Genomic DNA, 125879 nt, shown 5'->3' with positions numbered 1-125879 from the left:
CGCCAGAGGGCGCCATTCACGTATACGATTATGTGAACAGTGCCTCCCACCTTTGAGTTGTACAAAACAGCGGCCACTCATCCAGTATAGTCCTCTGGCTTATCAGATGTTTCATCTCTTTGATGACATTCCTTTCTTTGCGATCCCAGTGATACATTCGTAATACTGCCGTGGCCTCCCAAATCTCTAACGCTAGATTAATCCTCATTCCCAACGTAAGAACTTAGCTCCATTTATCCATACAATAAATGCTTACAGAGTACTAAAGCTATGCCAGGATGTGAGCTGGGACATGGAGAAACGGATGTTAAGTTGCTCAGCACTTAATCGAGAAGAGAGGCAACTAACCAGGCAACTGTAAGACCAGATAAAAGATGTCATACAGGGGACAGCCTAGAAGTCTACGGGAACATGGAAAATCCCAAGAGATTCACAGGGCGATCAGTTAGGTCCCTGTGGTAGACAGAATTCTAAGATGGTCCCAAGATTCCCATTTGTGATGTGCGCTGTACATGCCTGTACAGTGTGGATAGTATTTGCGAATATGAGGGGATTTCACCTTTGTGATTGGGTTTGTTATACGGCAAAGATGAAAGGATTTTGCAGATATAATGAAGGTCCCTCATCGGTTGTCTTTACAGTAACTGAAAGGGAGATTGGTCTGGGTGGACCAACTCAGGAGGAGTCCTTCAAAAGAGATTCCCGGCCTTCCCTGAAGGAGACAATTCAAAGGAACACATATGCTCTTCTGTTGGCTGTTAAGCAGCCACATGACAGAAGATGGCAGGGAGCCTTTAGGAGCATATGGTTTCAGTCCTATACCACAAAGAATTGAATTTGGTCACAGTGAGTGAGCTCGGAAGAGGACCTCAAGCCTCATTTTAAATCATAACTAACACCTGGATTCTTCCATGCATATAAGTTTCACCAGTACCACTGACTGGCAGTGTTTGGTGCCCTTCCCTCCATAAATTAAGGCTTTTTCTTCAATAGAGGATAGAGGGCAGAAGGGCTTGGGTGGAATACTGTGATCCTTTTACAGTAGCTGCCATTCTTTTCTTTCAGGTCGTTACTACAAGAGGTGCTCTATTAAAACTTTCTTGACCCAGGTGTGGTGGCTCACACCAGTTAATTCTAGTACTTTGGGAAGCCAAGGCAGGAGGATCTCTTGAGGCCAGGAATTTGAGACCAGCCTGAGCAACGTGGTGAGACCTCATCTCTACAAAAAATTAGAAAATTAGCCAGGTGTGGTGGCACATGTTTATAATCCTAGCTGCTTGGAGGCTGAGACAGGAGGATCACTTGAGCCCAGGAGTTTGTGGTTACAGTGAGCTATGACAACATGACTGTGCTCTAGTCTAGCCAACAGAGCAAGACCCTGTCTCAGATTAAAACAAAAACAAATTTTCTCCAATCTTTTGTGTGGCCCTAGTGGGGCTCATGGTGAAAAAACCCCAAAGAGGGTTAAGAATGCTGCAATTTCTGTGGCCCACTCTCTCACCAGCATTTGCCTGTGTTTATGCCAGGTGTTTCCTCCAGTGCTCACATCTTCTCTTCCATCTTGCGCCTGTCTCTTGCCCCTCAAGTTGGGGCTCTGTCAACAAAAAGGAAGGAATGAATGAATGATGGGAGACAACCAACATTATCTGCAGTCAAGGCTTTAAAAGGCTTTTAAACAAGGGTCTGAAATGAGATTTATGTTTTTGAAGGAATTTCCTGATTGCAGGTATAGGATGAATCAGGAATCAAGTGAGGTAGGGCCAGTTTTCTGCTGTGATAATCCAGGCAAGAGGTGGTGGCTTAGATGAGGGATTTGACAGTTGGAATGGTAGGAAATGGATGCATTCAAGATAAATATCCTTTTATTAAAATTTAGTTTACTTTTTAACCAGGGTAATACATAAATATGATTTTTAAAGTAAACAGTGCAATAATAATAAAAAGATCTCAAGATAACATGTATATAGTATTACTGCTTGATTTTTCAATATTAGGCATTAATTCCCATTATAAAAGATGAGGGTTAGTGCTTTTAAACCACTGCTACCAACATTACCCACACATGTCCACACTTCCCACCACTCATCCTTTCATTATGATTACACTGTAACCCTGATCCATACTTAGTGTTGCCATTGTGACTATGTAAGTTCTAATCACACCTGAGCCAGTAGTATGATACTTAGTTTTCCTTCCTTCAATAACTTCTCCTTTTCCCCCTGGAGTTAATAATCAGTATTTTGGTTTTAATTTGCTTAGTTTACTTATTTTTTTTTTTCTTTGAGACATAGTCTCACTTTTTCACCCTCAGTAGAGTGCTGTGCCATCGTAGCTCATAGCAACCTCAAACTCTTGGGCTCAAGTAATCCTCTTGCCTGTTTTTCATTTTTAGTAGAGACAGGGTTTCACTCTTGCTCAGGCTGGTCTCAAACTCCTGAGCTCAAGCGATCTACCTGCCTTGGCCTCCCAGAGTGCTAGGATCATAGGCGTAAGCCATCACACCCAGCCTTACTTTTTAAACTTTTGAATGCTAACAGAGAAATGCCCCAACTATAAATGTACAGTTTAACAAATAATTATAAATACACATGTAACCATAAACCAGATAAACATTATATCCCTAGTCACCAGTAGCTGTGTGCAGTGGAATTTTGTGTTGTTTCTGGCCACAGAGCCTCAAGGCCTGATTCTTGATTTCTGTTGCTTGAAATAAGAATTCTCAGCACTCTGGGAGGCTGAAGTGGGTGGATTGCCTGAGCTCACAGGTTCTACCAGCCTGAACAAGTGCGAGACCCTGTCTCTAAAAAATAGCTGAGGGTGGCACCTGTGGCTCAAAGGGGTAGGGCGCTGGCCCCATATGCTGGAGGTGGCGGGTTCAAACTCAGCCCCGGCCAAAAACTGCAAAATATAAAATAAAAATAAAAATAAAATAGCTGAGTGTTATGGGGTTATAAAATAGCTGTAGTCCCAGCTATTCAGGAGGCTGAGACAAGAGAATTGCTTGAGCCCAAGAGTTTGAGGTTGCTGTGAGCTAGGATGCCACAGCACTGTAACCAGGGTGACAAAGTGAGACTCTATCTCCAAAAAAAAAAGAAAGAATTCTCCCTGAGAAATACATATATATGTGACTCATTTATAACTTCCAGATAATAAAAAAAAGAATGAAATCACCCACAATTCCTACTTTTCAGGAATAACCAGTTGAATTGGTGTAATCTTTCCCTTGCATATCTACACACAGACATTATCCATGGGGCCTTCTGGTCTTACTGAGATAGAGTATGGTTGATTGCATTATTATTGGTTATGATTGTTTATTCCCCTGTATCAAAACTATACATACATACCTTTTGCCATATAACTTCGTAAAATTCTCCCAATGTGGGGAGTATACTTCCCTGCCCCACTGATTGTAGGGCTTGACTATGTGACTTTGCTTTGGCCAATGGGTAATAGGACCTGTGACACAGCAGAGGCTTGAAATGTGCTCAATAGATTTCATTTGGACTTTTGTGATCCACCACAGGAAGGGTATGCCCTCAGCAGCTACTGTAGCTTCAGTGTGGCATCTGGAAGGAACCACACTGACCAAAGCTGAATCACATGGAAGTACCTAGACTAGCTGACCTTCAACCTGAGGAACTGCTGCTTGGCTGAACTCAATCTAGATCAGCTAACTTACAATTGATCTAGAGATCTGTGTGAGGATAAAATTAGAGAGAGTAAAAGCAAAAGCAAGAGAAAGAAAGAAAATGTTTGTTTGTAATGACTGACTAGAAAACTGGACAGCGATTCCTGGCAGGGTAGCTGTCCAAAAGCAGCCCAGGAAGCAGAACTGAGCCAGGACACAGGGTTCTGATCCCAAGAGTGGCAGTTCAAACTTGCTAAGGCCGGGCCTTTTCCTAGCCAGCTCAGACAGCCCCTTCTCTGAGGACTTCCCTACCTCAGAACAGGTAGAATAGAAGGACCATTCTACCTTCTCCAAGTTCAGTGTTTTTCTGTGACATTTTAACCTCATATCCTAGAGACACCTTCCTTTTTTGTTTTCTTCCTTTTTTTTTGCCTCTTGGAGGCAGTCAGGGTATTGTTTCACCTTCTACCTTCAAAGTTCTGAGTCTGACTCCTATTTACCTGCAGGTATTCAAAACCTATCCCTTAACCAGTGATTTTCAACTAGTGTGCTATGAAGATCTTAGGTGTGCTAAGAAATGATTTTAAAGATCATTAAAATTATTTTTGAAAGAAGTTCAAAGAACAGTATATATGTGTATATATATATATATTTTTTTTTAACTATTTTTTTGATCAACGTAAGTGTGCCACAGAAGTTTAACTGTAAGTCCACATGTACTGTGAGATAAAAAAGGTTGAAAAACACTGCCCTACCCTCTGAGGCCCATGTGTATGGAGGCCATTGTGGCTTCAATACCCATTTACCTTCAGGATAAATTCTGTCTTCCTTTCTGCCACCAGGAATTTGCTATTTTGGTTAGCACCCCCAGGTATATGGAACAAGAGGTAGGTACCTACATGAGGTAGCTCAGTTTACCATGTTGATTGGAAATCTGCATTTTCCCTAGGTTTTTTAAAAAAATTATTCCATATACATAACTTTCTTCTTTCTTTAACAACAGCATACATTTTCTGATGGACTTGCATCTCATCTCTCAATCTCCAGTGTTTAGCACAGGGCCAAGCTCATCAGGCTCATGTACACCAACAAATATTTGTTGAATGAAAGATTATCTGAAAATCAAAATGAACTCTGAACAGACTAGTCAGCATGGGTGGACAAGGGACCTTGGTTAAGTTCCCATAAGTGGGGAGCAGGTATACATCAGGTCGTGAAGACCTGAGGGTATGTAGGCCTCTTCATAGGAAGTTCACCATTGAGTTCCTGGAACTGTTCAAAACAGAGCAAGGTATAGCTACAGATGTTTATCAGTACCCAACACTCTGATTCACAGGGAGGGGTCAGGAAGCCACTTACCTGCTACTTTGCTTTTCTCATTAGAGGAGCCAAGAAAACTCTGTCAAGGCAGGTGATGTAACAATGAGCTAATTAAGAAATACTCAATACCCATAGGAACTGCTCCAAGAAATGGATTGGCCATCCTGTAAACTTTGTCTGGAGGTACCTGGGGAAGGGTTTCTTACATTGAGGTTAATAAGAATCCCTAGTGATTATGGCCACAGGGAGACAAATCCAGTTTGCAATTTGCTACAGTGCAAAAATACTGACTTTCAGTACAGAAATTAAAAAAAAAAATCAGGCTCAGCACCTGTAGCCCAGTGGCTAGGGCACTGGCCACGTACATCAGGGCTGGCGGGTTCGAACCCAGCCCTGACCTGCCAAACAACAGTGAAAACTACAACAGTAAAAATAGCTGGGTGTTGTGGCAGGCACCTGTAGTCCCAGCTACTTGGGAGGCTGAGGCAAGAGAATTGCTTAAGCCCAAGAGTTTGAGGTTGCTGTGAGCTGTGATGCCACAGCACTCAAACAGGGGTGACCTAGTGAGACTGTCTCAAAAAAAAAAAAAAGTCAGAGGAGACAGAGTGATAGAATCTTGGGAAGAGTGCAAGGGTGGGAACAAGGTACTGCTGGCCTTCCTGCAAATTAGAAACTTGACTCAAGGCTTGGCGCCCATAGCTTAGTGGTTAGGGCACCAGTCACACACACTAAGGCAGGCGGGTTTGAACCCAGCCTGGGCCTGCTAAACAATGACAACTGCAACAACAACAACAACAAAAATAGCCAGGTGTTGTGGTAGGTGCCTGTAGTCCCAGCTACTTGGGAGGCTGAGGAAGAGAATTGCTTAAGCACAAGAGTTAAAGGTTGCTGTGAGCTGGAGTTAAAGGTTGCTGTGAGCTGTGATGCCACAGTGCTCTACTGAGGGCGACATAGTGAAACTGTCTCAAAAAAGGAAAAAAAAAACAAACAAACTTGACTTGCATTCCTTGAAAATCTGTCATGTTTTATCCTTAGATCTTTTTCTTCTAGTAAAGACAATTTACTGCCATCTGCTGGAAAATTGCCAGAAATTTGCCAAATCCAAATATCTATGGCATCCCTATAGGTGCAGCATCCTTTTTCTTCAAGTAATCTGAACAACTGTACAAGTCAGAGTAGCAACCAACATTTGGCCCAACTCTATATTTGTCTCTCTATATAACTATATATATATATATGCTGGGTACTTTCCAGACATTTATCATCTAGTCTGAAAAACCACTCTATGAAGTAGGTATTTATATCTCAATTTTATAGATGAAGAAAATATTAGGACCTCTGGGACAAAGAAGACAATATAACAGGAAAGGGCAAAGCAGACTTCATCTGTACTGGTAATAGAGATGTAACTTAGGTAGTAGGTTTAAAGGTGTGTTGTAACTTTTTTTATATCTTGGTGCATGTCTAAAACATTTTACAATAATAAATTACTTGGTTAGAAACATATTTAGGCTGGGTATGGTGGCTCACACCTCCAATCCTGGCATTTTGGGAGGCCAGGGTGGAACAACTTGTGGCCAGGAGTTTGAGACTAGTCTGAGCAACACAGTGAGACCCAACTCCAGAAGAATACAAGTAACCAGGTGTGGTGGCATGTACTCATAGTCCCAGCCACTTAGGAGGCTAAGGCAGGAGGATGGCTTGAACCTAGGAGTTTGAATTTGCAGGGGAGCTGATTTCACCACTGCACACCAGCCTGGGTGACAGAGAAAGATCCTGTTTCTGGTAGTACCTGTGGCTCAAGGAGTAGGGTGGTAGCCCCATATACTGGAGGTGGCAGCTTCAAACTCGGCGCCAGCCAAAAACTGCAAAGGGAAAGGGGATCCTGTCTCTTAAAAAAAAAAAAAAAAGAAAGAAAAGAAAAATTAGTAACCGGGTGAGGTGGTTCACGCCTGTAATCCTAGCACCCTGGGAGGCCAAGGTGGGCAGACTGCCTGAGCTCAGGAGTTTGAGACCAGCCTGAGCAAAATCAAGACCCCGTCTCTAAAAATAGCTGGGTGTTATGGTGTGCGCCTGTAGACCCAGCCACTTGGGAAGCTGAGGCAAGAGGATCATTTGAGCCTAAGAGTTTGAGGTTGATGTAAGCTACAATGACCCCACAGCACTCTAGGTAGGGCAATAGTGAGACTCTGTCTCTAAATAAATAAATAAATAAAAAATTAGCACAGAACTAAAGGAAGGGTACAAAGCTCACTGAAAGTTCTGAGACAGTGGTCTGTTATTTCACTTCCAAGAAATATAGCTGACAGTGGCATCCTTTCTGATTCACCCATGCAAGTTTTAACTTGCTCAGCTTATTGGTGTTGGTGGGAGGGCTTTGTTTACCCCCACAGCACTCAGTGTCAGCTATTGAGCTGGGAAGAACACACTTCTGTGGGGTGATTTTCTGTGATTTTAAAAGTGGGTTAAGAAGTCTCAAAGCCTTAACCATTTGCAGTGGGCTCTGGGAACCTTATTCCTTCCCACAAGACAATTTTTTGGTGGTTTTAAGAATTTAGAAGAGAGGCTGGGCTTATGCCTGTATTCTTAGCACTCTGAAAGGCTGAGGTGGGTGTACTGCCTGAGCTCAAGGGTTCGAGACCAGCCTGAGCAAGAGTGAGACCCCATGTCTACTAAAAATAGAAAAACTAGTTCAGCATTGTAGTGGACACCTGTGGTTCCAGCTCCTTGGAAAGCTGAGATAGGAGTTTGAGGTTGCTGTGAGCTATGATGCCACAGCACTCTACCCAGAGTGACAAGGTGAGACTCTGTCTCCAAAAAAAAAAAAGTTTAGAAGTGGCTGAACTTCACTGAAAGTCAAGAAGCGGGTGCCCAGCAACCACAGAGACTGAGGAAAGCCACTATGGAAAAAATGGTTTGCAAAAACAACTGAGTGACATTGAAGGACCCTGAAGCAGCCCTACAGATTGGATCACCAGCAGTGTTCAGAATCCTCTACCATTATCTTCCAGTCAGGATGAGCAAAAGCACCTCCATGTTGAATGGTGTCAAGAAATGCTGGTCAGATTTGATGGAAGCCCTGGAAAGAAAATAAATGGTGGCACCTTTCTTTTCCAAAAGCGGTCATGTTACAAGTGTTCCTCAGCAGGAACAAAAGACTGTTACCGTTCAGTAGTACCCAACAGTATGCCTACCAAAAGTTTTCAGGATGCAGGCTGGCCAAGGACGGGATTGCGGGGAACCATCTCGCACCATGACAATGCATCTGCCCACAAAGCCAACATGACCATTCAGTTCCTGGAGTTAAACCTATGACTCTTCGACCTTACAGTACTGACTTGGCCCCATATGATTATTTCCTGTTCCCTACAGTAAAAAATCACATGTGTAAAAAAAGGTTTTCCAGCCCTGAAGAAGCTATTCACACCTTTGAAAGTAAACTTATGCACTTGAAGAAAATGAGTGGAAACAATGTTTTAAAAAATGGCTTACAGGTGGCTGGGTGAGGTGACTCACGCCTGTAATCCTAGCACCCTGGGAGGCCAAGGCAGGAGGATCCATTGAGCTCAGGAGTTCCAGATCAGCCTGAGCAAGAGCAAGACCTTGTCTCTACTAAAAATAGAAAAATTATCTAGGCACATTGTGGCAGGCACCTATAGTCCCAGCTTCTTGGGAAAGAGACCAAGGCAGCTGGATCACTTGCACACAAGAGTTTGAGGTTGCTGTGAGCTAGGCTAAGGCCATGGCACTCTAGCCTGGGGCACTAGAGTGACTCTGTCTCAAAAACAAAACAAAACAAAAAAATGGTTTAAAAGAATACAAAAGTGCACAGAATGCCATGGCAATTATTTTGAGGAAACAGTAATCAAAATGATTTTATGTTCTTTAATTTTTGGGTATCTCGAAACTTTCATAGAGTCTTTGGCATAAAGTCTAAGAAGTACATTAGACTGACTTCAGAATCAGAGTATCTTATGATACCCTGTATACATCTGTTCTACTTGGAAAATAATCTGAATTTTATATTATATTTGAGCATCCCTAATCCAAAAATCCAAAATGCCCCAAAATCCAGAATTACGAGTGTGGGCAAGACCTTCAGTGGAAATGCTCTTTGGATCATTTCAAATTTCAGATTTTCAGATTAGGGATATTCAACTGTATGTATTTTACAAATATTCCAAACTCTAAAAAAATCTGAAATCCAACTTTTGATCCCAAGTATTAGGTTATTAAGTATGAAATTGATGTCTTTCCTTAAGTACTGATAGTTGATATCTCTGACATTCACTTCAACACTTCATTTTTACTGTGAAAGTGCATCCTCATTCTTTAAACACGTTTTGACTTATGATTATCTTTCACTTTTTTTTTTTTTGAGACAGTATTATTCTGTAACCCTGGGTAGAGTGCTGTAGTATCATAGCTCACAGCAACCTCAAACTCTTGGGCCCAAGTGATCCTCTTGCCTCAGCCTCCCAAGTAGCTGGGACCTGTCCCTATGCCTGGCTTGTTTTTCTATTTCTAGTAAAGATGGGGTCTTGCTATTGCACAGGTTGGTCTAGAACTTCAGAGCTCAAGCAATCCACCCACCTGAGCGTACCAGAGTGCTAGGATTAAAGGTATGAGCCATTGTGACAGGCCTACTTTTTTTTTTTAAGAGCAATTTTTGTGAAACCATTTAGTTAAAGATGTGTGTTATTTTATTTTTTTTTGTAGAGACAGAGTCTCACTGTACTGCCCTCGGGTAAAGTGCCATGGCGTCACACGGCTCACAGCAACCTCTAACTCTTGGGCTTACGCGATTCTCCTGCCTCAGCCTCCCAAGCAGCTGGGACTACAGGCGCCCACCACAGCTGGGACTACAGGCGCCCGCCACAACGCCCGGCTATTTTTTTTTTTTTTTTGTTGTTGTTGTTGCAGTTTGGCCGGGGCTGGGTTTGAACCCACCACCCTCGGCATATTGGGCCGGTGCCCTACTCACTGAGCCACAGGCGCTGCCCAGATGTGTGTTATTTTTGAATACAAGTTGTTATGGATCCAATGCAGCACAGACAGCACAAAATATCGATGAAATGTTTGCAAAGGATATGGGTAATGAATGCACCATATGCCAATGGTTTGAGAAGTACAGTTATGGTGATTTTAATCTTAAAAATGAACCATGTAGGCACCATGGGATTAAGATGGATAATGGTGAGCTGAAAGGTATAGTGGAAGAGAATCCACTTCAACCTATGGGTGAATTAGCAAGGTTTGACATTATTATTTCAACAATATTGGACCATTTGAAACAAATCAGCAAGGTAAAGAAGATGGTAGATGGGTTCTGTGTGATTAAACAAGCATCAGAAATCATCTCGAAGCATGTCTTTCTTTGGCGTATAAAGGTGAATCATTTCTACACCTTATGGTACACATATGAAAAATGGATTCTTTTTGACAATCACAAGCATTCAGATAAAGTGCCAAAACACAGTCAAAAACTGAATATGCAGCAAGAAAAGCTAAGGGTGTCTGCTGGTCTAGTACTGGTATTATCCACAATAGCAGGTCTCAATCTACCTAATGCTGCAATGTATTTTCATTATTAAAAAGGGGTTGCGACCCATAGGTTGAGAACTGCTGCACTATAGCTTCATGAAACTTGGTCAATTACTGCAAATGTCTACAGCACCAATTGGATACAATGATAAAGATGCTTGTTATTAAGCAGCTGAGACAGGCCAATCCTCTTTGGAGACACTGCTTGACCACATGTCGCGCTGCTTAAACTACAGAAGCTGGTCTTGGAAACTCTGTCATCCACCACATTCACCAGATCCTGCACCAACTGACTACTACTTCTTCCAGGCTTTGGACCACTTCTTCCAGGGAAAAACATTCACTGTGGAAAAACGGCTTTCCTGATTTCATTGCCACTTGCTTTCCAGGCTTCCTTGCTGCTGAACAGGCTACTAAAACCATGTCAACAGTTAGGTGCATACTTTGATTAAGTGGACTTTTTTATTTTTTGCGTTTTTGGCTGGGGCCAGCTGGGTTTTTTTTTCTTTTTACATTTTCCATAAAGGGTTCGGTATCTTTTTTTTTTTTTTTAAAATAAATCATAGCTGTGTATAAAAAATATGGAACGCTTCATGAATTTGCATGTCATCCTTGCGCAGGGGTCATGCTAATCTTCTCTGTATTGTTCCAATTTTAGTATATGTGCTGCTGAAGCGAGCACCCGGCTGGGTTTTTGAACCCGCCACCTCTGGTATATGGGGCCGGCGCCCTACTCACTGAGCCACAGGTGCTGCCAATTAACTGGACTGTTTGCGATATAATACACTTTTGATTTAAAATTGGACATATTTAATGACCTAATATTTGGACAAGGGTAATACTAAACTTTTATCATATACAAAAGGTGACAAGCAAGGAGATTTTAGTGTGTAAGCCTACTAAATTGGCCAGGATCCTTGTCTATCCTTCACAGTCCAATGATTTCACCAGAGGCTCCTTAAATAAACACTTTCTTGTTATGCTAACTCAGTCTGGCCTGTGGTTTATAATCACAGCTATAAAACTAAGGGCAAAGTTCTTGAGATGCTATTTATGCAATAGTAACTCCCATTCATTGTGTGGGTGTGCACTTGTGTACACGCGTATAGGGGCAGAAAAGGAAGGTGACAGTGGAGAAAGGAACATCATTTATTAACCATCTATTAAGAGCTAGGTTGCATGCTCATACTGTAATCCTAGTGATTTGGGAGGCTCAGGTGGAAGGATTGCTTGAGGACAGGAGCTGAGACCAGCTTGGGCAACAAACATAATGAGACCCTGTATCTACAAAAATAAAAATAAATTAGCCAGGTATGGTGGCATATAGTCCCAGCTACTCAGGGAGCCTGATGCAAGAGGATTACTTGAGCCCAGGGGTACAAGGTTATAGTGAGCGATGATCACAACACTCTACTACAGTTTGGGCAAGAGAGCTGTTTAAAAAATAAAACAAAAAAACACATAAAAAACAGCCTGTATTACAAACCAGGTATGCTGCTATGCATTTTCCTTATGCTATTCCATTCAATCCTCTTTAATTCTGAGGGATAATGGACCCACTTAAAAAGTTTTGTTTTTGTTTTTTTTTGCAGTTTTTGGCCGGGGCTGGGTTTGATCCCGCTACCTTTGGCATATAGGGGCCAGCGCCCTACTCCTTTGAGCCACAGGTGCCGCCCCCCACTTAAAGTTTTTATCAGGGCTTGGTGCCTATGGCACAGTGGTTACAGTGCCAGCATAACCACTGAAGGTAGCTGGTTAGAGCCCGGTCTGAACCAGCTAAACAGCAATCACAATTGCAACAAAAAATAGCCGGGTGTTGTGGCGGGCACCTATAGTCTCAGCTACTTAGGAAGCTGAGGGAAGAGAATCACTTAAGCCCAAGAGTTTGAGGTTGCTGCGGGCTGTGATGCCATAGCACTCTACTGAGGGCGACACAGTGAGACTATCTCAAAAAAAAAAAAAAAAAAAAATCAGGATTGCATAATATATGCAAATTCATCAGGGAGTTTATAGGCTAGTGGGGAGATAGAAAATAAACCAAACAAAAAAAAAAAAGAAAGAAAACAGACAAAACAATAAAATAAAATTTCAGGTATTGTGAGGAAAAAAGGTAAGGATAGTGATGGCAGTGGGAGAAACAGGAAGAGCAGACTTTAAGATGGTTGGAGCAAGAGTGAATGAGTTAGGCCCAAGGTTTTGAGACCCAGGTTTTGGGAAGGGGAAGCCTTTGGTTAACTTTTTCCTTTACCAAGAAAAAGCCCTGAGAAGATAGCTTCTCTAGCAGGCATGTCATCTCTGATCAGCCAAAGTCCCTAAAGCTGAGGCAGAAGAGAGGAGAATATGTGACCAAAAAGGAGGCAGGCAAAGACTGGTGGGACAAAACCAGATTTCTTAAGAGACTCTTAAATAGTCAGTTTGAATTATAACTTGACAAAAGGTAAAGCAAAGATTAAATATAAAGACTGAGAGGAAATTAAAATTCCCCAATCTGTTAACTTACCCCTTTTTTCTCTACTACTTTAGAACTATAGTAATTAGCTATATCCTGAAGATCTATTTTACAAAGTATGTTCCTTTCTATGACAGGTCCTCTGTAACAACTTAATCCTTCTGTCTCGCTTATGTTACATGTATTTTAAATATGAGATATTAGGCCAGGCATGGTGGCCACTTGAGCTCAGGAGTTCCAGACCAGTCTGAGCAAGAGCAAGACCCTGTCTCTACTAAAAATAGAAAATTTGGGACAGCATCTGTGGCTCAGTAAGTAGGGTGCCAGCTCCATATACCAAAGGTGGAGGGTTCAAACCCAGCCCCAGACAAACCGCAACAACAAAAAAAATAGCCAGGCATTGTGGCGGGTGCCTGTCGTCCCAGCTACTTGGGAGGCTGAGGCAAGAGAATCATCTAAGCCCAAGAGCTGGAGGTTGCTGTGAGCTGTGACACCATAGCTCTCTACCAAGGGTGACAGAGTGAGACTCTGTCTCTGAAAACAAAACAAAACAAAAACAAAGAAAGAAAAATTAGCCAGGCATAGTGGCACATACCTCTAGTCCCAGCTACTGGGGAGGCTGAGGCAAGAGGATTGCTTAAGCCAAAGAATTTGAGGTTGCTGTGAGCTATGACACTATGCATTCCATGACAAAGTGAGACACTGTCTTAAAAAAAAAGAAAGAAATATTACACAATGAGTTCTTGTATCTAACAAAACTTCTCAACCCCAATATTCTCAATTCTAATATGCTGGTACCATAAATTAGTATGTAGTGAAAATTTATGGGAAACTAGAAATTCAGGATACTAGTATTTTCTCTGGTTTCAATTTTTCAAAACTGTGGTTAAATGTGAATAAATAAATGGCAATTTTGTCTACTTTTGTGGGCTATACTCATCTGGTATTGACAAGCCATTAAACGGTTTTATTTCTTTTATCAGCTTTTTTGATGGTTTCTGTCAAAGCAGCCAAATACATTTCCACAAGCTCACCAGCACACTCTCTGTCCAGGCCTTAAGACTTTGCAAGCTGCCTGGTGCTGGGGGTATTATATAAGGCTGATCTTCCACCAGGTGTTACTGTTATTCACTGAACATGGACTTTTCTGTTACAACAAGCTGTCCCCATGGACTTTTTTATTCACACACCAAATTTTCTAAATCAACGTCAAAACTGAAAAAGACCTCAGAAGACACCTCTCTCAGACTCCCACTGTGTAAATACACACAGAGGTCCTGAGGAGGAAAGGGCCTTTGCCAGAGACTATAGTGTGAATCACTGACAATGTCAGGACTAAGGACTAATCTTCCACACCAGAAGGCCAGGGGAATTAGGTTTATTAAAGCCTAAGAGGTGCCAGACACTCAACATAGCTTCTCATTCAATTCCAACGAAGCAGTGGCCCCACTTTATAAATGAAACTAATTTAGAAGTTATTTGCCTTATAGCCAAATGTGTGAGAAGAGCAGAAACGAAACCAGTTAAGTTCGGCAACAACATGCTCCCTTCACTACCTCAAAGTCAAAACTCCCAGACTTCAGGGCTCCTCGGCCAATCTTAATCCATCCCATTGAACATCTCCATCAACCCAACATTAAATTCACAACACATGAAAACTAAGCCAACTATCACACACGGTGTCGGTTGGAGAAGCATATTGCTCAGGCTACAGGGACATTTCATTTATTTAAATGTTTTTATTTAAAAAAAAAATTGAAGACCTTCATGGCACAACTTCTTCCCAGCACAGTTATGTTTTAGTTATACCAATTACAATACAGTTACAACCAATAAATCAAGGGGGTGGGGTAGGAACTTCTGACTTCAAACTTAAAAAAGAAAGAGGGGGTTGCACTTCAAACAAAGTTAAAAAATACTTTTAAAAACTTCAGACTAAATGCCAACACAACTGTTTCATATTGGCCATTCCGTTTCCTGTCATCTAAGCAATGCAGACATAGGTAGCGCTGAGAAATAAAGTGTCCCAATACAAGGTATACAGATGAGGTAATTTACAACAACACAGAAGTTGTTACTCTGTAAACCCTTGTCCCCCCCATCCCCAATTGGGTCTTTTGTTCTCTCTCCATGCCTCTGCAGTGACTCTTTAAGTAGCATTTTAAAAACTATTTATTTATTTTAAAAGGCTCTTGGGTGGCACTTCAGAGTTCTCTGCATTCACCTTCCATTTTTTGCAAGGTCTGATGGGTGTAAGGAGGTCCAGCTCTCTGCAACTCTCCACATCAGCCTCAACTACACCTAGATTTCTGAGCTAAGAAGGGTAGGTATGAAGTCTTCATTTATAACCTTCCTCCCCATCTCAAAAGAAAGAATTCATTAGTCGTATGCGTCCTGTTCCAATCACAATCCAGTGCAAACGTAATCACAAATTGCATCTTGGGCACATCTGGTGCTTTTTAGCTTCTGCACAAATCACAAGGTAACCTTCACAGCATTCTAGGGCATGAAAGGGTCAAGTACAATAAATATCCACTGTTAAGTGGCCACAAGGAAGAAAATCACCCTGCCACACAGAATGTTTTCCCTTCAGCTCTCCCTATGGTTGAGAAGTATTATAAAAGGAGGCTTTAGGTTCCTCTAAAGTTTACCATTATAGTCACTAAAGCCACCACCTTGATAACATTACTAAAGCCAAGCTGGGATACAAAGTTAGGTAAATTCATTAAGTTCAACTCCCCAAACAATTATGTTTACCTATGATGCCCAGGTGAGAAAGGCTTGTGAATCTATAAAGGTAGGAGATTGGGGAACTAAGACTTTAGGCTTTAAAATAGTTGGAAGAATTTTTCCTAGTTCCCACAAGCAGCTACTGTAATGAAATAACAGGAGAAAATACAGAGCTGATGGTTTTGCTATTGTGCTTAAAAAACTAGGCTTCCTCAGTGAAGCACCTGATAAACTTAGGTGGTTGGATTACAGTGGAAAGTCCACTTTACACACACACAAACACACAAAAACTGGCGACTTTTTCCATCCCCAATCCCTGCACTGCTGAGACACAAAATGAGTTTTATGGCAAAGGATCCTTAATCCCCAGAGACGCTTTGGCTTGTGGTGCTTTTTTAAGGCCTCTCTGCCCTGCCCGGTACCATGGGTTGAACGAGGGGTGTATAAAAATGGGGGCCTTGGGAAGCCTCCACGGTACAGGGCTGCAGGCCCCTCAGATGTGAACATGAGACACCCACCCAGCGAGACCTTTACACAGGGAACTTAAATCTAACCTTGATAAATAAAACCAAACGTTTATTTACACCAAAGAATTCCAACACTGGATCTTTCACATATGAAGGACAAAGTATTATATATACACACACAGCAAGGGGTGGCAGGGCTGTAACAAGAGAGTTTATAGTTTTCCCACAATTACAGGTCTACCATTTCAGTTTCACTGGAGATAGTGGCTCTGCTCCTACCTCTCAGATACATTTACAAGACTGAGGAGTAGGTCTTCTCACTGGATGGCATGTGAAGCAAAGGGAAGGTAGGAGGAAAAGAAGGTAGAAAGCTTAAAATGAAATTCAGTGTGACCACATCTCCCATTAGCTCTTAGATTTGCTAGCATAAACCCTATACAAGACAATGTTTGTTTCCTTTGCAAAAAGTAGTTAAGTTATGCCCAGTAACTAACTGAATTCATAGTGGTCAAGTCAAAGACAACAAAGATTTTGCCTTCCCCCTCCTACCAGCTATGAGTCAGCATGTTGGGAGATGAAGGAGGAAAAGACCAAGGTAAAGAGCTGGAGAGGGAAGGTATCAAAATTTTAAAATAAACTAAAACTAAAATCATAAGTGAATGGTTTAGGGACAGGCCAGTAAGACATGATTCATAGTGAACAGAAGGTTTTAGGATCTGTCGGCATTTTGGGTAGATTTTCAACATCTCAATGTAATTCAGACATGCTTCCATTTAGAGTCACCAGGATAACCCCTCTGGAGCACTTTTCCAGTAAAATACGAAGTGACTAGCAGTAACTACACTGCTCTATAGATTGGGTCCTCCCTTCCTTTCTTTCTGCCTCTGTCCTTCCCGCCTCCCTTGAGAAGCTACATTTTTGTACTCTCTGGAGAAAAGCATGAGATATAAACCCCCCAAAGTCTGGGATGGTGGAGGAGCAATGGTGAAAATGGGAAGAAATCTCCACCCAAATGCAGTAGCCAGGATTGAGGCTTTGGGTTCATCTTGTTCTTTAGTGATGAGGAACTGAATTGGAAGGGGAGAAAAAAAATCTGTCCGTGAAATATTCCACCTGCAGGTAATTTTTCAGGGAATCCCCTGAGTTATGAAAAGTTCGAGTTAAAAAAAAAAAAAAAAAAAAGAAAAAAAGAAAATCAGCCTATTATAATTTTTTTTTATGACTGAACTACTATAAATCCACAAGCAACGGTTCAGACACGGTGCTTCTGAAGTGTTTCATCCCTCCCCACCAGGCGCAAGCTGCATCAAGGAGAGGGTGGACTCCCCCACCTCTGCTCAGGCATCAGGAGACAGATGGGGCCATTACTGTTGAGCGCCAGCGGCTGCTGGAACAGGCATCCCAAGGGGGTTGGCAGAAGCAATCACTGGCGAGCCTGCCAGAGGTCCAAGAGGTGAAGGAGTTGGCACTGAAGAAATCCCTGAAAGAAAACAGCTGACAGTGAGCCAGAGACACTAACCACAGCAATCTTTTTCTTTCCTTTTTGTCACTCTCAGTAGAGTACCATGGTGTCACAGTTCACAGCAATCTCCAACTCTTGGTTTCAAGTGATCCTCTTGCCTCAGCCTCCCAAGTAGCTGGGACTAAAGTCACCCGCCACAATACCCAGACACTTTTAGAGATGGGGCCTCACTCTTGGCTTAGGCTGGTCTTGAACTCTTGAGTTCAAGTAATCCACTGCCTTGGCCCCCAGAGTGCTAGGAATACAGGTGTGAGCTACTGTGCATGGCCTTAACCACAGAAATCTTACTCACCCGATTTCCATATCAGTTATCAAAAAATTAACACAATTATAATTTTTTTTTTTTCCACTGAAGGCTTCCTCCTAGCCAAACTTTTTTTTTTTTTTGAGACTGGGCCTCACTCTGGCCTAGGCTAGAGTGCAGTGGCATCATCATAGCTCACTGTACTGTAACCTCAAATTCCTGGACCCAAGTGATCTTCTGGCCTTAGCCACTTGAGTAGTTGGGCCAAAAGGAGCATACCACCACGACCACACCTTTTTCTTTCTTTCTTTTTTTTTTTTTTGGGTAGAAACATGGGTCTTGCTGTATTGCTCAGTCTGGTCGTGAACTCCTGGCCTCAAGTGATCTATCTTGGTCTCCCAAAATACTATAATTATAGGGGTAAGCCATTGTGTATGGCCTTGGCCCGATTTTTACATATATTTCAAGTCTAATTCTTACAAATTCAAAGTTAAAATGGCAAGTCCTAATGTATTTAGGAGACAGGTAACCTAGACTTATAGTTTAAGCAGTTTGTCCAAGGCCCATGGCCAGTAAATGATGATTAAGTTTGGATTCCAACCCAGGTCTGTCTAGGTCAGTGTGGTCCAATATGGTGGCCACTAGCCAGCCATATCTGACAACTGAGCACTTGAAATGTGGTTGGTTCAACTGAGAAACTGAGTTTTTAACTTTATTCAATTCTAATTAAATAGCTACATGTGGCTGGTCATACCATAATGAATAACAGAGTTCTGCAGTTAAAGCTCATGTGCTCTTGTATCATGCTGCCTTGATAGCTGGCAGATTTCAAAATTACTAAAAGTTAAGTCAGGCATGGTGGCATAGCAGCACAGCTACTTGGGAGGCTTAGGTGGGAGGACTGCTTGAGCACAGGAGTTCAAAATATGATGGTGCCATAGCAGTACAGGCTAGAGACAGATTGAGACCCTATCTCTTTGAAAAAATTACTGAAAGGCAATCTGAGTGGCAGAAAAGAGCTTTCCATCTAAGCTAAAATTGTGTTTTGGAATTTGTTTCCATTGGGTTTCTTTCACCTCTCTAATTACCAGAATTACCTATTAGCTTCCCTCAATCTGCCAATTCTTTAATTTTCAAAATGTTATATATTGGCTAAGTGTGGCGGCTAATACCTATAATTCTAGCACTGTAGGAGGCCAAGGTGAAAGGAATGCTTGGGCTCAGGAGTTTGAGACCAGCATGACCAAGAGTGAGACCCTGTCTCTACTAAAAATTAGCTAGGCGTTGTGGCAGGTGTCTGTACTCTCAGCTACTCAGGAGGATAAGGAAGGAGGGTCACTTGAGCCTAGGAGTTTTAGGTTGCCGTGAGCTAGGCTGATGCTACAGCACTCCACCAGAGACAGTAAGACTCTGTCTCAAAAAATTTATATATATACAGAACTTATGCAAATTGACCACTCAAGGGACTGTAACAAACTGGCTAACATACAGAAGTTGTCAAAATAAGGAACTATGCCTACCATATTGATGTGTATATGTACTTTCCTTTCTTGTACAGCTTTTATTAAAGAATATCATACAAAACCATACATACTGAAAACATAGAGAAATCATATATATAGAATCATACAAAATCAATACATTTACTGTTTTCTCATGCTTTAATTATTCTTTCTGAAAAAAAGAGTCTATCTTGCTGTTTCTTATTCTTACTACAAACCTAAGTAGAGAAAAGCACCCTTAACCCTGGCTACACCACTCAGCATATCTGAACATTTTTCCACAGCAAATGACTTCAACTGCATTATCAGATGCCTGACATCTCTTCTTTTGGAGTCTGTGCAATTACTGTGTCATCCTCACTTACTTCTTCCACTTCATCAGCTGCTCATGCTGCTCTGTACTTAGTCAGTATTGCTCAGAAATCTGCTTCTGAATCAGGTTCATCACAAGTTGCTACCTCATCATCCATTTCAATAAAACCTTCCGTATCTATTCCATTCTGGCATGGGAGATGGTCTGTTTGATGGGGCCTAAACATTGTGCTCTTGCAACATCAAGAAAGTTGGCCAAGGCAGGTGGATTGCTTGAGCTCGCAAGTTCAAGACCAGCCAAAGGGTGGTACCTGTGGCTCAGTGAGTAGTGTGCCAGCCCCATATATTACTGAGGGTGGCAGGTTCGAACCCAGCCGCGGCCAAACTGCAACAAAAAATAGCCGGGCATTGTGGTAAGCACCTGTAGTCCCACCTACTTGGGGGGCTGAGGCGAGAGATTCGCCTAAACCCAAGAGCTGGAGGTTGCTGTCAGCCATGATGCCACAGCACCCCACCAAGGGTGACAAAGTGAGACTCTGTCTCTTAAAAAAAAAAAAAAAAAGACCAGCCCAAGCAAGAATGAGACACCATCTCTAAAAAATAGCCAGGCATTGTGAAGGACAAGTATAGTCCCAGCTACTTGGCAGGCTGAAGCAAGAGAGTTGCTTGAGCCCAAGAGTTTGAGGTTGCTGTGAACTATGACACCATGCATGCATTCTGAGGGTGACAAAGTGAAACTGTCTCAAAAAAAAAAAAAAAAAAAAAAAGTTGGCCAAACCCATCTTTCTCGAAACATTTCTATATCATTTCTGACTGAACTTTAATTTCAAGCAGAACTGATCCAGAGTGTTAACTGATGCAGCAAAGTTGCTTCCATCAGGAAGACCGTAAGTTTATGTTTCAGTAATGATCCATGGCTGGAGCTGGGCTCAGTAGTGCGTTTTAAGTGTTTTGATGATGCCTTCATCAAAAAGTTGGATTTTTTGCTGGGCATAGTGGCTCACACCTATAATCCTGAGCAAAAATTAGACCCTGTCTCTACTAAAAGCAGAAAAAATTAGCCAGGTGTTGTGGCGGGGCGCCTGTAGTCCCAGCAGCTTGGGAGGCTGAGGCAACAGGATCGCTTGAGCCCAAGAGTTTGAGATTGCTCCGAGTTATGATGCCACTGGTACTCTACCCAAGACAATGAACCAAGGTTCTGTCTCAAAAAAAGAAAAAAACCCAAGACGTTGAATTTTTGAGGTTTTGTTTGGAGCCAAATTTCAGTGTCATGTTTGTGAGATTATTCACTTGTGCATGGCCAGGACAACTGTCTATTGTCAGTAAAATAGACTGTTTCTTCTTCATTTCTCAGTTGATACCCCTTGCCCAATCCTCAAATAGGGAGCTGGTCATCCATACACATTTGTGGGATCTCCAAGTGATGAGGAGGTCTTTGCGCTTTAGGTTCTTGAATGCACATGGCTTTGTCAATTTACCTATCACCAAGGGCTTTAGTTTTTCTTCAGCTGAGCTAGTGCAGAGCAAAACTGTGAAATATTCTTTGGCAAGTTTCCTGCTCTTACATTTGTCACCCTTCATGATGAGGCTCCTGTCAGGCGCCTTGAAAAAGAGTCTTGCACTTGTCAGCATTAACGATGTTGTCATCTTTTGAAGCCTCTGCATATGTCCAGGAACTTTCTGATGAACTCTTTTAGAACTTCTACTGGAACTTTATTGGATTTACCACACAAGACTTTCTGGGAGGTCTCCTATCACAGTTTAAATTTCTTCAGCCAACCACTTGATACTTGGAATCTGCCTCCCCAAATTCCTTCATGAACCTTTTAGCAACTTCTTTGATCACTGGCCTTTGATTCTTTGATTAACTGCCCTTATTTGTTTGAATCAGCTTAATGTGGTTTCATTTACTTCATCGAGGGAAGTTTTCCTCCTATTGTGCTGTAGGTCTCTGCTTTCCTTACTATATCTCCCCAAGTACTCATGTTTATGTTTCTAGAGGTTGCTATTTATGGTCTTATTAACATCAAAATGTTCCACTATCTTTACTTGGTTGCTGCTTTCCAGAAAACATAGAAGACTGAATTTTCCCTTCAATGCCAGCTCTTTAAGTTCTTTCTTTTGGGTCATCATGTCTTCAGTAATTTGGTTTTTCTGTAATTGTAGGATGTACCTACAATTCAGACCAGTCCTTAACATCGAAAAAATCCTCCACAACATATGACAAACAGGATATTAGGCCTAATCCAACATATGGTAATAACACACCTTCTACCCTTTCGTGTAAAGTGGACTCAACTGGTCAAGTTATACAGGGTAAATTAATATTGTATGTTTAAGTGGTCAGATACAACTTACAGGTGTCAATATGTAGAGGTCAGTCTTCCATTGTGGTATATGTCCAGTTTATGAAAATCAGGTGAACTTAAGGAGCTGGTCAACTATGGAGGTTCTACTATATATGTGTGTGCATGTAAGCATGTATATATACTTTCTTTTTTATATAAAGCAGGTAATTTAATCACATGGCTCAAAATATAAAAGGTTCAAAGGAGTATACAGCAAAAATCTCCCAAGCCCTATTGCTTGGCCAACTATGGCCCAATTTGAGTATATACCGTTCCACAGATATTTCATGGGTATGCATGAACATAATTTTACAAGAATATAAGAACAAGACTACATATGGCTTCTTTGTCTTTTGGCATAGATCAAGTGTGAAGAACATAATACTCTTGCCCACGCCTCTCTGCATCTTGCTTTTTCCATTCACATTGCTATCTTGGAGTTGGTGCTTTAACAGGACATGAGACATTCATTCTTTTCTCTGGCTGCATCATATTCCATTGAATGAATGTCCCATAATTGATTGATTCAACCAGTTTCCTACTGATAGCTGTTTTCAATGTTTTGGTACTACGAATAAGGCAGTGAGTAATGCTGGATATGTATCATTTTGTACATAAGCAGGATACCTAGGGGATAAATTCTAAAAAGTTGCTAGTTCTTAAAAAAAAGAAAAAATTGGGACAACAGCAATTATTTGAGGATGAATGAGTAAATGCCCTATTACAACAAGTGTACTCACCTGGATATTGCCTACATTTACAATTCTTAGGGTATAGGCCCGTGATTTTTTTGGATTAACTTGGTGCTCTACAAAAACTCAATGTAAATCATAATTTCTTAATAATGGAAAACAATTGAGATGAAATGGTCTTTTTATTCATCATGGTTTCTTGCGACTTCCCAATCCCTCAGGAAGAAATCTTCAGTGAGGGATGCTGGGATTATACCCTTGAAGAGACTGATGATGCCCTACTTAAGATAGTATTTCTAAAGTATGATATTCAGGTGTCTAAATATCGAACACTCTTTAAAAAAGAGAAGTATACCAGGTGTCCAAAGCATTCTGAAACCTAGTGGAAAAAACCACATAGTTCAGTAAGTCATAAAGGCCATATCATTAGAGAAGGGAAAGTACACAAGAAATTAGGCAAAAAAAGAGGGGAGAAAACTAAGAATGGTAACTGACTTTTATATTTTTTTAAAAAAGGAAATTTACCAGAGAACTGACCTGACATCATGTTGGCGCTGCTGACAGGCGTACTGCTCCCTGGCATGCTAGCTGAACCCATTCGAGCCTGGTCCTTCACAACAGTGTCTAGAAAAGAGACAGAAAGGTTAGACTCCGTGTTGCTAGAAGGATTAGAACGATTAAACTAATGATATAGGAGTCTAAAAGCAGTCATCTTCATTCTTTGAATTTTATTCATATTCCATATTACTATCAGAAGTATTTAAGGTAGCAACTCCTTTCTCCATGAATTAGACAAGTAGTATAAAATAGAAATAGCTTTCCTGTCAGACTGTGGTAAAAAAATCAACTCTTAAACCAAATGATAGGAAGATGAGGTAATCATCCAGTATAATCTAATTACTGTCCAAGACAGTAATACATTGCCAGTATGAATAGGTTAGTCCACAGCTCAATGCCAAGTAGGTCAAAGTTATACTGGTCCATGTGAGTTAGGGATATGACCACAGACCCCACTCTCCATCCCAATCAGCCTCTGTCTGCTTCAGGCACAACAGACCAAGCAAAAGCGTAAATGATTCACTATATCCCAGCATTTCTCAAAGAACAATTAAATGTCAAAGCTAACATCACAATGAAGATGGGGCAGGTTTAAGTGATATTTTCACCTAGGACAGACAACATAGTTACCTATATTCACAAACCTAAGTCAAGGTTTAAATATAATATTAAGATTTGCAAGCCTGACTCTCTCCGATGAATCACTAGACAGGACAGATAAAGGAACCCCAGACCAGCCACTGAGACGTGTCATCCATATAAGTAAGAAAGAAGTTTATTTAAGAGTGTGCATGGGTCAGGTATTCTGTTATACAAGAATCCTCCCAATAATTCTGCCATGCAGCTGTCATCACTGTCCTCATTTGAAGAATCTGAGTCTCAGTGAGGGTGAAGTAGCTTGCAGCAGGCTAACAGGAACTGGGATGACAACTCTGTTCTGTAGGCCCCTGAGCTTTCTTCATAGAATTTATTCTCTCCCACCAGTGTGGACAGCTGGACTCACAGAAATAAGGATGCTCCATGGCCTCTCTTGCGGTAAGCCGTGACTGGTGGTCATATCGCAGCAGCTTGTCCAGGAAATCCAAGGCCTCAGGGCTCACAAGATGCTGGTTTTCACTGTGGACAAAGCGTTCCCATCGCTTACGAGAATGTCTGCAAGAGTCAAAAGAGGGAATGAGAAATGAGCCACACGGGCAGAGAAGCCCAACGTTTCATTTTTACATTTTCTTTAGTGGCTAGGAGTCCAACAAGAGCAAAGAGAGATCAAAACTCCAGAGAACGTTCTGTACCACTCTGTTACAAGGGACAACAAAGCTCACTGAAAAGGTAAGAAATAGTGATAGGAGGGTCATTTGGATACACCCAATTTTAAAAAACAAAGTTCAGGTTACTTAACAGGATGTGAAGGCTTCTGTGTAGTAAGTAGTGTCAAGTGACTGAGCTAACCTGGCCTCTTTCCCTCTCCCTTCCCACATTCCTGGCATCTGTGCCACTTGGCCAGCAAAAACCCTGCATCAAGAATGTTCGCCTCAAAAAAAAAAAGGAAAGAAAGCCCAACTCCTTCTTTTAAGTGGTGTTACTAGCACTGTGTTTAGTCACTGTTGTCAAGAGTCTACGGTCTGCACAACAGTACATAAACATGCATTTCTAGTTTTCGTTCTTTCTCTTGGAGAGGGTTTTGTCATTTAAAGAAGATAGATTTTTTATCTCAACTGTAATCCTTATACTAGCACCTACATTTCATTTATTTCACAGGAATGCTCTGACTATAATCCCCACACTCAGACACTTGTAAGTGAATTTGAAAACAACGGCCATTCAATCCAATGCTTTTATCACAGGCCTGCTCAATGCAGCATCCTGTGGCACTGGACCACTGACATCTTGGCAGTGCTGGCAAAGAGAACAAAGTAACGATTAATATTTTGAGGATCCAAAGTGCTTAAGCTACAGATGAATATATTTTATTTCATGACTTACCTGCCTAAGATATCATTGAAACGTGGATCTAATTCAATGTTGTATTTGTCAATATAGTCATATAAATCTTCTGTCCCCAGAACCTTGGCTATCCTCACCAACTAGTATTAAAGAAAGACAAAAACCCATACAAGCATATTACATAATCAAATCAGCAATTAGTTGCGACTGAATTAAAAGAAAAGTACTGTCATGCCTTTGGGTATGACTACCACTTGCTAGCAGTTTATACTTCAACTTTCTTTCTTTTTTTTTTTTTTTTTTTAAAGAGTCTCACTCTGTTGCCCAGGCTAAAGTGCCAGCTGTCAGCCTAGCTCATAGCAATGTCAAACTCCTGGGTTCAAGTGATCTTCTTGCCTTAGCCTTAGGCTAAGGCTAATATAGGCTCCTGCCATGACACTCAGCTAATTTTTCTATATTTAGTAGAGACAGGGTCTTGCTCTACTGGAACTCCTGAGCTCAAGGGATCTTCCTGTCTCAGCCTCCCAGAGTGTCAGGATTACAGGTGTGAGCTACCTCGCTTGGCCATATACCTCAAATTTCTGTGTGACAGAAATAGATTTCCACCTAAAATTCCCTAAATAACTCAACGTGAAAGTGAGCAAACTATTTAATAATCTGTCTCCTTCTCCTTGAAGTATCTCCCTGGTGAAGACTTTTTATCCCCCCCCCCAAACCCAGGTGCAGATGTCACTTCTTTTGGGAAGCTCCCATTGAACAGACTATTCACCACTACTGCCTTTTGTATTAAACCAACATATTAGAGAAAACATTTCAAACTCTAATAAAAGCCCATGTTAGGAGATTCTAAGGTAATGTTTTTTTTTTTTGTTATTTCTGGTTTTATTTATTATTTATTTTTTTTGGCAGGGGCTGGGTTTGAACCTGCCACCTCTGGCATATGGGACCAATGTCCTACTCCTTGAGCCACAGGCGCTGCCCTAAGGTAATGTTCTATTTCAAAAATCTGGATAACAGTTACATGGTTATTTATTTCAATAATAGTCTTTGAATGGTATGTATGTTTTATAAAATATAATAAATATTATATTTTATAATATAATATAAATGGGGATTCATTGAGGGTACAATAATATATACATATATTTTTAAACAGTAAAACTAACAGTGCAAACTAAAAAGTCTGATTTTGGCTCAGTGCTTGTAGCACAGTGGTTATGGTGCCAGCCACATACACCAAGGGTGGCAGGTTTGAACCTGGCCTGGGCCAGCTGAACAACTGCAACAAAAAAATAGCTGGGCATTGTGGCAGGTGCATGTAGCCCCAGCTACTTGGGAGGCTGAGGCAGGAGAATTGCTTGTGCCCAGGAGTTTGAGGTTGCTATGAGTTGTACGACACGAGGGCAACAAAGTAAGACTCTGTCGCAAAAAAAAAAAAAAGAAAGAAAAGAAAAGAGAAAGTCTGATTTCAAAAGGCTAAACTGGTAGCTGCCAAAACACCAAACTGAGGATCAATGTCAGGTTGGCTGAACAAATTGTTCACTGAAAAGTATTCTGCAACTTCAGAGAGATACTAAATTGAGAGGTTTTACATGGGGGTCTAAGCATCTGTATTTTAGCAAGATCAATTGGGGTTTCTAATGAATAGGCAGGTCTGGCTATCAATATATTAGACCAGTAAATTCCTTAATGGGCACAACATGTATCACCTGATCATAATTGTCATGTCCATGGAAAAATGGCTCCTTCCGAAAGATCATACTTGCCAGCATACAACCCAAACTCCACATATCCAAACTGTAATCATACATCTGCATGAAAGTAAAGAAAACTCATTGTTAACATACATGAATCCCCTGGCTTGTCACTTTATTTTATTTTATTTATTTATTTATGTATTTAGAAACAGAGTCTCACTTTGTAGCCCTTGGTAGAGTGCTGTAGCATCACAGCTCATAGCAACCTCAAACTCTTGGGCTTAAGTGATTCTCTTGCCTCAGTGGCTTGTCACTTGAAAATTAAAAAATAAATATATATATATATATATTTAAAAAATTATTCCGACTCAAAACACTAATTACATCTTCATGTATTTCAGTTTTTTCTTCTAGCATTATTTCACCCAATTTTAAAACAATTTGTACCGGGCGGCGCCTGTGGCTCAGTCGGTAAGGCGCTGGCCCCATATACTGAGGGTGGCGGGTTCAAACCCGGCCCAGGCCAAACTGCAACCAAAAAATAGCCGGGCGTTGTGGCGGGCGCCTGTAGTCCCAGCTACTCGGGAAGCTGAGGCAAGAGAATCGCTTAAGCCCAGGAGTCGGAGGTTGCTGTGAGCTGTGTGAGGCCATGGCACTCTACCGAGGGCCATAAAGTGAGACTCTGTCTCTACAAAAAAAAAAAAAAAATTTGTACCTAATTTTTGAGCTGCTTTTTTCACTTACATGAAGAAAATCTCCAGATTGTTAGCTTATGAAAATCTTTTCATGTGTACCATTAATATTGTAATGCATAAATGTTGTAGAATATGATCTTTAATTTCCCTATAAAAGGACAGCATTTTGTTTTCACTGTTGTATGTAATATGAAGAGTATCCTTATGCATAAAATGATTTTTAAGCTTAGGGATATATCCACAAGATCCAAGAAGAAGAATTTCTACAAGGACAAAGAGTCTGAAACTTTTTTATGGCATCTGATAATAACCTGCTATTAAGAGTTTATATATTTTTTTAAATTTTAGATTTGAAAACACTTGGCACTTTCCTTCTGAGAGGAAAAAGAGGGCTCTTTTGAGGGGCAGATGGGGAAAGGCCTTTAGTGTATAGTTCAGAAGAACAAGAGAACATTCTTGAGTTTATTGTTTTTTCACTTGTTAGTTTTTTGGGCTTTCCCTTTTTTTAGACAGGGGCTTACTTGTCACCCAAGCTAGAGTGCAAGGGCCTTATCATAGCTCACTGCAACCTCAAACTCCTGGACTTGAGCAATCCCCCTGCCTCAGCCTCCCAAGTACCTGGGGTTATAGCAGGTCCTGGCCAGGTACGGACTCACTAGCCCTAGTGTATGTGGCCAGCACCCTAACCACTGAGCACAGGGGTGCCGAGCCCAGTTTTTCTATTTTTTTTTTTGTTTGTTTTTTGAGACACAGTCTTACTTTGTCGCCCTCAGTAGAGTGCTATTGCATCACAGGTTACAGCAACCTCCAACTCTTGGGCTTAAGTGATTCTCTTGCCTCAGCCTCCCCAGTAGCTGGGACTACAGGCGCCTGCCACAACTGGCTATTTTTTGTTGCAGTTGCCACTGCTGTTTTAGCTGGCTGGGGCCAGGTTTGAACCTGCCACCCTACAGTATATGGGGCTGGCGCTCTACCCGCTGAGCCACAGGTGCCGCCTTCTATTTTTTTTTTTTTTATAGCAATGAGGTCTCCTTCTGGCCTCAAGCAGTCTTCCCAAAGTGCTAAGATTAAAGGCATGAGCTATCACACCTGACCTGAGTTTATTCTTAAGATGGTTAACTTGGCTTGTATTTCTCAAACTAGTTCTGGAATCTCTGATTATAACAGTATCTTTGGTGTACTTTTCCCCTCAAGTTAGGATCAAATGTAGACCTATTTCATATTCTACTGACACTAGGACAATAAAAGCAATGTAAGTTATGGTAGATGAACTGAGGTGATTTATACCTTACATTTCATATAAAAGAGAAAGCTATGGATATGCATAAATGGCTCACTTCAAAGCAAAAAAATGACTTTTTTGGTAAATTATGCACAAAATAAACAGGATCAAAACTGCCTCTTTCTGCTTACCTGATAGTCTACAAGTAGTTCAGGACCTTTAAAGTATCGGGAAGCAACTCGGACATTATATTCTTGGCCAGGATGATAGAACTCAGCCAAACCCCAATCTATTAGCCGTAGCTAAAAGAAAAAGAGAATAAATCAGGAGCAATTTTGTCTTTCTCTAAGCCAGCTACTCATATTCTATCATTTTCGTACTCTTGACAAAAACACTAGTCATATCACTCTCTATTGAAACACCTTTCACTGACTTTCACAGGACTTATGAAAATCAAACTTAGCTTGACATACAACATTCTCCATGAGCTAGTTCCTGAGAGACACAAATCTCATTTGTTCTCCTACTAAACTGCTCACTTGACTAAAATTTTCCCACTATTCATCCTATACTATTAGTGAATTATCGCCTTATTTTTCCGGGATATTTAAGTTAGCTCCTCAATGAAGTCATTTCTAATCATTTAAGTTGAACTCACCATTGCTTTCAGGTCTCTAGAAGCTCATATACAGGGTTTCTCAAAAGTCATTACACATAGGAAAATAGGGAATTGTAGCTAAATATACCTTTATTTGCAAAACATTTATTATAAAATTTTACAAAAATATGTACAGAATATTCTCTACATGTTGGCTATCTCTTTCTATACACACATGAAATCTCTTCTCCCTCTCACAGCAAAATACCTGTTGTTACACGAGGTTGTTAATTTTCTCCTATGTATGGAGACTTTTGGAACGCCCTGCATATATTTAATAGCACTGACAACTCTATTATATGTAAGAGTTCTACTTTTCTTTTTCAATATGGAATGTACGCTCCTTCTGGGTAGGAAATGTTTTATTCACCTTTGTAATTTTCAGAATTCAACATAATGTCCACTATACAGGAGAAAAATGAGTAAATAGTTGCTGAGTGAATGAACAGAGTAATACAACAAAGCTTTTACCAGAAAGTGTTCTAAAAGTAAGAAAAGAACTATTAGGGACGAGATACAACCTTATTTGACCACTGTGCAAAAGGATGGCCATGATCTGAAGCGTGAGCAGTAGATCCTAAGGAATAATTCACTACTCTGGCACCAAGTTTACTATTTACATCTCAAAAGTAAACCACTGATTATTTCCTGCAAAACTACCTCCACTTACAGGTTCCCCATTCTCAGTTAAAGGTGACCCTATTTACCCTATCATGCAGGCCAAAACTTTAGACTCTTATTTCCCTCACAACCCACACATTTAATGTGTCAACAAATTCTGACGGTTCTACCATACTTTGACTATCACCATCACCTCCACTTCTGCTGCCCTCGTCTATAGACCACCACCACCTCCTGTTTGATTTACTGAACAGCCCCTTCTCCCTAAACAGTCTCCTTGCTTTTACTCTTGCCTTCTGTTTGACATTGGCACAATTCACTGATCGAGGGAGTCAGATTTCACCTGTTCTACTTGCCTTTGTTGTTGTGTGTCTGTAGTTTTTTGTAATTTCATCACATGTACAGATTCATATAGCCTCTGCCACTAGATACAGAACTATTCTATCGCCACACACATATCCACATGGTATCCTAACCCCTGGGAAGCCCCCTCCGCACTCTATAATTTTGTCATTTTGAGAATGTTATATAAATGCAATCATTAGCATTTCACTTTCTGAGACTGCTTTTTTTTTCACTCAGCATGACATCCACCCAAGTTGTTGCATGCAACAATAGTTCTTTCTCTCTTTATGTAGATCTAGGTTTGTTTCTCTGGGATAAATGCCTCTGCTGGATCATATCGTAAGCACAGGTTTAGCTTTTAAAGAAACCAACAAACTATATGACAACAATGTATGAGACATCAAATTTCTTCACATCTTTGCCAACATTTGGGATTATCACTATTTTTTTTATTTTAGCTATTCTAATAGACATGTAGTGAACTTTTAAAATTCAAGTGAGAACATGCTGATGCTCTGCTTAGACACTGCAACAGTTCTCCATTTTCAGAGAAAAGGCATCACAATGACCTATAAGGTTTAATACGATTTGGCTCTCTTTTTGACCTCATTTCCTTCCCCTCTCTGCCCCTGTTCACTCTGTCCCAGTTCTAACATTGCTGCTATTCCAACATGTCAGCCATATTCTTACTTCAGGGCTTTTGTGCTTGCTATTTCATGTGCCTAGGACATGTTTCTTCCTGAGACTGCTGGTTCCCTTCCAGTATCTCTAAAATGTCACCTTTCTAATGAAACCTTCCTTTACAACACTTGTTCATAACTGCAACAACCTCCACCATTCCCTATTCCTGATATTTTTTCCTTCCATATCAATTTTAACTTTATACTACCAGCACCTCCTCCCAAAATGATAGCTCCTTATAAACATTTTTGGTCTGTTTAGTTCACTCATATATTCTCTATGTACAGCCCATAGGAAAGTCTCTGTGAAATAGAACATATTCTAAAAAAATTATATCCCAAAGACTATGGATAGATCTAGTCGTCATTCCAAAAGGTGGGCCTGGTCACCTTAAAAAACTAAAATGTGGCTATAACAGCTCTTATGTAAAAGCACTTGTAGACTTGTAGAGCCAAGAGGCCTCATGACACCTGCTAATAAAAGCATTTTCTGAATATTTCATCCACTTCAAAACTGTGCTTATTTAATTCTCACAATTATCTAAGTGGGATACAGGGCAACTGTTACATTAGTTAATAAAAAATAGAAGCCAGGTTTCTTAGCTAAGAGGAATATTTTGCCCATTATACCAATCTGTTTCCTTCTTGATAGTATACATATTAAGAATATGAATAATGGTTTAAATATAATGATTTGTTCATTCATTCACCAAATATTCACAGGTACTAGGGCCTGTGCAGATACTAGGGATAAAGTATTGAAGATGGGCTGTTAAATTCATCGTGTAGATAAATATAGCCTAACACTGTACCTTTCTGTGTTCATGATCAATCATGACATTATGGGGCTTCACATCTCTGTGCATTATTCCCATGCTGTGACAATAATCCAGGGCCTATGGGAGGAATAAGCAAGAAAGGAAAGAGTCAGCTTGCCAAACAGTATCTCTTAAAATTGTTGTCTTTTACTTTTTCCTTTTTTTCTAGCCTCACCACACCTTGGGAATCAGGATTAATACAATCACTTTCTCAGATATTCTTCACAGACTTATTCAGAATCCCACTGTCAAGCAAACTCAGGTCTCTAATCTTCCCAGTTCTTTTCTTAACATGGTTGTTTCAATATCCTTTCTATACAAAAAGATCCAAAGTGTACACCAATCATACCACTTCCAATTTCTCTCTCATCCAAAGACTAGATTATTTTAGAGGCCCCTCAAAGAAAACAAGAGAACAGGTTTGGGAAGCCAGGGTGGGAGGACTTCTTTTGCTCAAGAGTTCAAGACCAGCCTGAGCAAGAGCTAGACCCCATCTTTACTAAAAGTAGAGGGGGAAAAATAGCCAGGTGTTGTGACAGGTGCCTGTAGTCCTATTCTACTTGGGAGGCTGAGCCAAGAGGATCGCTTAGACCCAGGAATCTGAGCTTTCTATGAGCTGGGATGACACCAAGGCACTGCAGCCTGGGCAACAGAGTGAGATTCTGCCTCAAAACCACAAACAAAAAAACAACCCCCCTCCCAAACAGGTTTGTATTACAAACATCTTATTCAAAGAAGAGTAATTCTTTAACAACTAATAAGAAGTCAGTAAAGGACAACCCATAGGCCAAATCTGGCCTGCTGCCTCCTCTTGTGAAAAATGTTCTATTGAATCACAGCCACACCTATTTGTCCGCATATTGTCTACAGCCACATTCGTGCTATAACAGCAGAGTTGAACAGAGTGACAAATAACCTATGGTCCCCAAAGCCTAAAATATCCACTGTTTGGCCCTTTAAAGAAGTTTGCCAACTCTCAATTTAGGTTATCAAATCCAATTTGAAAACTTTCCAACCTCAAACTAAAGGAAACTGAGTGGCGTAACCTTTAGAGTTAGTTAATCCTGGGCTTTCAGTCAACTGATGTAACTGGCCAAATTCTTGTCCTTCTTCAAGGGCAACTTAGATTCCTACAGTTTCCAGGGCTAAGCAAGCATAATTACAACTTTCTGAAGCCCCACTTGCCACAAGACTGCATGAGCTGATGGAAAGATCAAATATCTCTGCTGACAATCTCTTTAGGGTAACTTCTAAGGCTCACTTGCAGGCTTTACATCAACCCCTGTTTAGTAAGAAACCTTAGCTAACTCTTAGCAATTCTCTTATCTAGAAAGCTAATCTTGTGACTATCAAGACCAAGATATTTGGTGATTGCACTTTAGAAATCAAAGTCCACTCTCAACCAGCAATCCCTAAGCAGAGATCTACACAATCCTTAAGGACAATGACCCTTTGAGACTGAGTTAAAATTTGCTGCTTTATTTGATGAATCTTAAATGAAATAAGGTTCATTTAAAACTAGTTTTTGCAAGTTTTGACAATTTAAACTATTGTAAGGACACAATAGAGATAATAAATACACTGTACCAGCCTATTTTCCAAACACCCTTTTCAAAGCATTCTAAATTACACTCCTACTAGACTCTAATAATAACCCTTACATTTGCATATGGGTTCTGTTACTATTAATTTTTAAAAACATATATAGAGGCCTCTTCTTTCAACATACTTTACAAAGTTAACTCACTGGCTTTTCTATCATAAATTGGACTACTTAACAAAGGGAAGACCAATTTAAGATATTTAGTATTTAAGATTCTCTTACCTTCAAAATCTCATACATGTAAAATCGAATATCATAGTCTGTTAACGTCTGGTACAACTGCTGTTAAAGACAAATACAACATTTGAGCCATGCAGTAATGCTGACAGGATGGCAATTTTTTATCCTCACTCATACTAATTTAAACCAAGATTTGGCTCATTTTGCTATTGTTCCAAGATCTGTTCGTTCACTGCCCTGTTTCTCCAATATTACCTTAACTTTAATGAGACACTTTGGGTGTTTTAACATGTAGAGAATGTTAAAACATGTTAAAATGAAGAATGACTTAACCTCATATTGCTGCAGTTATTATCCACTGTTGGGAATATAACTATAATTATATATATATTATACACACACACACACACATATAAATACACAATGTGCATTGATACACCTTACAAATTAATTTACCTCCAGGCATTTTGGCAAATACATAGTGTCTCCTTAGTAGAGAACTAACCCATCTTTAGCCTACATAGTTGGCCCTACATGTCCCCAGGTTTTTATGCAGATGTCAAACCTACTGAGTCAATTTAACAGAGCTATTCCTGATCCAATTTGAAAGTAAATTCTGAACAACTATTATAATTTCCAGTTTTCAACAAGTTGCAGAATTTTTTTTATATGTACCTATCTTTAAATGGCTAGCAATGTCCTCTAACAAAGTTTTTCTTAAAGTTACTGCTCTGATTCTAAAACAGTTTCTCTTCCTTTCCCCTCCCTCTGAATAAAGAATTCACCCATTTATTGATATATAACATTCTTAATACTGGACTGGTACAAAGGCAAATTAAATATCTTTAGAAGCTGTACTCCAAGAGAGTGCCTACACTCTTCTGTTAAACTAGAATCGAGAAGTGTCTGAAATAAGCAGGCTACTGGATGGGCTGAGATATTCAGAGATATCTTTTATAGAGGTTTGTGTTACAGCAGTATTTGACATCATCCTTCTCTATCCTCTCCTTTTAAGATACAGCCCAGAGTTTCTGAGAAATCCTAAGAAGTAAGCAGTCCCTACCCTTTATATATACAATACATTCCTTCTTGAACAATATTGTTTAAAGTGAACTGCTGTGTAAGGCCATATTCTGAGTAAGCATGTGTTGTTGCCTTCATTAGGTTGACCATAACCAGAAAGTGTCAAATGAGTGGCAATGGTGGTGAGAAGCAAATAAAAGGGCAAAATACCAAGAAGCAGAAAGTGGGCAACGCTTGTAGTTATTCTATCTTAAAATTTAGCACTGTAGAGACGAAAAGCTCTTTTAAAACAAGCTCTTCTAATGGTATCAACCCTCTAAGGCTTTCTATGTGGTCTAAAAACCCACCAGCTTGAAATGGTTGGTTATATATTATACCTTGAAGTCTGTGTTGTTTACGTGTTCAAAAACCAAGGCAGGGGTTCGTGACTAGGGGAAAAGAAAAAAAAATAAACACACATTAGCAATAGCCCTGGCAGCTTTAGTGGGCACAATGTTTGTGGATGCTGCATGGTGAATTTGGCAGTCCTCGCCTCAGTAGTAGGAAACCCGCTAAAGCTATACAAGCCCTCCCCACTCTGATCATCACCACACTTAGGTCATTTTTGGGATGGATTTCAAACAGAAGACATGGAGCTGAAGTCTCACCAGGCTCTAGGCAGCCCGACAATGCACCCATCGCCCATCAGCATCGGACCTGAGTTTGCAAAATGGATTAACACATTTCAGTTTCCAGTGCTACCAGTCTCTTAGCCTAGAAGAATAAGAAATAGTCTGTGGGTGGAAGTCTCTTTGAAAGAAAGGCCTAAGCTAGTTAAATGGTATATCTGATTAAGCACTATTAAAGCAGGACTTAATGATGAGGGTGGGGGGAGGGAATAAAAAGGGCCAGTTGTACTCCTGGTCAAACACCACCTAGCCCTGGTGGGGCTTGCTAACACCTACTATACTCACCACAGGGTCTTTTACAATGTCTGCCAATGTGATGATATTGGGACCTCCTCTCAAATTCTCCAAAATCTTTATTTCACGCTTAATTTTCTTCTTTTTTACTGGCTGAAAGGGTGAAAGTACATCAGAAAAAAACAAATTATTTCAGAGTATTTCAACAGGTAGTATAATATATAAATGGCTTACTTATGAGCTCCCCGAAGGAAGGCAATGTGTCAGACTCGACCCTAAATCTTTCTCCTAGCACTGTGCCAGAAACTGCAGGTAATTATAAACGTCGAATTAAAAGAAAAAAATATTTACATTTCGAAGACCTCTGCAGAATTAGCATTTAATTTCAACCATCAGTCTCAGTATGTCAACATTTAAAAACCTTATGAACAATTTAAATAGTAATTTTAAGGTTTATCTTGAAAAACTATTATCAATTCAGATGAAAAACGACACCTTGGCTTGGCACCCATCGCAGTGGTTATGGCGCCAGCCACATACACCTAGGCAGGCGGGTTCAAACCTGCCTAAACAACAATGACAACTGCAACAAAAAAATAGCTGGGCATTGTGGTGGGCACCTATAGTCCCAGCTACCTGGGAGGCTGACGCAAGATAATCGCTTAAGCCCAAAAGGTTGAGGTTGCTGTGAGCTGTGATGCCACAGCACTCTACCCAGGGTGACGGCTTGAGACTGTCTCAAAAAAACAAACCAAACAAAAAAAAGAGCCCTTTTCATTCTTTCTCTAAGTCTATGAATACTCTACAGAGGTAAAGGAGATCAGGGCCATTGGTAAGGATGGCCAAACCACCTTTTGCAGCATAACCTTGTAGGTAAGGCGTGGGCCTTCGAGTCAAATTCTACTTTCATTAATTGCTAGCTATGTGCCCACAGCAAATCACATAACCTATCCAAACCTTTATAATGTGTAAAATGAGTAACAAGAGTATCCATCTCATAAGCCTATGACAAGAATCAAATGAGGTATTTGAAAAGACCTTCAGAATACGGCTGGGGTATAACACATAATAACATCTATCTATCCTTATAACCAGTACTCTTATAAATGAATCCCTGTTTTAAAAAGACTACTCTGCACAGTCCCTAGAGTATATTGTTCATGTTTCTTTCTTTCTTTCTTTTTCTTTTTTTTTTTTGCAGTTTTTGGCCGGGGCTGGGTTTGAACCTGCCACCTCTGGCATATGGGGCCGGTGCCCTACTCTTCTGAGCCACAGGTGCTACCCTTGTTCATGTTTCTTTTTCTTCACCACATCTGTTCTAGTACAGAAATCCACATTTTTCTGTGGAGGTCCTTGGTCTAATGCTATCGCCTTTACAAAGCCTTTCTTCTGAAAAGTCCAAAATAGTGCTGGCCCAAAAGAAAATATATAATTAATTCAAGCCATACGTGTACTTTTTTTTTGCAATAGAGGCTCACTCTGTTGTCGAGGCTGGAGTGCCATGGTGTCAGCTTATCTCACAATGACCTCAAAGTCCTGAGTTCAAGCCATCCTCATGCTTAAGCCAGCTGGGAGTACAGGCACTTGCCACAATACCCAACTCATTTTTTCCTGTTTTTTAGCAGAGACAGGGTCTTATTCTTGCCTAGGCTGGCCCTGAACTCCTAAGGTAGAGGGATCCTCCTGCTTCAGCCTCCCAGAGCGCTAGGATTTCAGGCATGAGCCACTATGCCCAGTCAACATGTGTAATTTTAAATGTTCTAGTAGGCATATCAAAAAAGTAAAAACAAGACAAAATAGTTTTGTTTATTTGTTCCCTTTTTGAGACAAAGTTTTGCTCTGTAGCCTGGGCTAGAATATAGTGGCACAATCATAGCTTATAGTAATCTCAAACTCCTAGGCTCAAGTAATCCTTCTGGGTCAGCTTCCTAGGTTAAGGCAGCACTACAGGCACAGGCCATTATACCCAGTTAATTTTTAAATTTTTTGTAAAGATATAATCTCACTATATTGCCCAGACTGGTTCCAGCTCCTAGCCTTAAGAGATCCTCCTGCCTTGGCCTTGCAAAGTGCTGAGATTATAGGCAGAAGCCACCACAGCTAGCTCAAAATTAATTTTAATAACATATTTTATTTATCCAAAATCTTATCATTTCAACATATATATCAATATAAAAAAGAATCAATGATTTATTTTATATCCTTTTTTGGTATTAATCCTTTGAAACCTAGTATCTTTTACCTTCACAGCATATCATAATTCAATCCAACCACATTTTATTTCTTTTTTGTTGTTGTTGAGACAGAGTCCCATCCTAGTACCTGAGCAGAGTGCAATGGCGCTCAGACTCAGGCTGTGGGCATCCTGTTGCCTCAGCCTCTGGAAGCTGCTGGGATTACAGGCACTCACCACGGCTTCCTATTAGTATTGAATACACTGGATACTTTTCCATTCCTGTGACACTTTACTAAAGGGAATGTTCTCTAACTCTATCCAGGTTAATACAAAGATATAAAATGTCCTTTTTGATGGCTGAACAGCATTCCATGCTATACATCTACCACAGTTTATTAATCCATTCCTGGGTTAATGGGCACTTGGGCTGTTTCCACATCTTGGTGATTGTAAATTGAGCAGTGATAAACAATTTAGTTCATATGTCCTTATGATAAAATGATTTTTTTCTTTTGGGTAGATGCCTAGTCAAATGGGAGGTCTATTTTGAGTTGAGGATTCTTCTAGGGAGCTTTTCTTTCTTTCTTTTTTTGGGATAGAGTCTCAAGCTGTTGCCCTGGGCAGAGTGCTGTGGCATCACAGCAACTCTTGGACTTAAGCATTCTCTTGCCTCAGCTTCCCAAGTAGCTAACACTACAGGTGCTCGCCACAACGCTGAGCTACTTTTTTGTTTGTTGTAGGTGTCACTGTTATTTTAGCTGGCCTGGGCTGGGTTGGAACCCACCAGCCTGGGTGTATGTGGCCAGCGCCCTACCCACTGAGCTATGGGTGCCGCCCCTAGGGAGCTTTTTCTAACTAGTACCCTCTTCTATAAACCCACTATTTATTTATGCCTTTCATGTGAGTCTAATTACTATATCGCCTCATTCTACTGTATACCTTTCCAGAGAAATGACCATTCTACAATTACACAGAACCTCAGTCTCCAAAGTTTGTTTCTGAAGGCAATTTTGTATTTGATTCTTATAATAACCTGAGAAAGGTAGGTAAAGCAAGCTTATCTTTTCTACAGATAAATAAATTACCATGCCTTGGATGGAGGTAAAACATATTCTTAGTGAAGTATTCCAAGAATGGGGAAAAAAGTATTCAGCATATTCAATATTAATATGAAACCAATATATAAACAACTATACACCCACATGAAAGAAAAACACAAGTACGGTCTATCGAGAGAGGAGCGAGAGGGTGATTGGTGGGATCACACCTAACGTGCACAATGTGAGGGTGTTCAGCATGCCCCCTAACTACAACTTGAACTTTACCTTAGAAATGAAAACAATGTAACCTAAACATTTGTACCCTCATATTAATCTGGAAAAAAAAAAAAAGAACTACCATGCCTAATTAAATTAGACTTTGGATTAAAACGGAACTGTTCTGATTTCCAGTGCAGTTTTCCTTTTTTTCATTTGAGAGGGAGTCTCACTTTGTTGCTCTTGGTAGAATGCCATTGTGTCGTAACTCACAGCAACCTCAAACTCTTGGGCTCAAGTAATCGTCTTGCTTCAGCCTCCTGAGTAGCAGGGATTACAGGTACCTGCCACAACACCCAGCTATTTTTTTAGAGACAGGATCTCACTCTGGCTCAGGCTGGTCTCTAATTCCTAAGCTCAGGCAGTCTGTCTGCGTTGGCCTCCCAGAGTACTAGGATTATAGGCGTGAACCATAGCGCCCGGTACAGTTCTCCTTCTATATGAGAGAAGACAGATACTGTGGTTTGCCATGTGAGGTAACCCATTAATTCACAGGGGGCACCATGGAATACTTTAAATTTTTGAAGGAAACACACCAATCAATACCTGGTATCTGCCAATGAGTGCCTTACCAGCCTTGAGGTAGTGCATAATTTCAACATTAGATTGCACTATATTCTTTTTGAGGGAATATTTTTGTGAAGTTGGTTTTTAGAAGATGCTATAATAAAAAGCAAGTACTATGCAAAAATCAAAGTAGAACAGAAAATGAAGGTGGTGGTATCCAATCTGACATTTTGAGAAGCTATGCAGTGACCACAGGTGTACATATCCTAATAGTAATTAATTACGGTTATTTAAGAAAAAATTTTTATTCTTTTAACTTACATGTATCATTTTTTAAATGGTGGCCAAGTTGTTAAAAATATAAATGTTCATTTAGTTCTTTAGACATAGCTACTTAATAAATAGAACTATTATACTATATTTCTTTTGGCTCAGGGCTACCATGAAAAAAATTACTGACATAATGTGTTACAAACTTGAAAAAGTTTGGAAATTTTTGCTTTTCAGTGTCAAAAATTGTGAAGTTCCTGTGGTAAGAACTATAAGCTAAATCTCCATTATATGATAGTACACAGTACAGTTATAAATAAATTAAAAGTTGCATATTGGTAGCCCACTGGCAAAATATGGCCTCTGTAGTGTTTTTTAAAAATCCTGGGCCAACTCTGGGCACTGTGGCTCCTGGCTGTAATTGTAGCACTCTGGGAGGCCAAGGCAGGTAGATTGCCTGAACTCACAGGTTTGAGACCAGACTGAGCCAGAGTGAGACCTCGTCTCTAAAAATAGCCAGGCATTGCGGCAGGTGTCTATAGTCCCAGCTACTCTGGAGGCTGAGGCAAGAGAGCCCAAGAGTTTGAGATTGCTGTGAGCTATGATGCCATGGCACTCTGTCAAGGGCAACGAAGTGAGACTCTGTCTTAAAAAAAAAAAAAAAAAAAAAAACTTGGGCCAAACTTAAAAAATCAGGAGAATTCATAGACAAATATAAAATCTCTGGATTCTCACTACAAAACAAAGGGACAGGCAACGATGGACTTGAACTACTGCAGGGCAACAATCAGCTGGAGCTGAGAAGCACCTAACCCCTTCTGAAGAGGCATGTGTTTCTCAGTTTGTCTCCAACACTTCATTCACATCCTCTAAGTATGGGCAGTTACGCCAGACCATCTACCTATCTAATGTCATCTACCTGTCCTCTAATACCCGTATTTTTGACTCCTCAACCTCATCAAGTAGAAGTAATGATTTATTTATTGAAAACAAAAGCACAGAATATAATTCCAAACATAAACAATCACTATCTAGCAAGATCTAAGATAGAAGACTATCCCTTTACTCTCCTCTTCTGCCACAACCTAACTATGTGACTTGAGTTAAATCACTTCTCTTGTATCAGTTTTCTGATCTGGCAAATGAACATAAAGTTGTTCTACTAAGTTCTTAAGATACAAAAAAATATATGCACTGAAGTACTCCAAAAACCTGTTAACGCTATTTTTTAAGGCATTGCCATTATTTTTAAAAAATCAACATCTAAAATTATCTCTCTTCTTGCACTCACCTTGAGAATTTTAACAACAACTTTTTCATTATTTGTGATGTTGATGGCTTCAAATACTTCACTGTATTTACCCCGGCCTAATTTTCGAACTAGCTGGTAGTCATCTTGATTTCTGTGGACCAAAATAGTCAAAGTCACAATGATTTTAAAAAGTTCAAAAATTATCAAATACCAATTCTACTTATAAAACTCTATTACTAGGAGGAGTAACAGAAATAAAAAAGTAAAAAAAAAAAAAAAAAAGAAATAAAAAAGTATTTTAAATAATTCCAAATTGGCTTCATTTTATTTTTTTCAAATTGGGCTAATTAAAAATGTGTTCTAAATCCTAGGATTAGAAAATTTCAGCCTTTCAATTATTCTTTCAAAACCCCAAATTATGGGTGGCGCCTGTGGCTCAGTGAGCAGGGCGCCAGCCCCATATACTGAGGGTGGCGGGTTTGAACCCAGCTCCGGCCAAACTGCAACAAAAAAATGGCTGGGCGTTGTGGCGGGCGCCTGTAGTCCCAGCTACTGGGGAGGCTGAGGCAGGAGAATCGCCTAAGCCCAGGAGTTGGAGGTTGCTGTGAGCTGTGTGACGCCATGGAACTCTATTGAGGGCAATAAAGTGAGACTCTGTCTCTACAAAAAACAAAAACAATCGAACAAAAAAACCCAAATTATTCACATCTCTTGGCTTATATCAATAGTTTGTTATGAATATGTCTGTCTCCAACAACAGAACTTTCCCTTAGAGAGTAATTTTTTTTTTGTGGGGGAGAGACAAAGTCTTGCTCTGCTACCTGGGCTAGAGTGCCATGGCCTTAGCCTAGCTTACCGCAACCTCAAACTCCTGAGGCTCAAGCAATCCTCCTGCCTCAGCTTCCTCAGTAGCTGGGACTTACGGGTGCATGCCACCATGCCTGGCTAATTTTTCTGTTCTCAGTAGAGATAGGGGTCTCACTTTGTTCAGGCTGGTCTTGAAATCCTGACCTCAACTGATTCTCCCACCTTATCCTCCCAAAGGTCTGAGTCACTGCACCCAGCCTTTTTAAAGACTAATTTTCATACCTTACTGTGCTATAGTACTTGACCTGATGTTGGCACTCAATACATGTTTTAAGAATACTTTACTTCAGCCACACTTTGGGAGCAGCAGATGGCTTTCAAATATATAGGCTTGACATAACACTTGTCCTCTAGGGCAGGTCCTCAAACTGCGGCCCGTGGGCCACATGAGGTGGTGTGTTTGTATTTGTTCTCGTTTTTTTTTTTTTTACTTCAAAATAAGATATGTGCAGTGTGCATAGGAATTTGTTCATAGTTTTTTTTTTTTTTTAACTATAGTCCGGTCCTCCAACAGTCTGAGGGACAGTGAGTTAGCCCCGTTTAAAAAGTTTGAGGACGCCTGCTCTAGGGCAAGCTCTGAGGATAGTTCACGTAATAAAGTTTACAAAGCACATTTAGGTTGCAAACCATACTAAGGGGTCCTTCCCTTTACTTTTAAAATAAGCAACATCAAAGGTAATAAACAGAGGTAAAGAAGAAAAAGGGAAATGCCGACATTTTCCCCCTAATGCTGCTTCCAACTTAGAGGACTTTGCTAAAGAATGACAAACATATGATTCCTTTGATAAGGCTTAAATTTTATTTACTCCTGCTAAAGACTCTAAGACTCTAATATGTACCAAATCAGCCATTTTCCTGAAGCAGCTAAAGAAAAAATGAATGAACAAGAAGGCAAAAGGTACTAAGAACAATGAACAATGTAATAATCATTGGAGGTCAAAGGCAAAGAGACTTAGTTATGACGGAGTTCTATTCCTGTGGAAGAACATACAAAACAAATGCAAGCAAGCAAATGGCACTAACACACACACACACACACAAAAAGAACACAAAAGGCTATTTAGCATCATTTAAGCAGAAATAAATGTAAAGTATTCAATTTGAAGATAGTGGTTGACCTTTCTACAGTACAATACACTACTACCTAGAGTCTAAAGCCAGATTATCAATAGTGATAATATTTATTGGTGTTATACTACCGGTTCTTGATGCATCGTTAAAGCACGTAGTGCTTTCTTACGCAGAAGCAATGTATTTACTGTTAAGAATCATGGCATATTTAAGATTGAAAATATACCCTATGACAATTTAAGAAGACAGTGTTTAATCATTTATTCAGGCTATGGAAATCACATGTAGTCAGATATAAAAATACAGCATACGGAATCTGCAGCTTTATGAATTTTTGAAATTGCTTTCTTTTGCATTTAAATGTCAAAATGTTTTTATCACTAAAGTATGATCTGATCAATTAAATGCCTACCACACTGGGACAAGAAATACAAACATCTAAGTGAGTCTGCACAGTGAATGAGGGCAAACACAGCTGTTCAGGCAGACTACAACTGTTCAAGATGGAATTAGGGCTGAACTCTATGTTATACATGCCTTGTCTCATGATAAGGGCAAATGTTTAAAGATTTAATTTTGAATCTCATCAGAAAGAAGATACTTTCTGGAGAACTATTTCATCCTCTAGTATCATCAAGGGACAACATTCTCTGACCTCAAAAATACTTTATGTAAGAAGTCAGTGTTTTCAAAGTCTCTCAAGTATCAATTTTCACCTATCTGCAATGCCCTTAGCTTGAGAAGCAATCTGGTAAGTACCTCTGTTACCAGCTTTGTATACAAAATACAGCCATGACTCGCTTAACAACAAGGCAGGATACTTTCCGAGAAATGCATTTAACATGAGGGTGTAGTTACACAAATCTAGATGGTATAGCATACTGAACACCTAGGCTATAAGGTAAAGCCTTTTGCTCCTAGGCTACAAACCTGTACATGTTACTGTACTAATACTGTAAGTTACTATAACACAAAGACATATTTGTATCTAAACAAATCTAAACACAGAAGAGGTAATGAGTTGCTGACATTATGATGGCTTAGCTACGGCATCACTAGGTGACAGGAATTTTTCAGGTCCTATAATCTCTATGGGACCACTACCATACATGCAGCCCTCATCACTGACTTGAAATAATTGTTATGTGGTTCATGATTATAAATAAATCAGAGAAAAGGATGAAACCAATTTTAAATGGTGAACTAATCAAAATTGTTTACATAACAAAGCATCACTCTTGCTTTTTTACTATAAAACCAAACACAAAAGAAGACATATATTGGGCTTAACAAACCCATAAAATTCAGTCCTTTAGGTGAATACATAGGTCACCATGAAAGTTTTGAGGTAGACTATGTTATAGTCCATTATTTCACTTCTAAGAAACACAAGTGACAGTGTCTTTCCTGATGCACTTGTGCAAGTTTCAACCTGCTCAGCTTATCAGTCTTGCTGGGAGGGCTTAGCTGTTTCCATCCATGTGGATTTTACCTTTCCTGATTTTTGTATATCTCAGAAATTCTGTAATAACCCATGTATAGTGATGTAAACAAAAACAATTACCCCCATTCCACCACATGTGACTCATAATCCCAGTATTCTCGGGGTCTGTGCGTATTAACATCTGTGTAAACTCTGGCCCTGCTTGGCACGGGTCCCGACATGTCAGACAGGTTGGCGGACAAAGCTGGACTTGATGTTTAGAGATCTGGCAAGTCACCGTGTTCAGAGGCAGCTGGGGGTAAGACCTTGTTTCAGACTTGTTTCCTTCAAACTGCAGAAACAAAATGGACAAAGGCCAACGAATTATTTTTAAAATACATGAGAAGAAAAAAATCATCTTACTAGAGAGCAATTTCCCCAGTTAAACAGTTCTGAACCAGCAAGAGAGTAAATTGAAAATGTGATCTTCAATATTTTATGAGTGTTTTTCATAATTTTGTTTATTCTCAAGTTGTGTAGGCTTACTTCTTTTATTAAAACAAATTTTACTTAAACCTAGAAGGTGAACTTAAGAGTGAGCAAAAAATAAAAAATGTTGATGCTGAAGTTGTCAGAACATAGATGGAAAAAAATCGCAATACTGTTTAAGTATAGATGTGACTGTTAATATTTAAAACTTAGCAAACTTAATGTTGAAATATATTAAAGACCTTAAAACTCCAAAAAACAAATCATCTTACAAATAATAATGGTCTCAAATATAGCTCTGGTTCTCCCATCTGTTCACCAATGAATACATACCAACTGTCAACTACAGTACTGCCTAATAACATGAAAAAAATCCAAGAAATATACTTAAACTGGTATTTGCCTTAATCATACTTTGCAAAGTGGTAGCCTGCTACCTCTGCATGGAAAGTTTGGATGCTCTTTGTAAGATAGCCTAGAAGGAAGAAAAATAGCATCAAGGATAGATGTATTAGCATCACCACTATTTATACATTCTACAAAAGTATTGGCAAGAAAAGTTCTTTTCTTTTAGCAGGTTTCCACAACTCAAGTAGGGGTGCTAAAAGGTTCTAGAATGGTGGCAAAGCCAAGAGTACAAACTGTCAGTCTGACTAACATTTGACAAAACCAGGAAGAGAATAAAGACTTGTTCTCATACATCAAAGTTCAATCTCATCTTATACTGCTCCAAATCACTTGGGGAACCTTATGTAATAATCAGTAAGTAGATCCTGATCACCAGTTGAAAGGTACATTTGATTTCATTAAATTTAAAAACAAAAATCAGTAATTTTCTTCTGATTTATTTAAGAGCAAGGTTAATATAAACGGCTGTAAGACAGTAATACAGATTAGCTGAGCTAATGCAAAATTTGACACTCGAGGAAAATTGGTAAAATTTTATTAATATGCCATCAAATCCATCTCCTTTGTAATGACTATTCCAATCCTTTTCTTTCTGTTCTCTGAGATTCCTACATTCACTGATTCCCTTCACTATATATTTAATTTAAAATGTACTGAAGGACACATCGCCCATGTGTGATAACCTGAGAAGGACACATCGCCCATGCAATTTTCTACCTGAGATTGCATAACTGCAGTCTAAGTAGGAAACACTGGACAAACAGAAAAATAAGTGTCTATTTTAAAAAGGGGAGGAGGCACTGTACTCCTAAAAAAACCCCAACACTATCATAAAAGACAAAGAGAGGTTACAGAGACATTGCATAAATTTGATAACCTACTCTAGACTGTATCCTGTATTGTGGGGGAGGAAGAGTGGGAAGGAGATGCTATAAAAAAAAAATACTGACAAAATTGAAATTTAGATGGTATTAAAGTATTATATTAATGTAAATTTATGAAGCTGGTACAAAACCACAGTAGTTATCTACTCTGGAGAAATTTTCCTGAAGTAGAAGCAAAGGCCCATGATACATTTAACTTTAAAATGGTTCTGAAAAAATTGTGTGCCCATGTGTTAACATGAGTATATACAGAATACACCCACAAATGATAAAACAAGTGAGATAAAATATTTGTGCTTTATTATTATTGAAGCATTTTATTTTCATTTAGAAATTTTTTTGAGACAAGATCTTATATCATCTAGGCTGCAGTATAGTTGTGCACTGCAGCCTCGAACTCCTGGGCTCAAGTGATCTTCCTACCTCAGCCTCCTGAGTAGCTGTAGGATTATAGGTGCACAATAATTTTTTTTTTTTTTGGCCAGGGTTGGGTTTGAACCCGCCACCTCTGGTATATGGGGCCAGTGCCCTACTCCTTTGAGCCACATGCGCCACCCCTGGCTAATTTTTTAAGAGACAGGGTCTCACTCCTTTGCCTGGGCTAGTCTTGAACTCCTGGCCTTAAGCCATCTTTTCATCTCAGCCTTCAAAGTAGCTAGGATTACAGGTGCCAGCCATAGCACCCAGTTTGTTGAAACACTTAAAAATAGAACATAAAATTTACCATTTTAACCATATTTGAATGTAAAGTTCAATGGCATTAAGTATAATCACACTCTCGTGCAATTATCACCACACCGTTTCTAGAAAATTCTCCCCCCCAAATAGAAATTCTTTATCTATTAAACACTAACCCCGCCTCCCCCAACCTCCCTGCAGCTACCATTCTATTTCCTGTCTCTAGAAGTTGACCATTCTAGGTACCTTATATAAGTGGAATCTGTCGATACTGTCATTTTGTTTGGCTTATTTAATTTAGTACAATATCCTCAAGGTTAATCTATATTTTGGAATACCATGGGTCAAAATTTTATTCCTTTTTAAGGCTGGATAATATTCTACTGTATCCCACATTTTGCTATCCATTACCTGCTAAAAAACACTTGGGCTGCTTCCGCCTTTTCTTTGAGACAGAGTTTTACTTTGTTGCCCTCGGTAGAGTACTGTGGCATCATAGCTCACAGCAACCTCAAACTCCTGGGCTTAAGCAATTCTCTTGTCTCAGCCTCCCAAGTAGCTGACAGTACAGGTTCCCGCTACAATGCCTGGCTACTTTTTTTTTTTTAAGAGAAGAGGTCTCGCTCTGTCTCAGAGTAGTCTTGAACCTCTGAGCTCAGGGAATCTACCTGCCTTGGCTCCCAAGTGCTGAGATTATAGGTGCCAGCCACCGTGCCAGCCTACTTACATCTTTTTAATTATTTGTGACATTGCTTTCAAATCTTCTGGGTATATACCCATAGTGGAATTGCTGAATAATACAGTAATCCCATGTGTAATTTTTTGAGGAACCAGCACATTATTTTCCACAGTAGCTATATCATTTTACATTCCCGCCATCAATGAGGGTTCAGATTTCTTAACATCCTTACCAACATTCGTTATTTTTTATTTACTAATTTTTTTTTTTTTGAGACAGAGTCTCAAGCTGTTGCCCTGGGTAGAGTGCCACAGAATCAGCAACCTCAAACTCTTGGGCTTAAGTGATTCTCTTGCTTCAGCCTCCCAAGTAGCTGGGACTACATGCGCCTGTCATAACATCTGGCTATTTTTTTGTTGTTGCAGTTTTCATTGTTGTTTTAGCTGGCCCAGGCTGGGTTTGAACTGCCAGCATATGTGGCCAGTGCCCCACCCACTGAGCTATGGGCACCACCTGTTGTTTTTTCTTTTTTTAATAACAACTATCTTAATGGGTGCAAAGTAATATGTCATTGATTGTGATTTTGAGTTGCATTCCCCTAATGATTAATGATGTTGAGCATTTTTTTCCATGGGCTTATTGGCCATTTGTACACTTTCTTCAAAGAAATGTCTATGTAAGGCCTTAACCCATATTTTAATTAGGTTGTTTTATTGCCTATATTTTTGGTGTCATATCTATGCCACTTTTATTTTTGTCTCTTACAAACTGCTTATCTTTCCAAGATTGTATTTAAGTTGGTAGTTAGCTACCATACCCAAAGAACGTAAGTCAGAATAGATGCCTCCGTATGCCCACAGTTTCAATGGCTTAACGCTTTCAGAATAGCAAGAAAGATTGGGATATGGATTCATTCTATCTTCTGTTAAGTATGACAAGCACATCAATATTAGTGCTTACACCCCAAATACGCAAGATCAAAAGATCCATGTGTTTACTTACATATGAATTCTCCTACCCAAACAACTCCTGTAACTGGTCTCTGTTCAACTCAACCATTTGGGGGTTCTACAAATGGCCACAAAACAACAAAGTTGTTCAAGTACTCAGATGGCCTTTAAAATTATTTCCAAACATAGTAGAGGGAATGTAACAGACTGGTCAACATAAATAAGGAACTAGGCCTACTGTACTTACTGATCCATACATGTGGTGTATGTCTGGTCTATGAAAATTAGGTCACCTTGAGGAGGTGGTCAATCATGGAGGTTCTACTGTATGACATATTTCTTTGGTTTGACAACACAATCTATGACGTTATTCTAATTTATCTTTACCTAATATTGGTTAAAAATGTAAACACACACATACCAAACATGCAAAAAACACAGAAGGCAGACATTTTTTCTTATAATTTTTCTTCTTCCCAAAGAAACAAGGTCATCTGGTTGCTGGATTGCTAACTTTCTCTGTAACTACTATGCCTGCATTGACTCCATCAAAAGGCGCCAAAAATATGAGTAAATAAAGGTGTGTGTGTGTAAACCAGTATAAGCAGTTTAAACAAACACATAAAACCGACAGAAGTACTGTCCCCAAGAATTTAATACTTTTAAGATACTAAACTCTTAAATTAACTTCAGCTTCTTCTAACAGAAACAGTATCTTTCTCTTTAGTCTCTACTAGTACTCTTTCTAGGTACTTCACTCTTCTGGCTGATATTTTATAACTGTAAGATATCCTTTATCTGTGGATCTCAAAACTCTGTATCAGTTTAAGTTTGTAAACTGAACACAAATTTACTAAGTGGGACTAGATGCAGTATGATGAAACAAGTGGTAGAGTCCTGGGTCTAAATCCCTAACTGGATTAAACAGCTCTGTTGGGCTTTCCCAGGTTTGATTCATTATTTACAAAACCGGCCTACTTGCAGAATAAAGTAAAGATCAAGTGTGATCATCTAGAAGGGCTAAAAAACACCAACACATGTATGTTTGCATTAAGTGATTACTATGCCATAGCACCTTAGTAAAAGCTAATAATATACATAAAAGGCTGGTGTCTTCATTCTTAGTTTTCTTGAAAATACAAAAATTACAGTAGCTGTGGTTAACTCCTAGCCTCTGAAGACTAGCTAACTCACAGGCGGATGTGACATTACAAAACAAGTCCTCATTTCTCCCTCCTGACTCAAGGAAAATATTCCCCAATTTCTATTTACTAATCCATATACATTCTCCTTATCCAGTCTTCCTTTGTTCTCTCAAAGAGCTTGGCATTCTCTGTGAAGAGCAAAATACGACTAGTTACTAATGAAACTCTTGAGATTCTCAAGTTTACCTGAATGAGCTTTGGGTCTCATCAGCTGGGACCTAATTTATGAACTGACAGATTTGATTCTCCACTGGGAGAACGACTAGCTAACTATTATGCAGTACCACCAAGAGGTTCTTTGCTATACTACAATGCATACCAAATAATCTGCTTATAGTAGGAGGGGTATTCACATGAATTTCAAATGGTTATTATACCTTTATCATTAATTATACAAGAGCATAAAACAGCAGGTTACTGAACTGTGGCTCTGCAACTTCAGATAAAATGATACTAAAAGGGATGAGGGGGTGAAAAGATGATGGCAAAGAGGAGAGGTAAAAAGACAGGAAAGAGATGTCATAAAAAGAAAAATACTATTGTAGTTTCTTCTTATTTTTCTTTGGAGATAGAGGTCTCATTATGTTGCCCAGGGTTGACCCATACTCCTGGGCTCAATCTTGCCATCTTGGCCTCCTAAAGTGCTATGATTACAGGTGTGAGCCCCTGGGCCTGGGCCCCCATTAAGGATTTTAGTTGTGGATAAGAGTAACAAATTCATTAAAAAGTTTTAAGCAGAAAAGTAATCCATACATATATTTTTACAAGTTTTATTCTGGCTAGGTATGGGTCAGGACTGAGAGAGAAAGAAGACTATTATATTATAGTAGCACATATGAGAGAAATGATGATTGCTTGACCTAGGGTCCTGGAAGTGGTAATAAGTGGACTAATTTGAGGAACAAAATTCATAGTATAAAATCAATAGCTCTGGGTGGATTAGAAAATGTGGTAAGAAGTGGAAGGTGACTCTGAGATTCTGGTTTGATGGATTGTTGGTGCTATTAATGAAAACAAAACATTCTGGAAGAGAGCTTGAGGTCAGTTTTAGACTTAAGGTTAAAATGGCTTTGAAATCTCCAAAGGAGATTCTGAATAGATAGATACTGTAAATCTGGAGCTTTAAGAGTTTCTCAGCTTAAATATCTAATTCTTCCAACAATTCCTTGAGGTAAACATTACGTCTCCTAGTTTACAAATAAGAATATACAGTACAAGGTTACACATAGTGGCTCATGCCAGTATCCCAATATTTTACAAGGCCAAGATGGGAGGGTTGCTTGAGGCCAAGAGTTTGAAACTAGCCCAGGCAATAGCGAGATCTTATCCTTAAAAAATTTTTTTAAACCAAAAAATTACACATCTATTGTTCCAGCTACTTGAGGTGGAGGCAGGAGGATCATCTGAGCCCAGGAGATCAAGGCTGCAATGAGTTGTGATCATGCCACTGCACTCTAAGCCTGGGCAACAGAGCAAGACCCTGTCTAAAGTGGAAAAACAAACAGAAGAATATCCAGTACAAAAAGAGTTGAGATTCAACCCAAGTCAGCTAGCCTCCAAGATTCTAATCTTTTCATTCCCTCAGAACATATTACTTTCTACTGTACATATACACACCAGCCTTCAAATCTTAACTTTCCTATTATACCCTTGGTTCCATAAAGTCAAGATCCATGTTTAATTTCCCTTTCCAATTTACAGTACCCCACCTAAGCCTCTATTTCATAATATGCTGAGTAAACATTATTTGTTGATCAAATTAATATTGGTTTACTTTTGAAGAATAAAAATGAAATTGCCTCCAAAGTACAGGATGCCCCTGAACACTTCAGGGCATGTAGTATACAACTGGACTGGAAAATCAAAGGTTCTTGAGTAATTGTTCCCTTCACTTCCTGTTTCCCAGGATAGCTTCTTTTATTAAATAATAGGACTACAATTAGGATTTGTCTTTTCTCCCTAATAATTCAAATTAAGAGAATACTGGAGAAACTTTATTTCAGCAGTTTTCACAACAGCTTAGTTAGAAGTTGGGGGAAAGTCCCTCAGTCTTAGATATCAGAAAGGTCAATTATCTTATCCACTGTCATATTAAAAGTACACCAGGTTAGCAGTAGTGGATTGTGCCTGTAATCCAAGAACTCTGGGAGGTCAAGAGGGTAGGATCGCTTGAGACCAGGAGTTCAAGACCAGCCCTAGCAACACAGCAAAACCCCATCTATACAAAAAATAGAAAAATTAGCTGGGTGTGGCAGCACACACACCTGTAGTCCCAGCTACTCAGGAGGCTGAAACAGGATGATTGCTTGAGCCCACGAGTTTGAGGTTACAGTGAGTTATGATAACACCACAGCACTCTAGCCAAGACTCAGTCTCAAAAAAAAAAAAAAAAAAAAAGAGAGAGAGAGAGAGAGAAATGAGGAACATGCTCAGATTGGACTGACTGCATAGCTTGGACTACAGGAAAAGCAGCTTTACGAGATAAACTCCTTTTAAGCATTACTGTAGAGATTGAACTCTTTTTCCAAGCAATCAGGCAGCAAAACCAAATAAGAGACAAATAAGATCTGTGGAATTCAGAGGGAAAACAACAATGTACGCTTACTTTCCTGCCTTGTTGTAGACGCCAAAGTTAAAAATTTAGCCAAACGAACTTGCTTTTCTCCCTTTACAAAAGTGGCATTGGTTAGAAAGCCAAACACACACAAAAAGCATGAGTAGCTATAATAACTCGAATTACTTATCTCAAATCTCCATAGTTGCCCTTTAGTTCTCTTTTCCTTCCAAATCAAGAGCAGAATGCTCATTCAATAAGCATTTATTGAACACTTACTATGTACCAGGAAATGTGTGCCTGATTGCCAGGAAAGGATTCTTTCTCTAGGCCCTGGAGAATAAAGTATATCTGCTCTCAGACAAAGAAAAGAGACCATTATAATCTCCAGTAATCAGTGCTTGAAAGAATTACGTGATGATGCCATGCAGGCATTCAACAAATATTTATGGAGCACCTAAAATGCTTGGGGAAAAAACAGCCCAGGGGGAAAAATAACATCCAAGCGTAGTTTGATAGGATTCATAGGAATTATTCAGATGAAAAGCACTAAAACAAGAAACTGTAAAGGATAATACTTTAAGAATTTTAAAGATCATCTGGGTGTGGTGACGTATACCTGTAGTCCCAGCTATTCGGGAGGCTAGAGGGGAGGACCACCTGGGTCTAGGAATTTGAGACTGCAGTAAGCTCTGATCATGCCATTTGCACTCCAGCATAGGTAGGTGACAGAGCAAGACCCTGTCTCAAAAGAAAAATAAATTGGGGGAGGGAGGAGGTGGCAAAGGGCTTGAGGAGAAGAGGGAAGGAGATTGGTAAGCTTGCACCTAAGGGGCACAATGTAAGGGCATACAGCACATCCCCTGGATGAAGGGATCAACTACAACTTGAACTTCACCTAACAAATGCAAACAATGCAGCCTAATCATTTGTACCCTACTAGTAATCGGAAATTGGAAAAAAAAAAAGAAATTAAGAAAAATTTTAAAGATCTATAATTTTGTACTCTAAAATAACCAAAAGCTGGCACATCTTGATAGCTCCTACAAGAAGCACATTCCATCAGCAATCATTTTGCATATGATTTGGAGACTATTAGTCTACTCCACTCAACTGCTATCATTTGTGCTTAAAGCAAACTGAATTTACGATCTTAGTGCCTATTCCTTTCTCTATCTCCACACAAATGAGTTTTACTACTGAGGTCATATGATGGCTAATTTTAGACTCCGACATGATTAGATTAGGGAACACCTAGAGAATGGGTACAGCAATACTTTAGGTGAGTTTGTTTACAGAGAAAACTGGCTGTGAGCCAGGGGACTAAATAGGGGAAGATCTGCCCTCAACGTGGGTGGGCACCATCCAATCACTTGGGAGCCTAGATAGAACAAAAAAAGAAAAGTATTTCCCTTTTTCTCCTGGAGCTGGGACATACTTTTCTCTTCCTGCTTCTGGACATCCCAAGACTTACACTATTACCCCAACACTGCCCTCCACCCATGTCCCACTCCTGCCTTACCAGGCTTTTAGACTTGGACTGAACCATGGTACTGGCATCCCAGGGTCTCCAACTTATAGACGGCCTGTTGTGGAACTTCTCAGCCTTTATAATCACATGAGCCAATTCCCTCAATAAATCTTCTTTTGTATGTTTATATATCTATATATATCCTAATGGTTCTGTCTCTCTGGAGAACCCTAATACAAGTCACAAAGCAAAATACCTAAACAGACAAGAAAGTAAGTGGTGTAGATGATTCAAAATAAGAAATCAAGATTTCTGCGGGCAATTTTTTTGTTTTCATTAATGATACGCTAGATTATTTGGGCCAACTCTTTGAGGACAAATAAAGAAAATGGATTAAAACATACACACACAGACATAAATGGTACAGAGACACAATTATAGCCAAAAGTGAACAGAAAATGGGAACTCAGAGAAGCATGTAAGGAAGCCCAAAGGGCCTTTGTTGATTCCCAAAAGCTAGAATTTTGTTCTGATATAAAGCACTGCACAGGGCTCACACAAGGAGTCTAATAGGGGACCCTTTTCATAAGCTAGGACTTCAGAGGGTTACATTCTAAGCGTTAAGAGTGAATAGGGAAGTGGAAGATACAAAGAATTAAAGCCCATTGAAGGGAATATCATATCTTAAGCTTGTTTTAAGGTAGTTCCTGGACCAGTAGTGTCCATGGATACTTGATAAGCAAGCTCTCTATAGAAAAAAGTACATTGCTGTAGGCCTCAAATGATTCTTACCAATAATTTTTCAAACACAATATCCTAGCAGAATTCAAAACAAAGGCACAAGATAAAACTTTTATTTATTCATTTATTTTTTTGTAGAGACAGAGTCTCACTGTACCGCCCTCGGGTAGAGTGCCGTGGCGTCACACGGCTCACAGCAACCTCTAACTCTTGGGGTTACGCGATTCTCTTGCCTCAGCCTCCCGAGCAGCTGGGACTACAGGCGCCTGCCACAACGTCCAGCTATTTTTTTGTTGCAGTTTGGCCGGGGCTGGGTTTGAACTCGCCAACCCTCAGCATATGGGGCTGGCGCCCTACTCACTGAGCCACAGGCGCCACCCAAAACTTTTATTTTTTTATTTATCTTGTTAAGAGTCTCATTTTGTTGCCCTTGGCAGAGTGCCATGGTGCCACCTCACAGCAACCTCAAACTCTTGGGCTTAAGCAATTCTCTTGCCTCAGTCTCCCAAGTAGCTGCGACTATAGGCCCCCGCCACAATGCCCGGCTATTTTTAGAGATGAGGTCTCCCTCTGGCTTGAGCTGTTCTCAAACTCCTGAACTCAGGCAATCCACCTGCCTTGACCTCCCAGAAGATAAAACTTTTAGAAACAAATACATAAGATGAATTGATTTTAAAACTAAATCCAATGAACCTAAAAAGAAAATGATTTAATCAACTGAAAAACAGACTAGAAATGGTCTATAGTGTAGCAGGAGGCAGATCTATGGAAAAGAGGGAAAATACAGTGAAACAGTTTCACATACTTTTAATTAGTACTACTAGTAGAAAAGGATAGAACAGGACAAAGGCAATATTAAAGTTAAAAATTTCCCAGAAGCCATCAGACACAATTAAATTCCAAAAAGCCAACAATTTCTAAACAAGACCAATAAAAAGAAATCCACAACAAAACATATAATCATAAAAGAGCAGAAAACCAACGTTAGGCAAGGGGGCCAGCTACTTGGGAAGTTGAGGTGGAAGGGGGAATTGCTTGAGCCTAGGAATTAAAGGCCAGCCTTAGCAACACAGTGAGAAAAGGTCTCAGACAAAAACAAAAGATCAAAGACAGAGACATCTGAAAAATAAGCACAGAAAAAGACATACTACATTCAAAGAACATAAAAACTGATTTTTCAAAACTAACAATGAAGCAAAGATAGTTCAATACCTGCAGTATGCTGGGGAAAAAACATAGCAGCCAAATTAAAATTCTATTATTATCTCTATAGAAAGATGATTTTTACAAATTCCATTCAGAAAGTTTGAGTTGAAAGAGAAAAGGAACAAAAAAGAGTAAAATTGACACAAAACTCCAAATATTGACTATATTAAAAAATGACAATGTCTTATGGAGTTTTAAAAAACTTTAAAATACAGTACAATAAAGCATATTATACTTTAAAATACATAATAATAAAGTATATTATACTGAGAAAGTTATCATTATATTGAGGAGGTATCATTAGAGTTATTATTTAATATCAGGCTTTGATAAGTTCTGGCAGCAAGTTATTATATCTATGATCGAAACTAATTACAAAACAAAATTACCATGTGTTTCCAAAGTAGAAAGAGAGAAAAAAGTAAAATAATAAAAAGAAGCCAAAGGAATGTTAAGAAGATGAGAAATAAACCAGAACACAAGAAACACAGGAGAAAAAAGTTAAACTGAAATATGACTAATTTTATTAAATATAAATGAAATAAATTATCCAAGTAAAAGACTGTAAGACTAGATTAAAAAAGAAACCCAAATAACTAGAATAATCAAAACAATTCTGAACAGGAGTAATAAAGCTGGCAGATTCACAATATCCAATTTTCAGACCATTTCAAATCTGCAATTATCAAAATTGTGTTATTACCAAAAAGGATAAAACATGTATCAATCAAACAGAATGGAAAGTATAGGAATATAACCTACACAAATATGGCAAATTGATTTTTGAAAGAGGTACAAAGGCAGTTCAATGGAGAAAGGATCATCTTTTTTTATAAATAGTTTCGGAACACTTGCAGTTCCATAAAATCATGAACTTCAATCTAAACCTTGTATCTTAGAAAAATGCAGAACTATCAAACCTTTAGGAGAAAATGCTGCAACCTGGAATTAGGCAGTTTGCAGACATGACACTAAAAGTATGATCTTTTTTTATTTTAATTTTATTTTATTAAATCATAGCTGTGTACATTAGTATGATCATGAGGCACCATACACTTGGTTCATAGACCATTTGACACATTTTCATCAGACTAGTTAACATAGCTTTCCTGGCATTTCTCTATTTTGCTAAGACCTTTATATTCCACATTTACTAAGATTCACATATACCCTTGTAAGATGTACCGCAGGTGTAATCCCATTAATCCCCCTCCCTCCACTCCCTTTCCCCCTTCTCCCTATTCTTAGGTTGTAACTGGGTTATAGCTTTCATGTGAAGGTCCTACATTAGTTTCATAATAAGGGTGAGTACACTGGGTACTTTTTCTTCCATTCTTGAGACACTTTACTAAGAGACACTTTACTAAGAAGAATATGTTCCAGCTCCATCCATGTAAACATGAAAGAGGTAAAGTCTCCATCTTTCTTTAAGGCTGCATAATATTCCATGGTGTACATATACCACAATTTATTAATCCATTCGTGGATCAATGGGCACTTGGGCTTTTTCCATGACTTAGCAATTATGAATAGGGCTGCAATAAATATTCTGATACAAATATCTTTGTTATGATGTGATTTTTGGTCTTCTGGGTATATGCCCAGTAGAGGGATTACAGTATTGAATGGCAGATCTATTTTTAGATCTCTAAGTGTTCTCCATATCTCTTTCCAAAAGGAATGTATTAATTTGCATTCCCACCAGCAGTGCAAAAGTGTTCCCTTTTCTCCACATCTGCGCCAACATCTCTGGTCTTGGGATTTTGTGATGTAGGCTAGTCTCACTGGAGTTAGATGATATCTCAAAGTAGTTTTGATTTGCATTTCTCTGATGATTAAAGATGATGAGCATTTTTTCCTTTTTTTTTTTTTTTTGTAGAGACAGAGTCTCACTGTACCTCCCTCAGGTAGAGTGCCATGACGTCACAGGGCTCACAGCAACCTGTAACTCTTGGGCTTATGTGATTCTCTTGCCTCAGCCTCCCAAGCAGCTGGGACTACAGGCGCCCGCCACAACGCCCGGCTATTTTATTTTTTTGTTGCAGTTTGGCCGGGGCTGGGTTTGAACCCACCATCCTCGGCATATGGGGCTGGCGCCCTACTCACTGAGCCACAGGCACCACCCGATGAGCATTTTTTCATATGTCTGAAGGCCGTGTGCCTGTCTTCTTCAGAGAAGTTTCTCTTCAAGTCCCTTGCCCAACCTGCGATGGGATCCCTTGTTCTTTTCTTGCTAATACTTTTGAGTTCTCTGTGGATTCTGGTTATTAAACCTTTGTCGGAGACATAACCTGCAAATATCTTCTCCCATTCTGAGGGCTGTTTGCTTGCTTTACTTACTGTGTTCTTGGCTGTGCAGAAGCTTTTTAGTTTGATCAAGTCCCAATAGTGTATTTTTGAAGCAGCTTCAATTGCCCGGGGGGTCCTTCTCATAAAAAACTTGCCCAACCCAATTTCTTCAAGGGTTTTCCCTGCACTCTCTTCTAGTATTTTTATAGTTTCATGTCTTAGGTTTAAATCTTTAATCCGGTGAGAGTCTATCTTGGTTAACGGTGAGAGGTGTGGGTCCAGTTTCAGTCTTCTACAGGTTGCCAGCCAGTTCACCCAGCACCATTTGTTAAATAGGGAATCTTTTCCCCATTGAATGTTTTTAATTGGCTTGTCAAAGATTAAATAACGGTAATTAGCTGGATTCATCTCTTGGTTCTCTATTATGTTCCAGACATCTACTTCTCTGTTTTTGTGCCAATACCATGCTGTTTTGATCACTATCAATTTGTAGTATAGTCTGAGGTCTGGTAGCGTGATTCCTCCTGCTTTGTTTTTATTTTTGAGTAATGTCTTGGCTATTCGAGGTTTTTTCTGATTCCACATAAAACGAAGTATTGTTTTTTCAAAATCTTTAAAGTATGACAGTGGAACTTTAATGGGGATTGCGTTGAAATTATATATTGCTTTGGGTAGTATGGACATTTTAAAAGTATGATCTAATAAAGAAAAACTATCAAAAAAAATAACAAGAGCACTGAATTATAACCTTAACAATAAATACCCACACATCCATACTATGCAAATTTTAAAAAATCTTCCTTACTAAAGAATTCCAACTAATACCTATAGACAAAAAGAAATGTAAGAACACCATTACACCACTGCTGTACGTGGCATGCAACATTCATTAACAGATACTAAAATTATTGAGTACAGCTTTTAGGATAAACAGGTCACGTAGCATAGTCTCAAAGAATCTCCTCCAGGATACTTATTAATTACTATGGTGGTTTTAACATATGTCCACAAGTTATTTGATATGCCTTTCTTGAGAAGGTGAAGTTTAATTTTCCTCCCCTTTGAAAGTAAGCTGAATTTAGGAATACCATTCTAATGAATAAGTATGAAAAGGGAGAAATAGTAACTCTATTGTGGAAAATCTACTGCTGAACTATCATTAATGGGTAAGTCACATTGACATCCTATACCCCTGATATAATGTGACCAGAAGGGCACTTCACCCCCGTGGCAGTATTCTCAAAAACTAATAACCGTAATCTAATCTTGAGAAAACATCAGTCCAACCTGAACTGAAGGACATTCAACGAAGTATCTTACCAGTTTTCGCCAGAAGTTTTTAAGTCTTAAAAATCAAGGAAAAACTGAGAAACTGTTAGATTGGAGGATACTAAGGAGACAGATGACTAAATGCAACACAGTATCCTGAGTTGTATCCTTGAACAGAATAAAGATATAACTGGTACAATATAAATAAAGTCTGGTACAAAATAAATAAATTAATCAACAGTATTATACCAAGGTTAATTTCTTAGTTTTGATGAAGAAAACTAAGAGCATTAGTTAACGCTGGGGGAAGCTGGGTGAAGGGTATATGAAGATTTTGTCTTTATAACTCTTCTATAAATCTAAAATTATTTCAATATTACAAGTTAAATACTGACAATACCAGGTACTAGAGAGGATGAGGGGCAACTGAAACATTTTGTGACACAGTCTCACTCTGTGGCCATGGATAGAGTGCCATGTCATTGTCACAGCTCACAGCAATCTCAAAACTCCTGGGCTCAAGTGATCCACCTGCGTCATTTTTTATATATATATATATATATATTTTTTTTTTTTTGAGACAGCGTCTCACTATGTTGCCCTAGGTAGAGTGCCCTGGCATCACAGCTCACAGCAACCTCCAACTCTTGGGTTTAAACGATTCTCTTGCTTCAGCCTCCCAAACAGCTGGGACTACAGGCGCCAGCCACAATGCCCAGCTATTTTTTTTTTTGGTTGTAGTTGTCACCGTTGCCTGGTAGGCCCAGGCTGGGTTTGAACCTGCCAGCACCAGTGTATGCGGCTGGCGCCCTAGCCACTGAGCTACAAGCACCAAGCCCACTTTTTCTATTTTTAGTAGAGATAGGGTCTCACTCTTGCTCAGGCTGGTCTCAAACTCCTGACCTCAAGCAATCAACCCTCCTCAGGCTCCCAGAGTGCTAGGATTACAGCCATGAGCCACCACTAATTGAAACTCTTAAACATTGCTGGCATGAAAGCAAAACAGTAGTGTGAAGCCATTCTAGAAAAAGATCCGGCAGTTTCTTATAAAGTTAAACTTATTTTCATATGACCCAGCAATTCCACTCATAGATCCATAAGCAATTTTATGACAGTAAATATGAAACTCCTAAAGAATAAGTTACCAAAACTCATATGAAAAGAAATGAAAACCCTGAATACTCCCATAACCAATAAATTCTAACAGTATTTTAACCTCTGTTCTACGCTAATGTCTTTCTACTGTGCACTTTAGTATTTTTAAAACTTTTTAAAAAAACAAATGAGTACTGAACTAGCTCTCCACCCCCAAAAATCTCTGTGTCTTTATACTTTAATTATGCCTTCCAATACTGCTTGCTATGGAAAATTCTACTCAGCCTTCAAGAACCAGCCAGTTTTTTTTAGAATATAAAAGTATAAACTTTATATTAGAGAAAGGGAAGAGATCAGAAAGAAAGAGAGAAGGGACCTACCTGACAGCAGAAGTGAGAGAAGCTAGGTGAGTAGATGGGGGAGAAAAGGAGCCAGAGAATGGCATGGCATCCCAAACAAAGGAAGGAAGAATGCCAGCTAAGAACTAACAAGTTTTACTTTACTAGGAATGGAAGCCTTTCCATGCCTCTCCAAAATGAACCAAGTACTTCTTTTACAGGGGCCAAAGTTCCAACATATACTACTACATTATCACGTGGCATATATTTTTGTTTACATATCAGATAATGAATTCAAGTACTTTGGAAGTTGACTTAGTTCTCTTGGTATGTCCTGTGTTTATCACAGTGACTACAATGATGAAATGTTCCATAAATATTTGAAGAACTGAATAGCAAGACAGTAACAGACAATATTTTGGCAAAAACCAACCATGCTTGCATAAAGGCCCACTCCTATTCAAAACTGAGAAAACTATGGCTTTCTGTATAATATATTTGGCTGTAAGATGGATATTTGATCTGCAGCTAATTTAAAAATATGCTTCAAGCCGGGTGCGGTGGCTCATACCTGTAATCCTAATACTCTAGGAAACCAAGACAGGAGGATCCCTTAAACTCAGGAGTTCAAAACCAGCCCAAGCAAGAAGGGTGAGACCCTGTCTCTATTAAATACAGGAAAATTTAGTCGGGTGTTGGGGCAGGAGCTTGTAGTCCCAGTTACTTGGGAAGCTGAGGCAAGAAGATTCCTCAACTGTGAGCGATGACACCACAGCACTACACCTAGGGCAAAAGAGAATCTGTCTCCAAAAAAAGTGCTTCAATCATACCTGTAAATGTTACTGCATCCATCACTACACCAGAGGTAAAACGGTTTCATATTATCACCTCCCAAAGAGATGGTCTGTGAATGATGTTTCTTGGAGCCATAAGCTGCTGCTGCTTCTTTTTTTTTCTTGAGACAAGAATCTCACCATGTCGCTGTTGGTAGAGTGCCCTGGCGTCACAGCTTACAGCAACCTCCAACTCTTGGGCTTAAGCGATTCTCTTGCCTCAGCATCCCGAGCAGCTGGGACTACAGGCACGTGCCACAACACCTGGCTATTTTGGGGTGGTTTTTGGTTGCAGTTGTCCTTGTTATTTAACAGGCCCAGGACAGGCTCAAAAGCACCATCCTTGGTTTATGTGGCCAGCACCCTACTCACTGAGCTATGGGTACCGCCTATACTTACTATTAAACTAGCAAGTCCAAAACTGACATGAAGTCCTTCCCATTTTGCATATGGTGAAACTATACCACCTCTGTAATATCACAGAGAGGTAGTGATATGAAAATAGTTCTGTCTAGATTCAGTCTATTCATTTGTTCTATTGCAAAGACTGTAAACTGGTATGCAAACATATATAGTAGTCCTCCGCCATCCACAGTTTCAATTATTGCTGTGGTCTGAAAATATTACATGTTTCAGAAACAAACAATTCATTAAGTTTTAAACCAGTGGTTCTCAACCTGTGGGTCGCAACCCAGAGGAACTGTATTAAAGGGCCGCAGCATTAGGAAGGTTGAGAAACAGTGTTTTAAACTGTACTTGAGTAGTATGAGGTAATCTCACACCACTTAGTGATGTCCCACCCTGGGGACATAATCATCCCCTTGTCTAGAGTATATGCTACCCACCTACTAGTCACTTAGTAGCCCTCTCAGTGATCAGACTGTTGCTGTATTGCAGTACTTGCATTCAAGTAACCCCTATTTCACTTAAGAATAGCCCCAAAGCACAAGAGTAGTGATACTGGCAATTTGTATATGCCAAAGGAAAGCCACATAGTAGTACTTCCTTTAAGTGAAAAAGAGAAAGTTCCTGATTTAATGGGGGGGAAAAAAACTTATGCCAAGGTTGCTAAGATCTACAATTAAGAACACATCTTCTGTCAAATTGTGAAGGAAAAATAAATTCATGCTAGTTTTGCTGTTGCACCTCAAACCACAAAAGTTATGGTGACAGTGTGTGACAAATGCTCAGTTAAAAAGGAAAAGGCATAAAATTTGTGGGTGGAAGACAGGAACAGAAAAAAATGGCAATTGAGTCTGACATGTTACTACGTGCAACTTACTAGTTGTCCTGGATTGTATCCCCCACAGATAAAACAGAGACTCTGTGTATCTGACTACATGTATACATCTCTCTCTTACTTAGTGCACAGAGTTTTGTTTTTTTTTTAAGAGACAGAGTCTCACTTTGTCACTTGGTAGAGTGCTGTAGTGTCACAGCTCACAGCAACCTCCAGCTCTTGGGCTTTAGGCGATTCTCTTGCCTCAACCTCCAGAGTAGCTGGGACTACAGGCAGTTTGTTGCAGTTTGGCCAGGGCTGGGTTTGAACCTGCCACCCTTGGTATATGGAACCGGTGCCCTACTCACTGAGCCACAGGCACTGCCCCACAGTATTTTTTTAAATTGAGATAAAATCCACATAAGATTCACAATTTCAGAGTATAATTAGGTGGTTTTTAGTGTATTTGTAATGTCAGGCAACCATCACCACTATCTGATTCCAGAACAACATTTCCATTACCCCATGAAGAAATTTCCCCAGAGAAGAGACTCCCAATATTCTGCCCCTACAATTCCTTTCTGTTTCTCTGGATACCTCACATAAATGGAATTATGCCGTATGTGGTATTTTGTGTCTGGCTTCTTTCACTGAACGTAACGTTTCCAAGGTTCATCCAGGCTGTAGCATGTATCAGTAGTCCACTCCTTTTTATGGCTGAATCCACTGTAGGCATATACCACATTTTGTTTATCCATTCATCAGCTGATGGATATTTGGGTTGTGGCTACCTTTTAGCTACTATGAATAATGTTACTATGAACATTTGTGCACAAGATCTTCACACTTTAGAAAAGTGAATCTGGTTGTTAAGTTGAATTAAGTATTAACAATTTTTCATAACAATTATTTTTTAAAGTGACAGTTGCCATTTAAAATATTCAGTTTCTCAAAGGAAAGAAAAGAGAGAAGGTAAGTAGGTCTATTGGTCTGGTAACAATGATTCTTCCTTCAGGTAGTGACAAAAAACAAGCTGGATCTGCTAAAACTCTTTTAAGTATCCAACAATGGGTTCTTTTAAAATATCCCCACTGGAGATACTACATGTAAACCTGGACAATTCTACTCACTCATCTTACTGGCTTGACTTCTGAAAGCATTTGAGCCATCATTTCCTGCTCTATACTAAATAAATAAACTAATAAGAAATAATGAAAAGGGAGGCCAGGCACTCTGGTAGGCCAAGGTAGGTGGATTGTGGAGCTCACGAGACCAGCCTGAGCAAAAGCGAGACCCCATCTCTACTAAAAATAGAAAAACTAAGGCAAGAGGATCGCTTGAGCCCAGAAGATGGAGTTTGTGAGCTATGATGCCATGGCACTCTAGTCAGGGCACGAGAGTGAGTCTTAAAAACTCTTTTTTAAAAAAGGGAAACTATCATTTAGATATATATACAGAGGCTGGGCACGGTGGCTTAATGCCTATCATTCTAGCACTCTGGGAGGCCAAGACAGGTCAAGGCCAACCTAAGCAAAAAGTGAGACACCATCTATATTAAAAATAGAAAAACTGATGCAAGAGGATCACCTGGTGGAGGTTGCTGTGATATATGACGCTGTGACACTCTACCCAGGGTGACAGCTTCAGATAGTCTCAAAAAAAAAAAAGATATAGATAAACCGTGACACTGAAAATAAGAGTTCATCAGTGAGACCTGAGGCCCTGAACTCCGTAAAAATGTATACAAAGAAACATGTATCTTTATTTATTTATTTGCAGTTTTTGGCCAGGGCTGGGTTTGAACCTGCCACTTCTGGCATATGGGGCCAGCGTCCTTCTCCTTTGAGCCACAGGCGCCGCCCAAACGTCAGGTTCTAGAAGCATGTATATTTTGTGAAGAAAAAATTTACTACTGGCTCTGAGGAATCTGTAAACCCCAGCAAAATTAATAACTGCTGAGTTAGACAAACAGGAAATGTAAATTGTTAACAATGTAAAGACTCATTTAAAAAGGTTAACTTAATTATTTACATAATTATTATGTAATTATACACAATAATATTACATAATATTATTGTGTAAAGTATTACATAATAATATTATGTAAAGTATTGTGTATACATAATTACAAACTCCTCAAAGTAAGCATATCCCATTCTTTTATTTGTTTCTTTTTCTTCTTCTTCTTCTTTTTTTTTGCTAACAGTCTCACTTTGTTGCTCTTGGTAGAATGCCCTGGCATCATAATAGCTCACAGCAACCTCAAACTCTTGGGCTCAAGCAATCCTCTTGCCTCAGCCTCCTGAGCAGCTGGGACTACAGGCGTCCACCACAACACCCAGCTATATTTTTGTTGTAGTTATCTTTGTTGTTTATCAGGCCCAGGCCAGGTTCGAACTCGCCAGCCTCAGTGTATGTGGCCAGCGTCCTAACCTCTGAGCTATAGGCACCAAACCAGCAAGAGGAATCCTTGAGCCCAAGATTTTGAAGTTGCTGTGAGCTATGATGCTACAGCACTTTACCCACGGCAACAGAATGAGACTTTCCAAAAAAAAAAAAACAAAACCAAACAAACAAACAAAAAAAACGAACTTTAGTCTTGCCTAATACCACTTAAAAAAAAAAATACAATACCTCTACAAGTGTCCAAACTTAAATCACTCATAAACTTCCATTGTAAAGTATGTCCCTTGAATATTATGGGCAAAGAGAATTACTTTGGGGACAAAGGTATTTTAAAATGGTCTTTTCTAAACTTTAAGCCAAAATTACTTTAAGATTGGTAGCACCTTGAATTTCAAAATGGTAGGATAGCCATTTAATGAACTGTCTAAATTAGTACCTCCAGTCCTTTTTAAAGTCAAGACAAAAGTCACTGGCTTGGATACAATGTACCTGCATGAACTAGACATCTAAAGGGATCAGTATCTCAACACATCTTAACTCACCCTGACACAGTGAACTGGTTAGGAAACTGTGGTTTGAAAAATTTGTGGAGATCACACCTGAATCATCAAAATCCATGCCGTAGACTAAGAAAACAATTTCACAACCTCCTTATTCAAAAAGATATGTGATCACCTTTTGCAATTTTTGAAGATAGTCCATATATACTACTAACGGGGAATCACTTCTCCTGGTAGATCACCCTTTCCACTGACAGGGAAAGATAAAAACAACAGGGCATAGCCTGTGGCTCAAAGGAGTAGGGCACAAGCCCCATATACCAGAGGTGGCAGGTTCAAACCCGGCCCCTGCCAAAAACTGCAAATAATAATAATAATAATAATAATAAAATACAACAAACACAAGCCAAGCCTCCTAACTCAGAAGAATAAACTCAAAAGTAAACAGGTTAATGGTTATAAAAAAAAAGTAGGATTAAACAAAAGTTATCTTACCCCCATCTCCACTTTATACTAATTCTCTTTTCTCTTATCAACTTAAGGTGGTAACTATGGCCAACAAAATTCTTTCCCCTATCAAACTAATAACATATAAATAAATAGTGGTGTTTTTGTTTTAAAAACTGGGACTATATGTAGCTCAAAAAAGGTAACAACTAGTTCCTTGACAGTTCCCCTGACTCTCTAACCTTTAAATCCAAGATTCTAAGTGTACACTGAGTAAGAGAACCACTTCAAACTAAGCAGAATAATTTTCTGGTCCTATTACAAGTGTGAATTTGGATTATAAACATTCACAATAATATCTAATAATTCATGAAGTTACTGCTTGCATAAACCTAAAGGTTGTTTATTATAACTTTAGGAGTATAGTCCTAACATGCCTTTACGGTCTTCTGCTTTTATTCCTGTCTACAAAATATACAACATTATTGTTTTATAAAACAAAACACACAAGTATTTCTTACATAAAACAAACTAGAAGGTACAGCAAAACAAAAAAAATTAGCGTGTTGAGTCCTCTGTGTGAATTTTATTTCTTCACCTTTAACCCAGAAAATGGATCAGAGTGTTAATGTTACATAAATGATATAACAGTAGGAAGAAGGGAGATTACTATAAGTAAACACAAAGTGTTTGACTTGGATTAACACAGTTCTATTCCAAATACTTAACAGAAATTTGAAGTCCAGTATTATCTTCTACAATACAGAATATAATAAATGATGGGTAGAGATCATTATCTGCATATCTTTTTATGAGACCACACACACAAAATAAAGTCACAATGCAAAACACTTCATTCCACTGGCTAGAACCCTGTGGAACCAAATGATGGGAAATTCCATTTGAGACATACAGAAATCTAAAGTAGAAACCAACATTTACAGATGTAATTAGTAGCTACTACTACCATTTGAATGCCACCTATAAACCAGAAATGGCATGAGAGGAATACTCCCATTTTAGAAATCAGCAAATTCAGAGGTTAAATAACCTGCCAAAATCACAGGATTACAAAATGATAGGGACAGATTTGAACCCAAGTCTATTTAGAATTCAAAGCCTAAGCAAGTTCTCTTCAATAAATTCAAAGCTACTACCTTAATTCTGCAAAATGATTTATTGACAGACTACCAAAAATACTTTAATAAAATGAATTGCTTTAAATTTGGAGGCAAGGTGCATAGGTGGGGGTGAGGGTGAGTTTCAACAGTCAGGGCTCTTCGTTATTATTTGAATGGGCTGGCATCAGGACAAAAGTGTATAAAAATCAGATATTAAAAGATAGAAAAAAACCTGATTCACATTCACACGTCTATAGGTGAGCAAAGCTAGAACTTTTCCTAAGTCCGAGATAGGAAGATTCACTAAGACTAGATAACCACTCTGGTAACCTGCATTGCATATGAGTAACTGAAGCAATCTACACCGCGTGTGAGTTACATAGGGATCCACCCCTGAACAGCAATTCAGCACCTCACTCACCCAGCAGGCTGCACCAGAAAACAGGAAGTACAGGGCAAAAGTTTCATTAAAAAGTAAGCACTCTTGGCAGCAGAAAATGAAAATAAGGAATAAAGCACTGGCAATAAACACATTGTCTTCATTGAAAGGAAAGAAAAATAACTGAGGTTAGTCAGATAACAAAGTTAGGCATTTTATAAATTATCTTCTTTAATCTTCACAGTAATCCTATGGTAATAATATTAGCTGGTGCTCTAGTTATTAATCCTCAGATGAATCCTCTAAGGTAGGTGCTACAAATCCCTGGGGGTTTTTGCAGTTTTTTTGTGGCCGGGGCAGGGTTTGAACCCACCACCTCCATATATGGGGCCAGCGCCCTACTCCTTTGAGCCACAGGCACCGCCCTACAAATCCCTGTTTTACAGAGGAAGAAACTGAAGTTTTTTTTGTTATTTTTTAAGAGACAGAGTCGCGCTTTGTCGCTCTTGGTAGAGTACTGTAATGTCACAGCTCACAGCAACCTCCGCTGTTGGGCTTAGGTAATTCTCTTGCCTCAGCCTCGGGAGTAGCTGGGACTAGCGCCTGCCACAATGCCCGGCTATTTTTGTTGTTGTTGCAGTTTGGCTTGAGCTGGGTTTGAACCCACCAGCCTCGGTATATGGGGCCAGTGCCCTACTCACTGAGCCACAGGCGCCGCCGCCCAAAGAAACTGAAGTTTAATAAATTGCATAAGGTAATTGTTATCCCAATTGTAGAGATAAGAAAACCTAGGCTTGAGGGAGGAGGTTAAGCAAACTTCTCCCAACTTGGCTGTCTCACTCCAAAGCTGGACTTCTTTTCCATTATCCTACTGCTGTCCCCTAACCCCTCCATTTCTATAGTTATTTCAGACACCACACCTGGTACAAAGCAAATCACAGTTATAAGAAAAAACCTCCCAAAACTATTAAGTTGTGGCACAATGTATGTATTATTACAAAGTATCACTCAGTTGTGAGCTTGAAGGCAGAAACAATCGGAGACCCTCAGCAGAGTACCGGCCAGAATTGTAGCAGACACTCAGGGTCTGTCAAATGACCATCAGTTGAATGGTCATAAACTTAATTGCCCAAAATGGCTATTTTGTACTTTCTGACATGACATGATACAGATTTTTTTTTTTTGAGACAAGGGTGTCAAGCTGTCGCCTTGGGTACAGTGTGTGGCCTCAACCTCAAACTCATGGGCTTAAGCAATTCTCTTGCCTCAGCCTCCCAAGTAGCTAGGACTACAAGCGCTCACCACAACAACTAGCTATTTTGTTGTTGTTGTTGTCTTTGTTTAAGCTGTTGCGGGCCAGGTTTGAACCCACCAGCCCCGGTGTATGTGGCCAGCGCCCTAGCCACTGAGCAACGGGTGCCACCCATGATACATAGGTTTTTCTTTAAAATAATTTACCCATCCATTTTTAACAGGGTAGCTTTCCTAAAATATACAGAACATTAATGAGAATTGAGAAATGCCCATTAAAAAGTATTAGTCATAACTTAAGAAAAATTCTAAGTGTTCATTTTTCCAAGCAAATTAAAACATTTTAGTTAATAAAAACTTGTCAGAAAAACCCTTAAGACTAGAAAAGGTAAAAAGAAAAGAGCAACCAATATAAAGGCATCTAAGATGTGACATACACAAAATTATAAAAGATTAATCTAACTGTACCTTAAAACTTTCACTTCAGAAAATGCAGTATTTTCTATGCAAGAAAACAGCACCACTAATGTAAAAAAAGCTTGCCTGCCATAGCAACTGTCACTAAGCAGAGTTTTTTTTAAATGTCTCAGGATGAAAGACAGAATTTGAAGATACCAGTGAAATGCCACTCTTAGCAGTATCTTGTGATAATGTGAATTCTTTCACTCTAAACTTTTAAAAATACTCAATCCTTGATTTCTATACGTTAAAAAAAAAAGATGTATGCTGTACAGGTCTGCTGTATGATGTACAGGTCTGCTGAACTGTATATATTTTGGAGTATACAAAATAAGAAAAACTACCAAATGGTCTACAACCCAATGCAAATACATCCTTTGTTACAATGACAGGAGCTACTTTTCCTTAATAATCCTAGAAGAATTTCTTAAGTGAAAAAGCTGGCTGGCCTAGATTTCTTTTGAAGAAATAACTAAATGATATGATACTTCTGAAACTATCCCTCTTAGTCGGGAGTTCAAAGAAACTTAGGTGTAAGAACACACTAACACTCTTTTTTTTTTTTTGTAGAGACAGTCTCACTTTACCGCCCTCTGGGCCGTGGAGTCACACGGCTCACAGCAACCTCCAGCTCTTGGGCTTACGTGATTCTCTTGCCTCAGCCTCCCGAGCAGCTGGGACAACAAGTGCCCACCACAACGCCCAGCTATTTTTTTGTTGCAATTTAGCCAGGGCTGGGTTTGAACCCGCCACCCTTGGTATATGGGGCCGGCGCCCCACTCACTGAGCCACAGGCGCCGCCCCACACTAACACTCTTATGAAACAAACTTGGTCCAGGTCACCCAGTGTATTGTGACAGAGCAAAGATCAAATGCTGTTTCTCATTTTAAATCAAGTATCGCAAGCCCTTACCTAATTCAATGGCAAATAACAACAGTTTTCAGTGTCTTAACTTGTACAAATTACACTGTAATATAATTTGTAATATAATGTGTGTAAACTTTGTCATACAGTTGCCAAAACTTATTTATAAACATTTAACATTTTGGAGGCATTACCTGTGTTAGGTAATGTGCTAAATGTGTTATTATGTATTATCTCAATTAATTCTGACAATGACCTCATGCAGAAACAGAAAAGAGCCAAGGCAAGGGTGTTCAGGGAATAGTTCAAAAGCCATGACTATTGCCTGGATCACAAATGTGAACCAATTCCCCTTATTCTAAACCAGAAGCCAAACAGATAATCTCAAAAATTATTCATACTCTTTCTATTCAGGTAATAACTCAAAAATAGACAGTTTCGGCCAGATGCACTGGCTCACGCCTGTAATCCCAACACTCTGGGAGGCTGAGATGGGTGGATTGCCTAAGTTCAAGACCAGCCTGAGAATGAGTGAGACCCCACCTCTAAAAAAAAATAGCCAGGGGTTGTGGCGGGCGCCTGTAGTCCCAGCTACTTGGGAAGCTGAGGTAAGAGTATCACTTGAGCTCAAGAGTTCGAGGTGCTGTGAGCTATAACACCACAGCACTCTACCGGGGGCAAGAAAGTTGAGACTCTGTCTCAAAATAAATAAATAAAAATAAACAGTCTCATTTCCTCTATCCTCTGACTAAAGGTTACCCACATTTTATGAATCCAATCAATAAGCATACTGTTACAGAACAAAAATAAAAGATCTTCCTTAAAAGCTAGAAACTCCATTCTGTAGTTATGATTCCCAAATCTGACTCATAACTTCACATACAATGACAGGAGAAAAGATCTTACAAATCTTACAGCAACCGTGGGCTGAGATGGCGTGGAAGGTATGGAAAAACAGAGACCACTGTACATGTATAAGTGGTCACTAATTCACCAAAACATATCACCCATTTCCATTTCCTCTAAAAAATAGAAATTAAGTCTTTAAAAGGTTGTCATATAAACCTATAGCTTATAGACAATAAAAATTTAAGAAATTATATAATTTATCAAAGAAATTTATTAAATACATGTAAGAATCACTAACGTATAGAAATCTTACCAAAATGGCCTAGGGCTGCAGAATCTACCTTTTTTTTTTTTTTTTGCAGTTTTTGGCCGGGGCTAGATTTGAACCCACTACCTCCAGCATATGGGGCTGGCGCCCTACTCCTTTGAGCCACAGGCACCACCCAAATCTATTTTTTTTTTTTTAGAAGACAGAATCACAATGTGTTGCCCTCAGTAGAGTGAGCTGGTATCATAGCTCCCAGGGGCCTCAAACTCTTAGGCTCAAGCATTTATCTTGCCTCAACCTCCCAAGTATTTCCTGCTATTTTTAGAGATGAGGTCTTGCTCTAGCTCAGGCTGGTCTTGAACCTGTGAGCTCAAGCAATTCACCCATTTCAGCCCCTAGAATCTACATTGTAACAAGCTAGTCATTTACCCCCCTCAAACTGCATCTGAGGACAGTAGCAAAATATTAAAAACACCATGGAAGAGGTACAGGTTTCACTCAAAACCGTTCTGTGAAGTCTCCACAGACCAAATCACTTTACAGAATAATCTTTGCTACCTTTGTCCTGTAGAAAATAATTTCTCAAAGATTCTGAAATAAAACCAGCAAAACTCCTGCATTAGCTTTCTATTGTTGCCTTAAGAAATTATCACAAACTCCACAACACAAATTATTTCAGTTTTTACAGGCCAGAAGACACATGGGCTTGGCTGGGTCCCTTTCTGGAAACTCTAGGAGTAAATCTGCTTCCATGCTCATTCAGGCTGGTGGCTGAATATAGTTCCTTACAGCTGTAGAACTGAGGTCCCCAATTCCTTGCTGGTTGTCAGATGAGGCTGCCCTTTGCTTCTAGAGGCTGTCTGCATTTCCCCTCTCAAGCTTTCTATGTGACCCCCTCCAGTAATGGCAGGCTGAGTCTGTTTCATACTTCCAATCTCTGACTCCAGCCAGAGAAAGTTCTCTGCTCTTAAGAGATCATATGATTAGACATACCCACCTAGGAAAGCCAGGATAATCTTACTATTTTTAAGACCCCTAACCTTAATTACATCTACAAAGATGTAATTTTGCCACATAACATATTCAGGTTCCAGGATTTAGGATACAGACATCTTAGCAGGGCCATTATGCCTATCACAGTCTACCATTTGCCTTTCAAAGATTCATTGCACTCCTAAATGCAAAATATATTCATCCTTTCCCTAGATCCCCAAAGGTCTAATAATATTACAGCACCAAGTTAACGTCCAAAAATTTTCATCTAATGCTCATCATTTCAAAAGTCCTAAATCTCATCCTTTAGTTTAGATGTGGATAAGGTTCTAGGTATAATAGTAAGTAAAACTCCTGGAGCACAGTTCCTAAAAATAAAAGTTATCTGTTCCCAACAAACTATGATGAGACAAGCACGGAGTAACAATTATAGATATTCCAGTTCAAATGGGAAAAATGTAAAAGAAAACAGCCACCAGTCCAAAGCAATTTCAAAATCCAAGCAAACTCCATTCCATTTTAAAGACTGGGGAAAAAGCCTTTGTGGCTTTTAGCTCCACCCCTCTGGGCTCCTGGTTCCATCTCTAAGTCACCTTTCTTTTTTAATGAAGAGCAAACACATTCACACATATGTAGTTTTACCAGCCTGCTTCCTGTCAGTACAACTTAGGGGTGGGGGATGTATGACAGTCCTATTTAATTTACATTCTGTCTCTTAAATAAATGCTAGCATAGAATTCTCAAGAACCAAGTGGGCAGGCAGTGCCCGTAGCTCAACGGGTAGGGTGCCGGCCACATACACCCAGGCTGGAGGGTTCAAACCCAGCCCGGGCCAACTAAACAGCAATAACTGCAACAAAAAAATAGCTGGGCATTGTGGCAGGTGCCTTAGTCCCAGCGATTTGGGAGGCTGAGGCAAGAGAATCTCTTAAGACCAAGAGTTTGAGGTTGCTGTGAGCTGGGACGCCAGGGTACTCTACCCAGGGCCATACTGTGAGACTCTGTTTCAAAAAAATAAATAAATAAAAGAACCCAAGTGGGCTTTGTAACAACTTCACAGGGGCTCACTCCATTAGACTCACTTTCACAAATAAATTAGGCATAGAAATCTCAGCTAAATATTCAAGTGAAATCACTTACAAAATCTACATTCCATATAACCAAAAGACACAATTCCCCTAAGCTTATTTGCCACTATGTAACAAACATCCTCTTTCTGCCACTTTCAAATAACACAAACCTCATTTCTATTTGAGCTCTCACTAGCAGTCATTAACATCCATATTTCTACTAACACTCTGTTCTAGGCCTTTCCTCTCATGCTCCTCAAAATTCTTCTGGCCTCCACCCACTGCCACTTCCATTTTTAGGTAACAGTACCCTACTCTTGGTACCAAAATCTGTACTAGTGTTCTATTGCTGCCATAACAAGTTACCATAAATGTAACAGCTTAAAATAATACAAATTATCTCACAGTTTCTACAGGTCAGAAGTTGGGTGCACTTGGAAGGTCTTCTGTTTAGAGCAGTGGTTCTCAACCTTCCTAATGCCTCGGCCCTCCGGGTTGCGACTCACAGATTGAGAACCGCTGGTTTAGTCTCACAAGGCCAAAAATCAAGGTGTCTGCCACGCTGCACTCTTTGCTGGAAACTCAGGAATAATTCACTTTGAAGCTTATTCAGGTTGTTGGCCAAATTTGATTCCTTATGGTTGTGTAGAATTGAGATCTCCCTTGTTGGCTATTAGCCAAACTGGTCTTTGGTACTAGAGGCTGTCCACATTCTTCCTCAAGACTTTCCATGTGGCCCCCTCTAACAATGGCAAATACACTCCTTCTTGTGCTTCAAAATCTGATTTCCCCTTCTGCCCATTTCTTTGATACCAGCTGGAGAAAGTTCTCTGCTGTTAAATACTCACATAATCAGACTAGGTCCACCCAGAAAATCCAGGATCATTTTCCTATTTCAAGATTCTTAACCTTAATTATACTCGCAAAGCTCTTTTCGCCATATATTTATGTATCTTGAGTATTAAGGTATGGACATCTTGGGGATGGAGAGGGATGTGATTCTGCCTACCATAAAGCCAAACCCTAAGGCTTTAAACTCCCTTCCAAAAAAAAAACTCCCGTTTTTTCAAGAAAGTATGTAAAGATGCATATTCAGAGATTAAGACAATAGTAAAAGCAAGGACTCACCCTGGAAGAGTGCATAGGCAATAGAACTAAAAGCACCTTGTGGAAAAGTTGCCACCTATTTCATCTTCAAATATCAAGGCAATGCACCCACAACTCAGAAATGAACCCATGTTCACCTTGAATGTGTGCTTCTTTTTTCCCTCTGTGTTTCATAAGAGAACATATCTAGGCATGGTTTTGGTTTTCTTTTTAAAAGTTGCCCCATGGTGTGACTTAACTTTATGATCAATTGATAAAGCAACCTAAGTAAATTTCCAATCTTTCCATTCCTTCAAGTCACACACCCTCCCCCAATAGCAAATGATAGCCAAGTGTTTCAAAGTCACAGGACAAACCCCAATTGGCAAGACTACAAATGAACTTTTCAAAATGACATGGAAGAGAACTAGTATTGGTCCTCGACTTTCAGCTCCAGGCCTACCTAACACGCCAGTAAAGCCAAATGACTTACAACAAAACACTGCAAAAACTAAAAAGATAACACTTTGAAACCCTTCCTGCTTGTCAGATTCTTGACAATAAATTTTACCTACAGTAGAGGAGCCTCAAATACACCAGCTAGTCTCTTTACTAATAGTGCTAAATAAGATCTATTGAGCACTTATTACCTGCCAGGGACTATAGTTAAGTACCTGACAAGAATTGTTTTATTTACTCCCCTCCATAAACTTACAAAAGCAAGGGAAATATCACCACTCCCACTTTACAGACCGGAAAATTGAGGCTTACAGAGTTCAGATCACAGCTAAGTAGCAGTGGCTGGGGTCTCTGACACTTGAAAACCTAAGCAGTCTGCTTTGTAACTAATGGTTTTTTACCAACATTTTTCTTGGAAAAATCTTTCATCCTAGTTTTCTTTTTATTTCCTCTCTTCATTCCCCATTCTCACGAATTAAAATCAAGTCTTCCCAAATAACCCACCATCTCCTTTTCAGAAGTCTTTCCTCCACACAAAAGTAATAGCCAACACACAACTTTTCCTGACCCTGACTTTGGTTCCCCCAAACAAACTACAGAAGTTCCACCCATCACCTGCCTACCCTCGAAATGTTCCAACACTAAAAAATACACAACAAAAACCTAAATTTAAAAGTCCTACCTTTCAAAAGGTCACCAACATATACTCTCAGTCAACCTTTCCTTTTACACACCTTTCCTCTTCTACCCAAGCTTCCAACTAGCCCTCACCTCCAACTCCACGGGCTGCGCCCGACTTCGTGGTCCCCTCCCCCTTTCTCCTCGGTAACCCCGCCCCGGGTTCCCTCCACCTCGCACCCAGTCTGCAGGTGGGAAGCTGAACCCCGCCCAGAGGGACTCCTAGGAAGGCCCCTGCTCCAGCTGCTCTGCTCCGCGAGAGGGTTCACCCCACTCCTCCCAGCAGGCCCCACTCCCTCTGCACCCACCCTATTATCCCCTAGCGGCCCCACCCCTCAAGCTCCCTTCCCCCTCACCGGCGACCCCCCTCCTCCAAGTTGCCCCTAGTCCCCGCCCAGTCCACCCCTCTCCCCTGCTATAAGCTGGCCTCCGACACCCAGTTCCCACCCCTCACATCAGCCGCTGCCCAACCTCCGCTCTGCGCTCTGGGGGAGGGTGGCCCCGATGGGCTGCAGGGGCCTCGGCTGGTGTATGTGTGGAGGGGGGGGCAGGGGAAGAAGACGGGCCGCACGGGAGTCTGCTGGAAGCGTAAGGGGCGGCCGCGTCCTGCTGCCCCATGTTGGGCCCACCCCCAGCCTCCAATGACCTCGCCCGGTAGCTCCCGCCGTACCTGTGGTGGTAGCGGCAGCAGTAGCGGCCGCTGTCCCCTCTCCTCACACAGACAATATGGCGGCGGCGGAGGAGGAGACACACGGCTCGGCCGCCAGCCGCAGGGACCAGAGCGAGGCTGAAGCCTCCGCCGCCGGAAGCGGAAACCCCCTCTTACTAGGAGGCGGGGCGGAACACCTTCCGACTCCGCCCCTGGCGGCACCTACCTGTGTGCGTCCATGCTGGGATGTCCTATTACATGCTGGTAGGTTCGGTTCCAGTCTAGTACGCAAAATGGAAGGAGTTCTCAACGAAAAGCAAAATTATGAGACCTGCAATAATTAAGTGCATTTTATTTCAGTACACGTAAGAACTGACGAGAGAGAGGGAGAGCACGAACCTCCCACTATGCGAACAATGGTTTGCCCCAAGCTAAAATGGCGGTGCCTGGGTTTCCCGCACTTCACGGGTCTGGTGAGTCCCACCAGCCTACAAGCTGGCCCCTCCTTCCTTTAAAAAACTATGCGCGATGTGCGGAGCTGTAGAGCGGCGCTTTCTGGGAGTTGAAGTCTCTTGCTCAGACCCTTAACCTAGGATAGTATTCCAGCAGCACTTTTCTTCTGCTCAAACTTAAAGAGTTAAGAATAAGTGAACAAAAATGGGACCCGGGAGGGTCATGGGCAGGAGTCCGGGAAGTGACGATACTGGCCCTTAAAAGACCGAGGCCCTGGTTTGGCGCCTGTAGCTCAGGGGCTAGGGCGGTAGCCACATACCCCGGAGCTGGCGGGTTCGAATCTCGCCTGGGCCTGCCAAACAACAATGACAGCTTACAACCAAAAATAGCCAGGCGTTGTGGCGGGTGCCTGTAGTCCCAGTTACTTGGGAGGCTGAGGCAAGAGAATCTCTTAAGCCCAAGAGTTTGAGGTTGCTGTGAGCTGTGACACGAGAGCACTCTACCAAGGGTGACACAGTAAGGCTCTGTCTCCAAAAAAAAAAAAAAAAACGGATTGAAGCCCAATGCCTTTCTCCTACAGGAGTCCTACCTACCGCTGTTTTCTCCCTGTGATCTGCCCAACCCGCCCCACTCTCCTTGCCATGGCTACCTTCCCAAAATAGCCACAGGACACTTTCTCCTATGCAGACCTGACCATGGTCACCTCTTGGTCAAAAATCTGCCATGGCTCTCTTTTGCACATCATCAGTGGCTCAAACCCTTTGCTTGACCTTCAAGGCCCTTAATAATTTGTTCAAAATTCTCCCAGCCTCTTAATCTGCCACTTCCCTTTCAAATTCCTGATGCTTTCACCCACTAAAACTGCAAACAATTCCTGGAACTTGGCTGTGTTGCCTCCTTCCCTTTTGCACAGGCGCTTATTTATTTATTTATTTATTTATTTATTTATTTATTTATTTTTTGAGACAGTCTTACTATGTCGCCCTCAGTGGAGTGCAGTGGCATAACAGCTCACAGCAACCTCAAACTCTTGGGCTTACGCTATTCTCTTGCCTCAGCCTCCCCAGTAGCTGGGACTACAGGCGCCTGCCACAACGCAGCTAAAGCGGTTACTTTTGTTAATGACATCTCATGGATTGCATAACTTCTGTATGTCCATTGAACTAATTCAGGGGTCCTTTCTTCTGGGGATCTTCTGACCTTTGAGCTCCTCTAAAGTAGGAACCATCACTCAGCAGCCCTCCTCCTCTACCAAACTACCACCTCTACCAGACTGTGAGCCCCCAATGGACAGGGCTAAATCTGATGATCACCCTATGCCCCACATGCCCTGCTTTAAAAGCTGGTGTATGTTAAGTGTTAGCCTCACCTCTGGTGTGGCAGAGGTGTGAAGATTGGAACAAGGGTGAGGAGGCTGGGTTATTTCTGTACCACCCATTATTCAGAGCTGCCTCAGAATAGCTACCTGTCTGATGGATGGGCCTCTCCACCCTTTCCAGCCCTCATTTCACAGTTTGTCAGCAGACTGGCATCTCTGCTCCCAAAGAGGCACCTCCTCCCCTATGAGATGGAGGTGGTGGTGGCTGCAGACATATAGGGATGTCCTCAGGGAGGTGGCTGTGATGTTTTCTGGGTGATGGGTTTGTAGCATTTTATGATAACCCACAGCAATTGTTCTCTGGGTGCCGTCAAGCTGGTAATTCCCCCTGTCTGGGCCTCAGTTTCCCCACCTGTGGCCTGGGGAGCTTATACCAGATGATCTTAAGGTTTCTGTGAAGCCTGCTTCCAGGAAATGACTGGTCTTATACTTACCATCTTGGACCATGTCTTTCTGGCTCTCACATCTTCCTTTTGCCAGCTTTATTCATGCATGTTCAACTCACAGCTATTGATCACTTGCTATGAGCCAGCCACTGTGATAGGTGCTGGGGATGTGTTGTAAACAAGAGAGACCTTCTAAAATAAGAAACAAATAATGTACAGGTAAACAAATGAATGAACAAAGTAATTCTATTTTATTTTCAGTTTCCAAAGGCTTTATTGCAATGGTTTTCAACCTTCCTGATGCCGCAGTCCTTTAATATAGTTCAAAATAATGATCAATACTATTGCTTCCAAGTCAGGGGAATGAAAATCTGTGTCCATGGACACACCAAGCAGTGCTGAAAGGGACTGCTGCTTTGTCCATCTCTTATTCATAGACCCAGTCATAACCACAGGACTTGTAGTCAACCAATTCTTAAGGCTTAAACCATAGGCTGATTTCTTTTTCAGCATTTTTTTACTGAGTTATTGCCATGAATGATGTTACTGTTAACTTGAATGCCAAAGTCCCCATGAATGGTGCCTGGCTTAGAATCCACTGGATTGGTCTCCTCAAGCATTACTTGGCCTGTCTTCACCACATTCAGTCCCTCACAGACCATAGCCACTACTAGTCCTGAGTTCATGTACTTCACCAGTTCAGGGAAGAATGAGTGGTCATTGAGGTCAATGTAGTGCTGCTTCAAGTGTTCCTCAGAGGCCCAAAGGAACTTCATGGCCATGAGGCAAAATCCTTTTTGCTCAAAACCCTTGATGATCTTGTCCACCTGGCTATGCTGCGCACAGTCCAGCTTGATGGCAATGAAAGAGCACTCGAGGTTGGCCCTGGTCTGGGAGATTGGCATAACATGGGGACAGGTGTGCTGAGCTGTGCTGCCTAAATAAAGTTATTTATTTATTTAGGCAGAGTCTTAAACTGTGTCACCCTGAATACAGTGCCGTGGTGTCAAAGCTCACTACAACATCAAACTCTTTGGCTCAAGTGATCCTCCTGCCTCAGCCTCCCAAGTAGCTGGGACTATAGGCGTGTGCCACTCTGCCTGGCTTGTTTTTCTATTTTTAGTAGAGATGAGGTCTCACTCTTGCTCAGCTTGGTCTTGAACTCCTGAGCTCAAGCGATCCACCCACCTTGGCCTCCCAGAGTGCTAGGATTACAGGTGTGAGCCACCATGCCTGACCAACAAAGTAATTTTATATAGAAATAGTGCTGTGAAAGAAAGAGATAAGTACCTGTGAAATACAGAACTTTAGCTTGAGTGGTTCAGAAGGTCCCTCTGAGAAGGGAACAGTAAGTACAAAGTTCTCAAAGTGGTAAAGAGCAGGGTAAGTTTGAAAAAGGAGCCCATGGTGACTGAAGCACTGTGAATTAAGGAGAAGAAAGGTAGGAAATATGGCAGGAGAGGTGGGCAAAGCATTCAGGCCAGGATGAGGAAGTTAGGTTTTCATATGAGTGGAGTGGGTATTTACCCGGGTTTTCTCACATATTTTGATGCTCTCAACTCCCTTCCCCACCTCATCAGTTCTTCACTCTACCCAGTTCCAGCCTCCATCCATGACCTGCTTCAGGGCTCACCTAGTCATACATGTACAAATCTTTATACTCAAGCGGGACATAGTTCAAACCCAACCTCTGCCATCTCCCAAGCTGGCATGGTAGGTCTTTGGTCTCAAGAGGCTTTCTTTTTTTTTTTTTTTAATTTTATTTTATTATTAAATGATAGCTGTGTACATTAATGTAATCATGGGGCACCATACACTGGTTTTATAGACCATTTGACATATTTTCATCACACTGGTCAACATAGCCTTCCTGGCATTTTTTTTGGTTATTGTGTTAAGACATTTATATTCTACATTTACTAAGTTTCACATGTACCCTTGTAAGATGCACCATAGGTGTAATCCCACCAATCACCCTCCCTCTCCCCATCCTTCCCCGTCCCTTCCCTCCCTCTCCCCCTCCCCCCTCCCCCTTCCCCATATTCTTAGGTTATAACTGGGTTATAGCTTTCATATGAAAGCCATAAATTAGTTTCATAGTAGGGCTGAATACATTGGATATTTTTTCTTCCATTCTTGAGATACTTTACTAAGAAGAATATGTTCCAGCTCCATCCATGTAAACATGAAAGAGGTAAAGTCTCCATCTTTCTTTAAGGCTGCATAATATTCCATGGTGTACATATACCACAATTTATTAATCCATTCGTGGATCCATGGGCACTTGGGCTTTTTCCATGACTTAGCAATTATGAGTTGGGCTGCAATAAACATTCTGGTACAAATATCTTTGTTATAATGTGATTTTTGGTCTTCTGGGTATATACCTAGTAGAGGAATTGTAGGATTGAATGGCAAATCTATATTTAGATCTCTAAGTATTCTCCAAACATCTTTCCAAAAGGAATGTATTAATTTGCATTCCCACCAGCAGTGTAGAAGTGTTCCCTTTTCTCCACATCCACGCGAACATCTCTGGTCTTGGGATTTTGTGATATGGGCTAATCTTACTGGAGTTAGAGGCTATCTCAAAGTAGTTTTGATTTGCATTTCTCTGATGATTAAGAATGATGAGCATTTTTTCATATGTCTGTAGGCCGTGCGCCTGTCTTCTTCAGGGAAGTTTCTTCAAGGGGCTTTCTGTCCCCAGCGTTCACCTAGTTATGGGCTTAACACTTATCCTTAGCAATGCTCTTCCTAATGGCCCTCATCACAGCTCTCAGGCTCCTTTTCCTTCAAATAGCAGCAGCAGAAGAACAGTTAAGATGCTGAGAGTATTTGCACTGTGCCACACAATGAATGTTCATCATCTCATCTAATCCTCACATCAACCTGATGGGATAGGAAACAAAAGTGTACAGGTAAGGAAACTGAGGTGCACAGGATCATAGGCCATGCCCCATGCAAGAAATGGGGTTTGCATCCAAACTGGGCCATTAGAGTCTTAATCACTGCTCTAAGAACCTAAAGGTATCAACTTTTTATTGCTACTTAACAAATCACCCCAAAAACACAGTGGCTAAAAACAGCAATCATTTATTTGCTTCTGTTTGTGTGAATTAGCAGTATGACATCTCAGCTGGGACAGCTTTTTACCATCCACATGGTTTTGCCTGGGCTTGCTCCCACATTTGCAGTCAGGCCAGAAAGCTGGCCAGTCCTATATGGCTTCATTCACATGTCTGGCAGTTGGCTGGGCTGTTGGCTTGAGTTCCTTGGTCCTTCTTTAAGAGACTTCTTTAGTAACTTGGCTCGGGCTTTCTCACATGATGGCCTCCAAAAGGAAAAGAACAAAGGCAGCCAGGTTTCTTTCTTCCTTCCTTCCTTTCTTTTTTCTTCGTTTTTTTTTTTTTTTTGCAGTTTTGGCCAGGGCTGGGTTTGAACCTGCCACCTTCGGCATATGGGGCCTGTGCCTTACTCCTTTGAGGCACAGGCGTCGCCTTTTTTTTTCTTTTTTAAGATAGAGTCTCACTCTTTTGCCCAGGTTAGAGTGCCATGGCATCAGCCCTACTCACAGCAACCTCAAACTCCTGGACTCAAGCTATCCTCCTACCTCAGCCTCCCAAGTAGCTGGGATTGCAGGTGCCCACCACCACAGCTGGCTAAATTTTTCTATTTCTAGACGATATGGGGTCTTGCTCTTATTTAGGCAGGTCTTGAACTCTTGAGCTCAAGGGATCTTCCAGCTTTGGCCTCTCAGAGTGCCAGGATTAAAGGTATGAGCCACCATGCTCAGCCATAGCATCACTTTCACTGCGTTCTGTTGATCAGCCAGTCAGAAGGCCAGCTCAGAGTCGATGTGGCAATTCCATGTGGTCAAGAAAGAAAAAACAGGGCTTGGCACCTATAGCTCAGCGGTTAGGGCACCAGCCACATACACTGGAGCTGGCGGATTCAATCCAGCTTGGGCCTGCCAAACAACAATGACAACTACAACCAAAAAATAGCTGGGCATTGTGGTGGACACCTGAAGTCCCAGCTACTTGGGAGGCTGAGGCAAGAGAATCGCTTAAGCCCAAGAGTTTGAGGTTGCTGTGAGCTGTGATGCCATGGCAACATAGTGAGACTCTAAGAAAGAAAGAGAGGAAGGGAGGAAAGAAAGAAAACAGTAAAAGTAAAAAACAAATAGAAAAAGACACGCTCTCAGCTCAAATACGAAAGTCATAACACAAAAAATCATGTGCACAGGGATGGATGGAATTGCTGTGGCCATCTTTGCAAACATATCACATTAAGTAACCAAATGAACTGATTAAATTATAGTGCAGTTAAGCATGGAGTTACAACAATGAGAGCTAATGTTTTTGAGCACTTCATATGTGTCAGATACTGTAAGATAGGCTTAGATCTATTAATTTATTTAATCTTCACAACAGCTCTGTGTAGCAGGTACATTTTTATCCCCATTTTAGACATTAGCATACCAAGTCTCAGAGAAGTTAAACTAGTCCAAGGTCACACAGTCGGCAAGTTATAAAGCCATTGAAAAGAGTGAGGACAATACGTGTCATGTCCTGACATGGAATATTGGCCCTGACATTCTGTTACATGATAAAAAGCAAGAGACAAAACAGTAGTTTGGTTGGAATATAGTTAAAAAGAACATTAAAAATGGGTAGATATATACATTTATATTATCTATAGTTTTAGATAAATTTAGGAAGGACTTAACCACAAACTATTAATGGAGCTTATCTCTGAAGAAGAGGAGAGGGATCTTTGCTTTGAACGTTTCTGTCTACATTGTTTTAATTATTGTACAGCAACCATGAATTTTTATTTCAATGCCCTATAACGAAGAAAGTGTTTTTATTTTTATTTTTTTATTATTATTATATTTTGAGACGGAGTCTCACTATGTCACCCTCAGTAGCTATGTCACAGCTCACAGCAACCTAAAATGCTTGGGCTTAAGTGATTCTCTTGCCTCAGCCTCCCAAGTAGCTGGGACTACAGGTACCCGCCACAATGCCCAGCTATTTTTTGGTTGCAGTTGTCGTCGTTTAGCAGGCCTGGGCCAGGCTTGAACCCACCAGCTTCGGTGTATGTGGTTGATGCTCTACTTACTGTACTACCGGCGCCGAACCAAGAAAGTGTTTTTAAAATGTCCTTCGGAGGCCGAAGTGGGTGGATTGCCTGAGGTCACACGTTCGAGACCAGACTGAGCCAGAACGGGACCTCGTCTCTAAAAATAGTTGTGCGTTGTGGCAGGCGCTTGTAGTCCCAGCTACTTGGGAATGCTGAGACAAGAGAATCGCTTGAGCCCAAGAATTTGAGGTTGCTGTGAACTGTGATACCACGACACTCTACCGACAGCCACCTGATGCCACAGCACTCTACCCAGGGTGACAAAGTGAAACTGTCTCAAATAAGTAAATAAATGAAATAAAATAAAATATCCTTCAACTTGTCTTTTATGTCTGCCTTCTGTCTCACTCTGTTGCCCAGGCTTGAATGCCATGGCATCAGCCTAGCTTAAAGCAACCTCAAACTCCTAGGTTTAAGCAATCCTTCTGCCTCAGCCTCCTGAGTAGCTGGACTATAGATGTCCACTATAATGCCCAGCTAATTTTTCTATTTTTAATAGAGTTAGGGTCTCACTCTTGTTCAGGTTGGTCTTAAACTCCTGAGCACAAGGAATCCTCCCGCCTCAGAATGCTAAGATTACAGGCCTGAGCCACTGCACCCAGCCTGTCTTTTTCTATTTAATTTTTCTTTTTACTGTTTTTTTCTTTATCTTTTTTGACACCACTCCAGCCCCTTCTCATGTTTCATGACTACCTTGGGGGTTCCTCCTCCCTCCCTCTGCAGCACACCCTGTGCATTGCCTCTGAGGACAGTTTACTAAACCCTATGTTCCTTTCTTGCTTCAGAGTTTTCAATGACATTGCATCCCCTTCACAGGAAGTCCAAACACTTTGGCCTGGTGTACAGGGCAATTGTGAAGGCAAACTCAACTGGATTCTAGCTGTGTTACTAGCAGTATAAAGTTGAACAAGCTATTAGATTCTCTGAGCCTGAGTTTCCTCATGTAATACAAAATGAAAGAAAGGGGGAAAGAAGAGGATATAGCATTACATATCTTTAAAAATTTTTTTTTAATTTTAATTTTTTATTATTATTATATATTTTTTTGGCTGGGGCTGGGTTTGAACCCACCACCCCCGGTATATGGGGCGGGCACCCTACTCCTTGAGCCACAGGCCTTGTGGTAAATTAGATTACTATTCAGTGATTATTCACTTTCTCCTCCTCCTGCCCTTAGATATTAGGCTTGGCCACATGATTTGCTTTGCCCAGTGGAATATAGACGACAGTGACAATATGCAAGTTCCAGCCTAAGCCTTAAGAAGTCTCTCATGTTTTCTTTTTCTTTTCTTTTCTTTTTTTTTAAGACAGGAAGCAGGATTTATTATTGGTAGTTGCAAATAATAGATAACAGTATAAGTCCTCATGAGTCCAGGGCCCTCCACTTGTCCAGGGGACCACGATTAGGGAGGTACTTGATCCTACAACTGTCTTCTCAGCCACCATGTCTTCAAATTCATCTGCATTGAACTTGGTAAAACCCCACTTCTTTTTTTTTTTCATTTAATTTTTTTTTTATTAAATCATAGCTGTGTACATTAATGCAATCATGGGGTGCAATGTAAAACCCCACTTCTTAGAGATGTGAATCTTCTGGCAGCCAGAGAACTTGAACTTCTGTGTAAGGCCTCAATCACCTGCTTCTTGTTCTGTAGTTTGGTGTGGATGGACATGACAACTTGGCCAATGTGAACCCTGGCCAGAGTGCCCTGGGGCTTTCCAAAAGAACCATGAATACCTGTCTGGAGTCTAGTTTGGGGACAGCAGAAGCTATAACATAAGGTCTGACACATGAACATGTATTGGAAAGGAATGTCTCCAAGGTGCCTTCAAGCAACCCATACAAGCAACAGGCTGCATATACTACCAAGGAGGCTGCTGTTTGCAGCCACTGCACACCAGGTCCCTGAGGAAAGAAGCATGGTCAGTTTCATTAGCTGCAGGTCATGTTTTCAATTGTTCCCTCACACTACCAGCAATTTTTATGTCTACCATATAGGGTGGGTCTGTCATTGGTGTATTACTTCTTTTTTTTTTTTTTTTTTTTGTAGAGACAGAGTCTCACTTTATGGCCCTCGGTAGAGTGCCGTGGCCTCACACAGCTCATAGCAACCTTCAACTCCTGGGCTTAAGCGATTCTCTTGCCTCAGCCTCCTGAGCAGCTGGGACTACAGGTGCCCGCCACAACGCCCCATTATTTTTTTTGGTTGTAGTTTGGCCAGGGCTGGGTTTGAACCCGCCACCCTCGGCATATGGGGCTGGCGCCTTACCGACTGAGCCACAGGCGCCGCCCAGGTGTATTACTTCTTTTGAAAGAGAATCCTAATCAAAGTTGCTGTAGGCAAGCCTGAGATAATAGTTTTGTATTTTTGCACTTTATTGTTTAGTTTGCATTAAATTATTAAGTATAGTTTTTCATGAGTTCCATCTCTTTTGAATGACAGGAAGCTAAACAGTTAGGAAGAGAATACTCTGTCTCAATTAGGAAAGCATTAGCTTCCATTCAAACTCACAGCATCAAACAGGCTGGTCCCAGAGTAATAAAAGTCATGTGTAGCAGACTTGAACTGGAGCCATCCAGGCTCAGCAGAGCCCAGCCAAGATCAGCCAAACCCAAATGACTGCAGATAAGGTGTTTGATGTTTGCCTCTGCATGCCTCGGAGATTTTTGTGGGGGTTGTTATACAACATTATTATAGTAATTGCTAACTAATATACCTACCTCATCAGGCTTTTGTTAGGATTAAATACAGTAAAACCCTCAAGATAGGATGGCACATAGCAATAGCAAGGTGCAATCAGTTTGAATTATCATTGTAGGGGTTGCAACTGTGAGCAAAACAAAGTCCCTGTTTTCATCCATCTCATGTTTTGTTGAGAGTTATATAGGGTGTCAGCTGGTGACATTGCAAGGGAGAATAGAATAGGAATGGGAGATTTCAAATGGGGTCATCAATGCAGCTCCACTGGGAAGGTGAAAAAAAATGTATTTAAGACAGAGTCTCACTTTGTCACCCTCAGTAGAGTGCTGTGGCATCATAGCTGAAAGGCGAAATTTAAGCAAATGCCTGGAAGAGGGGAGGCAAGGGGCCAGAGGGAGATGATTGCTCTAAGCAGAGGGAATTAGGATGGACAGAGACACTGAAGTGGGCTTGTGCCTGGTGGGTTTAAGGAATGGCCAGTAGATACGGTGGCTGAATAAGCATGGGAAGGCAATGTCTAGAGATTTGCAAGGAGCTGGATCAGGCCCTGTAGGTTATTATGAGGACTCTAGATTCTGCTCTGAATGAGGTGGGGAGTTATGAGAGCATTTTAAGCTGGGGGAGGGTTGGACCTTCTTTCCATTTTTACAGAATCTATCCAGCTGCAGAGCGTAGAATAAATGGAATGGGAATGAGGGCTGAAGCAGGGTGACCAGGTAAGAAGCCGCTACCCTAATCCAGACAAGACATGGTGATGGTCTGGACCAATGTTAGACTCTAGAGTTCTTTTGAATGTAAAACCAAGAGATTTTGCTAATAGAGTGGGTATGGGATGTTGCAGAAAGGAAAGAATTGAGGATGACTCCAAGGTTTCTGGCCTGAGGAACTGAGAGGAGGGATTTGCTGGTAACTTAGATGAAGAAGGCTATGGGAAGAGAAATTTAGGGGGCAGAGGAAGAAAGAGGAGATAAATCAGCAGTTCCATTGGGTTAGATTTAAGATAATTATCAGACTTCCAAGTGTAGAGGTCTAGTCTGAAGTTATATGTATGAATCTGAGCCCAGGAGAGAGGTCCAGGCTTGAGATATAAATTTAGGAGTTGCTACATACTGAACTGTATCTTCCCAAAATTCATATCTTGAAACACTAACTCCAATTTTACACTATTTAGAGATAGGGCCTTTAAGGAGGTAATTAAGCTTAAAAGAGGTCATAAAGATGGGCCCTAATCCGATAGGACTGGTATCCTTTTAAGAAGACAAGACACTCAGCTCACTTTCCCTCCATGCAGGTTCACAGAGAAAAGTTCAAATGAGGACACAGCAAGAAGGCAGCCTTTATAAGCCAGGAAGAGAGGCCTTACCAGAAACCATCCCTGATAGTACCTTGATCTTGGACTTCTAGCTTCTAGAACTGTGAGAAAATAAATTTTTGTTGTTTAAGCCATCTGGTCTGTGGTATTTTGTTACAGCAGTTTGAGCAGACTAGTGCAGAGCCATCAACATAGAAACAGTTTTTAAAGCCACGAGATTGGGTGAGATTGCCCAGGGAGTGGCCATAGACAAAGAAGTGGGGGGTGGGGGGGACAAGGAACTGAGCCCTGGGGTATCCAACATTAAGAGATAAGAAACCAGCAAAGGAGTCTGATAAGGAGCAGCCAGTGTAAGTGTCCTGGGATCCAAGTGAAGAAAGCGTTTCACAGAAGGAGTATTGATCACCCGTGTTAAATGCCGCTGACAAGTCAAAGAAGATGAGAACTGAGAGCTGATTTAACAAAGTGGAGGGCACTGCTACCTTGACAGGAGAGAGTTTAGGTAGATTGGTGAAAGCAAGTCTGATTGGAGTGGGATTAAGGGAGAGTAGGAGGAGATATAATTATAGGCAGGAAGAAGGGAAGGGAGGGAGGGAAGAAGGAGAAAAGAAAGGAAGGAAGAAAAAAAGGAAAGCTCTTTTTTAAGAGTAAGAAAGCCAAGGAATAAATGTAGAAGAATAAGAGTTAGAAAATTACCATTTGGCAGTCATCATAGGAACAATTATTTCAAGAGAGAATCACTAATGAATACTGCAGCAGTAGATTAAAGCTTAATGAGATGTAGGACATTTACATAGTCTTATAATATCTCTCCCGAAATAGTTATTAAATACAATACAAGGGCAAAATAGTAACTTTACAGTGGAGAAAGCCAGTTGACACCACAGTAACCAAGTAGTCAACGTGAACATCACAAGTAATAGGGAATACTGCCATCACATGCCTTCTGGAATGACACCCTGAGAGGACACAGCATCACTTTTGCCAAAAAGGCATAGTTGACTCATGAGGAAACATTAGACAAATGCAAAATGAGAGAGATTTCTGCAAAATAACTGGCCTGTACTCTTTTAAAATACTGAGGTTATGAAAGACAAAGAAAGAGGCAGAAATAGTTCTAGATTAAGGAGATTAAAAAGGTACAACTCCTGAATGCTACACGAGGTCTTAGATCAACAGAAATTTGTTTCCCTTTACCAAAAAAGACATTAGTGGAACAACTGCTGAAACTGGAATGAAGGTCTGTAGCTTAGATAATTTTGGCATCTATGTAAAATGTCCTGATTTTGGTTATTGCCTGAGAATATCCCTGCTTTTAGAAAATATCCTCAGATTTTTAGGGGTAAAAGAGAATCATGTCTAAAACTTACTGCAAAAGAGTTCAAGGTTAGGGGAGAGAGAGAGAAAAGATGAAGCAAAGGAAGTAAAATCTGGGTAATGAGTATTTGAGTATTCTTTGCACTATTGTGTAACTTTTCTGAAAGTGACAGTGTACTAAAGAAAAGTCTAAAATGAGAGAACAGAAGGAGAAGCAGAGACACTGAGGCTGTGCATTCACACAACTTTTGGAGGAGTTGTGCTGTACTGAGGATGATGTAGTAGGTGGAAGGCAAAGTGAAGTCAAGAAAAGTTACTTAAATGTGGAAATAGTAGCATGTTTTCATGCCGACAAGAATGATCCAATAGATTGAATAAGGCCGATGATGCAAGGGAAAGAAGAGAATGGCCAGAATGATGACCCTGAAGAGAGAGAAAGGGAGGTTTGACCTGGGAGCAGAGAAGGCTCATTCACAGCCACAGAAGGGAGGGCAGAGTATCTGAGCATCAGAGCAGTAGGTAGGCAGCTGGGCAGTGGAAGCTTTTGGATATGCTTTCTTTTTTTCTTTTCTTTCTTTTTTAAAGACAGAATCTCACTATGTCACCCTGGGTAGAGTGCCGTGGCGTCACAGTTCACAGCAACCTCAAACTCTCAGGCTTAAGTGATTTTCTTGCCTCAGACTCCCAAGTAGCTGGAACTACAGGCACCTGCCACAACGCCAGGCTATTTTTTGGTTGCAGTTGTCGTTGTTTAGCTGGCCCCAGGCTGGGTTTGAACCCACCAGCCTCAGTGTATGTGGCCAACCCTAACCACTGAGCTATGGGTGCCGAGCCTGGACATGCTTCCTGATTGCTACAATCAGGAATTTGCCTGCCAAATAGGAAGCAGAGTCCTCAGCTGCGAGTGAGAATGAAGGAGAAGGTGTGGGAGGTTTGAATAGAAGACAGGAAGGAATTGCATTGAGAGAATGAATGGACCAAGAAAACCTTAGTGTGACTGTCAGGCAGCACTAAAGACTGCCCTGAGGCTAACCACCATGCAAGCAAAGTGGGACCGGTCTACATGGGGAAGCACTTTTCCCTAGCCACATTCTACTGCAGGGGGCCAAGCACAGAAGGACAGAGAGTTGTCCTCAACCAACAGGTATTTAGCTAGAGAGGGGCAGGGGACTCTTGAGAGTGTATAGCACAGTGGAGATAAAGATATACCAGGGGCTTTAATATACAAGGAAGGAAGTGGGGATGAAGGCACATCAAGGTTCAGAGAGGTTTAGTGACTGACTTAAGCTTGTATAGCTAGTGAGTAGCAAGTTGGCTCTGAACCCAGGCAGCATGGCTCAAAACTTCTTCTCTCACCAGCTAACATATGAATAGGTTGTCCTCGTATGTGGTGCAGCATCTGGCACGTACTGTCAGCCTTATGCTGCCCAATGAATGGAATTATACCTGAGAGTCTCTCTGCCTTCCATCCCCCTACCTCTAGTTTCTTCCTTCCCTTCAAATGGTCTTTAACTTCTTAGCACACATGGTGGAGGGCATGGACCATCCCTCTGTTTTGGGCAACCATTCATTCATGCCTGCAGGTCTTTCCTGAGCATTTACTCTGGGGCAGACACTCCTTCAAGTTCTCAGTATATGGTGGGAATCAAGTCAGTATTACCTTCACCAGACATGGAATCGGCTATCTCCTTGACCTTGGACTTGCCAGCTTCCAGATCTGTGAGAAATAAATTTCTCTTGTTTATAAGCCACCCAGTCTGTGCTAATTTGTTATAGCAAACAGACTAAGATACTAATTCACGTGGAGGTTGGTTTCCTGGCAGAGTCACTATATATTAAAACAAAGCAAACACACACTGTGCTGGGAAAGGCAATACTATAGAGACCATAAAAAGATGAGCGGTTGCCAGAGTTCGGGGGAGGGAAGGGAGGAATGAATAGGTGGAGCACGGGGCATCTTTAGGGCAGTGAAACTCTTTTTTTTTTTTTGTAGAGACAGAGTCTCACTTTATGGCCCTCGGTAGAGTGCCGTGGCCTCACACAGCTCACAGCAACCTCCAACTCCTGGGCTTAAGCGATTCTCTTGCCTCAGCCTCCCGAGTAGTTGGGACCACAGGCGCCCGCCACAACACCCGGCTATTTTTTGGTTGCAGTTTTGGCCGGGGCCAGGTTTGAACCCGCCACCCTCGGCATATGGGGCCGGCGCCTTACCGACTGAGCCACAGGCACCGCCCCAGTGAAACTCTTCTATATGATACTGTAACAGTAGATACAAGATATTATGTATTTGTTAAAACCCACAGCACTGTAAACACAGAGTAAACCCTAATGTAAACTGTGGGTCTTAGTTAATAATAACGAATCAATATTGGTTCATCAATTGTAACAACTGTACCAAATTAAGGCAAAATGTTAATGATAATCCCCAGCCTCAGAAACCTCAAGGTGCCACTGTGGATACAGCTACTGTGAACACTTCAGCTTCCAGAAATTCTGCTTCGAATCTAGAGTCCAGCCGCTCGCTTACTGTGCAGACTTGAGCAAGTCATATCACTTTGCTGAGCCTTGGTTTCCCCATGAGTGGGGAAAAGAGTGCTAATTCCTGCCTCCTACAGTGTGTTTACTCAATAAATGTTTATTGAACACCTATTCTTTGTACTGAGGATTCAACAGTGCACAGAACAGGCAAATATCTCTGTCTCATTGGAGCTCATGGCCTCATGAGGGAAACAGACAAAAATCAAACAGATGTATGAGACAATCTCAGTGGTGGAGGAAAAGAAGGCAGGTCATAGACAGAAGATGGAGGTTAGTGTGGCCAGCAGGGAGCGAGTGAACAGGGCGAGGAAATGAGGACAGAGAGCTCTGGAGAGGCCACACTGTGTAAAGGATTTAAGTTTTATCTCCAGTGTAGTAGGGAGATAATTTGAAGAGTTATTCACTGGGGAAGCCTTCCTATGTTGCACATCCTTGCAGATGGGAAAAGAAGTCCAGCACCCTTGTGCTCCCACCCAGAAGTGTCCCATTCTCCTTGGAGTCAAAAGGCCCGTGGTGGAAGGTTCTGCCATGCTGTAGTTGTCATAAAACACCACGAGATGGCGACTCTGAGTCGTGTTTCTTAGTTGTGGGTCATTGATTCTTGGAGGGCTAATTGTTAAGACAGGCTGCTGGGTCCCACCCCTGTGACCTGTGGGTAGGGGTGAAGCCCAAGGATCTGCGTTTGTAACAAGATTCAGATGATGCTGATGCTGTGGGTTTAGTGACCTCACTTAGAGAGCCTCTGTCTGAAGCCTGGAGATAGAAATCAACATCACCACCTTCATTTTACTGTAATGAAGGTATCTGACCAAAACACTCTATCATCTTCTAATCTTCCCATCATACTTAGAATGAAATCAAGGTTTCTTCCAGGTTCTGTCCCTTCCCCCACCATGATACAGGTCCTGCCTTCTTCCCCAGCCTCTCTCTTGTTCTCTGAACGATAGCTACTGTGGTTTTCTCTGCTCCTTGGACCCTATTCCTGCCCTGGGACCTTGGCTCATACTTGCCCTTGGCCTCTCCCCCAACTTTCTCATTGGCTGCCATCTTCTCACTCCTCATCTCAACTTAAATGTCTCCTTGTCAAGGAGGTTTGCCCAGCCACTCTCTCCAAGGCTCTCCTTTCCAGTGCTTGGGGTTACTTGTAATTACACCAGAACCTCCATAATTGACCACCTCCCTACATTGACCCACTTCTTAAGTTGACCTAATTTTCATAGACTAGACATGCACCCTGTGTACATATCAGCACAGCAGGCCTAGTTCCTCATGTGGACCACCTCCATATGTTGACCAGTCTGTTACAGTCCCTTGGGTGGTCAACTTACAGAGGTTCCACTGTATTTGTCTCTGTTTTGGTTATTTGTCCATCTCCTTCTAGATTCTAGACCCTCCTGGGCAGGGACTGAATCTGTCTCATTTTCTGCTTTATCCCAAGTGTCAGGACAGTGTCCGGCATTGAGTATGTACCCAGGAAATAATTGTTGAATAGTCAAACCTAAAGACTTGCCAGGCTTTCTCTGAGAGCCAGCGGGTGAGAAGAGCCTCCATTGAGAAGGACACTGCCGGGTGTGACGGTCGGTCTCACCTCACCCTTGTCCTAGCCCTGTGTTCAGAGAGCTCTAGGAAGGAAATAGAGATGAGATGTCTGCAAGTAGTTTACAGTCCTGTGAGTGTTCCCACCTCATCATGCACCTCATTTGCATAGTTTAGGTGCTACAGGGACTCCCTTAGAGTTCTGGATTCCAACCAAGAGACCTTCAGGACTTTAAAATTTATAAATCCTTTCTACCTCCATTATGGCAGTCCATCTTCAGGTTAAGAAAAAAATGCCCCAAACTTGGAAATAATGCAAAAGGAGGGCTGCCAATTCTTTTGGTAGCATGCCGGACCACTGCCAACAGGCACACTTGAAGACTATCCAACTCTGTAGAGAAATAGATCTATGTTTAACTTGTCATTTATTCACTTAATAGGGCCCAAACACAGGGAACTCAATCGTATATTTAACTAGCAAATGATTTTTGTTCAGCAGAAAAGATTACCCCAAAGGTTACAGCTTTATTGTCTTTTAGGACCTTAACCAGTTGTTTTGTTTTGTTTTTTCGAGACAGAGTCTCAATTTGTCACCCTCAGTAGACAACCTCGGTAGCCACAGCAACCCCAAACTCCTGGGTTTAAGTGATTCTCTTGTCTCAGCCTCTGGAGTAGCTGGGACTACAGGTGCCTGACACAATGACCAGCTATTTTTAGAGATGAGCTCTCATTCTGACTCAGGCTGGTCTTGAACCTGTGAGCTCAGGCAATCCACCTGCCTCAGCCTCCCAAATGCTGGGATTACAGGCATGAGCCACTGCACCCGCTCCCTTAACCAGTTTCATTCTGCAATCTATTTCAGCATTTTATCTTTCACTGACTGTAAACATTTCACACATTTTGAACCAACTTCACTGTCCTGATGCTGAGTTAATGCTAGTGAATTAGATGCAATTTTGGCACATGCTCACTTTTCATTTGCATGAAAGCCTTATTTTAACATTTAAAAAATGAACCTTTGGGCTCGGTGCCCATAGCACAGTGGTTATGGCACTGGCCACATACACTGAGGCTGGCAGGTTCGAGCCCAGCCCAGACTAGCTAAACAACAACAACTGCAACAAAAAATAGCAGGCGTTGCGGCAGGCGCCTGTAGTCCCAGCTACTCAGGAAGCTGAGGCAAGAGAATCGCCTAAGCCCAAGAGCTGGAGGTTGCTATGAGCTATGACACTATAGCACTCTACCAAGGGTGACAAAGTAAGACTGTCTCTTAAAAAAAAAAAAAAAAAATGAAGCTTCGACACTAGGATTGTCTTTGTGAGAGGGACTGATCATCCCTGTTTTACAAATGGGTCTATTAAGGCTTACACAAGTGCAATCATTTCTCTATGAGCAAAAGTGGTGAAGCTGGCCCTTGACTGGAGGTCTGCCTGACTTCAGAGCCTCCAGTCCTGCAGTGATGTTACACCCACACGCCCAAAGATGCTCTGGGAACTTTTAAAACTCATTCAATAATTCTCACAATTCAAAAAATCTCTTCAATTGTTACTGTCTCCATTTTTTTCTCAAGGCAAAGCCTCACTCTGTTGCTCTGGGTAGAGTGCCACAGCATCGTCATAGCTCACAGCATCCTCAAACTCTTGGGCTCAAGCAATCCTCCTGCTGCAGTCTTCCACAGAGCTGGAACTAGAGGTGCCCTCCACAATGCCCAGATAGTGTTTCTAGTTTTAGTAAAGACACGGTTTCCCTCTTGCTCAGACTGGTCTTGAACTCTGAGCAGTGAGTCACCCAATGTCATGAGCCATTTGCAGACTGACATCACACATTTTGGAGTCAGACAGACCTAAATTTCTGCTTTGAGCCGAAGTTTAAAATGGGAGTAAGGACTCCTTCCACGTGGTAGCTGTTGGTAATATTTATGAACATTGGCCTGGGGCCTCTGAGGCTCTCAACGACACTAGCTTCTTCTGTTCTGGAACCAGGAGGGAAAGTGAAGTTGATCCGGCATTGGCCATCCCTACCGTAGCTGAGATCAGAAGAACAGGCAAGTGCCTGGGGAAAGAGTGTGTGTGTGGGAGCAGTGGCTGAGCAGGAGTGTGGGACAGCTCAAAGGAGTCCCCAGGGGAGACAGGACATGGCCTCCAGTCTGCCAGCCAAGGACAGGGATTCGGCTTGGGCTTTAGGGTCATCTCTTTGGGTTTCAGCCTTCTGAATCTTTAAAATGGAATAATAATGACTCCTCCCCATTTGGGGTATTGTCAGAGAGTGGGCTCAGCTGGAGGGGTGATGTTCTAATGTTTCCTGGGACTTTACCTCCATTCTCAAAGGAGATGGGTCCATGGCTGTCACCTTTCTGAAACCTAAGGTTGTTAGCAATCATGTAATGTTAAGGGTAACGGCGGTAAATAATGTTTGAGATAGATTAGGGGTCACTGGACATTCCTTCTCAGAGTTATAGGTTTGTTGTGTCAGAAACATGGCACAAATATCTGAAGGTTGGGCTTTGCAATTGACAAAGTCCTTCTACATTACTCCATCACATCCTTGTGTTCAAACAAGTTTTCTTTTTTTTTTTTTTGTAGAGACAGAGTCTCACTTTATAGCCCTCGGTAGAGTGCCGCATCACACAGCTCACAGCAACCTCCAACTCCTGGCTTCAGCGATTCTCTTGCCTCAGCCTCCCGAGTAGCTGGGACTACAGGCGCCCGCCACAACGCCCGGCTATAAAACAAGTTTTCTGTGTGTCAAGAACTCTGCTATGTGGTTGGCATGACTTATTTCATTCTTCCAAAACACTTTGAAGTAGATATTGGCCTTGACCCCCATTTTTCAACTAAGAAAACTGAGGCATACAGGAGTCAAGTGACTTGCCTGAAACTGTACAGCTAGCAAGTGAAACAGGATGCAGAGAGCCTAGTCCTAAGTGGCATTTAGAGAGACCTGAGGCTCCTCTGGCCACCCTCCTTCCTCTAATGGCCTTTGAAACTGGCTGGAGATGAGGGGGAGACTGGGGTGGGGTGCTGCGGCTGAGAGGGGGTAGCTTTAGGACTCAGGCCAGGAAGGCAGGGAAGGAGGGGATGGACGGAAGTCCCCTTCCCCCCAGAGCAGCTGAGAGGAGAGATAAAGTCCTAAGAAGATGTACCCAGGCCAAGAAAAGGAGGAAGGGAAGAGTCTGGGAGGTGGAAGGAACATCTGCATAGGGAGGAAGCAGAGTCCCAAGTCCCAGAGGAGAAAGCTCAGGATGGGGCGAGGGGTGGGCTGGGCTTTCAGCCCAGGGTTCTGGGCCCCAGGGCCCAGCCACTCCAGCCTCAGCTCATGGCAGGACTCTGAACTGGGCAGAGGGTTTTCCTCAATAGAGGCCTATCACTCCTGTGATAGGCGAGGCTTGGGCCACTGAGATGAGTCCAGGGTCCAGTCCTTGGGGCTCACACACTGTGTCCAGCTGAATGACCACAGGGCACTGTGTGAGGCATGTGTTCATTCATTCAACACATGTCAACAGAGGCATGCCATGTGCCAGGCTGGGGTCCCAGCAGGAAACAAGGACTAACTCCTTTTTATTCATTTATTTGTTTGTTTATTTATTTATTATTTATTTATTTAGAGACAGAATCCCACTCTGTCCCCCTGGTAGAGTGCAGTGGCATCTGAAGCTCACAGCAGCCTCAAACTCTTCAGCTAAAGTGATCCTCTTGCCTCGGCCTCCTGAATAGCTGGGACTGACTACAGGTGCCTGCCACAATGCCTGAATAATTTTTGTATTTTTTTTTTAGTAGCTATGGGGTCTCACTCTCGCTCAGGCTGGTCTCAAACTCCTAAACTCAAGAAATCCACCCACCTTGGCCTCCCAGAGTGCTAGGATTACAGGTGTGAGCCACAGTGCCCAGCTGACTAACTCCTGCCTCAAGGAGCCTCCAACCTTATGGAAGAGATGGACAGTAAAACAAACAAACAAAGACAGAGAACAAATTAGTGTTCTATATGACTTTAGGATGTAAAGCTGGTCGGTTGGAACAGAGCTCTTTTGTAAGGGTGGTCAGGGAGGGCCTCTCTGAGGAAGTGACATTTGAGCAGAGACTTGAAGAAGATGAGGCTGTGTGAATCTGGGGGAAAAGCATTCCAGGTAGAAGGAACAGCCAATGCAAAGGCCCTGGGCAAAAGAATGCCTGGCATGGGGGTATGGGAGGCAAGACGAGGAGGCCAGCGGGGCTAGTGTGGGTGAGAGGGGAGTGATGGAAGATGAGGGCAGACACTATAGCAATTGCAACATGGACATTGGAGGGTTTTGAGCAGAGTGTAATTTGACTCTGACTTGGATTAAGATCCCCCTGAGGGATACTCTGGCCATCGTTGGAGAAGACTGGGGCACAGGGCAGGCAGGGGTTGAAGCAGGGAGCCAGCTAGCCAGTGAGGATGGCAGCTTGGTCAGCAATCTGGGGTGCTAAACATCACTGGAAACAAAAATACTTATTGCATGCTTGCTATGAGTCAGGCACTACTCTAAGAATATTTAATGCTCTTTTAACCCTCAGTACAGCTTGGAGGTAGGTCATATTTTTTGTGCATTTATGTCTGTTTGAGTTGGAAAACTTTCTTTAATGGAGGTGACAGTCGCATAACATAAATCAACCACTGGAAAGTGGACCATCCAGTGGCATTTAGTAAATTTACCAGTTGCACAACCACACTCCTCTATATAGTTCCAAAACATTTTCATCACCTTAAAACCCCCATACCTGTTAAGGGTAGACGGTATTTTTATCCTCAGTTTTACAGATGAACAAGTGGAGGCAAGTGTGACTACAGGTCACATAGCCAGGAAGGGAACAAGCTGGCTATATGGGTTAGGAGGACACATTGACAAGTTGTCTCGGATGGGCATGTGTCTTTGGGAATCCTCAGGTAATAGCTCTAAACTGCCTCCTAAGGGGGTATATTCTGCACTCCTGCTGGGTTTTTGTTTTGTGGAAGGGGTGGGGAAATTTTGAGATCAGAAATGAGAAACCATCAGGAAGGCTAAACGGTGGCCCCAGCACCCTTTCCCAGGATAGCACAGGGTGGGAAATGGGAGCTCCAGAGCTAGGCTATCAAATTCAATTTCTTTCTCTTCCTCTTTTCCTTTTCTGTGAAAGGGGGATTACAAGTGAGTGACCCACGAACAGAGCTCAGCACACCCCAGACTATATGCCCAATAAACATCAGCCCACATTCTCTTTGCAGCACTCTCCTCTCCTGGAAATAAGTTAAGCAGGTACCTAAATGCAATCTCAGTGTTGGGCCTCGTAAAACGTCTGAGACAAGGCAACCTCCATCATCAGAAAGAACGTGTTCTCAAGGTTGCAAGGATGGTGTCTATTTTTTAAAATAGGCTGTATCAGGATATAATTAACATAAAATCAGAAGCATCCATTTTATCCATGCCCTGCTTCAGGTCCATCAGCTGGTTCTGTCGGCCCCCCCCAACAGACGTCTGGAATTCCGTGCGATCTCTCTAACCCTTCTGCCCGCTTCATCTGTCAGCTGCATCACTGTGGCAGGGAACCCCATTTAGCTGTGTCATGAACATCAGTTTCAGACTTGAGAGTTGATGGCCAGAGGGTGGCATGGGCTTGTGGGGACCTAGCAGGGGAGCCCCCAGTCTTGAACTAAGCCCACCTGCTGCTCCTTGTGTGAGCAGCTGCCCTCTCCAAGCCTCAGTTTTCTTGCCCTTAAAGTGAAGATTAATGAATCTGCCTCACCGGGAGTCAAGAAGTTCCAGCGGGATAACTCTATCCGTAGTAAGGGGCAGAGGCGAGGGCTCCAGGAGGAGCAGCATCTGGTGGGGATTTCTGTGTGCCAGGCCCTGTGCTTGGTTCAGAGTTGGGAGGCAGACCGGAATGCCACTGTCCTAACTCTCAGAGCTCTCAGAGGCGCCACCTGGAGTTCTGTCTGCAGCAGGGTGTGGGAAGGGGGAACAGTCTCCCATCTTAGCCTCAGGAGAACATGTGAGAACAGGCATCAAATTCAGCTCAGGGCCCTTTCCCAGACAAAACTCTAGCTTTGTAGAGGGGCAGGGAAGACTGTGGTGGGGAACTGCCTTCCTGCTTGCTTTACATAGTTCCCCTCACCAGAAGCCCTAGCCTCAGGCCAGGACCTTTCCTAGACCCCAGCCTTGGCTCAGGGCACCTGGCTCCCACATCAATTCCTGCTTGGCCTCTGCAAGATCTCCCCTCACTGAGTCCCCAGGGCTCAGTTCTCTGCCCCTGAGGTGGAGGTGAGGGGAGTGAAAAAAAGAGGTGTGGGGTGTGTGTGTGTGTTAGAGAGAAAGAGATAAAGGTGAATGCGTGTGCACACGTGTAGATCATGAGTGATCGCTTCTGCGTAGGCGGGCAGCTGGACTGATGGTTCATTTCCCCGCGGTCCAGAGGCCTCCTCCAGGCCCCCAGCTGCCCTGATGGGCCAGGTCAGCCCCCACCCCAGGAGCCCCTAGCCGCTCCCCATTAGGCTTTCCTTGTATTGTGCACAGTCTGGTTCCTCGAGGAAATGGGGCGGCTGCTGGGTGCGGGGGCGGCCGCCAGCAGCCCCACCCCCTTCCCCCCATTGTCAGTCCTGGCTTCAGACCCTAGCCCCTGCTGCAGACACTAAAAATAGGCCTGTTCACAGGGAGACGGCCCCACCCCTGAGCAGGGCCTCCAGGCTTGGCGTGGGGTTGTGATTGCTGGGACAGGGCTGCCCTGGAAACTGAGGTGGCCTCCTGAAATGACCTAGGCCAAAGCATGTTAGGGCTCTGTGATCTTAGGCCTCTCCCTTGAGCTTCAGTTTCTCATCTATAAAATGGGAGTAAGGCTGGGGTTGCTCTTGGGAGTGAATAGAGTGCCCAGGGTTGTAGGAAATGTGTCTTGTCCTGCCAGTGGGTTAAGGCTGCCTGAGTGAGCAAGGGCAGAACACACCCCTTCATCCTCATTCCTGCCATTAGTGGTTGCCAAGGACTTCCAGTCGTCCCCACTCCACCCCTGGCCCACCCCGAACAGCCACACAGGAAGAACTTAGCTGGGAATTCAGGAGTGTTTGCAGGTCTGCTGCCTGAGCCTGGGCAGATGTCTGCTCTCTGGCCTCTGAGATCAGTGAGTACACACTTGAATTATGTCGCCAGGCTGGGACTCAAACCCATGTCTCCAGCATCTAAGGGCTGTGTTTTTTCCGCTTTCAGGGGCTGCCTTCATGCTGATCAAGGACTTCCTGGCTGGGATAACCCTGCCTTTTAGTCTATAAACACATGATTCATTGCTAAGGAAGACACTGGGCAGTGGGTGTTGAGGCCTGAGCTGGGGGCTGGGTAGCTCCCCTTGAGCCCACGCAGATGGGAAGCTGTCCTCAGTGCCACCTATGACTAATGGGTTGGGCCCTGCAGAGGGGTTACTGTTATGTGTCTGTATGTCCACCAGACTCCTTTACTCTTTCTTTGTCCCTTTATTCTTTTCTTATTTAACCATAAAATACTTCAAACATGGATTCTTTTATATCCTTTTGAAATCTCAAACTCTTAGAATGACTTTTGTCACAGTTGCAATCTTATATGTGTTAGAGTGATTATCTGTGTCTCCCACTAATCCTAGGCTCTAGAATAGGGCCTGAGACTTTATTATTAATTTATGTATTCCCCCGGAAACAAATACAGTATTAGCATTCTCCCACTCGGAGCCTGACAGCATGCACTCTTTACTGCTTATATTTTGGGATTTGTGAGGACACCTTGTTGCCTAGTTTTGTTGCAAATTGGGTTTTGGTTTTGCTACCTAGTTTTTTATGCTGGGATTTGGCAGGATTCAAAAACGGCTTTCCATTGCAGCCAGGGCTGTCTTCCCAGAAATTTGAATATATGTGGATGTGAAAAAAAAAAAAATATCAGCACTCAAGGTAATCAGTGATGGGTCTCTCTCTGACCTTGGAGATAACCAGAATTGCCTATTTGGGACTCTTTGCATGTATTTTATGTGTATCAAGCAAACTTAGTTACCAGGCTGGTTCTTTCACAGAGTGGTGTGCTAGACCCGCTGCTCGGCAACTTGCTTTTCGTACTGCATCCAACAATGTCCTTCGACATTGTTCTAGATAGCATGCATAGTATTTCCCCACTTAAAAATAAAAATGACTACATCTAAAGTGGAATTTTTAGTTTTTTGTATGATGGACCTAATTGGCTTCTGGTAAGGGATCAACCCTTCTTGTAATGTTCTTTAAATGCATAAAATAAAATGTAGAGTATTTCAAAGGAAACCAATGCACTGAAATGCTATTACTGCAATATTTTGTGAGCTTCTTTATTAGCACATTAAATAACAAGATTTATTTGTAGAAGCAGGTCTCTGGTGACAATGAGCATGAAAATATGTGGTGGTGTCTGCAACCACTGTAATGTGACACAAAAGCATCTTCAACTTCTGTCATGATAAAGTCACTGCTAACCCTATCTGGGCTCATGGTCCACATTGATGCTTGAAGGAAATGCTGCATTTGGGTTTGAATATAAAGTTGTTACTTTTTTTGTCATCCAAGTTCATAGAGTCCCTGAGTTCTGGATCCCAGGTTAAGAACCTCTACTAAAAAATATGGCTGCCACTCATTTTGTTCAACCAATTTCTTATTAAAATAAACCTTACCACTTTTCCTGATCTTGTCATGGAGAAACTAGGCTGAGGCTAGAAAATGGACTCTGGTCATCCTGCCCCAGGGGCCCAGGTCCACTGTCCTGACCCCTGGCACAGGTTATTTCCTAGCTCCTCCCCACCAGGATGGTGGTAGCCTCCCCCATCCCAAGCCCCACGGGCCAAGAGCAGGTTGGCAGCTGGTGTCCTGTCCTGAGAGTGACCTGGCCCCGCCTGAGTCCTGTGCCCCGCCCTGGCCAGCACAGCTGTGGATGTGACAGGAGGCTTGGCTCTGGTTCACTCCGGCACATTCCTGGCCCAGCCACTGTTTTTTTCTTTTCTTTTTTTTTGTGATGACTTTTTCTCCCACACCCCTCCCACCGGTTTTCCTCAAAAATGCTGTGTCTTTCCCCAGAGGGTCCCTCTGGGCGGCTCCAGGAGGGAAATGTGGCCTGGATTTCCTGGAACATGCGGAGCCGGAGTCCCAACACTGGGAGGAGGGAATCTGCTGGCAGCAGCCCTGCCACCGCACATAACGGGGCCTCCCTGGGGAAGGGGGGGCATCAGAGCCTCAATATTCCTCAGCGTTCCCTTTCCATTGGGCCCACTGAGCAGAGTGGGCTGCCACCTGGGTAACAGTGAGACCCCCCCACACCCCCATGAGGAGTCGTGGCACTGTGACCTAGGGCAGGCTGTACATTCTCTCTAGCTTGGGTTTCCTGCTCCTTAGAGCACAGGACAGTAATCAGGACCTGCCATGGTTGGTGGGACAGTCCCTATGAGGAGATGTTGTGTACTGGCCCTTCCCAAACAGGGAAGTCTGCCGCCAACAAATGAGGTGTCGCAGGCAGTTGGGGGTGTAGGTTTGGGGGCTGCATTTGGGGTAGCAGGGATGAGACCAGAGGCCTCATTCTGTCTTCCAGACTTTCAGAACCCTCATTCCATTCTTCATTGTCTCATGAGACAAACATTTGTCGGACAGCTACCCTTGTGCCTCTTGGGACTCATGATAAGCAGACAAATGGCTCCTGAACAGTCTGGCAGAGAGAAGTACCAGAAGGATAAATGAGGCAGAGTGTGGAGGTAGAGATTCAGGAAGTCCTGGGGATGGTCACTCTGCTAGGGTGACATGCAGGCTGAAGCAGAGAAAGCAGTGGGTGCTGAAGAACTGAGGTGGGAGCGAGCAAGGAGGAGAAGGCAAGGTCTGCGTGGAGTGGGAACAGGGGAGAGAGTCACAGGGGCTTCTGGGCAAGTGAGGGCTGTGGCTGGATTCATGGGAAGCCACCAAGGAGCTCTGAGCCTGCAGTGACACAGTCTGTTAAAGGACCTAAGGGGGCCTAGAGGAGCTATTTATGAGAGCAGGGGCTTGGAAGCCAGTTTGGACCCTGGGTGCAGCTCCTTCCCCACTCTGTGAGCAAGGGCAGGATGCTTCTCCTTCTGGAGCCTCAGTTTTCTTTTCAGTAAGTGAGTCCATGGCACTTTGATGATTAAGGGGAAGGACGCATGAAGGGTGCAGCCCAGAGCTGCTCCTCCTACGAGCCTCCTAGCAGTAGAGCCACTTGCTCACGGGCAGACTCTTGGGGTCTGAGACAAAGGTGAGCTCTGAGCCCAGATTACTGAAAGGAGGGCTTTGCAGACAAACTCATGCCCTTACAGCTACAGCAGCAGCTGCTTGGATTTTGGGGACATGTGGGGTCATGACCTGGGATGGGGATGGTCCTTTTCCCCTTCTGGCTACATGGCTAGAATTAGGGGAGCCCTTGTGGCAATAGAAAAAGGGCACCCTACAATGTATGGGGTGGAAGAGTGTCCTGCCAACTGCTCCCCCTTCCCCAGAGGGTCTGGACCCATCAGGCTGTGCTTTCTCCATCTTCCTCTCTCTCTTGCCCTGAGCCTCAGTTTCCTTATCTGTGAGGTGGGCACAGTAAGTCCTAAACCTGGCAGTGGTGGGGAAATTTGGGAGGCAGTGGTTTGTCACGCATGATGTACTTGGACAGGACCCTGCCCTGGAGGAGGAGGGAGCCACCTGCCCAGGCACTGTTTTAGGAGCTCCTGGGCATTAGCCAAAAGTGGATGGGATCATGTCACGTCACTGGAACTTTTGGTGGCTTTCCTTTGCTCTCCAGATGAAGAACCAACTCCTCAGGGGTTTCATGGCAGGTAGGGGTCAGGGACTGACCCCGTACACCTTACATACCCCAACTCTCACACCCTCCTCACTTCCTGTGCCCAGGTGCACAGACCTCCTGGATGTCAACCTTGTTCCAACCTCCTGGCCTTTGCATTGCTTCCTGCACCCTTTCCCCAGCCTAGAAAATTCTCCCTCCTTGCTCAGCTCAGTTTGACTGCCTCTTTCTAGAGAAAACCCACCCTGACCTACAGACCCTGCTGGGTCTTGCAATGAAGTGTCTTTTTTTTTGGAGACAGAGTCTCACTCTGTTGCCCTGGGTAGAGTGCCATGGCATCATAGCTTATAGCAACCTCAGACTCCTGGGCTTAAGTGATCATCTTGCCTCAGTCTCCTGAGTAGCTGGGTCTACAGGTGTCTGCCACAATGCCAGGCTAGCATTGCAGTATCTTAATGGTGCTGCCTCTCCTGGTAACACCTGTCACTGGTGTAATTTCACATGTATGATTATTGCTGCAATTACCTGTTTGCAGACTCTCTCTATGTTAAAACTATGTGTTCCATGATGGCAGGGATGTTTTCTCATCACAGCTGTATCCCAACAGTGTCTGCATGTAGCAGGTGCTCAATAAATACTTATTGGATGAATGGAAGGATGGAATCCTCTTGACAATCAGAGGGAGAAGGTAGTGTTGCCCCTTTTACAGATAAGGAACCTAAAGCACTGAGAGGTTAAGTAACAAGTTCCAAGGTCATACAACCAAAAAACAGCTAGAATCAGATGATGTCTGTCTGCGGATGTCTCCCTGCAAACCTTGCCCAGAAGGTAAGCAGATGGGTTATGTAGAGAGGAGCTGGACCATCTGGACAGGGAAGGGGTATGGGGGTGAGCCCCACCCATCCTTGTTTTTGCCACAGGGATGGTGGTTTGTGGCTGTTTTCCTCAAGGGCGACTCAGGTGACCTTCAGGTTGGGGCCTGCTGAGTCCCAGGGGCCGGCTGGGTGGAGGGCCCGGTCTGGCTAGGCTGCTTTTCTGGCCCCTTTGCCGCCCGCTGGCTTCACGCACAAGATTACAACTTCCCCTCCTGGGCTGTCTTACGCAGGCCACCTCCGGCTGGCCATTGTCTCATTGTTTGCTGAGGGAAGCTCCAGAAGGAAATTAACCTGCTGCTCACCCCAAGCAGAGAGTTTCACCCCCAGTCCCCATGGGGATGCCTGAGGGCAGGGCAAGAGGGGGTGGGGGTAGGGAGTAGACAATAAAACCGGCAGCCTGGAAAGGAGTGAGTTCCTTGGCAGGGAAATATGCAGATGGAGGCTATATTCACTGGGGACAGTCACTACATTTACTAAGCCAGACTGCTGACAGGGAGCTGGAAACTCAGATGAGAGAGAGCTCTTGTCCTTAAGGACCCTAAAAGACCCTTGGATAAGGACCCTAGAAGAGAGGCCATAGAGAGGCCTCAAAGTCAAATGCTTTGGGACCCGGACAGGTGACAGAAATCTGAAGGCCTGAAAGCAACAAGGAGTGGCAGGGCATACGGCAAAATGAAGCCATTTGGGAGCTTCCAAAGGAATGCTTGTTCTGGGATGAGATTGGGTCATTAGTTGTCATAGCGTCCCATACCTCCTTCCCTCAGCACACCCCTGACTTTAGCTGTAGCTATGGTGGCAGTGCCCAGCACAGACAGCATCATTTCAAGTGCCCATCAGTCATTTGGCTTCTGTGAAGCCTTGGAAACTCTCTTAGTCAGGACCTGGGGGGAATCGCTGCCCTCAGGAGCACAGATTGAGGAATCCATGGGGGTGGGAGTCAGTGGGTACCTGGAGCAGACTCTCGCCCATGGCAGGTGCATCTGCTTTGGTCATTCAATCTGCAGTAAGTGGGCACCAGATGGTTCAATAACTCATCTTTTATTCCTTTCCTCCTTTACTCTCTCTTTTTTTTTTTTAGACAGAGTCTCACTTTGTCGCCCTTGGTAGAGAGCTGTGGTTATAGCTCACATCAACCTCCAATTCTTGGGCTCAAGTGAATCTCTTGCCTCAGTCTCCTGAGTAGCTGGAGACTGAGGCAAGTGTGTACAGGTGCACAAGGCAATGCCCGGCTATTTTTAGAGATGAGGTCTCGTTCTGGCTCACGCTGGTCTGGACCCATGAGCTCAGGCAATCCATCTGTCTCGGCCTCCCAAGTGCTAGGATTACAGGCGTGAGCCACCGCGCCCAGCCCCTTTCACTCTTTCACTCTCTCACATCTCTCTGGCTTCCTGGGCTATGCAGGGCTAAAAAATAGCCGGACATTGTGGCGGACGCCTGTAGTCCCAGCTACTTGGGAGGCTGAGACAAGAGAATCGCTTGAGCCTGAGAGTTTGAGGTTGCTGTGAGCTATGACTCCATAGCACTCTACCAAGGGTGGCAAAGTGAAACTCTGTCTCAAAAAAAAAAAATTAAAAAATCTTCAAATAAATAAAGCTTTGAGCCTTTTCTATAAGTTACTGATTCCCCAACAAAAACAACTTCATTTCTTACTTTTGCAATATTATGCCTCAAACTATGTGGGCAGGGCATGGTTGTTCACACCTATTATCCTTGTTTCAGGCTCTGCTTTAAGGGAACTCTACTGTTTTTAAGATGATCTCTACTGTTTTTTCTGAACACAGTTTCTGATTCTAACTTTATGTGAGTCTAAGGTTCAAGGTTCAATGACTTTAACTCTATTTGATTACCAGTTTTCATAAGTTAGACCATCTGTGATTCTAGAATGATGTCGTTCTAACGTGGCCAAAATGTGCCTATCAGCCACAAATGCAAGAAGCATAATGCTTCATTTTGTATAACTCAGTTTTGTTTTCCTTAGTTCCTATTTTTTTCTGATGCCAGAAAATGCACACTGCAAAAAAATGTAGACAAAAGCCAGTTATTTCAGATTTGAACTCAGTTGTGTGAATCAAGCTTTCCTCTCCCTTCCTTTTTTTCCTGGGTTGATTTAAGTCTGGACAAGTAGAGGCTTCTTGTCATTGAATGGGAAAACATGGGGTCTGTGACTGGTATTTCGTAAGATATACCAGGCTGTCCGGCCCTCCAGCATGCCCCCACCCCTGCAACATTCACTGGGAATGCCCCCCACACCTTGATACTTTGACATCTAGGGTCAAAAAAGCATAGCTTGGTCCTCCTGGGCCACCAACTGTGAAAAGAGTCATATCCACTCCAATTCAGTCACTGAAAAGATTTGGTTACTTTTTGTACTTCCTGGAGCTTTGGCCCACGAATTCATCATTCAATCAAATATATTTGCTGAGCATCTACTATGTGCTGGCATTGTGTCAGACACTGAGGATGTCAAAATGAAAAGACAGGTATGGTCCTTTTCCTCATGTCATTTACAAGCCAAACAATGTATGTATAGTTGTTAACGTACGTATTCCAATGTCTGTCATAAAGAAAATAGAGTTGGTAGAGAAAGCCTCTTTGAGCAGTTGTCATTTGAGCCAAGTTTGAGGTCAAGGGAAGCCACAAAAAAGCTTAGCAGGAAAGGGAGATGTCTGATTATATCTGTAACCATAAAACATTTTGTAACATTGAAAGCATCTCCTGCGTGTCTTTGTACCCTTTCCCCCAATTTGTTAGCAGCCTCCATCACCTTCAAGAGGGACTAATGAAGTCAAAATAGAAGACATTCCTTTTGAGACTCAAAGGGCAAGGCTTTTGGTTTACAAAGAGCCATGGAAATCTGGTCAAAGCCCTGAGTAATTTGAGAGTATACAATTTATGCCATAAATAATAGATTGAAAAGGATAGATGAGTCAAAATTGGTTTTCCTCTTTAGGAAACAAGATAAAGATTATCTGGGAGGTGGGGAGAAGGGAAGTGTAGCAGCGACGTCCAGCTGTCATGCAATTATCTGACTTCTCCTCTTCTCTAGCTACAGATGGCCATGTAGCCAGAGAGTACATTTCACAGTGTCCCTTACAAGATAGACATGGCCACATGACCAGGTTCTGGCAAAGCATATGTGAACCGAATGGTGTGTGTAACTTCTAGATCATGTGTTAAAAGAAAAAAAAAGGGGTGTCTTCTGTGATGGCAGGTGCTGGAGCAGCCATCTTAGACCTCAAGATGGAAGTCGCACATTAACGATGTCAGAGCCACAAGACGGAAGGATCCAGGGTCTCTGACTCTACTGGCCTCATACCAGCCTAGACTGCTTGCCCTCTACAGGTTAGTGAGAGAGAATTCAGTAGCTCAGTTAGCATCCCAAGAAATACAGAAAGTCAGGTACAGGAAGCAGAGCACGCAGACACTGGTGTGACCCTGAAGAAAGGATAGGAAACTTGTGTGGTCTTGGGAGCCCAAGAGCAGGACTCAAAGCCTTATTCCTAGGAGGAATATAAGGAAATCATGAGCCTAGACACCTGAGTGTGGGCACAAACCCCCCTGGACCAGGATCCTTTCTGAATATACAAAAGGTTGGGGAAGGAGGTGACCTTAAGGGGAAAAAGTGAAAGAAGACACCCAGAATTAACCAAGATTAAGTTTCTCTCAGTCAGTGGAATGAAGGCTGTTTGTATTGGGTGTGTGCTCAGAGTTATACCTGCTTTTTACATTTTATTATTTTTATAGTATTATTCCTGGAGCCCAGCCCAGCAAGTATAGGAGCCTGAGTGGAGGCTGAGTTTGATCAATAAATTTTTGCTGAACACTAGGGCCCAGGCTCTGATCCCAGCCCAGCCTCCAACTTGCTGGGTGGCCTTGAGCATGTTACATCTCCTTTCTGAGTCATAGTAATCTCACTCAGAACATACAGGGGTTGAACTCCAGCATTCTCAAGATGTTTCTTTCTGTGCTGACATTCTGTGGTTTTTCTCTGTCTGGCACCAATGGAGTGTTCAGGAGAAGTGTGATAAAGAGTCTGTATTCAATCTATGGAAAGACATGACACAATTACATGGGCGTACACATACACACGCACTTTAAAGCAAACGTGGTTAACCAAACATCACAGTGGCCCAGAGGGAATATAACATTAAGGTTTAGGACACAGGCTTTGAAGTCGAACAGATCAGAGTTACAATCCCATCAACATCACTATCTAGCTGGTGACCTTAGAGCAGTCATTTTATTTCTCTGAGTTTGAACCTCCTCACTTTTAAAAGGAGGATCATAATATCTTCATTTAGGGCTCTCATGGAAATACAATGAAGTAATATATGTAGAGCACCAAGCTCAATGCCAAGTGTGTGATGGGAACTCAGTAAATGGTGGTTGTTTTGATGAACATTGGCATTCATGGTAAGAACCAAGTGAAAGGTGGAGAAGGTCGGACCTAAGAGTGTCTCTCTAGATCCCTGAGGGCCAGGGTGTGGGATGCTCCTGGAGGTTGTATTAAAGTGTTAGCAGAAGAGATGAGGCACCATCCTCATGAGAAGGAGTAAATAGACACAAAGCAAGGTGGAGCGGGGCTTGAGAAAATCACATCCTCTTCCTGAACCTTATTTTTTCTCATTTGTAAAGTGAGATAATAATACCTGCCTTAAAATGTTGTTGCAACGATTACTTGAGATCATATAAGTCACGCTCTCATTAACATGCTTGGCTTATGGTAAGTTTACCACATTTCAGTTTTATTCCTTTCTCAAGAGAGGTTACTCACAAAATATCAGAGCTAGAAGGACCCTCAAAGATTTTCTGTGGGAGCACACACACATCTATTCATGAACTTTTCACACATCATTCATCAATCTATACAGCTTTCATTTATTCATTTTTTATACATCCACTCAAACACCAACAATTCATTCATCACCCATTCATCATTCATCTAGCCAAAGTCCATCCTCCACTCACTATCTATTCTTATCCATCATCATGCATTCACCACCAACCACTATCCATCTACCTATCATCCAACTGTATCCAAGCCTCATCAGTCTGCTTCACATTCATACACCCAGCCAGCCAGCCACCCAACCCGCTATCATTCTTTCACCTGTCCATCCATTTATCATCCATCCATTCTCCATCTATTCACTACTCACCGGCCAGTAATTAGCCATCACATCTCTCATGCGTCTTCTGTCCTTTATCCGCCCATCCTTCATGCCTCTATCCATCTTCTTATCCCTCACCCACCCATCCATCCATTCATTATTCCATTCATCATCTATCCATCCACCATTTCTCATGTATCAACATATCCACCCCAAATCTACTGTCCATTTATTTCTTCATATCTATTATCTACAAGCCAATCATCACCCACCAATTTATTCTTCATCCATTCCTCTTCCATAAATACTTCATTCACTCTTTCTTTAAATATCTGTCACCCATTACCCATTGTCTGTCATCATCCATGCATCTGTCATCTACATAACCACCTATAATTCACCTAATCTTTTCATTATCCCTGGGTAGCCATCCATCCAGTTGCTCATACATTTGTGTTTCATTTTCCCTAGTATCTGCCAGGTAATATGCACTAAGGATACAGACTAAATAGCTACAATCTGTTCTCAAGTAGTACCAAGCATCCCAGAGCAGCCCACACAAGAGAGAGCCACAAACTCTGTCTGAGGGAACAAAGAGAGAATTAACAAAGGGGAAGTAGATTGACTGGGTCTTGAAGGATAAACAGAAGTTTGCCTGGTATTTTTACGGGGGAACATAAGTCCAATAGCCAGGAAGCAACTATGCAGAACCATACAGAGAATTGTCAACAGAGCAGAGACTTGTAACCAGGCCTCCAGCCTCCCAGACTGGTCCTGTTTCCACTTCCTTATGGGAAATGGTAAGTTACTTAAGCAAAGGCAAGTAACAAAGAAAACTCACCTCAAAGCAGTGGGAAAAGGCAACTGTTTCAAGATGGGGTAAAGGAAGGGATTTCCTTAGATCTCCCCCTCCCCATTCAGGGAAGGACATAACAGAAATCTTGGGAAGTGGCACAGATTTGACAAAGGGCAGGAAAGAATGGTCTTGGGAAGGAGAGAAGGAGACAGGGCCCAGTGAGATGGGGAACACTTAAGGGTTAGCTTCTTAGGTGAAGTTGGATCAGAAAAGAGACACTTAATATTTCCTTGAATCCTTTACCCAGGTAATCAATAATAATACTGTTACTACTCTAGCAGCCATGTTTTATTCAGAGCAGACTATGTGTTGATCAGTGTGTTATAAACTTTCCACTTTATTATACTATTTTATTCCCCACCTCCAGCAACCTCTTCTCCCCATTTTATGGATGGGGAAACTCTGTCTCTGAGAGGTTAAGCTAGGATTTAAATACAAAACACATGACTACAAATTCCAGTCCTTTCCACTCTTCACTGCCTCTCTCTCCTTGTTATGGGTGTGGCATATGGTTATGCCAGCCACTGAACGTGGGGGACAAGTGAGGAAGGAGGAAGGAAAATAGGAAGAGAAGAACCATAGATGACTCAGGCACAGTTATGCATTTACTAAAATATAAGCTTCATTGTACTGGAGAGTCTCTCTAGGCTCTGAAACAGTTCCTGGCATATAGTAAGTAACAAACAAAAAACAGACAAAAAAAATTTTGCTCCTGCTTCAATTCCATTGCAAATAAATAGATTGATCAATTAGCATATGGGATATGTAGGTTTGTCTATCCTGACACAAATCCGAAGTATGAATATCATAAAGAAGATAGAATTTTTTTCCTCCTAGGCCTGGATATAAATAATTGAAGACTATAGGCGTCTTGTATCTTGTAGCTCTGCCATCCCTAGGGTGTTGCCCCAGTCCTGTGATCTCAGATGGCTCCCTCATTTGAGGCCAATGGGCAGATGGAAAGGTGAGGGGCAGCAGGACTCAGAGGTTAATTACATCATTTTTGTTCACATACCACTGGCCAAAGTTTACTCAGATGGCTGTAACTGGCCACAAAGGGGAGGCTGGGAAATGCAGTCTTTTTTTTTTTTGCAGTTTTTGGCCAGGGCTGGGTTTGAACCTGCCACCTCCTGTGTATGGGGCTAGCGCCCTACTCCTTTGAGCCACAGGGGTCGCCCGGAAATGTAGTCTTTATTCTGTTTGGCTAAGTGTGCTGCTAAAGTCGGAGGTTTTATTTATATTGGAGAAGAGGAGAAAATGGGTATGGGGGCAACTGAGGGTATCTGTCATGGATGAGAAGATGTGTGAGCACCCATGACATGAAAACTTCACAGGGACATATATCATATCTGTCATTAGACAGTAAGCTCTCAGAGGGCAGAGGGCTAGATCCTGATATCCCTGGAAGCTTCTAGCTCAGAGTTAAGGAAGAAGACTTCTCCAACCCTAGACAGAGATTTGATGATTTGATGGAGCCAGAGCAAGTGGATTAGCGGTCTTTTGCCAAGTGATGACCAAAGTGGAGAGTGCTAAAGGCCTGGCTGGGCATCTGGGAGGCACCAGGGACAGTGGGTGGTGGGGAGACAGGCAGGAAGGTGACTTGCAAGGGGACTGGAGTAGGTGAAAAAGCAGTGAAAAGTCTAGAAAGGAGCTGCAGTGGGGGTGGTGTGGGGAAGGAAAGGATAACTTAGTAATTACAGGTCTTCCCTCAATAGAATGCACAATAGCTCACTAAGCATCTTGGCTTCCATAATCTCACTGGTGAAGACAGATGATGTCTGCAGTTGGGTGGGGATGGGAGGGCACCTTGGAATGCCATTGGCCCTGTCAGAGAGAACTGTCACTGGTTTCTATCTCTCTTTCCCTCTTCTTCCTTTTTCCCTTCTTCCTTCCTTCCTTGATCTCCTTTTGTCTCTGCATACATACATACATACATACGTACACACATATAAACATTTATATGTATATCTGAATATAGATGCCCAAATATATACATGCATATACACGTATACGTATATGTACATATAATCACCTACTCTGGGTGACATGCTAGTCACTAGGAAACAGAGTGGGAAGCAAGCCAGACAGGAAAGTTGCCCTCATGTGGCCTATGGTCAAGAGAGACAGGCCCAGTGTGTTGGCCCACACCTGTTATCCTAGCACTGTGGAAGGCTGAGGCAGGTGGATTGCCCGAGCTGACAGGTTCCAGACCAGCCTGAGCCAGAGAGAGACCTCATCTCTAGAAATAGCTGGGCGTTGTGGCAGGCACCTGTAGTCCCAGCTACTTGGGAGGCTGAGGCAAGAGAATCACTTGAGCCCAAGAGTTTGAGGTTGGTGTGATTTGTGATGCCACGGCACTCTATTGATGGCAACAAAGTGAGACTCTGTCTCAAAAAAAAAAAAAATAAAAAAGAGACAGATATTACACAAATAAATGCACAAATAACTATGTAATTATTAAATGTGGTCGGTGATTAGCACTATAAAGAAGTACAGGATGGTATGAAAAGAGATTCTTTGTTCCAGCATTCATCAAACAATTGTATAATAAGGAGGATTATATGTGTTAGAAGATAATTTTTACAAAAGAATAAAATCATGCCTCTTGTTCAAATATAAAATGAACATGTGTCAAGGATTTTTATTTAACTCATTAATTTATGAGGAAACCTGGAAGGTATTAGAAACTAGTTCAAAGGAGAATCCAAGGAGAAGAGACATATGTAGGTAATAAGGAACGCTGAAATAAATTCTCCAAAAAAATGCAAAAGTGCTTTATTCCAAGAGGACTGGAGGGAATCAATTGCATCGCAAGCAGCTAACATTTATTTGCATCTCTATGACAAGAATTATTTGTATTACTATGGATCTTGGTACAACATAAGAGGTGTTTAATACCTCAAAGATAACAAAAGCTACTGATCATTCAGAATCAGGTAACCTAAAATGATGTAAAGACAAAGCCTGACATTCTGTAGGTGGGTCATCCGGTAATCTTTGTGGATTCTGGGTTTTTTCCCACCATTTCAAAGTCTTCCATCATTTTTTCTGATATGTCAGACCCGGGCTAGGTGCTGGTAATACTGAGGTAAAGCACACAGACACAATTTCTCCCTCAGGAAGAATGTTCTAATGTTCTTTCATTTTCTAATGGTGGAGAGCTGAAGAATAGTAGTTCTTAGAAGTCCAACTGAATCATTGTCATCTTTGTCCCTACAGTCCTGTGTTGCTTAATGACAGGGATATGTTCTGAGAAATGTGTCATTTGGCAATTTTGTCATTGTACAGACATCATGGAATACATTTACACAAATTTGCCACACACCTAGGCTATGTGGTATAGCTTATGGCTCTTAGGCTACAAACCATGTTACTGGACTGAATACTGTAGGTATTGTGTTATCATAGAATTATAACACAGCGGTATTTGTGTATCTATTTTTTTGCTAGTTTGTTTGTTTTTGAGACAGAGTTTCACTTTCACCCTTGGTAGGGTGCTGTGGCATCATAGCTTACAGCAACCTCAAACTCTTGGGCTCAAGCGATTCTCTTGTCTCAGCCTCCTGAGTAGCTGGGACCACAACGCCTGGCTATTTTTTAGAGACGGGGTGTCTGCCTCAGTTGGTCTGGAACCTGTGAGCTGAGGCATTCCACCTACCTCGGCCTCCCAAATTGCTAGGGTTACAGGTGTGAGCCACCACACCTGGTCTCTATTATTTATTTATTTAGGAACAGAGTCTCACTTTGTCACCCTGGGTAGAGTGCTGTAGTGTTATAGCTCACAGCAACCTTAAACTCTTGGGCTCAAGCAATCCTCTTACCTCAGCCTCACAAGCAGCTAGTTTTTAGAGATGGTGTCTTGCTCTTGCTCATACAGGCACCTGCCACAATGCCCAGCTAGTTTTTAGAGATGGTGTCTTGCTCTTGCTCAGGCTGGTCTCAAACTCATGAGCTCAAGCAATCTACCCACCTCGGCCTCCTAGAGTGCTAGGATTACAGACGTGAGCCACCACTCCTGGCTGTATTTGTGTACCTAAACATAGAAAAGATACAGTAAAAATACGGTATGAAGGATAAAAAATGGTGCACCTGCATAGGGCACTTACAATAAATGGGGTTTGCAGGACTAGAAGCTGCTCCGAGTAAGTCAGTAAGTGGAGTAGTGAGTGAATGTGAAGGCCTAGGACATTACCGTACTCTACTGTAGACTTATAAACACTGTATGCTTAGGCTACGCTAAGTTTACAAAACAAATTTTTTTCTTTCTTCAATGATTGACCTTAGTTTACTCTAACTTTTTTGCTTTGTAAGCTTTCACATTTGTAAAAACCGTTTTGACTCTTGTAATAATGCTTAATTTAAGACACAAACACATATAATGTAAGGGTACATGTCAAATCTACTAAGGGTGGAAAAGTGAGACTCTGTCTCAAAAAAAACAATAAAAACTGGTGTGCAAAATTTAAAATTGCACACGAACTTTATAGACATGCTGTGTAGTATAGTAAATACAAAAACGTGTAACAGACATTTAGTATCATTATCAAGTATTATTACTGTACAATAATTATATATGCTATACTTTTTTTTTTGGAATTCATTGAAGGTACAAAGAATTAGGTTACACTGATTGCATTGATTAGGTAAAGTCCCTCTTATAATTGTCACGCTGTACTTTTTATATAACCTCAGCACAGTAAGTTTGTTTACACTAGCGTCACCACAAATACCTGAGTAATCAGTTGCACTATGCCGTTATGACAGCGACAACATCACCAGGCAATAGGAACTTTTCAGCTCTATTATAATCTTATGAGACCACCATCATATACAGGGTGGCTATAAAGTTCATGTGCAATTTAAAATAGTTGTCCTTATGTGGTACATAACCAAATTTCAATTCTAAAAGCACTTTGTGCCCTGAAAAAAAATCAAGGCTATACTTTCTAGTTCTAAATATCCAAATAGGCCAGACATGGTAGCTCACACCTGTAATCCTAGCACTCTGGGAGGCTGAGGTGGGTGGATTGCCTGAGCTCACAGGTTGGAGAGCCAGAGCGAGATCTCATCTCTAAAAATAGCCAGGCATTGTGTCAGGCACCTGTAGTCCCAGGCAAGAGAATTGCTTGAGCTGAGAGTTTGAGGTTGCTGCGAGCTATGACGCCATTGTACTCTACCAAGGGTGGCAAAGTGAAACCCTGTTTCAAAAAAAAAAATCTTCAAATAAATAAAGCTTTGAGCCTTTCCTATAAGTTACTGATTCCCTAACAAAAACAACTTCATTTCTTACTTTTGCAATATTATGTCTCAACTATTGTGGGTAGGGCATGGTGGCTCACACCTATAATCCTAGCACTTTGGGAGGCCAAGATAGGAGGTTTGCTTAAGGCCAGTCTGGGCAACATAGTGAGACATGGTCTCTGCAAACAGTTAAAAAGCTGTCTGGGTGTGGAGACTGAGGCAATAGGATCACTTGAGCCTAGGAGTTTGAGGTCGCAGTGAGCTAATGATGATGCTACTGCATTCTAGCCCAGGCAACTGAGCAAGAGACCCTGTTTCTCAACCCCCCCCCCAAAAAAAAAGTGATTACTTTTGTGGATATAATAATCACATGAAAAAATTGATGGTTTTTCTTTTCCTACCTTGGATAGACTGGTAATTTTTTTTTTCCTTTCAAGTAGCTTGTGTTTTTTTTTTTAATTTGGTGATTTATCATTCTAAAACCTGGACTTCCTTGTAAAACTTCTTTTCACGTAAATTTTTGTACATTTGTTTTCTAAATGCTGAATTTTCTTTAAGACAACAAACACATACACACATCAACAACCAAATAATTACAGACTGTGGTAAGTGCTGTGTAGGAAATAAGAGTAGTGATACATAGAGATTAACTTGAGAAGAAGGAAGAATTGCTTTAGATCAGAGGTCAGCAAATCTTTTCTATAAAGGGCCAAATAGTAAATATTTTAAGCTCTGTGGGACATTCTGTCTTTGTAACAACTCAGCTCTCCCATTGTAATGAGAATGCAGCCATAGACAATATGTAAATGATTGTGTTTCCATAAAACTTTATTTACGAAAGCAGGTGGTAGGCCAGATTTGTATAATGGGCCATTGTTTTTTGATCTTTGTTGATCCTTGCCTTACATAATGAAGTTGTGCAAGGCCTTCTTGAGAAGATGATATTTAAGACAAAACCTGAAGAATGAGAAGAAGCTGGTTTTCCAAGCAGAAAAGATCAGATGTATAAAGGGCCTGAAATAGAGAAGACTTTGATGTATCTGAGGAACAGCAAAGGGGTGGGTGGCTGAACCACAGAGATGGACGGAAGAACTTGGTGTTAGATGAGATCAGCCATCTTGGCACCGGTTGGCTCATGTAAGACCCTGGTGGGTTACCGTAAGGAATTTGAGTTTTAATCTAAGAGCATCAAAAAGTTATTGTAGGGTTTTAAATAGTGGAATGACTTTATCAGATTTTAACTTTTAAATGGTTGCTGTGTATTTGAGGAGCCAAAATAGATGGGTTATCATATAAGTCTACAGCAAGGAGGTTATTGTAGTAATTTGAAGAAAAGGTCATGGCATATGTCAAACACAGAGATGAAGACGGAGACACGTGGGTGGATTTGAGAGGCATTTTGCAGGGTCTGCTGATAGGACTTTCAGATGGATTGGGTGCAGGTGTCAAAGAAGTATCACAGATGACTCCAGGGTTGCTGGCATGAGCTGGGTGGCTCGTGGTGCTGTTTACTGAGAAAGAAAGAATGAGAGGGATGAGTGGTGGAGTTGGGGGAGGGTGAACCCAGAGTGACTGCTAATTAGGTATCTTAGTACAGATACCAAGAGGGCAGTTGGAGCTTGAGGGAGAAGTTAAAACTGCAGTTCAAACTCCTTGACACTCTAGCCTGGGGCAACAGAGTAAAACTCTGTCCTCCAAAAAAAGAAAGAAAAAAATCATCCTAAAAATTCATACAGATTTTCAAGAGACCCTGAATAGCCGAAGTAATCTTGAAAAAAGTTGAAGGTCTCACACTTCATGATTTCAAAACATATTACAAAATTATAGAAATCAAGGCAATGTCATACTGGTGCAAAAACAGACATATAGACCAATGAAGAGAACAGAGACCAGAAATAAGCCCTTGGGCATATGGTCAAATGAGTTTGACAAGAGTGCCAAGACCCTTCAATGAAGACAAGGACAGGCTTGGTGCCCGGAGCTCAGTGGTTAGGGCGCCGGCCATACACACAGGGGCTTGTGGGTTCAAACCAGGCCTGGGCCTGCTAAACAACAACGTGACAACTAAAACAACAATAACAAAAAATAGCCAGGCGTTGTGGTGGGCGCCTGTCGTCCTAGCTACCTGGGAGGCTGAAGCAAGAGAATCACTTAAGCCCAAAATTTTGAGGTTGCTGTGAGCTGTGACACTACAGCACTCTACTCTAGTAAGACTGTCTCAAAAAAAAAAAAGGAGAAGACAGTCTTTCCACCTCACGGTGTTGGGAAAACTGGATATCCACATACAAAAAAATAAATTTGAACCTTACATCATATGCAAAATGAACTAAAATTAACTAAATGTGGATCAAAAGACTTAAATAGATCAAAGACCTAAATATAAGAGATAAAACTACAAAATTCTTAGAAGAAAACATAGGGAGAAACCTCATGATATCGGAACTGGCAATGATTTGTTGACTATTACACCAAAAGCATAAGCACCAAAAAGTAATAATAATAACCAAATCGGACTTTAGGAAAATTTAGCTATTGAGATAGTGTTACTAAAAACATGGGTGTACAAATATCCATTTGAGACATTTTTTTCAATTATTTTCAGTATGGCTTATATGCTATTTTTATGTTTAATTTTGGGGGGAACCATCATACTTTTTCCACAGAGGCTGTTATTATTTCACATTCCCACCACCAGTGCACAGGGTTCCAATTTTTCCACATCTTCGCAACACCTGGGGTTTTTTGTTTGTTTTATAGTAGCCATCCTAATGGGGGTGAGGTGAAATTTCATTTGTAGTTTTGATTTGCATTTCCGTGGTGATCAGTGATGTTGAGCATCTTTTCATGTGCTCGTTGGCCATTTGGATATCTTCTTTGAGGAACTATCTTTTCAAGTCATGTGCTCATTTTTGAATTGGTTTTTTAGTGGTTGCTGCTGAGTTTTAAGAGATCATTATATAGTATATTCTGGATGTTAATCTCTTACCAGATACATGCTTTCCAAATATTTTCTTCCTTTCTGTGGATTGCCTTTTTTTTTTTGAGACAGAGTGTCACTCTGTCACCCTGGGTATAGTATTGTGGTATCTTAGCTCACAGCAACCTCCAACTCTTGGGCTTACGTGATTCTCTTGCCTCAGCTTCCCAGGTAGCTGGGATGACAGGCGCCCACCACAACGCCTGGCTATTTTTTGTTATTGTTGTTTTAGTTGTCACGTTGTTGTTTAGCAGGCCCAGGCCTGGTTTGAACCCACAAGCCCCTGTGTGTGTGGCCGGCGCCCTAACCACTGAGCTCCGGGCACCAAGCCTGTCCTTGTCTTCATTGAAGGGTCTTGGCACTCTTGTCAAACTCATTTGACCATGTGCCCAAGGGCTTATTTCTGGTCTCTGTTCTCTTTATTGGTCTATATGTCTGTTTTTGCACCAGTATGACATTGCTTTGATTTCTATAATTTTGTAATATGTTTTGAAATCATGAAGTGTGAGACCTTCAATGTTTTTCTTTTTTTTTTTTTGTACAGACAGAGTCTCACTGTACCTCCCTCGGGTAGAGTGCCGTGGCGTCACACGGCTCACAGCAACCTCTTAACTCTTGGGCTTACGCGATTCTCTTGCCTCAGCCTCCCGAGCAGCTGGGACTACAGGTGCCTGCCACAATGCCCAGATATTTTTTTGTTGCAGTTTGGCCGGGGCTGGCGCCCTACCCACTGAACCACAGGCACTGCCCCTTTTCCTTTTTTTAAAGAAATTTTCCCAGAAATCCTTTCCTGAGAAGACTTCCTTTCATGTCTCAATGGCCCCAAACAGGTCACATACCCATCCCTGAAACAATTATAGCAAGGAGAAGGAGACCACCATGATTTACTTAGACTAGAATTTTTCCGAAAAAAAAAAATGAGGATGAGAAGATACACAGAAGAACAAAGTGAAGATCTGGTAGCAAAGGAAAAGAGAAATGTGTTTGTTAAATGGTAACTGTATTTGTCTCATATTCAGCTGAAAAAAACCTAAAGATGCTTTAAAACTGACTTAAACAAGAGAGTGGTTTATCCTCCTCTTACATTCACTAAGTCCTAAGGGAGGCGGTTCATGATTGCTCAGGCACCCTGTGGCTTTGGAGACCTGCGCTGTTCCTATCCTGTCATTCCACGGTACGTGGCTTTGATTCCCAAGTTCATCTAGTGATACAAATAGCTGCAGGAGCTCCAGGCATCTCACCTCCTTTCTAGTCAGTAGAAAGAAGGAAGAGATGAAGGGGATGGTCATCTCCTACCTTTAACGATGCTTCCCAGAAGTTGCAACTCTCTTCCAGAAGAACAAGTTTCTTCAACTGCCTGTAGAAGAAGAAGAAGAAATAATATATTTATGTTTTAATGGAAATTTGGGGGACAACCAGAAGTTTCTGCCACAGCAACCACCAGATTCTCTTCCAGAGAGAATGGTCAGTTCTATCAAATGCTGCTGAGAGGCTGAATGGATGCAGACAGAGATGTAATCGTTGGATTTGCCACTTGGAAATCCTACGTGACTTCAAGAGTTTTGAGGAAGGGATGGAGTAGAAATCCAGCAGGGGCGGGCAGCATTTGTGTGGGATTTGTCTCAGGATCCTGCTGTATAATAGGTGACTTTCTTTCCTGGTGATCTGGCCTTCATGATGGCTGATCTGGCTTTCTGCCCCCCAGGAGAATGTGCAAAGTTCTATAGCAGCCTCAGCAATTTCTCATCTGCTCTTGCACAGGGTATGCTAAGTTCTGGACTCCTGGTGGCTACCTTGTCTGTCAGGGCATCTCACCTTCTAAACTATGAGCTCCTTGAAGGCAGGGAATACTGCTGACCCATCTCCACATTAGTGAACAAAGTACAAAGTCCTGATGGATGTTAATTGACTGAATGAATGAACAAATAAACGCTCAATGCCCAGCATAGGGCATGATCTCTAGCGTGTGCTAATAATGCTCATTGAGTCAATTAGTTTATAAGGGAGTGAATGAATAAACTAATGAATGAACTCACAATGTCTAACTATATGCCTGCTTACATAACAGGTGCTAATAAATATTTGTTTTTATTATTTAAGATCAAATAATTTATTCATATGGTTCAAACAGTATGTTGTAGCATAGTGGGAAGAGTCTCATTCCCATTGCTCTTTCCATCTGTCTGGCTCCCATGACTTTAATTAGTTCTTAGCTTTCCAGAGGTTCCTCATGCAAATGTATTCACATTTAGACAAAACTCATATTGTTATTTTCCCGTGCCTCACTCGGTGGAGGTACTTGGGATGGAGCAGGCAGGAACTGGTGGGCAGAAGGTCAAAGGACCTGGTCTGTTCATCCTCACTGACCTTCTCAACACAACCATTGTTTTTTGAGGGTGCAAAATTATACATCTGATCCTAAAACATGAATCAGATTCTTGAACCTGGGCTACATCCTGGCTGGGCCTCTGACCTCTCCTCCTGGACTGTGAGTAGGGGGAGGCACAGGCCCCTTCCTGGGACAGGATGGCCAGGGCCACCACTTCCTAAGAGTGGGCAGGGCACAACAGGTCGTACCTGAGCTGCTGTTCAGTGGAGTCACATGAAGGAAGGAACATCAAAGCCCAGAGTGAGAACTTTCCTCCCTTTCCAGTTGTCCTTCAACTTGTTATTAAGGAGAAAGTCTCCCTTGAATGCTGGTGTGTTTTTAACACCTCTCTTAACACTTACTTCCCTTTTTAACAGAGAATAGGCCTCCAGAGCCTTCGGCAGGCAACTGGATCTGGCTAGAATTTAATGACATTGTTTTGTTTTCATTGTACTTATTTTTATGGTTACCTTCTATTTATGGAACAAGATACTGATTTTCCATTTATGGAGGGATCTAAGACTTCCTTTTGAAATAATGTATTTATGTTTTTAAAAGAGGATCCATGGAAACAGCCTAAATGCCCACCAACCCAGGAATGGATTAACAAGCTGTGGTATATGTATATCATGGAATACTATTCAGCTATTAAAAAAAAATGGAGACTTTACATCCTTCGTATTAACCTGGATGGACGTGGAAGACATTATTCTTAGTAAAGCATCACAAGAATGGAGAAGCATGAATCCTATGTACTCAATTTTGATATGAGGACAATTAATGACAATTAAGGTTATGGGGGGGAAGAAAAGCAGAAAGAGGGAGGGAGGGAGGTGGGTGGGGCCTTGGTGTGTGTCACACTTTATGGGGGCAAGACATGATTGCAAGAGGGACTTTACCTAACAATTGCAATCAGTGTAACCTGGCTTATTGTACCCTCAATGAATCCCCAACAATAAAAAAAAAAAAAAAAGAGGATCCATGTAAAGAAAAAAAATTATGTATCACAAGTGATAACCAGACCTGGAGAAAATTTTAAAGAGTTACACAATGGGGGCGGCACCTGTGGCTCAAAGGAGTGGAGTGCTGGCCCCATATACCACAGGTGGCGGACTCAAACCCGGCCCCGGCCAAAAACTGCAAAAAAAAAAAAGAAAGAAAAAAAGAGTTACACGATGGGCTGAAAAGGAGGAAATGCTTCTCCCTGTCCCTCTGTAACAGAAAGGACCACCGAGGCTCAGAGAAGAGAAGGGGCACATCAAGGTCACACTGATGATGTGGACTGAAAACTGGGTCTTTTAAACCCCCTGTGAGGGGAGACATCCCTGCCAGAGGGGTGGGGAAGAGGTGAGGAATCCTGTGCTATCCCATTGGCTGGTTTGCTACACTGATCTGCTGATCACTGTCTGCCAAAGCTAGCTAAGTCAGGGATCAAGTGCAAAACAGACTTGGGACCTGAAGGAGAGGAGGGAAGGATGCTGGTGTTTATCAAGCACTAGCCCTGTGACCCTGCCCATGTGCTAGATCCTGCCTGGGCACTACACCTTGCCCTAGGAAATTTGCAGATGCACAGGGAAGACACATTCTACACAAAAACCTCAAGTTTTCTGGGCAGCATGGGAAGTGCTCCGTCAGAGGCCTCTCTAGTGACATCTGGAGTTTGTGTCTACCAAGTGGCCATTTTGCCACTTTCTTTTGAGAAGCCACCCCTTCTGCCCTCTTGGTTCTTGTAGCTCTGGCCAGGCAAAGACTTTAGAGGCAGGCACGTGCCAATGAGAATGCTTTATTGCTTTTGCATAGTGATTGGCACAGGACTGGGCACGTGACCCATGCAGGCCAATGGGGGCCTTTCTCAGGACTATTGCTGGGACCACTGGAGGAAAGACTACTCCATCTGGGTTTCTAAATGGATAAGTCATAATCCAGAGCAGGGGTCCTCAAACTTTTTTAACAGGGGGCCAGTTCACTGTCCCTCAGACTGTTGGAGGGCTGGACTATAGTTAAAAAAAAAAAAAACTATGAACAATTCCTATGCACACTGCACATATCTTATTTTGAAGTAAAAAAACAAAACGGGAACAAATACAATATTTAAAATGAAGAACAAGTAAAGTTAAATCAACAAACTTACCAGTATTTCAATAGGAACTATGGGCCTGCTTTGGCTAATGAGATGGTCAATGTCCGGTTCCATATTTGTCACTGCTAGTCATAATAAGTGATGCAAGTGTGCATCAGTTAGTCTAGATCTGGTTGGAGATTTCAGATGGTTCATTCTGGAAAAAGTCTGTTCACAGACATAAGTGCTGCCAAAGATGGTTGCCATTTGAGTGCATGGTTCTTGAGATTAGGGTATGTCTTAGAGGGGAGAGATGCATAGAAATTAGGAAGGCTGCTTGACTTGAATGCGTCTTTCAGAGAGTCACAATTCTGCAGTTCAGCCAGTTCCATTTGGTAAATTGTATCCACATTTTCAATGTCAATAGAAAATGGGTTATGGAAAAGCTATATGTCCTGTTCATGGAGATGAAGCTCTTTAAATCTAAATTGGAACTCCTTTTGCAACTTTTCAGTGAATCCACACATGTTTTATTTGGGAATGCAACCAATGGATTTTCCACCAACAGATTTTCAGTTGTGGGGAGATGGCAGAAATTTTCCTCCTTCACTTGTTTGATGAGGAGGCCTAATTTTATTTCAAATGCTTTCACATGTGATTGCATATCACAGATGAGCTTCCCCTTTCCTTGAAGTTGCACATTGAAACTGTTGAGTAGCTCTGTTACATCTGTCAGAAAGGCAAGGTGCCATTTCCATTCTGCATCATTGAGCTCTGGTACTTCTTTGTTTTTTGAAAGCAGAAAAGCTGTAATCTGTGGAAGTAGGTCATAGAAATGTTACAAAATTCTCCCTCGATTCAGCCAATGGACTTCTGTGTGGTACAGAACATCTTCACAGGCAACATTTAGCTCAGACAGTTCCTGAAATTGTCTGTGGTTTAGTGCATTACCTCTAATGAAGTTAACACAAGATACCACAGTTTTCATAACAGAGTCCCACTTCAGTGATTTACTACACAGCACTTGTTGGTGGATGAGGCAGTGTATGGCTATTGGATGAGAATGATTATGTTTGTCCATCTCTTGGTTAATGAGAGCAATTAATCCTTTTCTAGACCCCACCATGCTAGGAGCACCATCAGTTGTCACACTGGCTAGTTTTGCCCACTCCAGCTCCAAACTATTCACAGTTTGGCAAACCTTTTCATAAATATCCTCTTGTGTAGTTGTTCCTTTGATGCTTTGCAGTGCAGCAAGCTCTTCTGTGACTTTGAAATAGTCATTCGTCCCACGAATAAAAATTAGAAGTTATGCAGAATCACGAACATCATTACTTTCGTAGAGTGCCAAGGAAAAATAGGAAAGTTTTTTGGCTGAGTTTTGCAAATGCTGATGCAAAGTGTCTCCCATTTCTTCAATCCTTCATGTAATTGAGGGTCCTGAAAGACTCACTGTACTAAATAAATCGGCCTTCTCTGGACACATCTCTTTGGCAACAGAAAGAAGGCATTCTTTAACAAATTTTCCCTCCATGAATGGTCTGCTAGTGCACGCTATTAGCTTGGCAACTTGAAACATTGCTCGCAGTGATGAAATATTTAGCTGCTTCTGCTTCACAAAAGTATTTTGCTGAGTTGTCAATGTATTTTTCAGTTTTAATATTTTATCTTTTCTCACTTCTCTGACCAAATAATCATATTTATCTTTATGTTGAGTTTGAAAGTGTCAACGCAAATTGTATACTTTGAACACAGACACAATATTCTGGCATATCAAACACAGAGCTCTTTCCTTGTACTGCATGAAAAAGTAATCACAATTCCACTTTTTTTTTTTTTTACACTGGTTAACACACCTTCCTTATATCTTTAAGTCCACTGTTTTTTGAGTATCCTATACCCCGACTCAATTTTTCTCTTTCTTGATATCATTGTTTATATATATATATATATATATATATACAGCACTCCAAAAACAATATACCAGCAATAACTTTGCCCACACAGAGAACTATAGATCGCACTGCCCATCAATGCAGTCTGATCAGTGTCCATCAATGCAGCCTTGCCAGTCCACATCATTTCAGCCTCACCAATGCCCATATTGGTGGAAGTCCACTTTTACCTTAGGCTCACGCTGGTGTGGTGTGGGAACAGGCATGATTACAGAGCTGGTTCCTCCATCACCTTTCCAGTTCACACTACCCAGTGTGAGCCGCACTGCGATCTGTGAACTCGCACAGGAATCTGATCACATGGGTGAGAAGACCCACGCGATCAGATTCCACTGCAGGGGAAAGAAGGCACGTATGCCTTTTTTCTTCTGAATCTAAGGCGAGTTCAGCCATACAAGCATATGGCTGAACTCACACTGCTCAGAGATCACAATAGTGTGAACTGGGGCTTACACGGCACACAACATACAACATCATAAACACCTGAACAGCAATCAGAATATAAATGCAGGGGAGTCGTAGAGTTCGGCTCACATTCCACAC

General features: G+C 41.7%; 1 protein-coding gene, 2 non-coding genes and 1 pseudogene across 3 annotated transcripts; all 4 read right to left on the bottom strand.

Annotated features, from left to right (window-relative positions):
* Positions 1-11070: 11070 nt before the first annotated feature.
* Positions 11071-11177, bottom strand: LOC128574447 (U6 spliceosomal RNA). Its single transcript, XR_008376797.1, has one exon. It is a non-coding gene; the product is annotated as a U6 spliceosomal RNA (small nuclear RNA).
* A 3486-nt stretch (positions 11178-14663) lies between these two features.
* Positions 14664-76540, bottom strand: CSNK2A1 (casein kinase 2 alpha 1). Its single transcript, XM_053573475.1, has 13 exons — positions 76396-76540; positions 44728-44938; positions 41265-41376; positions 35756-35857; positions 35180-35230; positions 33822-33881; positions 31991-32074; positions 29066-29176; positions 26970-27071; positions 25300-25400; positions 24323-24471; positions 23299-23385; positions 14664-17621 (listed from the first exon to the last, which is right to left on the bottom strand). The coding sequence occupies exons 2-13, from the start codon at positions 44826-44828 to the stop codon at positions 17506-17508; spliced, it is 1176 nt and encodes a 391-aa protein (XP_053429450.1). The 5' UTR covers positions 44829-44938; positions 76396-76540; the 3' UTR covers positions 14664-17505.
* A 2478-nt stretch (positions 76541-79018) lies between these two features.
* Positions 79019-79496, bottom strand: LOC128573504 (nucleoside diphosphate kinase B-like; annotated as a pseudogene).
* A 6053-nt stretch (positions 79497-85549) lies between these two features.
* On the bottom strand, positions 85550-85682 carry LOC128574350 (small nucleolar RNA SNORA70). Its single transcript, XR_008376724.1, has one exon. It is a non-coding gene; the product is annotated as a small nucleolar RNA SNORA70 (small nucleolar RNA).
* Positions 85683-125879: the final 40197 nt, after the last annotated feature.

Source organism: Nycticebus coucang, chromosome 21 (genome assembly GCF_027406575.1).
Source record: "Nycticebus coucang isolate mNycCou1 chromosome 21, mNycCou1.pri, whole genome shotgun sequence".
NCBI classification, from domain to species: Eukaryota; Metazoa; Chordata; class Mammalia; order Primates; family Lorisidae; genus Nycticebus; species Nycticebus coucang.
Note: the sequence above shows the minus strand (reverse complement) of the source record. Positions and strands in the feature narration are given on the sequence as shown.

Excerpts from the sequence above, each read along its gene's own strand:
- CSNK2A1 (XM_053573475.1), bottom strand. The coding sequence starts at position 44,828 with ATGTCGGGACCCGTGCCAAGCAGGGCCAGAGTTTACACAGATGTTAAT. Across the intron at positions 32,075-33,821 it reads ACATGTATGAGATTTTGAAG|GCCCTGGATTATTGTCACAG; the intron begins GTAAGAGAATCT and ends TTCCTCCCATAG. Across the intron at positions 23,386-24,322 it reads CATGGAGCATCCTTATTTCT|ACACTGTTGTGAAGGACCAG; the intron begins GTGAGTCCAGCT and ends TCTCTTTTCTAG.